We start from the raw sequence: 143,743 nt of genomic DNA, 5'->3' as shown, positions 1-143,743 counted from the left end.
CTGTCTTTTGACTTCAGCGGTCGAGATTCTTGCCGACATCATACAGAACAGCACCTTGGGGGAAGCCGAGATTGAGCGGGAACGAGGCGTGATCCTTCGAGAAATGCAGGAAGTGGAGACCAACCTACAGGAAGTGGTCTTCGATTATCTTCACGCCACCGCTTACCAAGACACAGCCCTGGGACGGACCATTTTAGGGCCCACCGAGAACATTAAGTAGGTGTTCTGACCCTGCCTTCCAAACGTGACAAACCCTCTAAAGTTAATTCCCAAGATTCCTTTGTTAGGACCGCCAGCAGCCCTGCGAAAAGTTTATACGTGGTAGATAAATCCACAGTAACTGAATTCAAATATGCCTGGGATAAACATAGATCCATCCTAAGATAAAATACAGAAAATAGTATAAGGGCAGACTACATGGACCATGAGGCCTTTTTCTGCCGTCAGACTTCTATGTTTCTATGTTTCTCAACGTCGGCTAACCAATCCGGCTGGAGGGAATGTGAATAGTTGTCTACCACAACAGTTCATATCCGCCCCCTGCCTTTTATCCCCAGAACTAGTGTGGGGCTTTGCTAGCTGCGGGGACTGTTCCTTCCAAAGGACCGGCCCATAGATTTCCACTGCTCTCCTCTCCTCTGCCTTAGAAACATAGAAACATAGAACACTGACGGCAGAAAAAGACCTCATGGTCCATCTAGTCTGCCTTGTGTGCATTGTGCATCACGCTCCTGTTCTTTTAAGTCTCCAGGTTCCTCTAGCAGTGGTTTTCAAGCTGGGGGTTGGGACCCCTTTGGGGGTCGAACGACCGTTTCACAGGGGTCGCCTAAGAAACATAGAAACATACAAGACTGTCGGCAGAAAAAGACCTCATGGTCCATCTAGTCTGCCCTTATATTATTTCCTGTATTTTATCTTAGGATGGATATATGTTTATCCCAGGTGTGTTTAAATTCAGTGACTGTGGATTTACCAATCATGTCTGCTGGAAGTTTGGGCCAAGCATCTACTACTCTTTCCATCAAATAATATTTTCTCATGTTGCTTTTGATCTTTCCCCCAACTAACCTCAGATTGTGTCCCCTTGTTCTCGTGTTCACTTTCCTATTAAAAACACTTCCCTCCTGAACCTTATTTAACCCTTTAACATATTTAAATGTTTCGATCATGTCCCCCCTTTTCCTTCTGTCCTCCAGACTATACAGATTGAGTTCATGAAGTCTTTCCTGATAACGTTTTATGCTTAAGACCTTCCACCATTCTTGTAGCCCGCCTTTGGACCTGTTCAATTTTGTCAATATCTTTTTGTAGGTGAGGTCTCCAGAACTGGACACAGTTTTCCAAATGTGGTCTCACCAGCGCTCTATATAAGGGGATCACAATCTCCCTCTTCCTGCTTGTTATACCTCTTTTTTCCCCCCTCTTGTCAGCCTGGATAGTTTCAAGGCAGGATTAGACAGATTCATGGATGCCAAGTGTATCGGTGGTTATTGAAACGGATGTCCATGTGCCGCCTCTAAGTTGGTTGAGGCAGACAGGATCCCCTTGAGTACCATTTGTTGGGGGTCAGGGAAAAGGGAGGGTTTTGCCTTCTCTTTCTGCTCAAGATCCCCAAGGACAATTGGTGGGCCACTGTGGGACACAGAATGCTGAACCCGATGGGGCTTTGGCCTGATTCAGCAGGGCTCTTCTTAGGTTCTTATGTTCTCTTCTCAAGAATCATTTCCTACTTACAAACTCCGAAACTGAACTGGAAAAGGCAGGGAGAAGCCTCCGTGGGGCCTCTCTAGGAATCTCCTGGGAGGAAACAGGGCCGGAAAAGGTGGGGAGAAGCCTCTGTGGGGCCTCTCTAGGAATCTCCTGGGAGGAAACAGGGCCGGAAAAGGCAGGGAGAAGCCTCCGTGGGGCCTCTCTAGGAATCTCCTGGAAGGAAACAGGGCCGGAAAAGGCGGGGAGAAGCCTCCGTGGGGCCTCTCTAGGAATCTCCTGGAAGGAAACAGGGCCGGAAAAGGCGGGGAGAAGCCTCCGTGGGGCCTCTCTAGGAATCTCCTGGAAGGAAACAGGGCCGGAAAAGGTGGGGAGAAGCCTCCGTGGGGCCTCTCTAGTAATCTCCTGGGAGGAAACAGGGCCGGAAAAGGCGGGGAGAAGCCTCCGTGGGGCCTGTCTAGGAATCTCCTGGAAGGAAACAGGGCCGGAAAAGGCGGGGAGACGCCTCCGTGGGGCCTCTCTAGGAATCTCCTGGGAGGAAACAGGGCCGGAAAAGGCGGGGAGAAGCCTCCGTGGGGCCTGTCTAGGAATCTCCTGGAAGGAAACAGGGCCGGAAAAGGCGGGGAGAAGCCTCCGTGGGGCCTCTCTAGGAATCTCCTGGGAGGAAACAGGGCCGGAAAAGGTGGGGAGAAGCCTCCGTGGGGCCTCTCTAGGAATCTCCTGGGAGGAAACAGGGCCGGAAAAGGCGGGGAGAAGCCTCCGTGGGGCCTCTCTAGGAATCTCCTGGGAGGAAACAGGGCCGGAAAAGGTGGGGAGAAGCCTCCGTGGGGCCTCTCTAGGAATCTCCTGGAAGGAAACAGGTCCGGAAAAGGCGGGGAGAAGCCTCCGTGGGGCCTCTCTAGGAATCTCCTGGGAGGAAACAGGGCCGGAAAAGGTGGGGAGAAGCCTCCGTGGGGCCTCTCTAGGAATCTCCTGGGAGGAAACAGGGCCGGAAAAGGTGGGGAGAAGCCTCCGTGGGGCTTCTCTAGGAATCTCCTGGGAGGAAACAGGGCCTCCACCCTCCCTGTGGTTTCCCCTATCGCATGCATTACATTCGCTTTTACATTGATTCCTATGGGAAAAATGGCTTCTTATTACAAACTTTTCTACTTAAGAACCTGGTCACGGAACGAATTAAGTTCGTAAATAGAGGTACAAAGTTTCATTGAAATTGAAGGTGGCCAATTGACAAAAGAATGACCCAATATTGTTTTTGTTCTTTTTTTCCTTTGTGTAATTTTCTTTTTCCCCCCCATTCCACTCAATATTTTAGGTCCATTAACCGCAATGATTTGGTGGAATATATAACGACACATTACAAAGGACCAAGAATCGTCCTGGCATCTGCAGGAGGTTGGTGGGGATGCAGTGATGGGGGTCTGTGATATAAGCACTGTGGGAAATGGACAAATAAGCCTATCGGACTTAGGTCACCGAAGGATATTAAGCCCTAAAAAAAGTTACACGAACGAATGTTTTTAGACGGAAAGATTTGCAAAGTGTATCAGAACCGTTTTTTAATCCTGCTGAACTGTTGCTATGAAATGTGGTTTTGCAACGTGTGTCGTTTTGAGATATATTTGGAATTGGAACGTTGAAGCTTAGAGAAATACGGAACTGAAAGTAATGGAGAATGAATAGGGGAATGGAATAGAAAGAATAGAATTAGAATAGAATAGAATGGAATAGAATAAAAACAAGAATAGAATAGTATAAGAATAGAATAGAATAAGAATAGAGTAATAATAGAATAATAATAAAATAGAATAATAATAGAATAAATATAATAATAATAATAATAATAATAATAGAATAAGAATAGAATAGAATAAGAATAGAATAGAATAAGAATAGAATAAAAATAGAATAGAATAGAATAATAATAGAATAGAATAGAATAGAATTCTTTATTGGCCAAGTGCGATTGGACACACAAGGAATTGGCCTTTGTTGTTCTAATCCAGTGATGGCGAACCTATGGTATAGGTGCCACAGCTGGCACGCGGAGCTGTATCTGCTGGCACCCGAGCCGTTGCTCTAGATCAGCTCCAAAGTGCATGTGTGTGTCGGGCAGCTGATTTTTGGCTTGCACAGAGGCTCTGGGAGGGCGTTTTCGGCTTCCAGAGAGCCTCCAGGGGGATGGGGGAGGACATTTTTACCCTCCCTAGCTCCAGGGAAGCCTTTGGAGCTTGGGGAGGGTGAAACACGAGCCTACAGGGCCCACCCGAAATTGTGAAACAGGCCATTTCCGGCCTCCAGAGAGCCTCCGGGGGGCAAGGGAAGCTGTTTTCGCCCTCTGTAGCCATTGAATTATGGGTGTGGGCCCTCGGGCATGCGCAATAGGACACACACATGCTATTTCGGCACCCGAGGCAAAAAAGCTCTGCTATCACTGTTCTAATCTATATGTCTATTTGGCATCGGACCAGAATATCTCCGGGACCGCCTTCTGCCGCACGAATCCCAGCGACCAGTCAGGTCCCACAGAGTTGGCCTTCTCTGCGTCCCGTCGACTAAACAATGTCGTCTGGCGGGACCCAGGGGAAGAGCCTTCTCTGTGGCGGCCCCGACCCTCTGGAACCAGCTCCCCCCAGAGATTAGGATTGCCCCCACCCTCCTCGCCTTTCGTAAACTTCTTAAAACCGACCTCTGCCGTCAGGCATGGGGGAACTGAGATAACTTCCCCAGGCCTATATAGTTTATGTATGGTATGTTGTGTGCAGGTTTTTTAAATTATGGGTTTTTTAACTTTGTAATATTAGATTTGTATTGTATATTGTTTTCTATTGTTGCTGTGAGCCGCCCCGAGTCTGCGGAGAGGGGCGGCATACAAATTTAATTAATAATAATAATAATAATAATAATAATAATAATAATAATAATAATAATGTTGATTTAGGAGTTGCTCATGGGGAATTGCTTGAGCTGGCGAAATACCATTTTGGCAACTTGCCGTCCATTGAGAAAGAAGGCGCTCCAGCTTTGCCCCCGTGCCGGTTCACCGGCAGTGAAGTAAGTGGAGGTTTTTCTCTTCTCCATAATCCCTTGCGTGGTGGAGTGTGGGCAACCGAATGGAGTTGAGTGTTTAGTGGCCCTATGCCTTTTGTCTATCGCCAATGCGGAGTTTTATTCAGCAGATATATTCTCATTGTAGCCAGAGAGGGAGAAATAATTGCCTCTATTTAGGATCGAACTCCCAGCCTCCTGATTGTGAGGTGAGAGCGCCACCTCTAGGCTGCTGCACCGTTTAGGGCCTGAGACACAGCAGCCTCAAAAATTAATGGTTTGATGGCATATTAGATTTGGTTTGCATAGCTTTTAGCTTGATCGTAAACACTGCAGAGAGGTTTGAGAAGGATAGCTCATTTATTTCAATATACAGTGGTACCTCGACATACGAGTTTAATTCGTGCCAGAGCCGAGCTCGTATGTCGATCAATTCGTATCTCGAACGAATGCACTTAGATTTGGCTTTCCGCGCCCAGATAACTGGAAAAAAATGGAATTCTTGCGCCGCCTAGTGGACGCTCGGCTCATATCCCGAATCTGAGCTCGGGTGTCGAACAGAAATTTTGCTCGCGTCTCAGCTCGTAACTTGGAATACTCGCATGTGGAGCAGCTCATATCTAGAGGTACTACTGGAGTTTGAAGTACTGGGGTGCATGTGTGGCCCTTTTAGTCATTTTTTTGGGGGGGGCGTTATTGTGATGATTAGTTTTGTATTTATTTATTGATAAGTTTTTATCCTGCCTTTATTACTTTATAAGTAATACAGGTCAATGAACATGTCAGGATTAGCAATCCTGGATGATATTTCATTGTATTGCCATATAAGGTAAAGTAGATTGCAAAGTATGTAGGTCATAGGGTGTGAACTGCAACCTGATTGGGCCAGAGCATTGTAAGATGCAAATCAACTTCACAATTTTTTCTGTTGTTTGCTGTTGATGGCGGTTTACAGTTGGCTGGCTGGAGCAGTTTCAGCGTGAGTTAAATATTGAGTAGAGTAGTAGCAGTGATACGAAGAAACCAGGATTGGTTTAGTTTCCGAGTACAGTGGTACCTCAAGATACGAACCCCTCGTCTTATGAACAACTCGTGATACGAACCCGGGGTTCAGAAAAATTTGCCTCTTCTTACGAACTTTTTTCGAGTTACAAACCGGCGTTCGGAGACTGCTGGGAAGCCGCACGGCTGTTTTAAAAGGTGACAGCCGGGCGGCGGGGCTTCCCAGAAGCCTCCCGAACGCCGGTTCGTAACTCGAACAAAGTTCGTAAGAAGAGGCAAAATTTTTCTGAACCCCGGGTTTGGGGTTCGGGGGGGTGCTGGGAAGCCCCCCAGGCCGGCTGCGACCTTTTAAAACAGCTGCGCCGCTTCCCAGCTGTCTCCCGAAGCCGAACGCCAAAGCCGAACTTCCGTGTTCGGCTTCGCGAGACTGCTGGGAAGCGGAGCGGCTGTTTTAAAAGGTCGCAGCCGGCCTTGGGGGCTTGCCAGCACCCCCTGAACCCCGAACCCGGGTTCGGGGGGGTGCTGGGAAGCCCCCCAGGCCGGCTGTCACCTTTTAAAACAGCCGCGCTGCTTCCCAGCAGTCTCCGAAAGCCGTTTTTTTGCGGGGGGGGTTTTGGTTGCACGGATTAATTGACTTTACATTGTTTCCTATGGGAAACAATGTTTTGTCTTACGAACCTTTCGTCTTACGAACCTCCTCCTTGCACCAATTAAGTTCGTATCATGAGGTATTACTGTATTCGGAAACTTCAGATCGTGCAGAATGCAGCTGCGAGAGCAGTCATGGGCTTTCCCAAATATGCCCATGTTACACCAACACTCCAGAGTCTGCATTGGTTGCCGATCAGTTTCCGGTCACAATTCAAAGTGTTGGTCATCACCTATAAAGCTCTTCATGGCACCGGACCAGAATACATCCGGGTCCGCCTTCTGCCGCACGAATCCCAGCGACCAGTTAGGTCCCACAGAGTGGGTCTTCTCCGGGTCCCGTCGACTAAACAATGCCGCTTGGCGGGACCCAGGGGAAGAGCCCTCTCTGTGGCGGCTCCGACCCTTTGGAATCAGCTCCCTCCAGAGATTAGGACTGCCCCCACCCTCCCTGCCTTTCGTAAACTCCTCAAAACCCACCTCTGTCATCAAGTGTGGGGGAACTGAGACTTCCCCCCCTGCCTATGTAGTATTTGTTTATGATAGGATTGTATGCATGTTTTTATATATTGGGGTTCCTTGTTTTTAGACTTTTAAATGTATTATCGTTATTTTTAGATTTTAATTATTAGATTTGTCATCATGTACTGTTTTTTATCACTGTTGTGAGCCGCCCCGAGTCTCCGGAGAGGGGCGGCATACAAGTCTAATACAGCGATCCCTCGATTTTCGCGATCTCGATCTTCGCGAAACGCTATATCGTGATTTTTCCCACCCGATGACGTCACTCTCTTCCTTCCTTTCTCATCTTTCTTTCTCTCTTTCTCTATCTTGCTTCTTCCTCTCACACTCTCTTCCTCCCTCTCTCATCTCTTTCTTTCCTTCTCTCTCTTTCTCTATCTCTCCCCCTCTTGCTGGCGGGCGGCGGGCGGGCGGGCGAGCGGGGGCATCAGCGAGGAGTTTGCGTGGGCGGCGGGGAAAGCCTGATTCGGCTCCTCGCTGCTGCCGCCGAGCAGATCAGCTGCTGGGCGGCCGCAGCAGCAGCGAGCAGACGAAGATCCGGGTTTCCCCGCCGCCCACGCAAACTCCGCCATCTGCGCATGCGCGGCCATGGAAAAAGGGCGCGCATGCGCAGATGGTGTTTTTACTTCCGCAACCCTACATTGCGAAAAATCGATTATCGCGAGGGGTCTTGGAACGGAACCCTCGCGATAATCGAGGGATCACTGTATATCGTAATCATAATCATCTACTTGAAACCTGGATTGGTTTAGTATCTACTTGTAAGTAGGCTGAATATAGCTAAAGTAAAGTTCTCTGGGCCGCCTTTTTCACTGTGTCTCCATGTCCTGGTTATTCAAGATCCGAGTGCGAGATGACAAAATGCCTCTGGCTCACCTGGCCATTGCAGTGGAAGCCGCTGGCTGGTGTCACCCCGACACCATTCCTCTGATGGTGGCAAATACGCTCATTGGCAACTGGGATCGTTCTTTCGGCGGAGGAATGGTGAGTTTTGCACCGAGCTTCCTGGGCAGTTTTAAAGAATTTGTGCTTTGTTACTGGGGTGTCTTTTAATAAAACGGGTGTCAAATTCAATGCACGCAGCCTGGATTGTGGCTCATGGGGTGCTTCAATCCAGCCTGTGGGGCCCACGTGGGAATAACAAAGGACTGGCCCGCAGTGCTCCTGCGGCTGAAAACCGCAGCTTAATCAAAATTACCGTATATACTCGAGTATAAGTCGCTCCGACTATAAGTCGAGGCGCCTACTTTTGCCACAAAAACTGGGAAATTTATAAACCCCTGTATAAGTCGAGGGTGGAAATTGCAGCGGCTACTGGTAACTTATAAAAATGGAAACCAATAAAATTACATCAATTGAGGCATCAGTAGATTAAATATTTTAGAATATTTATTTCAAAGAAAGCCAGTAAACTAGCTCTGTAAGTTTAAAAGAGGGTAAACAGGTATATATCCCCCAAGGCAGGTATAGGCAAAAAAATTGCAAGTACCTAGGTACTTACCTTAATCCCCTGCTCCTGCTGGTTTGGGTTAGGGTTAGGATACTTGACCTCTCCTTGCCTCAAAGAGATACAATTTCCCTCTATATTTACAATTACTGAACATCCAAAATATACTTAATTCTATGTATATATGCCATATGTGTAAATAAATATTACACACAGGCACACAAAAATATACTGTACATTATCTACTATATAAACTGTATGTGTATATACAGAGAGAGAAAGAGAGAGAGCTCTTGTAAAATTATATATGGTACATTCAACCTCACTGTAATAGGAAAACAAACCCAGAGTCCACTTTCTGCCACACAGTTAACCATAACTAGAACATTACACATGTCTTCAGATGTACCGGTACTTCCCTAGCTTGCACATCACTGTTAGAGCTAGGAAATGTCATGGATTGAGTAAAATGTGGTGATTTTCACTTAACAATGCTTTTGCTTAACAACAAATTTTGAGCTCAATTGTGGTCATAGGTCTCTATCTGTCTGTCTGTCTGTCTGTCTTCCTTTCCTGTCTGTCTGCGCCCCCCTCCTGTCCCCTCCCCGGGTAAATTACAGAGTCAATACTGTATTGTTTTTTTATTTAAGGTTACAAAGCAAATGAAGAATCATTTTGAGTATTCTTTAAAATTTCTTCAGTGAGATCCATAGCTAATCTGGCAAAAAAAAATTCACCTGGCAAAAAATTTTATTGTTGACATTAGGCACAGCCAGAGAGATGTTTTAAAAGGCAAACAAACTGTCAAAAAAGTATGTTTTTTAAAAATATAATATTTTGGTTGTTGAATTTAATTCTGCCTTGGCACGGAGCAGCCCCCGCAGATGGGTGGCTGGCAAGGACCACGCATTCCCATCTTTGTGTCCGCTGGGGTTAAAGGAAAGTTTAGGGACCCCCGCCCCTTGGAGAAATGCCTCGTTGGTGACATTCTGAGCGTTTTTGCCTCCCCACTCCGAAAACCCCACTTCTCGGCAGCTTGCCGAGGCTGAGAGGAGAGTGATTTTAAAAGGCACTCTCAGCTTGGGGTTTTCTCCCCGCTGAAATGTTGCTCGCCCGCCGCCCTCAACACCCGCTTTGTCCTCGACCCGGCAGAAGAAAACCGCGTCCTTTCCTGTTGCTCTCTTCCCGAGAGGTGGGGTGAGGGGGTGTTGAGAAGACAAGCAAGAATCCACCCCCCCCACACACACACACCTCATCGGCTTTTCCCCCCTCTAGCGCGGCATTGGAGTGTTTGGCTGGCTCCTTTTCTTGCGGGGAGAGGGGGGAAAAGCTGGGGGGGTGGATTCTTGCTTCTATCTTCTCGCCACCCCCCCCCCCCCTACACCTCACCGGCTTAGGAATGTCGTTGCCTCCCACAGCCACTTCCCCACGCGCTTCGGATGTGCCTGCCTTTCCTACAGCGAAGACAGGCGGCACCTTCCCGAAGGGCTCAGCTAAGCGGGTGGGGGAAGGGCTGGCCATTTGCCGCCTCTCTCCGCTGTAGGAGGGGCAGGCGCAAGCAAAGCGATGTCCCAAAGCGGTCTGCGGGAAGCGACCGAGGGAAAGGCAATCGTCTGCCTTTCCTTCAGTCTGAAAGAGGAGGCAAATGCCCCGCCTTCCCCCAGCCGGTTAACTTGAAGCGCTCGGTTAACTGGCTGGGGGAAGGCGGGGCATTTGCCTTCTCTTTCGGGCTGAAGGAAAGGCAGACGATTGCCTTTCCCTCGGTCGCTTCCCGGAGACCGCTTTGGGACATCGCTTTGGGAGAGGTTTAAGAAGCAAGAATCCCCCCCCCCCAGCGAAACGGCTTTTTTCTTGTTTAGCGTGGCGTTCGAGTGGTTGGCTCTTGCGTGCAAGCAAAGGAACCTGCCAACCACTTGAACGCCGCGCTAAACAAGAAAAAAGCCGTTTGGCTAGGTGGATTCTTGCTTCTTGACCGGGCAGTTGCCGCTTCTTTCTAGCTGAAGCAAAGGCAGACGGCTGTCTTTCCCTCAGCCGCTTGCGCCCTCTTGTGGTGACATGTCAGTCACCCGATTATAAGTCGAGGTCGGGTTTTTCAGCCCATTTTTGGGCTAAAAAAACCCGACTTATACTCGAGTATATACGGTATATCTATCTGATTATTCACATCACCACTGCAGCAAGACCTGCTTTTGCTCAAAGGTGGAAAAAAGCAGAAATCCCACAAGATGAGTTAGTACTCATCTTTGAGTACTAGTTTGCCCAAGTTCGCCTGGTGCACCAGTTGCAGCCCTATTTGGACCGGGAGTCACTGCTCACAGTCACTCATGCCCTCATCACCTTGAGGCTCGACTACTGTAATGCTCTTTACATGGGGCTACCTTTGAAAAGTGTTTGGAAACTTCAGATCGTGCAGAATGCAGCTGCGAGAGCAATCATGGGCTTTCCCAAATGTGCCCATGTCACACCAACACTCCGCAGTCTGCATTGGTTGCCGATCAGTTTCCGGTCACAATTCAAAGTGTTGGTTATGACCTATAAAGCCCTTCATGGCACTGGACCAGAATATCTCCGGGACCGCCTTCTGCCGCACGAATCCCAGCGACCAGTTAGGTCCCATAGAGTGGGCCTTCTCCGGGTCCCGTCAACTAAACAATGTCGTTTGGTGGGACCCAGGGGAAGAGCCTTCTCTGTGGTGGCCCCGACCCTTTGGAACCAACTCCCCCCAGATATCAGAGTTGCCCCCACCCTCCTAGCCTTTCGTAAGCTCCTTAAAACCCACCTCTGTCGTCAGGCATGGGGGAATTGACATGTTCCCTCCCCCTATGCTTATAAAATTTATGCATGGTACGCTAGTATGTATGATTGGTTTTAATTTGTGGTGTTTTTTAAATTAACTTAAATATTAGATTTGTTTTACGTTGTATTGTTATTGCTGTGAGCCGCCCCGAGTCTGCGGAGAGGGGCGGCATACAAATCTGATTAAACTTAAACTTCTTAAACTTACTACAAAAAATAACTCAATGCGCAGAAATGTCTAAATTGACCCTCAAAATTAAAGGCAAAGAAGACTCACAATTTTATGAATGTTGGAATCTACTCTACCACTGGTTAGGAAATAGGAAAAAACCTTGTTAAGTACACTGCGAACATGTAAATAATAATTAAAAAATTATACCTGATGAAAGCAAACAGAGCAAGTAAGATAAAGGTATGAACTTCTAAATTAGACGAACATCTGACTTCTATGTTACTTATATATCTTGCTTCTATTTCCTTTTATATGTTATTTAAAAGAGACAAATTGAATTTTGATAATAACTATAATTGGCTAAGGAAAATCTACATAGTTTCGGAAGAATGTACAGACTGATCCTGTACTCGCCTATATTTTAAAATCCATTTTTGATGTACTGTTTTTTCTTTCCTTTTTTTTAAATATACGCTTTCTTTTCTTTTTCTTTCTTTTTTCTTTCTGTGTATTATATTTATATACAGTAGTACCTCTAGATACGAGCTGCTCCACATGCGAGTATTCCAAGTTACGAGCTGAGACGCTAGCAAAATTTCTATTCGACACCTGAGCTCAAATTCGGGATACGAGCCGAGCGTCCACTAGGTGGCGCAAGAATTCAATGTTTTATTTATTTATTTATTCATTCATTCATTCATTTATTGGATTTGTATGCCACCCCTCTCCGCAGTTTTCCAGTTATCTCGGCGCCAAAAGCCAAATCTAAATGCATTCGTTCGAGATACGAATTGATCGACATACGAGGTCAGCTCTGGCACGAATTAAACTTGTATGTCGAGGTACCACTGTATTTGTAAATATTTTTTTTTAAAAAAATTGAAAACGGGCTGAAAATGCGACCCATTTTCGCTCTCCACGGCCTCCAGCAGCACTCTGCTGGCTGAAAACAATCTGTGCGAGGGCCTCAGGAGGCCTGATTTCAGCCCATTTTTGGCTGGCAGAATGCTGCAGGAAGTTATGAACCATTATTTTAAATCTTCCATTAATATTATTATTATTATTATTATTATTATTATTATTATTATTATTATTATTATTATGTCAATACAACACAGCAAACAAGATCACTATGCTGGATTTCGTATTTCATCACCAGTCGGGCGCTTCCCAAGCACCTAGGGCTGCGTGATGTAGCGACGAATTATGTTTGCCGATCCCAGTAAAGCGGCCTTTTGCAATTGACAGATGGAGATTTTGTCAATTCCGATGGTTTTCAAATGTCCGCTGAGATCCTTTGGCACTGCGCCCAGTGTGCCAAGGACCACTGGGACCACTTTCACTGGCTTATGCCAGAGTCGTTGCAGCTCGATTTTTAGATCTTCGTATTTCACTAATTTCTCTAGCTGCTTCTCCTCAATTCTGCTGTCCCCTGGGATTGCGATGTCGATGACCCATACTTTCTTTTTCTCCACAATCAGGATGTCTGGTGTGTTATGCTTCAGAATTCGGTCAGTCTGAAGTCAGAAGTCCCACAGTAGTTTTGCTTGCTCATTTTCGACCACTTTTTTGGGCTTATGATCCCACCAGTTCTTTGCCACTGGTAAATGGTAGTTCCAGCACAAGTTCCAGTTGTTGTTGTTGTTGTTGTTGTTGTTATTATTATTATTATTATTATTATTATTATTATTATTTATTAGATTTGTATGCCGCCCCTCTCTGTATTTCGTTCCAAGTCGTAATCAATTATTATTCAGATATTTAGATCATTGGAGTATTGAAATTATGAAAGATTGGGAAAGAGAATGATAATCCCCTTTTCAATTTTCTTGTAAGCTCTGAGGGGCATTTGAAAAAGCTTGCCTCCCTTCTCTCTTTCAACAGAACCTGTCCAGCAAGCTCGCCCAAGCTGCGTGTCACGGCAACCTTTGCCACAGCTTCCAGTCGTTCAATACCTGTTACACGGACACCGGATTGTGGGGTCTTTATATGGTGTGTGAAGGAGCCAGCTTAGAGGACATGATGCACTATGTTCAGAGGGAATGGTGAGGAAAGTTTACATTCCCTGCTCATTCATAATTTTCAATTTTTTCCTTATTTTTTTCTTTGCATTTACTGCTTTGCATTTTTCTGTATTTATCTTTTACTTATTAATTTCTTGGATTATCTCTCTGTGTAATTTCTTTTTTTAAATCCTTTCTTTCCTCTAGCCCATTATAAAAAAATTCCCATATCTTGTAATTTTTCTCTCGCCAACGACCGTTGTGGTATGCCCATGATGGTTAGAAAATAGGCATAAGCATAGAAACATAGAAACATAGAAGACTGACGGCAGAAAAAGACCCCATGGTCCATCTAGTCTGCCCTTATACTATTTCCTGTATTTTATCTTACAATGGATATATGTTTATCCAAGGCATGTTTAAATTCAGTTACTGTGGATTTACCAACCACGTCTGCTGGAAGTTTGTTCCAAGGATCTACTACTCTTTCAGTCAAATAATATTTTCTCATGTTGCCTTTGATCTTTCCCCCAACTAACTTCAGATTGTGTCCCCTTGTTCTTGTGTTATTGCATTAACAGCAAAAGAAGTTATTTAAAGTATAGAAAGTATATTAATAGTTAATAAAGTTAAATAAAGCACGGTGGGATTCTTATAATATTAGATGCAGAAGGTATTGGGAATTAAGCTGAGATTAAGATAATGAATAAGAAAGGTCGTAAAAAAGGGAAAAAATGGATGTTTAGCCAAGATCTCGCTTAGCAAGAGAAATGTTGAGCTCTGTTGCGGTCGTAAGTATTGTCCATATTCCAGACAGTCCACGGGGAAAAACAAAACCAGAGTCTGCAAAGGGAAATGGCAGCTGTCAATCATCATCTTTCGATTACAGGATACGTCTGTGCACCAGTGTTACAGAAAGCGAAGTAGCCCGGGCGAAGAATCTCCTGAAGACAAATATGCTGTTACAATTAGACGGTAAGATTTGAGGTTTATTTAAACAACCCCGTCCCCCCAAAATGCTGTTTAAATTCATTTACAGGCATACTAACCAGCTTATAATCATAGGTTCCACTCCGATTTGTGAAGACATCGGACGGCAAATGTTGTGTTACAACCGCCGGATCCCGATTCCCGAACTCGAAGCAAGAATCGAAGTAAGGAATGTTTGATTTGCGCTTTCAATAAATCTGATTGTAGCAGGTATTTTAGGTGTAAACTTTCGCATTGAGACTTTTCGCTGGTTGAAGGGAAATCTTATTTGCCGTATTTTGAGATGCAGATGTAAGATAAAAACAGTTAACACGTACTGAATAATAACACTGGGGAAAAGCAATTTCGTTGCCTTAAATCTGTGACTTGTTTTCAACTAACTTTTAGCCTCTGGATCCAAAAATAACCACAGTTTTTGTCTATCACGCCAACTTTTTAAGCTACAGGATGCCCTCAAAAGCCATACAAATTGTGCATATAAAGTAAAGGAAAGTAACCTTTCAGGAACCGCCTTCTGCTGCACGAATCCCAGTGACCAGTTAGGTCCCACAGAGTGGGCCTTATCCGGGTCCCGTCAACTAAACAATGTCATTTGGCGGGGCCCAGGGGAACAGCCTTCTCTGTGGCGGCCCCAGCCCTCTGGAACCAACTCCCCCCCGGAGATTAGAATTGCCCCCACCCTCCTCGCCTTTCGTAAGCTTCTTAAAACCCACCTCTGCCATCAGGCATGGGGGAACTGAGATATTTTTTCCCCCTAGGCCTTTACAATTTATGCATGGTATGTTTGTTTGTATGTATGTTTGGTTTTACAATAAGGGTTTTTTAGTTTTTAGTATTGGATTCACATGCTGTTTTTATTACTGTTGTTAGCTGCCCCGAGTCTACGGAGAGGGGTGGCATACAAATCCAATAGATTAGATAGATAGATAGATAGATAGATAGATAGATAGATAGATAGATAGATAGATAGATAGATGATAGATAAATAGATGATAAATAGATAGATAGATAGATAGATAGATAGATAGATAGATAGATAGAAAGATTAGATAAATAGATTAGATAGATAGATAGATAGATAGATGGATGGATGGATGGATGGATGGATGGATGGATGGATGGATGGATGGATACATACATACATACATACATACATACATAGATTAGATTAGATAGATAGATAGATTAGATAAATAGATTAGATAGATACATACATAGATACATAGATAGATAAATACTTACCAAATATACTATTTACAAAGAATAATTTTATTCATGCAAAGGCTATAATAGTCACTGCAAGTTAAATTGAGTTCATGCGAATCGTTGTTTTTTTATCGAATGGTAATTATACATATTAAGGTAAAATTGTTCTGCTTATAGCTTTTTCTGGAGTTTTTAATCAGTGGACTTGCTTGATACTCCAACAATACTCAGCCATCCTATGTACATCCCATCTACCTTGATACTGTGCCTCAATGACCTTCAAATCTTGGTGGAATTGCACCAAGTTTTAGCAAGATAGCAATGTAAAAAATGCAATTTGATCCTCGTGTTGCAACCTCATAATTCTCATAAGGTGTAGGGGGAAGAAACCTTGACATGGTAGAAGAAAACTAACTACAGTTTTGAAACCAGCATGGGTCCGCCTTCTGCCGCACGGATCCCAGCGACCGGTTAGGTCCCACAGAGTCAGTCTTCTCTGGGTCCCGTCAACTAAATGTCATCTGGCGGGACCCAGGGGAAGAGCCTTCTCTGTGGCGGCCCCGACCCTCTGGAACCAGCTTCCCCCGGAGATCAGAATTGCTCCCAACCCTCCTTGCCTTTCGCAAACTCCTTAAAACCCACCTCTGTCGTCAGGCATGGGGGAACTGAACTACCCTTTTTCCTCCTAGGCCTATACAATTTATGCATGGTATGTTTGTGTGTATGTTTGGTTTTAAATAATGGGTTTTTAATTATTTTAAACATTAGATTTGTTATATGCTGTTTACTACTGTTGTTAGCCGCCCCGAGTCTACAGAGAGGGGCGGCATGCAAATCAAATATAAATAAATAAATAAAAATATATTATATTAATTATATTATATTATTATTATATTATATTAATTATATTATATTATTATATTATATTAATTATATTATAATATTATATTAATTATATTATAATATTATATTAATTATATTATATTATTATTATATTATATTAATTATATTATATTATATTACATTATATTATATGATGGAATGATAAACCAGGGTGGTCACCAAGTGTCCAACGTTTTTAATTGTTTGTTAATTGTTTGTGTAAATAAAGAAACTTCTTAAAAATTGCTCCGTTTCTCCTCCTTTCAGGCTGTTGATGCTCGGACGATCAAGGAAGTGTGTACCAAGTACATCTACAATAAGCGCCCTGCGGTTGCAGCAGTGGGTAAGCATTCAATTATGCACTGGGAGTCCTCGACTTCTGACGATCGAGCCCCATTCCTCTTGCTAAGTGAGCCATTTGTTAAGTGAGGTTGGCCCTGTATTACGGCCTTTCTTTGCTACCGTTGTTACGTGAATCACTGCAGTTGATAAGTCAGTAAAGTGAACCTGGATTCCCCACGGACTTTGCTCGCAATCGTGGGAACGCCACGACCGTCATAAATCTGAACCGGCTGCCAAATGCCGGAATCTCGATCCCCTGACTAAATGACCGTAACCCTTTGCAAGGTCACGACACTGAAAAGCAGTCATCAGTCACACTTCTAAGTGCCGTTGTAACTCTGCATGGTCACTAAAGAAACTGTTGCAAATCAAGGACTACCTGTAGTTAGTTAATTTCCTTTTTTTTTTAAAAAAAAAATCATTTGGTCAGCTTTATACGGAGTAATAAACGTCCTTTTTCTTATTCTAGGGCCTCTTGAACAGCTCCCAGATTATGACCGACTCTGTAGCGGCATGTATTGGCTTCGCGACTGATCCTCTCGGCGAGTCCGTTTGGGACATTTAAGAAGGCACTTACGGAATTGTGTGACAAGAGTTTAAAACCTTCAGGACTAGAGGGACGATTTTTATTCCCTTTTCACCGAACGGCGGGCTTTCTAAAATAAAGTCATCCTGATTCCGCTTGTTTTTTTCCGGGACAGATGCTGCTGCCCCCCCCCCCGCCCCCCCCCCCCCGATAAATCTGTCCAATCGAACTGACAATGCAGGGAAGTCTAGGAATAAAATGAAATGAAGTTCGTTTGGCATTTGTATTATTATTTTTTATTACAAAACAAAAACACACACTAGGATTGTCAAAGAAGGGAGAAATCTTCATTTCTTAGTTTTAACAGCGTTCACGACTTGCTCTTGGGCGGCCTTCTTGGCTTTGACCATTTCCACAAGCTCCTAGAGAGAGAGAGAGAGAGACTCTTGACACAAACGTATCTTTTTTTTTCTTTTATGTACACAGAGAGCCTATGCACCCAAGACAAATTCCTTGGGTGTGCAATCACACTTGGCCAATAAAGAATTCTAATTCTAGAGAGAAAAGGGAGGGAGGAAGGAAGGAAGGGAGGGAGGAAGGGAGGACAAAGAAAGAGAAGGAAGGAAGGAAAGAGAGAGAGAAAGAAAGAAAAAGTAAGAAAGAAAAAAGAAAAAAGAAAAAGAAAGAAAAAAGAGAAAGAGAAAAGAGAGAAAAAAAGAAAAAAGAGAGAAAGAAAAAAAGAAAAAAGAGAGAAAGAAAGAAAGAGAAAAAAAGAGAAAGAAAGAAAAAAGAGAGAAAGAGAAAAAAGAGAAAGAGAAAATGAGAAAAGAAAGAGAGAAAAAAGAGAGAAAGAAAAGAGAAAAAAGAGAGAAGAAAGAAAGAAAAAAGAGAGAGAGAGAAAGAAAGAAAAAGAATGGAATTTGGCCATTTTTGTATTTTTTTTTACCAATCCATTTTATAAATCCAGAAAACACTCCATAGCACAGAACTGAACCAGCACAAGAGGTGCACCAACGTCCACAGCACGACTCACAAACGTTCGGCAGGCTGGCTGCCCTTCTTGTTGCCAATGCGGAGTTTGGTTCAACATATACATTCTCATTGCGTCCAGAGAGAGAAATTCAGAGATTGTGAGGGCAATAGCTCTATCACTACTTTGTAGGGCTGAATTGTATGTTCTAAATTGCCGTATTTTTCAGAGTATAAGAAGCACCTTTTTCCTCCCTAAAAGGGGGCTGAAAATTCAGGTGCGTCTGATATTCCCAATGCAGCTTTTTTCGAAACTTTTTTCCAGCCCTAACTGGGTGCTAACCATCTTCCCAGCTCTTACCTTGCAGGTTCTTTCATTGTAACTCTCTGCAAATAATGTTTTCCAAGCCCGAAGTCTTTGCAGGTTTTTTTCATTGTTCTATTTGCTCCAAATGTTTCTTTCCAGCCATAACCAGGTTCTAACAATGTTCCCAGCTCTTACCGGCTTGCAAGCTCTTTCATTGTTACTCTCTGCGAAGAATGTTTTCCAAGCCCCAAGTCTTCAGGTTTTTTTTCATTGTTCTATTTGCGAATAATGTTTATTTCCAGCCCTAACCAGGTTCTAACAATGTTCCCAGCTCTTACCAGCTTGCAAGCTCTTTCATTGTTACTCTCTGCAAAGAATGTTTTCCAAGCCCTAAGTCTTTGCAGTTATTTTTTCATTGCTCTACTTGCTCAGAATTTTTCTTTCCAGCCCTAACCAGGTTCTAACAATGTCCCCAGCGCTTACTGGCTTGCAAGCTCTTTTATTGTTACTCTCTCCAAATAAGTTTTTTTTTTTAAAGCCCTAACCAGGGGATAAAATAATGTGCTGAAACTGTCCAGACTAAGGACGCTAGCCAGATGAATATCTGTTAAGCAGATTCTTTTCCCTATTTCTCTCCCCAAAAGGTGTGTCTTATACTCCGAAAAATACGGTAAATTCTTAAAAGTTAACAAAAGCGAAATAGACATTGGCTTTACCTTATATCGCTTCATGCAGTCTTTTTTAGACCGGCCTGGGACAGAGGCTGCTATTTTTTCCCATCTCTCAGGAGTATTCACTGGATACGTTTTTAAAGCCTGTTCTAAGAGTTTCTGCTCCTCTGTTGTCCACGGAGTTGCATCTGTGAATGATACTGCGGAAAACAAACGAGAACAGTCTCACAATTTCCTTCAAAATATTTCCCTTCAAAAGGGCGGGACTCCAATTGGGTAGCTTTCTATATTTCATCCCTTAAGTGGCGTTTCTTGTTTTTAATAACTGCTTTTAAAACAAATGGGCATACAGTATTCCCAAAGACGGTTCTATCTTTATTTTTATTTATTTATTTATTTATTGGATTTGTATGCTGCCCCTCTCCGCAGACTCGGGGCGGCTAACAACAATGATAAAAAACAACACGTAACAATCCAATTTAATAAAACAACTAAAAACCCTTATTATAAAAAACCAAACATACACACAAACATACCATACATAACTTGTAATGGCCTAGGGCAGTGATTTTCAACCTTTTTTGAGCCGCGGCACATTTTTTACATTTACAAAACCATGGGGCACATTGAGTGGGGGGGCGGGGCGGCTAAAAAAGTTTAGACAAAAAAATTCTCTCTCCCTCCCTCTTTCTCTCCTTTCCTCTTTTTTGCTCTCTTTCTCTCTCCCTCCCTCCCTCTATGTCTTTCTCTCTCCCACCTTCCCTTCCTCTTTCTCTCTCTCTCTCTTGCTTTCTTTCTCTCTCTTGCTCTCTCTCTTGCTTTCTTTTTCTTTCTCTCTTGCTTTCTTTCTCTTTCTTTCTCTCTCTCTCTCTTTCTCTCTCTTGCTCTTTCTTTCGCTCTTTCTCTCTCTCTTTCTTTCCCTCTCTTGTTTTCTTTCTCTCTGAGCTTCGCGGCACACCTGACCATGTCTCGCGGCACACTAGTGTGCCACGGCACACTGGTTGAAAAACACTGGCCTAGGGGAAGGAATATCCTAACTCCCCCATGCCTGGTGACAAAGGTGGGCCTTGAGTAATTTGCGAAAGACAAGGAGGGTGGGGGGGCGTTCTAATCTCCGGGGGAAGTTGATTCCAGAGGGCCGGGGCCGCCACAGAGAAGGCTCTTCTCCTGGGGCCCGCCAAATGACATTGGTCGACGGGACCCGGAGAAGGCCAACTCTGTGGGACCTTATCGGCCGCTGGGATTCGTGCGATAGAAGGCAGTTCCGGATGTATTCTGGCCCAATGCCATGTAGGGCTTTAAAGGTCATTACCAACACTTTGAATTGCAGACTGCGGAGTGTTGGTGTGACATGGGCATACCTAGGGAAGCCCATGATTGCTCTCGCAGCTGCATTCTGCACGATCTGAAGTTTCCGAACACTTTTCAAAGGTAGCGCCATATAGAGAGCGTTGCAGTAATCGAACCTTATTTCCTAATAGTGGCTGGAAACCTCCAACACAAACACACACACAAGAATTGTTCTCCACTTACCTTCAAACCGTTCCGAGGGCGCAGCACTGTCTGCTTGTGGTATGACTCCATGCTCTTTCTTAAATTTATCGAAAGCTTTCTTATTGATGTCGTCCTTTTGATGGGGGTCTAACGATAAGGAGATATTAAGATGAATCAGCCACCAATGAAGTTGTAGGGAGGGGAGGGGGAATCGATTGATTCTTCGTCAACTTTTCCGTTAAGTCAAGATTTAGCCTGTGCTCAAATAATTCACAAATAAACCAACTGCAGTCTGAATTTTGGAAGGATTTTGTAATCATCTTTAACAATGTCCCGATAAACTATTATTTGGTCCTCATGCAGATTCTTTTTTTAAAACCGGAGGCAATTTGGGAATGAAAATTGAGTCTGTTTTAAAATAGGGTTCTTGTTTTCACTAGTCAAAGGCAAAAGGCTACAATACTGAGTTTAAGCATAGTAACATAGAAGATTGACGGCAGAAAAAGACCACACGGTCCATCTAGTCTGCCCTTATACTATTTCCTGTATTTTATCTTAGGATGGATCTAGGTTTATCCCAGGCATGTTTAAATTCAGTGACTGTGGATTTACCAGCCACGTCTGCTGGAAGTTTGTTCCAAGCACCTACTACTCTTTCAGTCAAATAATATTTTCTCATGTTGCGTTTGATCTTTCCCCCAATTAACCTCAGATTGTGCCCCCTTGTTCTTGTGTTCACTTTCCTATTAAAATCACTTCCCTCCTGGACCTTATTTAACCCTTTGACATATTTAAATGTTTCAATCGTGTCCCCCCTTTTCCTTCTGTCCTTCAGACTATACAGATTGAGTCCAATAAGTCTTTCCTGATACGTTTTATGCTTAAGACCTTCCACCATTCTTGTAGCCCGACTTGGTCTTTAAAAAAAAGGAGCCCTATCTGGTCATTTTGCTATGCTGGCAACACCAACTGTTTAATCGACTTTTTATTTTCCTCAAAGGCCGCCAGATTACATATAAATCTACATCAACAAGTAAAAATATCCGAAGTGATTTGGTCTTCAGCATGAATAGCAGGAACACCATTTAATATATTTTTTCAATGGTGTACATATTTAGCACCAGATACTGTTCTGCTCAAGCTACGGACCAGAGAAAATGTAGCATACATGCAATTTGTTCAAACCTATATTTAATTGATTAACCACTACTAAATAAACTGGCTCAGTAGTGTTTGCACACAAATAAATCTTAAATGAGTCTTTTCTTGGAGGGGGTGGGGGAAGCTGTTAATTATGTTGTGGTTGGATCACAGCCAGCTCCTCTGGTAATGGATTTTGAGCTAGAGGACCTGGGTCCATCCGAGCATCGGAGACTGTTGTGATTAGCTCTGGCCCAGCTCCTGCCCCAAGGAATGTGCAGGTGGATGTGGGGGAGAGATCCACATGCCGCAGGCCTGTTTTGCTCCCGATGGAATCTGCCGATGAAGCCTCCTCTGACCTAGGGAGCGTGAGTGACAGGGAAGATGGGAGTTTGGCAGACAGCCCAGGAGGAGATCAATCATCTGTATCATCTTTGCATTCTGAACAAGAATTAATGACACATCCACGCATGCGTAGAGTGATGCATAGGAGACAACAACTGAAGGATTATTACAAGAGAAAATGAGGCCACCTGTGGTTGGGTGGGGGCTGCTGTAATTAGGGCTGCTGCTATAAATAGCAATATGTGGGTTTGGCTGTTGTGAAAGAGTATCTGATCACAGTTCTTCAGGATTTGTGTGTTGCTGCTTTCTGGACTTTGTTGATTTTTTCATGCCTTTGAAACCAAAGCAGAGCAACGTGTGTGTGTGTGTGTCTCACTTTGTTGGAAGAAGAAGGGGTGTGAAGTTTCTTCACAGCTGCTAGCTAAGTACTTAATGACTGCTTCAGGGAAATTGTACAGACTACCCGGTTGTTTTGGGACGAGTGTTCTTTGCTATACAAAAAGAGTGCTTAGTTTATTTTGAATTTTGTGATAAAGAACATTGTTTTGAATTTTCAAACGTGTGTGTGTCTGAAATTTGTACCCTTGAATTTTCGGGAGGCTCCTACCAGAGAGCCCGGCAGAACAGAGACCTGGGTGGCTATCAGAGGATTCAGACAGTGAGGGGGAAGGAGAGATGGAAGATGAGGGTTTTGGAGAGATAGAGATGGAGGCCCCTGCAATGCCTGTGGAACCCCCAGCTAGGGCCTTTTCTGGGTTGGATGAGGAGGGAGTGATTACCGATCCAATCCTACATGTACGTGTGTGAAGGATTAGGGGGAGACAGGAGCAGCTGCGTAGACGCAGGAGGAGATCTTGATCACGGCTGAGAGTAACAGGGAATTCTGCAGCATGCATAAAAGGGGAGGTTTTGTGGGAGGGTTCTTTGCAGGAGTTATCATTCATGGTTTAACAGAGAAAGAGAAACCGATGCAGAGTTTTTCTTTAAACCAACATTCCTGCTTCCTTGGAGAAACCCAGTTTACTCGGGACCTCTTTAGGGGGTTGAACCACTGTTTCACTGGAGTCACCTAAGACCCTGGGAAAAGACAAATTTCCCATGGTGTTAGGAACTAAAGCTTCTATTCTGGCGCCTTGAAACATGTTCTTACAATCCGACCAATCAGGCGTTTATGGTGGGCGTGCCCTTCTGACCTTCCTGCCAATCATCTTAAACCTCTGTTGGGAGAATTGGCGCTCGACTTATGGTTGGGGGTCACCACAACACGAGGAACTATATTAAGGGGTCACGGCATTAGAAAAATTGAGAACCACAATAATACCCCTTCACCCCATTTATTCCATAAAATTAAGGGGTTTCTGAATGGATTAACCCTTTCATTCAAGCTTTCGGACATGATGTTTTGTAATAGCAACCAGCGCCCCCAGCAGAGACCAAGTAAGGAAAGAGAGACGGTGAGTTTGAAAGTTTCTTCTCCCCTGCCTCAGACGGGAGGAAGGTGGGAAATATCCAGGGGTAGCCCCGAAAGTATTTTCAAGATTGTAGAATACGAACGCTGTGTTTAAAGCCAACGTAAATAAAATGAAGGCATGCAGACCATCTTACAAAGATAACGATACCAAGTTTCTGGAGGTTCTTTGCTTTGTTGATCACGTCTTTCGCGGTTCGTTTTATCCCCGTGGTAGAGTGCAAATTCATATAGTTGGCGATGACTTCCCATCTATGCGCGGGGGGAAAAATAGTTCCTTTTATCAAACGTGAGGTAAAAAAATTCTCAAATTAACAAAACAAAGTAAACAGCTGACCAGCACACACATGCATGTTGTTGTTATTGTTGTTGTTGTTATTATTATTATTTTAATTGGATTTATATTCTTTCCCTCTACGAGGACTTAGTTCCTTTTATCAAACGTGAGGTAAAAAATTTCTCAAATCAATAAAACAAAGTAAACAGCTGACCAGCACACACATGCATGTTGTTGTTGTTGTTGTTGTTGTTGTTATTATTATTATTATTATTATTATTAAATTGGATTTATATTGTCCCTCTACGAGGACTTAGTTCCTTTTATCAAACGGGAGGTAAAAAATTTCTCAAATCAATAAAACAAAGTAAACAGCTGACCAGCACACACATGCATGTTGTTGCTGTTGTTGTTATTATTATTATTATTATTAATAAAAATTATTATTATTATTTTAATTGGATTTATATTCTGTCCCTCTATGAGGACTTAGTTCCTTTTATCAAACGTGAGGTAAAAAATTTCTCAAATCAACAAAACAAAGTAAACAGCTAACCAGCACACACATGCATGTTGTTGTTATTATTATTATTATTATTATTAATAATAATAATTATTATTTTAATTGGATTTATATTCTTTCCCTCTACGAGGACTTAGTTCCTTTTATCAAACGTGAGGTAAAAAATTTATCAAATCAACAAAACAAACAGCTGACCAGCACACACATGCATGTTGTTGTTGTTGTTGTTGTTGTTATTATTATTATTATTATTATTAAATTGGATTTATATTGTCCCTCTACGAGGACTTAGTTCCTTTTATCAAACGTGAGGTAAAAATGTTCTCAAATCAACAAAACAAAGTAAACAGCTGACCAGCACACACATGCATGTTGTTGTTGTTGTTCTTGTTGTTATTATTATTATTATTATTATTATTATTAGATTTGTATGCCGCCCCTCTCTGAAGACTTGGAGCTGAGTTAGGGCAACATCTCACGTGCCAGCAGATATGGCTCTGTGGACCACCTGTGGCACCCGTGCCATAGGTTCTCCATCACTGCGGTAGATGCTCACAGAATAAATAGAAGCGTACCTTGAGTTTGTCCCAGCGGGAAAGAGATTGACTGCTTTAATGAGCAACTGGAGGTCGTCTTCAGGCCAGTTCTTGCTGCCTCCCATGCTTCCACTCGTGGACTTCTCCGAGCTCTTGGTGGCTTGCCGCATCCGAGCGTCGGCTTCTTCCTTTTCTCTCCTTACCTGCTCATTTACTTGTTCTATCTACATGGATGCAAACAAACACACCTCTCAACTGAATTACCAAAAACCAAACAGCACTTCCCTCCAAACGATTGCAGACCTATGGCGAGTTCTCCAATGTATTTTGTTCTTTTGCACTTGCTGAGGGAGAAAGAAGCCGACGCAGAAAACGGACAGAAAAGTCAAATGGAAGGACAATTTCGATTCTCGCAAGAGATGAATGGCTGCAAAAGGTTGATGAAGTAAGCAGAGATGATGGAATAGACTGCTTTGGTTAAAGAAAAGAACGGGATTACTTTTGTCCCTATGTGGAAACCGCTTCTGGACTTTGTGCTCGAGGTGGGGGGGGGAATGAAAGTTTGATTTTGGGTTTTACTGATTAGACAGATTTGCTGTTATAGAAATGACTAGTTATATTACTATATAAAAGTAAAAAAGTTGAGTTTTGATGCTATTATATTCTATTGCCCCAAAATGAGTTGGAAATTCCTTTCATTTTTCTTCCCTTATCCCTCCTTCATTATTCTCTTTTGAATCTGGATTTTATATTTTGATAAACTGATAAATTTTCAATTAAACACCCCATCCCACCCCCGGAAAACGGATAAAGGTCAAGAACTGTAAAATAGTGATGAAAAAAAGTCTTGTTTATTTATTAATTGGATTTATTAATTGGATTTATTAATTAAGACCGCCTTCTGACGCACGAATCTCAGCGGTCAATTAGGTCCAATAGAGTTGGCCTTCCTCGGGTCCCCTTCAACTAAACAATGTCATTTGAGAGAAAAAAAAGACTCAAAGAAGAGTATTTTTTTGTATTTTCTCTAAGCAAGGCAGCAAAAAATGGGAAGAAGCTTCCAAGAACCTGTATTGGTATACCGTATAAAAATACCGTATAACTCCCATAATGTTCTGCTTTTTAGCAATTGGAGTTAGCCCCATCAGATATCTCCTCATTAAGTGCATAAATAATGTGTCATCAGTTTTCCAAAGCTGGGGTTCATTGACACACATTTATAATCAAATATATGGTGTGATCACGAAAGTCTATTTAAACTGAGTTTTCACTCCAATTTAGTAGTGAACTGTGCCTTGATTTACGCACAAATATATATAAAACACACACACATCCAAGCCAGTGATCATTTTGTTACACTTTTTTGCACCACGTAGTTTGATAAAACAGGTTCATCTCCACAACCTTTTCATCCTTGGACTGAATCATGCAGATTTCAAATTCCTTCTTCTTTTCCTGAACAAAAATATTTTTTCCCTACTGTATTTTTCCTTCTTCTGAGAATGCAGAATTATTATTACAGTGGAACCTCTACCTAAGAACGCCTCTACTTACGAACTTTTCTAGATAAGAACCGTTTGTTCAAGATTTTTTTTGCCTCTTCTCAAGAACCATTTTCCATTTACAAACCTGAGCCTCTGAAACTGTAACCGGAAAAGGCAGGAAGAAGCCTCCATGGGGCCTCTCTAGGAATCTCCTGGGAAGAAACAGGGCTGGAAAAGGCAGAGAGAAGCCTCCATGGGCCTCTCTAGGAATCTCCTGGGAAGAAACAGGGCTGGAAAAGGCAGGGAGAAGCCTCCATGGGGCCTCTCTAGGAATCTCCTGGGAAGAAACAGGGCTGGAAAAGGCAGAGAGAAGCCTCCATGGGGCCTCTCTAGGAATCTCCTGGGAAGAAACAGGGCTGGAAAAGGCAGGGAGAAGCCTCCATGGGGCCTCTCTAGGAATCTCCTGGGAAGAAACAGGGCTGGAAAAGGCAGGGAGAAGCCTCCATGGGGCCTCTCTAGGAATCTCCTGGGAAGAAACAGGGCTGGAAAAGGCGGGGAGAAGCCTCCATGGGGCCTCTCTAGGAATCTCCTGGGAAGAAACAGGGCTGGAAAAGGCGGGGAGAAGCCTCCATGGGGCCTCTCTAGGAATCTCCTGGGAAGAAACAGGGCTGGAAAAGGCAGGGAGAAGCCTCCATGGGGCCTTTCTAGGAATCTCCTGGGAAGGAACAGGGCTGGAAAAGGCGGGGAGAAGCCTCCATGGGGCCTCTCTAGGAATCTCCTGGGAAGAAACAAGGCCAGAAAAGGTGGGGAGAAGCCTCTGTGGGGCCTCTCTAGGAATCTTCTGGGAGGAAACAGGGCCTCCACCCTCCCTGTGGTTTCCCCAATCACACATTATTTGCTTTTACATTGATTCCTAAGGGAAAAAATGCTTCTTCTTACAAACTTTTCTACTTAAGAACCTGGTCACGGAATGAATTAAGTACGTAAGTAGAGGCACCACTGTATTTCCAAATACAGGTAGGTCCTCGACTTGCAACAGTTCATTTAGTGACCGTTCAAAGTCACAACAGCACTGAAAAAAGTGACTTATGGCCGTTTTTCACACTTACGACCGTTATGTCATGGTCGCAAGGTCGTAAGATCCAAATTTGGACACCTGGCAACTGATTCATATTTATGATGGCTGCAGTGTCATTTGATCCACTTTTGTGACCTGAGAAGCAAAGTCAACGGAGAAACCAGATCCACTTAACAACGTTAATACAAAAGGCCGTAGAACAGGGAATAAAATTCACTTAATAAGTGTTCTGCCGGCGTGTCCCAACCGCCTGTAATTACAGGGTAATTAGTCCAGAAAGATACACACCACACGATAGAAGGAAAACCAAAAGTCTTTATCAACAAAAAAGCAGAAAAAAATTCCTTTTTAAATGTCAAAGGGATTTTCTGGTACGCACAAGGCACAGGTTAAATGCAATCCAATTTCTCACCCAGTAACTGGGAAATTGAGTCCAAATTTAAAGTCCAGAAAGTCTTGAACAGGGAAACAGCAAAACCACGATCTTGACGAAACTATGAATCAGATAAACTGCCACAAGGCTAAACCAGTACGCTGCTCTTTTTATCTGTAGCACTAATTACAGCAGCCCCACCCAACCACAGGTGGCCTCACTTATCTCCTGTAATAATCCTTCAGTTGTTCTCTCCTATGCATTACTCTACGCATGCGTGGGTCCATCATAAGTTCTTGTTCAGAATCCAGGGATGATAAGGATGATTGATTGATCTCCTCCTGGGCTGTCTGTCAAACTCCCCCCGCTTCCCTCCTACTCACGCTTCCTTCGTCAGAGGAGCCTTTGTCGGGAGATTCTATCAGGAGCAAAACAGGCCTGGGGCATGTGGATGTTTCCCCCACATCCACCTCCACATTCCTTGGGGCAGGAGCTGGGCCAGAGCCAACCACAACATTAAGTGTTTCGCTTAGCAGCAACAAATTTTGGGCCCAATTGCGGTCGTAAGCTGAGGACTACCTCTAAATCTCTATAGAGCCCTCACAGAAATGTTTTTAATTATGTTTAGATTCTAGCAGAGGCAGCGGCTGCCATAAATCAATGTACTCTTCCAATTTTTGGAGACGCCATTCTACAGGGGACGTTTCCTCTTTTGTAAGTTTCACCCTACTCCGCCGAATTATTGGATTTTTTACATGACAAAATATTCATATTTACCTGTCTTAATACTGCAGCCTTCCCTTCGTCCTTTGTGGTGGATGTAAGTGCTTCATTCAAGCACTGCAGACTAAAAATAAATCATTGAGCGACATTTCAGATCTACCGGTAGCAGAAAGCCAAAGGTCAGCAAAGAAAAAAGTAGAGGTCAGGACCGCCTACCTTGCCAGCTCCAGGCGATCGCAAAGCTTCTCGACTTCTTCCATCATCTTAACGTTCTCGGCCTCACTGTCGCCAAAGTAATTCCAGTTCTGAAAATGGACCACCAAATGCTTTAATTTTCAGGCTTCAGAGAGCGGGGAAATATAAATATAATATATTCAAAAAAATAAAGGGGGCACTCAAATGCTAGATCTGAATGAATGGAAAAATAAAGGGAACCCCCAAATCCTAGATCTGAATGATTGAAAAAATAAAGGGAACCCCCAAATCCTAGATCTGAATGAATGAAAAAATAAAGGGAACCCCCAAATCCTAGATCTGAATGAATGGAAAAATAAAGGGAACCCCCAAATCCTAGATCTGAATGATTGAAAAAATAAAGGGAACCCCCAAATCCTAGATCTGAATGAATGAAAAAATAAAGGGAACCCCCAAATCCTAGATCTGAATGAATGAAAAAATAAAGGGAACCCCCAAATCCTAGATCTGAATGATTGAAAAAATAAAGGGAACCCCCAAATCCTAGATCTGAATGAATGAAAAAATAAAGGGAACCCCCAAATCCTAGATCTGAATGAATGGAAAAATAAAGGGAACCCCCAAATCCTAGATCTGAATGAATGGAAAAATAAAGGGAACCCCCAAATCCTAGATCTGAATGAATGGAAAAATAAAGGGAACCCCCAAATCCTAGATCTGAATGAATGGAAAAATAAAGGGAACCCCCAAATCCTCGATCTGAATGAATGAAAAAATAAAGGGTACCCCCAAATCCTAGATCTGAATGATTGAAAAAATAAAGGGGGCACTCACATCCTAGATTGAATGAATGAAAAAAAGAGCCTTTTCTGTGGCGGCCCCAACCCTCTGGAACCAGCTCCCCCCAGAGATTAGAACTGCTCCCACCCTCCTCGCCTTTCGTAAGCTCCTTAAAACCCACCTCTGCCGTCAGGCATGGCGGAATTGAAACATCTCCCCCGGGCCTATACAGTTTACGTATGGTATGCTTGTGTGTATGTTTGCTTTTAATAATGGGGCTTTTAGTGTTTCTTTTAAATTATTAGATTTGTTATATATTGTATATTATTGCTGTGAGCCGCCCCGTGTCTACGGAGAGGAGCGGCATACAAATCTAATAAATAAATAAATGAAATAAATAAATGTTGGACGACTAAGAAAAAAAAGAAAAGGTTTGATGAGGACAAGAGCTGCTTACCTTGCAAGCCGTTCGCAGTTTTTGCCTTTCCTTTTTAATCGCTTTCTTCTGTATGTCCTTCTCTTTCTTCATCAGCAAAGACTGCTGCCTTGCTTCCTCTTCCTCCTTCTCCTTGGCCAGTCGCGCCATTTCTAGCTCTGCTTGCCTTTGCTGAGAAGCAAGAAAAAACGCTGGCGTTAGCCACTACCACCTCTGAGACTTGGAGGGGATTAAAATCAGCGTGTGCAATAGGGTTGATATTCCTGGAGGGGTCTGTAATATGGTAAATGATTTAGCTTTACTAGATAAATGGTCAAAGCAATGGAAACTGCAGTTTAATGTTTCCAAATGTAAAATAATGCACTTGGGGAAAAGGAATCCTCAATCTGAGTATTGCATTGGCAGTTCTGTGTTAGCAAAAACTTCAGAAGAGAAGGATTTGCGGGTCGTGATTTCTGACAGTCTCAAAATGGGTGAGCAGTGTGGTCGGGCAGTAGGAAAAGCAAGTAGGATGCTTGGCTGCATAGCTAGAGGTATAAGAAGCAGGAAGAAGGAGATTGTGATCCCCTTATATAGAGCGCTGGTGAGATCACATTTGGAGTACTGTGTTCAGTTCTGGAGACCTCACCTACAAAAAGATATTGACAAAATTGAACGTGTCCAAAGACGGGCTACAAGAATGGTGGAAGGTCTTAAGTATAAAACGTATCAGGAAAGGCTTCATGAACTCAATCTGTATAGTCTGGAGGACAGAAGGAAAAGGGGGGACATGATCGAAACATTTAAATATGTTAAAGGGTTAAATAAGGTTCAGGAGGGAAGTGTTTTTAATAGGAAAGTTAACACAAGAACAAGGGGACACAATCTGAAGTTAGTTGGGGGAAACATCAAAGGCAACATGAGAAAATATTATTTTACTGAAAGACTAGTAGATCCTTGGAACAAACTTTCAGCAGACGTGGTTGGTCAATCCACAGTAACTAAATTTAAACATGCCTGGGATAAACTTATATCCATTGTAAGATAAAATACAGGAAATAGTATAAGGGCAGACTAGATGGACCATGAGGTCTTTTTCTGCCGTCAGTCTTCTATGTTTCTATGAGATCTGAAAATTCTGAATTCTCCCTTTATAATCAAGAATGAATGTACAGTATATCAAAAGGGAAAGTTCCACAAGAGACCTGAGCAGGGGTGAAATCTAAATTTATAAACCAGATTTTTTTCTTTAATACAGGGGGTGGACAAAAAAAGGGAAACACCTTGCAGCTCTTCCGTGGAATCCAGATTTGTGAAGCTGCCTTCGAACAGTTTTTGTGGAAACTGGGTTCTGTACGTATCTATTGAGCTCTGCAGTGATTTTAGGAGCTGCGGTCTTGCGATCCGCTCTAACAATTCGCTTTAGAGTCCGAACGGTCTCTCTCAGACCACTTCAACTTTCGACCAGACCTGTGCTTGGCTGAGGACGTTTTCCCTTCTCTTTCAAAAGCAGTCATGACTTTTGAGACATGACCTCTTGAAACGCCAAACATTCGGGCACTTTTTGTTACACTAGTGCCTGCCATTCGAGCACCAACAATTTGGCCTCTTTGAAAGTCTGAGAGGTCTGCCAATTCTAGAAGGTTATAACCAATTTCCTTAAATTTCTGTAAAAAAAGAGGTAGTTTAAAAAACATATCAAATAACGGAATTTGAAAAAAACCATGAAAATATGTCAAGTTTTGATTGATTTGAACATGTTCAAACATTATGATGCCAAAGTCAAGTGTTTCCATTTTTTTGTCCACCCTCTGTATGTTGCAGGCATGCTACAATATTATTATTATTATTATTATTATTATTATTATTATTATTATTATTATTATTATTTGGATTCGTATGCCGCCCCTCTCCGCAGACTCGGGGCGGCTAACAACAATGATAAAAAAACAGCATGTAACAATCCAATTTAATAAAACAACTAAAAACCCTTATTATAAAAACCAAACATACACACAAACAAACATACCATACATAACTTGTAATGGCCTAGGGGAAGGAATAGATAGCCATTAGACTACTAAAATTCCAAGCCTATGCCTGGGTTTATAATATCTTAAATGGTTTCAGCTTCATGTACCCTGCTCAAAAAAATTAAAGGGAACACTTAAATAACACAATATAACTCCAAGTAAATCAAACTTCTGTGAAATCAAACTGCCCACTTAGGAAGCAATGCTGATTGACAGTCAATTTCAACTGCTGTTGTGCGCATTCAACTTTGTACAGAACAAAGTATTTGATGAGAATGTTTCATTCATTCAGATCTAGGATGGGTTCTTTGAATGTCCCCTTTATTTTTTTGAGCAGTATCTAATAATAATAATAATAATAATAATAATAATAATAATAATAATAATAATAATTTATTAGATTTGTATGCCGCCCCTCTCCGAAGACTCGGAGCAGTATACCAATAGAACAAATCTAATAATAAAAAGATATATAAAACCCCAACAATTAAAAACCATACAGCACATACATACCAAACATAAAATATAAAAGCCTGGGGGAGATGTCTTAATTCCCCCATGCCTGGCGATATAGGTGGGTCTTGAGTAATTTGCAAAAGACAAGGAGGGTGAGGGCCGTTCTAATCTCTGGGGGGAGTTGATTCCAGAGGGACGGGGCCGCCACAGAGAAGGCTCTTCCCCTGGGGCCCGCCAAACGACATTGTTTGGTCGACGGGACCCGGAGAAGGCCAACTCTGCGGGACCTTATCGGCCGCTGGGATTCGTGCGGCAGAAGGCGGCTCTCGGAGATAATCTGGTCCTATGCCATGTAGGACTTTATAATGTAGTACTTACTCTTTCTTTTTCCTCTTGTTCTTTTCGTTTTGCTTCTACCTTCGCTTTCTTCTCGGCTTCCTTCTTTGCTCTTTCTTCCTCTTTGAACTTTTTAATTCTGGGGTCACAACTGTATGCGTTATCTTGGGAGGGAAAGAAAATGGATATACGTCGGGCGGGTGCAAAACCTGGCATTTAACGATCAGGCGGCCCGAGGATTTTGAGTTCCTGCTTACCAACTAGTGTCCGCATTCTATTCATTTCTTCCTTTTTCCTCAACGACCGACCTGCCCTGTTTTGCTTTTCAATCCATCTCCTCTCATCTCGACTGCAGATAAAGACAAAAAGAAGCTCGGTTTAGCTCGTGTGTGTTTTCAAAATGAGCCATGGTACTAGGCCCATGCTAGAATAGAATAAAGTTCAGAATAGACAAGTCATGTTCTTCCAGAAAAACTTTAGTGTTTTTTCCTTCATTTCTAAAAAGAAAAATATTTAAAAACAACAACATACAAACCATGAAGGATAAAAGACAGTCCTTGACATACATCCAGTCTCTGAGTGAGTGATTGAAGTTATAGTCGAACGGCCCAGAGTTACTTATGACTCAAAGTTTCGACTGCCAATCTTGCCCGTGGTCATGTGATCACATTTTGGGGACTTGGGGACTGGCTCGCATCATGGCCATTTGCCGGATCTTGTCATGTGACTGCAATTTGTTTTTCCTAAAAAAATGATTTTTCTGACTTTTAAACTTTTTAATATACAGTGTTCCCTCGATTTTCGCGGGTTCGGACTTCGCGAATAGCCTATACCACGGTTTTTAAAAAAACAGTAATTAAAAAATACTTCGCGGGTTTTTTTCTATACCACGGTTTTTCCTGCCCGATGACGGTTATTAGCCAAGCTAATAATTTTTGCAAATAAATAACAAAAAAAATCATTATTGTTAATAAATAATTATGTTTATAAATATCAGAATCACTAAGTGTCTTATTCAAAGGTGAGTACCAGTAATAATGGTGAGTAAATGGTTGCTAAGGGAATGGGAAATTGCAATTTAGGGGTTTAAAGTGTTAAGGGAAGGCTTGTGATACTGTACATAGCCAAAAATGGTGTATTTACTTCCGCATCTCTACTTCGCGGAAATTCGACTTTCGCAGGTGGTCTCTTTGCCGCGAAAATCAAGGGAACACTTAGTTTGTTTCCCCCCGATTAATTCTGGGTTTTTTTCACGAATTCCTTGATAATTCCCTATATTTCCTGAACTGCCGATTTCCCTGATAATTCCCTGATTTTTCTGTTTTCCAGGTTTGCTGGACACCCTGTAATATGCAACAACACAAGTTTACTATTTAAGTCCAGACATATTCCTAGATAAGACTTCAATCCTCTTCATAAGTATGTGTACGTATTTCCACTGAATTAAAAGGGATTTATTTGGGAGCACATGAGTACAGGACTGTCTACAATTGGTGACACCCAGTATAATGTGTGAACTTTTCATTTTGATATATTAATCATTTATTTTGGAAATCCCTTTCCTTTACCCACCATTCAGCTTTCTCTTTTTCCTCTTCATCCAAGTAAGAAAATTCTCGCCAAGAATCAAAGTTATACCTATTTGCAAGAGAAAAAGTCAATGAAACACAAGGGAAAATGACAGCGCCTTAATATAATTAAAAAGCCTTTTAAATAGCCCAAATTGTTAATATGAGAATTTCAACCAGATTAGAAAGCATCCTATGAAATATCACTTTTATTCTCTGGAGTCCAACTACACAGAAACACCATATCCAGAGAAAATCACAAGAATCATAAAACGTGCAAAGTAATATTCTATAGTAGTAGATCCTTGGAACAAACTTCCAGCAGACGTGGTTGGTAAATCCACAGGAACTGAATTTAAACATGCCTGGGATAAACATAGATCCATCCTAAGATAAAATACAGAAAATAGTATAAGGGCAGACTAGATCAGTGATTTTCAACCTTTTTTAGGCCGCGGCACATTTTTTAAATTTTAAAATCCTGAGGCACACTCTCCTCTCTTTTTCCATCCCTGTCTCCTCCCCACCCTTGTGTGTGTATTTGTATACACACTTTTGAACCATTTCAAAAAACAGGTGAGGGCTGGGGGGGGGTCTCTCTTATTCTTTGGGTGCATTTTATCATATGCTTTAAATCAAGAGTCACTTCTCTCTTTTGTTTCTCTCTCTTTCCTCTCATTCTCTGTCTCAATCATTTTCTCATTTCTCTTTTTCCTCCCCTTTTTGCTCATTTCTCTCTCTCTCCCTTCCACTCCTTTTCTCTCTCTCTCTTGCTTTCTTTCTCTCTCTTTCTCTCTCTCTCTTGGTTTCTTTCTCTGACACTTGCTTTCTCTCTTTTCTCTCTCTCTCTTGCTTTCTCTCTCCTCTCTCCCTCTCTCTTTCTTTTTCTTTCTCTCTCTCTCTCTCTCTCTCTCACACACACACACAATCTCTCTGCAAAAAGTTGCGAGACTGGAACCTGAGCTTCCTTCTTCGCGGCACACCTGACCATGTGTCACGGCACACTAGTTGAAAAACACTGGACTAGATGGATCATGAGGTCTTTTTCTGCCGTCAGTCTTCTATGTTTCTATATTGCCACATGTATTTTCATCCTTTTAACATGTGTTTTTCATCGCAGACTAAATACAGCATGACCAAGAGCAGGCTTTGACTAGTTATGTACATCCATTGGGTTAGTAAAAATAAATGCCTGTTTTCCAATATTGATTATTTATATATTTTATTAATTAATTGAACTTTCATGCTGCTCTTCTCCGAGGACTCTCAGAGTACTACCACACTTATAGAGTAGATCAGAATTTTTCAACCTGTGCTATTTCCAATTTCCAGAATTTCCCCACCAGCCTCCTTATTGGAGGTTTTAAAAAAGAGATTAGATAACCATTTGTATGAAATGGTATAGGGTTCCCTGTTTAAACAGGGGTTTGGACTAGAAGACCTCCAAGGTCCCTTCCACCTGTTATTCTATTCTATTCTATTCTATTCTACTCTATTCCTATTCTATTCCAGTCCTATTATTTCTATTCTACATTCTATATTTTCTACTCCATTCCATTCCATATTTTCTGTTCTATTCTATTGTCAATTCATCCCATCCCATCTCATGAAAAAGAAAGAAATGAATCAGGTTAATTTAAAAAAGCTAAAGACCACAATATGTTATCATATATATTTATATTTATATATATTTATGATAACATATATTTATGTTATATTTATGTTTAGAGGGGAGAATATTCTAGATTTAGTTTTTACGAATGGGAATTAGATTAGATTAGATTAGATTTATTGGATTTATATGCCGCCCCTCTCCGCAAACTCAGGGCGGCTCACAACAATAATAAAAAACAGCACAGTACATAATACCAAATCCAATTGGGTTTCAGAGGTCAAGGTGGGAGAAAATTTAGGTTGCAGTGACCATCTATGTTTGTGGTTTGATGTAAAAACTGATTGTGAGCAATCCTATACTGCAATCAAAGTATTGGATTTCAGAAAAACAAATTTTAATGCAATGGGGGAATATTTAAACAATGAATTAAAGGGGAGGGATAAAATGGCAGGAGCGAGCATCCAGTGGACTGTATTTAAAATGGTCATCTTAAAAGCCACAGGACGGTATGTAAGGCAAATAACTAAAGGTAAAAGGAAGAAGAAACCGCTATGGTTTAGCAATGATGTAAGGGCTATAGTCAATGAAAAAAAGGCTGCCTATAGGAGGTATAAAGAGTCTGGAAGTATAGCTGATAGAGAGGTGTATAAAATGAGACAAAAGGAGGCGAAACAGATAATATATGCTGCTAAAGCCTCAAAAGAGGAAGAAATTGCCAAATCTGTAAAGAAGGGGGATAAAACCTTCTTCAGATATATTAGTGATAGGAAGAAGAAAAACTGCAGCATCACGAAGCTTAGTACCGGGAATAATACATGCATTGATGGGAATAAGGAGATCGCTGACCATTTCAATAGCTACTTCTGTTCAGTTTTCTCAAAAGAGACGGATTCAGCTCCAGTGATCTTAGAAGCCGATGTCTTAGAACTTGAATGATTAAAGATAAATAAGGCAATGGGTCCAGATGGCATCCACCCCAGAGTTCTTAAAGAACTCAGATCTGTCATTGCTACCCCCCTGACTGATTTGTTTAACCAATCCCTGTTAACATATGTTCCTGAGGATTGGAGAATGGCCAGTGTTGTGCCTATCCACAAGAAGGGCAGTAGAAAAGAAGCTGGTAACTACAGGCCAGTTAGCTTGACATCAATTATAGTTAAAATGATGGAGACTCTACTCAAAAAGAGGATAAATCAGCACCTAAAAAACAATAACTCATTGGACCCAAATCAGCATGGCTTTACTGAAGGCAAATCATGTCAGATTAATCTCATTGATTTCTTTGACTATGTCACAAAAGTGTTGGATCAAGGTGGTGCTGTGGATATTGCCTATCTGGACTTCAGCAAAGCCTTTGATACGGTTCCACATAAAGAGCTGATAGATAAATTAGTGAAGATTGGACTTAATCCCTGGATAGTTCAGTGGATTTCAAGCTGGCTGAAGCATAGACATCAGAGAGTTATTGTTAATGGCGAGTATTCTGAGCAGAGACAGGTTACAAGCGGTGTGCCACAAGGGTCTGTTCTGGGTTCTATTCTTTTTAATATGTTTGTGAGTGACATAGGGGAAGGTTTGGTAGGGAAGGTTTGCCTATTTGCCGATGACTCTAAAGTGTGCAATAGGGTTGATATTCCTGGAGGGGTCTGTAATATGGTGAATGATTTAGCGTTACTAGATAAATGGTCAAAGCAATGGAAACTGCAGTTTAACGTTTCCAAATGTAAAATAATGCACTTGGGGAAAAGGAATCCTCAATCTGAGTATTGCATTGGCAGTTCTGTGTTAGCAAAAACTTCAGAAGAGAAGGATTTAGGGGTAGTGATTTCTGACAGTCTCAAAATGGGTGAGCAGTGTGGTCGGGCGGTAGGAAAAGCAAGTAGGATGCTTGGCTGCATAGCTAGAGGTATAACAAGCAGGAAGAGGGAGATTGTGATCCCCTTATATAGAGCGCTGGTGAGACCACATTTGGAATAATACTGTGTTCAGTTCTGGAGACCTCACCTACAAAAAGATATTGACAAAATTGAACGGGTCCAAAGACGGGCTACAAGAATGGTGGAAGGTCTTAAGCATAAAATGTATCAGGAAAGACTTCATGAACTCAATCTGTATAGTCTGGAGGACAGAAGGAAAATGGGGGATATGATCAAAACATTTAAATATGTTAAAGGGTTAAATAAGGTTCAGGAGGGAAGTGTTTTTAATAGGAAAGTGAACACAAGAACAAGGGAACACAATCTGAAGTTAGTTGGGGGAAAGATCAAAAGCAACGTGAGAAAATATCATTTCACTGAAAGAGTGGTAGATCCTTGGAACAAACTTCCAGCAGATGTGGTTGGTAAATCCACAGTAACTGAATTTAAACATGCCTGGGATGAACATACAGTGATCCCTCGATTAGCACGGTCTCGATTAGCGCGAAACGCTGCAACGCGGTTTTTCAAAAAATATTAATTAAAAAATAATTAATAATCAAATAATCAAAATAATAATCAGTCTTCTATGTTTCTATGTTTCTATAAGTCCGCGCTAGTTCTCTCTCTCTTTCTCTCCCTGTTGCCGGCGTGGTATATGAGAGAGAAAGAGAGAGGCAGAGGTCGGGCGCATTACCGGGAGGTGGAGGCGGCGTGGGGACGCTGGGTGCCGGGGACACCGAGGAGGGGGTGGACGTGGCCTCTCAGCTGCAGAGCCGAACAAGGGCGGAGGCAACGGCGGAGTCCGGCGCTGGGGCCATGCGGGGCCGCTCATCCAGGGGGGCGTGGACTGGCAAGTCGCCCTCCTTTCTCTTTCTTTCTCTCTCTTATACCACACCGGTAACAGGGAGAGAAAGAGAGAGAGCGGAGGGCACCTTGCCGGTCCACGCCCCCCTAGATGAGCAGCTCCGCATGGCCCCAGCGCCGCCCAGGCAAAGGGGAAACCCCAAGATCGCTTGCCGCTTGCCGTATTGCAGCGAAGGAGGCGAAGCAAGGCTCCAAGCTGCAATACGGCAAGCGGCAAGCGATCTTGGGGTTTCCCCTTTACCTGGGCGGCGGGAAGACCAAGGGAAGGTTCCTTCAGCCGCCCAACACCTGATCCGCTCCGCAGCGCGGCAGCAGCGAGGAGCCGAAGATGGGGTTTCCCCTTTGCCTTTACCCCATCTTCGGCTCCTCGCTGCTTCCGCGCTGCGGAGCAGATCAGCTGTTGGGCGGCTGAAGGAACCTTCCCTTGGTCTTCCCCGCCGCCCACACGCAAACTCCACCATCTGCGCATGTGCGGCCATGAAAAAAAAAGGCGCGCATGCGTAGATGGTGTTTTTTACTTCCGCACCACTATAACGCGGAAATCGATTAGCGCGGGAGGTCTTGGAACGTAACCCCCGCGCTAATCGAGAGATCACTGTATATCCATTGTAAGATAAAATACAGGAAATAGTATAAGGGCAGACTAGATAGACCATGAGGTCTTTTTCTGCCGTCAGTCTTCTATATAGATTTACTTCTGTTCATTCCCAATTTGCTTTTCCGGTATGTTTTATCTGTACGATCCTGATAAAAAGAGGCAGAATTAATTCACTTACCAGAATGAATAAAAGGCATCCACCTCGTCAAAGGATGAGTTCATATCCCCAAGCTTAGGAACATTTTTCTTATTTGACCATCTGTAGCAAATTAGCAAAGAAACAAGCATTTTTTTTTTGCATCTCCAGTATGATTCTATGCCTTTAAACACCTGCATTTTTTATTTTAAGGGGATTTCAAATTTAGAAAAAATAATATATTAAATGGTCTAACATGATACTCCAAGCAACTAAATTCTTAACAGGAAACAGAACTGCAATGACAGCACCTTAGGCGACCTGTGTAAAACGGTCGTTCGACCCTCAAAGGGGTCCACACCCCCAGGTTGAGAAGCCCTGCTCTAAGACAAAACTTACCTGGCATTTCTTTCAAAAACGGGGGCAAAAACCTCAAAGAAGTTTTCTTTCGCTTCGCTTTTCGAAGGAACGGTGTTGTCGAAAGTCGGGTCTATGCTGTTAAATGCTCTTCTCTTCAAGGGGTCCGATAACGTTTCGTAGGCTGGAAGGTGAAATCAGAGAGCTCTAATTTATTCAACGGAGAGAATAGTGTTTCAACTGCAACAGACTTCCAATTCCTCGTTTAAATTATGGACAAGTCACTTTCCGGTTTAACATTTTTTTATTGGGTTATAAGATAACCTTTGAAAAGTGTTCGGAAACTTCAGATCGTGCAGAATGCAGCTGTGAGAGCAGTCATGGGCTTCCCTAGGTATGCCCATGTTTCACCAACACTCCGCAGTCTGCATTGGTTGCCGATCAATTTCCGGTCACAATTCAAAGTGTTGGTTATGACCTTTAAAGCCCTTCATGGCACTGGACCAGAATATCTCCGAGACCGCCTTCTGCCGCACGAATCCCAGCGACCGATTAGGTCCCACAGAGTGGGCCTTCTCTGGGTCCCGTCAACTAAGCAATGTCGGTTGGCGGGCCCCAGGGGAAGAGCCTTCTCTGTGGCGGCCCCAACTCTCTGGAACCAACTCCCCCAGAGATTAGAACTGCCCCTACTCTCCTTGCCTTTTGTAAACTCCTTAAAACCCACCTTTGTCGTCAGGCATGGGGGAACTGAGACATCTCTGGAGAGGGGCGGCATACAAATCCAATAAATAAATAAATCTCCCCCGGGCTTATACAATTTATGCATGGTATGTTTGTGTGTATGTTTGCTTAGTAAATGGGTTTTTTTAAAAATATTTTAAATTATAATTTAGATTTGCCATGGATTGTTGTATTCTGTTGTGAGCCGCCCCAAGTCTGCGGAGAGGGGCGGCATACAAATCTAAATAAAAAAAAAAAAAAAAAAATAAGGTACAAAATACGAAAGTAAATAGGAAAACGGTGCGAAGGAAGAAGGGGAAGAGAAGTGAGGAAGGATAAGAAGATGAAACCAGAACTTTTCCCTTTTGGGTCTAATGGGGAGGGAAAAAACTGTAGAAAAAATTGGAACTTTGTTATTATGTATGTTGGCCGCAGCAAGACTATTGTATGTGCAAAATTGGAGGGACGCTTCGGTTCCTAACATGGACGAATGGCTGCAGAAGTTGACCCAACTCTCTCCCATGCCTGTGATAACTCACTCCTGGACCTTTACTGCTCAAAAAAAATAAAGGGAACACTCAAAGAACACATCCTAGATCTGAATGAATGACATATTCTCACTGAATACCAGTGATACCTTGTCTTACAAACTTAATTGGTTCCGGGACGAGGTTCTTAAGGGGAAAGGTTTGTAAGATGAAACAATGTTTCCCATAAGAATCAATGGAAAAGCGATTCATGCGTGCATGCCCAAAATTCACCCCTTTTGCCAGCTGAAGCGCCCGTTTTTGCACTGCTGGGATTCCCCTGAGGCTCCCCTCCATAGGAAACCCCACCTCTGGACCTCTATGTTTTTGCGATGCTGTGATTTCACTGAGGCTCCCCTTGCTGGGAAACCCCACCTCCAGACTTCCGTTGCCAGTGAAGTGCCTGTTTTTGCGCTGCTGGATTCCCCTGCTGGGATTCTCCTGCAGCATCACAAAAACACGGAAGTCCGGAGGTGGGGTCTCCCATGGAGGGGAACCTCAGGGGAATCCCAGCAGCGCAAAAACGGGTGCTTCACAGGCAACGGAAGTCCGGAGGCAGGTCATCCCAGCGGCGGCGGTGGGTTTGTAAGGTGAAAATAGTTTGTAAGAAGAGGCAAAAAAATCTTAAACCTCGGGTTTGTATCTCGAAAAGTTTGTATGACGAGGCGTTTGTAAGACGAGGTATCACTGAATACTTTGTTCTGTACAAAGTTGACTGTGCACAACAGCAGGTGAAATTGATTGTCCATCAGTGTTGCTTCCTAAGTGGACAGTTTGATTTCACAGGAGTTTGATTGACTTGGAGTTCTATTGTGTTGTTTAAGTGTTCCCTTTATTTTTTTTTTTGAGCAGTGTATTTACACCGAGCAGTTGCTTCCTAGTCTTTTGTAACACAAGCAGCGTCCCCAGATTGTTTTCACTCTCCCCTACCCCCACCCCCCCCAAAAAAGGGAAAATTATTCTATTTACATTGCCTCAAAGATAACGTTCTTGGAGAGGGGCGGGATACAAATCCAATCAATAATAACAATAATAATAACAATAACAATAACAACAACAACAACAACAATAATAATAGATTTGCACTGCCCCCACCCTCCTTGCCTTCCGTAAAAGTTTAAAGACCCATTTATGCCGGGCAGGCTTGGAGCCCCTAGATCTGGAGTGCTTGGGAGGAAATAAGTAAACGTACCTCAGCTGTTTAGAGCAGAACATAAAAGTCAAAACATAAAGTAGGAAGGGCAGGGAGTTAAAAAATGATTTATGGACAGTGGCCCATTCATCAGGAAAAAGTTGGGCATGAAAAAAACAGATCCGCTGATTAACAGGTATGGGTCGATAAGACAACTTAATTTGTATTTAGTGATACACTTACTAGCGCTTACCTTTTGTAATGCAGGTAAAATAATCGTTGTCACCTTCACCTATTTGTTCTCCCGCTGCTTTCCGTTTGTCGGGGTGGTGCTTCAAGACCATGGCTTTATCTATGGGTCAAGGAAAATAAAAATAAAGTACAGCCCATTACACATTACCTTAAACCCAAGAGAGGCAAAGTGGGCTCTTCTATGACTTGTGGACTTCAACTCCCAGAATTCCTGAGCCGCTCATGCTAGCTCAGGGATTCTGGGAGTTGAAGTCCACATGTCAGAGAAGAGCCAACTCGCATAGAAACATAGAAGACTGACGGCAGAAAAAGACCTCATGGTCCATCTAGTCTGCCCTTATACTATTTTCTGTATTTTATCTTACAATGGATATATGTTTATCCCAGGCATGTTTAAATTCAGTTACTGTGGATTTACCAACCACGTCTGCTGGAAGTTTGTTCCAAGGATCTACCACTCTTTCAGTGAAATAATATTTTCTCATGTTGCTTCTGATCTTTCCCCCAACTAACTTCAGATTGTGTCCCCTTGTTCTTGTGTTCACTTTCCTATTAAAAACACTTCCCTCCTGGACCTTATTTAACCCTTTGACATATTTAAATGTTTCGATCATGTCCCCCCTTTTCCTTCTGTCCTCCAGACTATACAGATTGAGTTCATGAAGTCTTTCCTGATACGTTTTATGCTTAAGACCTTCCACCATTCTTGTAGCCCGTCTTTGGACCCGTTCAATTTTGTCAATATCTTTTTGTAGGTGAGGTCTCCAGAACTGAACACAGTATTCCAATGAGATTTCATTTGTTGCGCATGTACGCAGTAATCACAGCCAAAACCAGACCCTGGGTGGGCCAGATGCTGCCTCCCCGAGCTTCATTTCTGCTGGCAGAGGCACCTGGGCTAGTTGTTCCCTGTTTCCTGGGTGGGCTGGGTGGGCCAGATCTACGTTCCCCATGGGCCAAATCCAGCTGGCGGGCCTTGAGTTTGACACCCCTGTCATAGACTGAGAACAGAATCTTATGGGTCACAGATGTTACCCCAAGTGTCAAGGTTCCAAATAGCATCCGAAACTAAATCAGAGTCCGAGGTATAGACTGACTCAAAATTCCCATTTATTAGCAGAGCCACGTTGGCAGATCTGAGAGAAACCTGAATCTGAAGTCCCCTGGGTTCCTCCACCCAGTTGAAAGTCCATTCCCTCGTTCCCCAACCCACAAGTTCATCACGTTACTCCCTTCAACTTCTGGGCAGGTGTCGAACAAAGGATGACCTTGAGAATCAAGGAATTTGTTAATGGCTACCTCTCTGCACCCCTCGTGCAGCAATCCTTCCCAAATTCCCACGTCGCAAATATAGCCTAACGCATAATATGTGGCATCAAATCAAACGATGGCTTCGGCCTGACACCAGGTAGATATGGATGTAAATTTGTTCAGGAAGGTAAGACCGGTTGGAGGAAGGACGTCAAGTTGTCCCCTGGTCTCATTCTAACCCTGTGGCCCATTGGTGACTGGGATGTGACAAACAACTCAACTTGGAAAGAAGTACAGTGGTACCTCTGCTTAAGAACATAATTCGTTCCGTGACCAGGTTCTTAAGTAGAAAAGTTTGTAAGTAGAAGCAATTTTTTCCCATAGGAATCAATGTAAAAGCATTGGTGAGACCACATTTGGAATACTGTGTTCTGTTCTGGAGACCTCACCTACAAAAAGATATTGACAAAATTGAACAGGTCCAAAGACGGGCTACAAGAATGGTGGAAGGTCTTAAGCATAAAACGTATCAGGAAAGACTCAATGAACTCAATCTGTATAGTCTGGAGGACAGAAGGAAAAGGGGGGACATGATCGAAACATTTAAATATATTAAAGGGTTAAATAAGGTCCAGGAGGGAAGTGTTTTTAATAGGAAAGTGAACACAAGAACAAGGGGACACAATCTGAAGTTAGTTGGGGGAAAGATCAAAAGCAACATGAGAAAATATTATTTTACTGAAAGAGTAGTAGATCCTTGGAACAAACTTCCAGCAGATGTGGTTGGTAAATCCACAGTAAACATGCCTGGGATAAACATATATCCATTGTAAGATAAAATACAGAAAATAGTAGTATAAGGGCAGACTAGATGGACCATGAGGTCTTTTTCTGCCGTCAGACTTCTATGTTTCTATGTTTCTATAATGCGTGCAAACCCATTAGGAAAGAAATAAAAGCTCGGAATTTGGGTGGGAGGAGGAGGAAGAGGAGGGGGAGGAGAGTCGTTGCCGAAGGAAGAAGGTGAGGTGAGGGGAATCAAAAAAGTCCAAAACTTTAAGGCTTAAATTAAAAAAAAGAGGGAGTCTGAGCCAGCACGGTCCGTTCGCTCTGGGCTGCCCAGAGCGAAGGGAGCATTTCTTTTCTCTGAGCACTGGCAAAGGTTTATTCCCTCTCCAAGCATCCAGAGAAAGGAAAATATTTTGTTCGCTCTGGACTGCCAAAGCCTCCTCAAACGCCACCGAAAGGCTCCTCTGGCAGCCCAGAAAAGCCCGAGATGGCCGGAATTAAAAGGGGAATGGCAGGAAACTGTACGGGCCATTGTGCCGCTCTCAAATTTCCTGGGAAATTTTTCCGGGCTCGGGTTCTTAAGTAGAAAATGGTTTTAAGAAGAGGCAAAAAAATCTTGAACACCCGGTTCTTATCTAGAAAGGTTCTTAAGTAGAGGCGTTCTTAGGTAGAGGTACCACTGTGTTCTGCCTGACTGGCTCGGCAATGCGTAACAGTCCAATGAAAAGAAATCAAACACACACGTGCTCTGCTAATCAGCAAACTTGTATTAGATAAACAAAAATAGCGTACTCAAAAAACAGTTCTTAATGTCTGAAAACAATGCAAGGCTTACTTCAGCCGCATACAAAAAACACAGGGGAAAACAATCAAAGACAACCTGGAATGAGCAAAGACGTTTCAGGAGTCCTTTTGAATCTTTGGAGCAAACAGCAAGTCCCAGAGTTTTCACCTCCCACTTGTCTGAAAAAGCTGGGTTGAAAACTCCAACGGCCCAGAAACTTCGAAGCAGGAACCACAAAACAACACAGATAAACAGCCACAGTTTGCCTTGGCCTTTGTTCCCTTTTTATCCCTTTAGCCCAGGTGCTCCTATAATGATTTGTAATACTCCTTAAAGCGATCCCTTCTTTGCAAAGCTCTTCGGCTACCTAGATCAATATAATGATCTGCAGAAGAACTCAGGGAGGATAGACTGTCTGAGGGACTGCAGGCCAAATCCCCCGGGCTGTCTGCTGAATCCTGTGTCCCAGTGGCCTCGTCCTCCTGGCTGTCTGCCACATCTTCCTGGCTGTCAGCCAGGCTTTCACATTCACTTTGTGCCGCGTCTCTCCCATCTGTGGGATCAACGGCTGGCCCAGGTCCAAACACAACACCACTGTAGTTTTATTATTTTACCATTTTCCATGAACGCTTGGCCAAACTTACGAGCTGCTTTGATCTGTTTCTGAGAGGCCTTGTATCGTAACTGCCCCAGTCCGAGAACTGAATAATGATCCTGATTCTGGGAAGAGAAAACAAAATATAAATATTTATAGCAGCCTCAGGATAATAACAACTGCTCACAGAAACTATAACATGAAAAAAATATGCTGCCCCCCCCCCAACAATCTATGGTAATCTCTCCCTTGTTTAGTTGTCTGTCATGCCACTACCTGAAGTTATTGCATTTTGCTTATAATATTCTGCCGCACGAATCCCACGACCAGTTAGGTCCCACAGAGTTGGCCTTCTCCAGGTCCCGTCAAGTAAACAATGTCGTTTGGCGGGACCCAGGGGAAGAGCCTTCTCTGTGGCGGCCCCGACCCTTTGGAACCAACTCCCCCCAGATATCAGAGTTGCCCCCACCCTCCTTGCCTTTCATAAGCTCCTTAAAACCCACCTCTGTCGTCAGGCATGGGGGAATTGAGACTTTCCCTCCCCCTAGGCTTATAAAATTTATGCATGGTATGCTAGTATGTATGATTGGTTTCTAAATTGGGGTTTTAAATTAACTTAAATATTAGATTTGTTTACATTGTATTATTATTGCTGTGAGCCGCCCCGAGTCTGCGGAGAGGGGCGGCATACAAATCTGATTAATAAATAAATAAATAAAATAGGTAGACTTGCAAGGGTTTACACAGTGGCCGTTTGAAGTTTGTTTGTTTGATTTCTCACAACATGTAGAAATCTAAATAAAATTTACAGATTAACATCCCCATAATTAAAAGTTAACAACAGAGTCATCCATCATCCATCACACATTCATTCATTGGATGGGGCTTTGTGTTAAAACTTCAATGGCCCCAGGCCTGCCGGCAGAGGAGGGCCTTTAAAACTTTACAGAAGGCAGGGAGAGTGGAGGTAGTATGGATCTCCGAGGGGAGCTCATTCCAGAGGGCTGGGGCCATCACAGAAAAGGCTCTTCCCCTAGGTCCCGCCAGACAACATTGCCTGGCTGACGGGGCCTGGAGAAGGCCGACTCTGTGGGACTTGACCAGCGTTGTTACGACAACATTGGGGGGGGGGGGATGACTTACGACCGTTTTTTTCACCCGAGTGTTGCAGAACGTGAGATCAACAATCAGAGGCTTAGCAAATATTTATGATGGTTGTAGTGTCAGAGAGTCTGTGTGATTATCTTTTGCGACCTTCTGACAAGCGAAATCAATAGGAATGCGTAATGGCGCAACATTATTATATACCGTATTTTCGGAGTATAAGACACACCTTTCCCGCCATAAAAGAGGCTGCAAATTTTGGTGCGTTTTATTTATTTTATTGTTTATTTATTTATTTATTGGATTTGTATGCTGCCCCTCTCCAGAGACTCGGGGCGGCTAACAGCAATAATAAGACAGCGTACAATAATAATCCAATACTAAAAACAGTTAAAAACCCATTAATATAAAAACCAAACATACCTACAGACATACCATGCATAAAATTGTAAAGGACTAGGGGGAAAGAGTCTCTCAGTTCCCCCATGCCTGGAGGGCGAGGTGGGTTTTAAGTAGCTTACGAAAGGCAAGGAGGGTGGGGGCAATTCTAATTTCTGGGGGGGAGTTGGTTTCAGAGGGCCGGGGCCGCCACAGAGAAGGCTCTTCCCCTGGGTCCCGCCAAGTGACATTCTTTAGTTGACGGGACCCGGAGAAGGCCAACTCTGTGGGACCTAACTGGTCGCTGGGATTTGTGCAGCAGAAGGCGGTCCCTGAGATAATCTAGTCCGGTGCCAGATTTACACCCCGAATGTAGCTTTTACTAAGCTTTTTTTCATAGAAACATAGAAGACTGACGGCAGAAAAAGACCTCATGGTCCATCTAGTCTGCCCTTATACTATTTTCTGTATTTTATCTTAGGATGGATATATGTTTATCCCAGGCATGTTTAAATTCAGTTACTGTGGATTTATCTACCACGTCTGCTGGAAGTTTGTTCCAAGGATCTACTACTCTTTCAGTAAAATAATATTTTCTCATGTTGCTTTTGATCTTTCCCCCAACTAACTTCAGATTTTTCAGCCCTAATGAGGTGCTAATGGGATCATCCGTGCTCTACTAGCTAAGCAATCTTTCCTCTGCCTGATTTTTTTTCATTGCTGCTTCCTCCCAAAATCAGCTGAGCCCTTTTTTCAGCCCTACGGAGGTGTTAACAGTAATCTTCTGGGCTTTGCAAGAAAGCAATCATGTGCCTTTTTTTTCAGCATCAAGGTGCTAACAAGTGAATTGATCTTCTGTGCTTTGCTAGCAAGGTTTTCTCATTGTTTCTCTCTCTGAAGAGAAGTGAAGTGTTTTTAGAAACTGTTTTTTTTTTTAAATCCCCAACTGGGGGTTAAAAAGCAAGCATGTAGGCTCAAAACCAGCGAACTAATGTGCTGAAGTTGACCAGACTAAAGATGAATACCTGGTAAGCAGCGAGTTCCAGCGACCGGTTAGGTCCCAGAGAGTTGGCCTTCTCCGGGTCCCGTAGAATAAACAATGTCGTTTGGCGGGACCCAGGGGAAGAGCCTTCTCTGTGGCGGCCCCGACCCTCTGGAACTAGCTCCCCCCCGGAGATTAGAACTGCCCCCACCCTCCTTGCCTTTCGTACACTTCTTAAAACCCAACTCTGCCGTCTGGCATGGGGGAACTGAGACATGTCCCCCGGGGCCTATACAGTTTATACATGGTATGTTTGATTTTAATAATGGGGGTTTTAGTGTTTTTTAAATTATTTGATTTGTTTTTACATTGTGTTTATTATTGCTCTGAGCCGCCCCGAGTCTACAGAGAGGGGTGGCAATCTAATCTAATCTAATCTAATCTAAATCTAATCTAATCTATGAATGAATAAATAAATAAGCAGATTATTTTTTCTCGATTTTCCTCCCCCAAAATTAAGGTGCGTCTTATACTCCAGTGCGTCTTACATCCCTGAAAAACATGGTACCTTCCAATCTTTGGGATCCAGAGTTTTCAACATGGGGAATTCTTCTAGTTGTAATTCTTCATCTCCCGACTCTTCGGAGAGCTCTTTCTCATCTTCTAATTCTTGGAAAGAGGCAGAAACGTGGATGTTTCTCCTCCTCACGAAGGCTTCAAACCACCTTCCCACGGGTTCCACTTGGCAGAGCACGGAAGCTGTGAAGGCGAGCGTTAGAAAAGTTACACATCCTCAAGTGTTGAGGTCTTCTCTATCAGATGTCACTGTTCCGTCTAGACGAGCCACCAACAGGAATTAAAGGTCATGCACACTCAAGAGACAATATAAAAGAAGATGTATTGCTTAAAAAATGTCAAGGCATAAAATGGTTAATAGTCTAAGATATATTTTAGTTCATTCTGGCAGTGTCCCCAGACTAATGTCTTCTGGGGCCAGAATCCAAAGTCTCATTAAGGAAACCCCTTTGTAGTGATTCTGCCAATCAACCAAACTCACATATCTCCATAGCCTCTTGGAAGATGCAGATTGCATGGTTTAAAGTTGTCTTGAAGCAGAAGTTCTCTTTTAACCCAAGCTCACATAAGGCCATTAGTGAGAACGTTGTTCATCATGCTGAGCTCTCACGAGAGCTTCCCTTATATAGTCACAAGGCGTGGCCAAGTGTTCCATAGAGCTATTTCCAACGCAAAGATCCTTTTCTTCTCATACTCATATGTAATCATAGTTCTACGCACCCTTGCGTCTAACAGGGGCTCATCCTCTAATTCCTCATCATCCTCTGACTCACTCACTACATCTGGAGGGTGCCACAGTTTCTGACTCATTTCCAATCTCTAACTCCTCATCCAGATTCCTTAGAAAGGAGTAAAATTCATTTCCTGAAAATACTTTTATCTATATAACAATAGGTGTCTGCAGAATTAAAGAATGAAACAAAGACATTTTTTCTCCAACAAAGAAAATCCATATTCTCACCAGTTGCATCATTACGTGTGATAACAATGTATTACGAGTATCAAATGCCATATTTAAAAATGACCTACAAAACATAATCTGATTTTTTCTGTTCTTTCTGACGGGTCATTGTAAAATGTTACCATCAATGAGGGATTGATTTATGCCAAACTGAAACAACAGAAACGTACACAAACAGCAAAAGCCTACTTGATTTTTTAAAGTTACCTATTGAATGAGAAAGCTTTGCTTCCATTATTTCCCCCTAACTTGCTAGATGAAAAGAATTTAAATAATTCAGTTACGCATTTCGGTATTGGACGTGACAAAGAAGGCTTTCCACCCTCTCTAAATTCAATTAGGAAATGCAGCAGGCTTGTCTGTTACTGAACTAGGGAGATACAGTGGTACCTCTACTTAAGAACTGAATTCGTTCCGTGACCAGGTTCTTAAGTAGAAACGTTCTTAAGTAGAAGCAATTTTTCCCATAGGAATCAATGTAAAAGCAAATAATGGGGGCAAACCCATTAGGAAAGAAATAAAAGCTCAGAATTTGGGTGGGAGGAGGAGGAGGAGGAGGAGGGAGAAGAGGAGGAGGACAGTCTTGTTGGGTTCGAGATAGATGGTTCTTAAGTAGAGACAAAAAAATCTTGAACACCCGGTTCTTATCTAGAAAAGTTCTTAAGTAGAGGCGTTCTTAAGTAGAGGTACCATTGTAAAAGGATCTCAGAAACTTTTTTCAGCCTGTTGACAAACCTGATTTAACATATACAGTGATACCTTGTCTTACAAACTTAATTGGTTCCGGGACGAGGTTCTTAAGGTGAAAAGTTTGTAAGACGAAACAATGTTTCCCATAGGAATCAATGGAAAAGCGATTAATGCGTGCAAGCCCAAAATTCATCCCTTTTGCCAGCCGAAGCGCCCGTTTTTGCACTGCTGGGATTCTCCTGAGGCTCCCCTCCATGGGAAACCCCACCTCTGGAATTCTGCGTTTTTACGATGCTGCAGGGGAATCCCGGCAGCGCAAAAATGAGCGCTTCGCTGGCAACGGAAGTCCAGACGTGGGGTTTCCCAGCAAAGGGAGCAAAAGTGAAATCGCAGCATCGCAAAAACACCGAAGTCATCGAAAACCCACCTTCGGACCTCTGTGTTTTTGCGATGCTGCGATTTCACTTTTGCTCCCTTTGCTGGGAAACCCCACCTCCGGACTTCCGTTGCCAGCGAAGTACCCATTTTTGCGCTGCTGGGATTCCCCTGCTAGGATTCCCCTGCAGCATCACAAAAACACGGAAGTCCGGAGGTGGGGTTTCCCATGGAGGGGAGCCTCAGAGGAATCCCAGCAGTGCAAAAACGGGTGCTTCGCTGGCAATAGAAGTCCAGAGGTGGGGCATCCCAGCAGCGGCGGTGGGTTTGTAAGGTGAAAATAGTTTGTAAGAAGAGGCAAAAAAATCTTAAACCCCGGGTTTGTATCTCAAAAGGTTTGTATGATGAGGTGTTTGTAAGATGAGGTATCACTGTATTATATTTCAGTTAAGCAGAAAAACATGGAACGCATCTAATAATTTAACTATTAAAAACAACTCCTTGAGTGGAAGTGTAAAGATGTCCTTCTTCCAAAGAACAGTGGGTCTCTTATTACCTAAAGAGGCATATTTATACTGTGGTCAACCCAGACTGTCGTTCCGTGCCTGAAATTAAAGCAAGCGTGAGTTTCTGTTCCTCTCCCTCCATTTCAAGGTGTTTTAGGAGTCAAACCTGATAAGCAAACTCCAAGTCCAAGTTCCCTGAAAAGCTTCCGATTGTCTGATTCTGACCTCTTTTCATTGAGTGCCAACCACAAAGAGAGAGAAAGGAAGCATCCCCTCTGGACAGGTAATTTATCTCGACTTAAGCCACCCAGAGTCACTTGAACTGTGAGATGGATGGCAAATAAATTTGCTAGATAGATAATTGGATGGATGGGTGTTATAGAAAGATGGATGATAAATGACAGACGATATAGATGATACATGTGATATAGATATATAGTTGATAAATGAAAGATATAGATAGATAGATAGATAGATAGACAGATAGATAGATGATAGATACTTTATTGTCATTGTCTATACAACAAATGGACATTGACAATGAAAGACATGTGACGCCCAGTCCCACCACACATAACAATCAGAAAAAATAGATAGATAGATAGATAGATAGATAGATAGATAGATAGGTAAATAGATGATAAGTAGATAGGCAGAGATAAATTAGAGATAAGACAGATTCAGATGTTAGATAGATAGTTAAATAGATATACAGTAGATCAGTGTTTTTCAACCAGTGTGCCGTGGCACACTAGTGTGCCGCGAGACATGGTCAGGTGTGCCGCGAAGCTCAGAGAGAGAAAGAAAGCAAGAGAGAGAAAGAGAAAGAAAGCGGGAGAGAGAGAGAAAGAAAGAAAGAAAGAGAAAGAGCGAGAGAGTGAGAGAGAGAGAACAAGAGAGAGAGAAAGAAAGCAAGAGAGAAAGAAAGAGAACAAGAGAAAGAAAGCAAGAGAGAGAGAGAGAAAGAAAGAGAGAGAGAGAAAGAGAGGGAGGGAAGGAGAGAGAGAGAAAGACATAGAGGTAGGTAGGTAGGGAGAGAGAAAGAGCAAAAAAGAGAGGAAGGAAGGAAGAGAAAGAAAGAGGGATGGAGAGAAAGAAAGAGGAAGGAAGGGAGAGAAAGAGGGAGAGAGAAATAGAGCGAAAGGGAGGAAGAGAGAGAATTTTTTTGTCCAAACTTTTTTTAGCCCTCCTTGCCCCAGGGTTTCGTAAATGTAAAAAAATGTGCCGTGGCTCAAAAAAGGTTGAAAATCACTGCAGTAGATGATACACAGATGATTGAGAGAGTAGACAGATGATAAGTAGATAGGTAGGTAGAGATAGATGATTAGAGAGAGGATATGATAGGATAGGGTAGGAGAGATAGATAGATGATAGATAGACAGACAGGAAGAAAAATAAATAAATACTTTATTGTCATTGTCAATACAACAAATTGTTGTTGACAATGAAAGACATGTGATGCCCAGAGACCAGTTCCACCACACGTAACAATCAGGAAAAAAATAGATAGATAGAGGATAAGTAGATAGGTAGGTAGATAGAGATAGATGATTAGAGATAAAACAGATTGAGATGATAGATAGATAGATAGATGATAGATTGAGAGAGTAGATAGATTATAAGTAGATAAGTAGAGATAGGTGATAGGACAGATTGAGATGATAAATGATAGACAGACATCTGATAGATTGAGAGAGTAGACAGATGATAAGTAGATAGATAGGTAGAGATAGATGATTAGAGATAGGATAGATAGAAGATAGATAGATAGATAGATAGATAGATAGATAAATAGACAGATGATGAACAGACAGATGATAGATTGAGAGAGAAAACAGATGATAAATAGATAGGTAGGTAGATAGATGATAGGACAGATTGAGATGATAGATAGATGGATGATAGACAGACATCTGATAGATTGAGAGAGTAGATAGATGATAAGTAGAGGCCCCGTAATCCAACTCAGCCCCAGGGAGGGGAGGAGGGAAGCAGCCCCAGGGACCCCCACCCGCAAGCCCAGGCGCTGCCCAGAAGCGCACCCCCCCTCCCCTCCGCCCCCTGCCCGGGAGTCTCCCGCTCCCTGAGCCACTGGCGGACGGAGGCCTCACGTACCGGCCGATAAGGCTCTGGTGACGGCGGTGGCCTGGCCTTCGGGCGCCCCGCGAAGCATCTCGACGGTCGACGATCGGCGCCGGCCAGGATCCCTCGGCCCTGCTCGCGGGTTGCCAGGTGCCGGCGCGTGGAAGGACCCGGGCAGTGCTTCCGGGTCGAAAGGTCAGCGCGGCTTTCTCTCCCCCACTCTCTTCCTCCCTTCTGAGGGTAGGCGAGGTCGCGGGTGGGCGGGGAGGTTTGTGAAGGGGGGGGAGGAGCTACTTGCAGGAAAGCCCGCTCTCTCTCGCTCTCTCTCCTTTCCTTCTATTTCTTTTTATTTTTCTTTCCTTCCTTCTTTCCTCATCTCCCTCCCTGTTCCTTTTCCTTCTCTCTCTTTCTCTATCTATTCTCTCTCTGTGTATATATTTCTTTCTTTCTACTCTTACTATACCTTCTTTTCTATTATTTCTTAGATATATTTAGATATATTTCGATTATTATTCTAATAGATATATTTCTATTATTTCTTAGATATACTGTATTTAGATATATTTTACTATGAGTATCTCGTCTATAACCTTCGTCATGTATTTTACTATGTGTATATAGATATATATCCACTAAAACCCTCATTGTGTATTGGACAAAACAAATAAATAAATAAAATAAATAAATACTTCTTTTTCTATTTTTCTTTCTTTTCTTCTTTCCTCGCCACCCTTCCCCGCTCTCTCTTTCTTTTCCTTCTCTCTCTTTCTCTATCTACTCTCTCTGTATTCCTTCCTTCCTATTTCTTTTTCTATTTTTCTTTCCTCCCTCCCTCTTTCTACTTCTTTTTTACTTTTCTTTCCTCCCATCCATCCATCTATCTATTTTCTTTCCATTTCTTTCTATTTTGCTTTCCTTCCTTCTTTCCTCCTCTCCCTCCCTCTCTTTCTTTTCCTCCCCCTCTCTCTCTGTATTCCTTCCATCTTTTTCTATTTTTCTTTCTTTCCTCCTCTCCCTCTCTCCCACTTTCTTTTCCTTCTCTCTCTCTCTGTATTCCTTCCTTCCTTCCTACTTCTTTTTCTATTTTTCTTTCTTTCCTCCCCTCCCTCCCTCCTTCCATCTATCTATCCATCTACTTTCTTTCAATTTCTTCCTATTTCTTTCTACTTCTGTTTTTCTATTTTTCTTTCCTTCATTCTTTCCTCCTCTATCCCTCCCTCCCTCCCACCCCCTCTCTCTTTTCCTTATTTATTTCTAGGCCGCCCTTCTTCTTCTCTCCCCCCTCTCTCCTCTCTGTATCTTTCTTTCTCTCTTTCTCTACTTCTTTTTCTATTTTTCTTTCTTTCCTTCTTTCCTCTCCTCCCTCCCTCTTTATATCTATCTAGCTAATGATCTATCTACCTACCTACTTACCTACCCACCCACCCACCCATCCATCCATCCATCCATCCATCTTTGTCTTTCTTTTTGTTTCTCTCTCTGTTGCTCTCCCTCTTTCCCCACTGGAAGAGTTTAGGTCTCAATGGGATGAGATGGAGGTGGGAGAAAAGCGAAAGGAGGAAAAAAGCAAAAAACAAACAAACCCCAACACACCACCACCAAAAAGACAGAACAAGAAGCAACGGGTGGAAACTAAACAAGGAGAGAAGCAACTTAGAACTAAGGAGAAATTTCCTGACACTTGGAACAATTAACCCATGGAACAACTGGCCTCCAGAAGTTGTGAATGCTCCAACACTGGAGGTTTTAAAGAAGAGACTGGACACCCCTTTGTCTGGAATGGTATAAGACAATGATGGCGAACCTTTTTCTTCTTGCATGCCAAAAATGGGAGTGTGCGTTACATGCTAGCGTGCGCGTGCCAACAAGCAACCCTCCCACATGCGCCACACTGCGCACGCGCACATCTCCATGCACACACACGCACACACAGAGTTGGTCTGTTTTTCACCTGCAGGCATTAAAGTTTTATTTTATGTATTTATTTCGTCAATCATATAAATCATAACATAGAAAGTAATGATAAAAGAAGACCAATAGGACAGGGGCGGTAGGCACAATGAAAAGGGGAGAGGTCAACTAGACAATCTGAGGTTGAAGATTTTGGGGTTTGGGCAAGAAACAACAATCAGTTAGTGCATTCCAGGCGCTGATCACTTTATTGCTGAAGTTATATTTTCTGCAGTCTAGTTTGGAGCAGTTTAGATTGAGTTTGAATCTATTACGGGCTCGTGGTATATGATTTTGTGTACTACAAGTTAGATCAGTTCGGAGGCGACGCAGTTGTAAATTGTCCAATTTCAGTATTTCAAGTCTGGTGGAATAATGAATGCAAAACACAACAATCTCCCCATAGGCATAACTGCCATTTGTTCAGGGAAGGGAGAGAAAGAGGGGGGGGGGAGGAAGAATCATAGAGTAGGTCCGACTTCCATTTGCTTCCCCCCGCACGCCACTTCCGGCGGGACGTTTCCGCCGAGTCGCGGAAGGAAAGAAAGGCGAGGTGCTGCGTAATGCCAAGAGCGGGTTCGGCAACATTTGCGCATGCGCCTCAGAGACCCCAAGAAACCCGGGTTTAGCTATCGGGATTAGAGACAGCCGTTGGGAAGCAGCGATGCCGGATTATTTGGGGTCCGATCAGCGCAAAACCAAAGAGGAGGAGAAGGAGGACAAGCCCATCCGTGGTAAGCGGTTCAAACCATGCCGTAACCCGGATTCCCTATAAGGCGGCTGCGTTCACACGGCCCTGTTTTTAAACCTGGGTCAACTCCCTGTAGTTGTGTGTACGCAAGCTGGCTTGGGCTGCTTTGCGTGTGGCGGTGATGGTGGGAAGCCAGTTTGTGGATTCGGTTTCTTGGAAAGTAGGTTGAAAATGGCCTATATACGGGTCTGGAGAGGTTGTGTGAATGCAGCCAAAAGGGAAAGTCACGGGTTTGGAGCATGGAAACCTACGTCTCCATTCATTCAGGCGCTTTGGCCAGTCGCTCCAAGTGTATAACCTGAGATTTCTAGGCCAGGCTGAAAAAAGGAAGCGCCCTTTATATCAATAAATCCGTGTTTTGCCTTTAACCCTCTCCTGCAGAGGGAACCTTAAGCTCAGTTTAAACCTTGTTGGGAGTTGGGTGGTAGTTCAAAACAGCATCTGGAGAGTGGGGGGAAAGTTAGGGAGGTTGGGGGTTGCAGCATAATTTTACTGTACTAAATAAAGGAGAATATTTGTAGCTCAAGGTTGAAATTAGTATCTTAGTGTTTCTCTGAGCTTGCTTGTTTTCTTGCTGATATTTCACTACCATACTAGGCAACATCATCAGTGCTACATACTAAATAGTAGAGATAGATAGGTGATGGGTAGATGATGGATAGGGTAGGTAGGTAGATTGATGGATGGATGTAGATACTGTAGATAAAAATAGAGAAAATAAAGGAGAATTATTTGTAGCTCAGATAATTCAATAGTAGATAGTAGAGATAGATAGGTGATGGATAGGTAGGGAGATAGATGGGTAGATCAATGATAGACAGAGGCAATAAATGAGAGTATTTGTAGCTCAGAGTTGAAGGGTCCTTGGTGCTCTCTGAGTTTAATAATAATAATAATAATAATAATAATAATAATAATAATAATCCCAGTGGTACTTGGCATGCTGTGCGCAGTGCCAAAAGATCTCAGCGGACATTTGAAAACCATCGGAATTGACAAAATCTCCATCTGTCAATTGCAAAAGGCCACTTTACTGGGATCGGCAAGCATAATTAGCCGCTACATCACGCAGTCCTAGGTGCTCGGGAAGCGCCCGACTGGTGATGAAATATGAAATCCAGCATAGTAATCTGGTTTGCTGTGTTGTATTGACATAATAATTTATTAGATTTGTATGCCGCCCCTCTCCGAAGACTCGGGGCGGCTCACAACAGAACATCAATACAATATAAATACAAATGAATGTTAAAAAATTAAAAAACTAATTTAAAACACATTGTTATAAAAAACCTATGTACTACACAATCATACACACTCAAACCGACTGAACATAAACATAATAAATGTCAGCGAAAAAAGGAGTTAGTTTGTTTTCTTGTAGACGTTTCATAACCATACGAGGTAACATTATCAGTGCTAGCTAGTAGAGATAGATGGGTAGTGGATAGATGATTCATGGATAGGTAGGTAGGTAGATGGTTAGGTAGATACTGTAGATATGGATGGAAGGATAGGTAGATAGGTAGGTAGGTAGGCAGATAGATGGATAGATAGATGATAGATAGATAAATAGATAGATAGATATAGATAGATGATAGATAAATAGATAGATGATAGAGAGATAGATGAGAGATAGATAGATAGATAGATAGATAGATAGATGAGAGATAGATAGATGATAGATAGATGAGAGATGAGAGATAGATAGAAAAATAGATAGAAAAATAGAAAGATAGGCATAGACTGATAGACAGATAAACACAGATGATAGACAGACATAAAGGCAATAAAGGAGAATATTTGTAGCTCAGAGTTGAAATAGTTCCTTGGTGCTCTCTGAGCTTCCTTGTTTTCTTGTACACGTTTCATTACCATATTGGGTAACATCATCAGTACTAGTGATGATGTTCCCTAGTTTGGATTATGAAATGTCTGTAAAAAATGAGCAAACTTAGAGAGCATCAGGGACCCCTCTTTTTTGGGGGTCTTATTCCTGGCAAAAAGTAAGACGATCTCAAGATGCTAAAATAATGTAAAACTTTGTTTCGTTTGCTGTTAGTAGAGCATATTCATTTTTTAAAAATTACATGTTACACCCCCACCTTTTTTCCCCATCAGGTGGGTTTAGTTTTAACCTTAGAAAAATATGACTTTACAGGAAGTGTAATGGAGGTTTGAAACCGATTTCCAGCAGAGATAGCAGGTCAGCCCTCAGTAACTGAGTTTAAAAGTTCAAGGATATTTTGATTTTTTTTAAGGTTGAATGAGTACTAATGACAAAATAGACTGACTGTAATTAACCTGATTTTCTATTGGGAAACAAAGTTTTAAAAAAGTCATTTCTTTCTTTTTCTAACTTCTCTCTGTTTTGTCTCTCAGCTTTGGATGAAGGTGACATAGCCCTCTTGAAAACCTACGTAAGTACTCCATGTAGTATTTCCAGCATTACTTTTTGAGAACATTTAGGAAGCATCTGCATTAAACAAATTGATAAAGTTTCTGGAGGAATATTTATTTATTTATTCGATTTTTATGCCGCCCTTCTCCTTAGACTCAGGGCGGCTTACAACATGTTAGCAATAGCACCTTTTAACAGAGCCAGCATATTGCCCCCACAATCTGGGTCCTCATTTTACCCATATATTGACATGAATATTTTGTAACTTTAATTGAGAAAGTGCTTCATGGCCCTTTTAAAGACTAATTGATTTTCAAATACGTTTTGCTTCACTTTCTATCTTTAAATGCATGGAGCAGGGGGCCCCAGACTTGTGGCCTTCAACTCCCATAATTCTCCAGCCGTAGCTGGCTGGGGAATTCTGGGAGTTGAAGTCCACAGGCTTTAAAATTGCCAGGTTTGAAGACCTCTGGCATAGAATACAGTGTTCCCTTGCTTTTCGCAGGGGATTTCCGTGAAGAGAGAGATGCGGAAGTAAATACACTATTTTTGGCTATGAACAGTGTCACAAGCCATCCCTTAACACTTTAAACTCCTAAATTGCAATTTTCCATTCCCTTAGCAACCATTTAGATTATTACTCACCATGTTTATTTATTAACGTTTATTAAAAAACATTTATTAAAAGCAGACAAAAGTTTGGCGATGACATATGACGTCATCAGATGGGAAAAACCGTGGTATAGGGAAAAAACCTGCCAAGTATTTTTTTTTTATTAACATTTTTGAAAAACCGTGGTATAGACTTTTCGCGAAGTTCAAACCCATGAAAATTGAGAGAACACTGTATTGTCCTCTGAGTATTTTTTTTAAACTCAGAATTGTAATTAGAATACAATAGAATAGAATTTTTTATTGGCCAAGTGTGATTGGACACACAAGGAATTTGTCTTTAGTACAACGGGACCCAGAGAAGGCCAACTCTGGGACCTAACTGGTCGCTGGTATTCATGCGGCAGAAGACGGTCCCAGAGATATTCTGGTCCGATGCAATGATGGGCTTTATAGGGCTTTATCCTATACAGTGGTACCTCGAGATACGAGTTTAATTCGTTCCGGACCTGGGCTCTTAAGTCGAGCAGCTCTTATCTCGAACGACTTTTCCCCATAGGAATTAATGTAAATAATTTTAATTGGTTCCAGCCCTGAAAAAACTCACAAAGTTAGTCTAAATTATGCAGAAAGACATGTTTTTAATGAAGAAATGTACATGTACATATAAATGAATAATGAAGTTTCTTTCACTTAACTTGTAAACTTTCTTAAACTTTTAAATTTACATATGTTCAACTTCTCTGCCACCCAATCCTGTAGGACAGAGGTCCCCAACCCTTTTTGCACCAGGGACCGGCTTTAAGCGATCAAGAGAGGAATGGGTGAATGAATGGACGGAGGGTGGGAAGGAAGGAAGGAAAGAGGGAAGGGACAGGAACAGAGGAAGGAAGCAAGGAAACTTATGAAAGGGGAGAGTAAGAGAGGAATGAGTGAAGGGAGGGAGGGAGGGAAGAAGGTGGGAAGGAGAAAGAAAAGAAGAAATAGAGGAAGGGAAGGTAAAAGAGAGAAAGAAAAAGAGCAAGAAAGAAAGCTGCAAGCACCCCCCCGAGCCCCCCAGGCCGGTTGCAACCTTTTAAAACACGCGCGCCGCTTCGCAGCTGTCTCTTGAAGCCGAACGCGGAAGTTAGCGTTTGGCTTCAGGAGACAGCTCCTTGGCGCTTGTATCTCGAATTTGGGCTTGTAAGTAGAACAAAAATATCTCTCCCCTCCCAGCTCTTATCTCGAGTTGCTCTTAAGTAGAGCAGCTCTTATGTCGGGGTTCCACTGTATAAGATTGCATGATTATGACACAAATGTCTATGGAGATTTTCAGTCCTCCTCCTAGTCGTGGTTGCTTTTTCTGGAGGCAACTACGGAACTTTCTTTTTTTTTCTTTTGAAGACGTTTCGCTTCTCATCGAAGAAGCTTCTTCAGTTTTGACTGGGACTCGGGGGCAGGCAAAGTTGGCTCTTCTATGACTTGTGGACTTCAACTCCCAGAGTTCCTGAGCCAATCATGCTAGCTGAGGAATTCTGGGAGTTGAAGTCCGCATGTCATAGAAGAGCCAACTTTGCCTACACTGGGACTGGGTGATGGGGAATGGAAGGATTTGAATGGATGAGAAGCGAAATGTCTTCAAAAAAAACAAAGCTGAGTTGACTCCAGAAAAAGGAGAGAAAATATTTGGGACACAAATATTCCTCATTTCCCCTAAACTCTGTAAATCTTTTTTCAAATCCAGGGCCAGAGCACCTACTCGAGGCAAATCAAACAAGTGGAAGATGACATCCAACAGTTGCTTAAGAAAATCAACGAACTCACAGGTACTTTTAAAAGTTCTTTTGGTGCTTTAGGACCGGTAATTTTGTCTGATGCTGGGCCTTGGCAGTCGTTCCGAGTCCTGAATTTCATTCTGTCATTTGTGGCCACTCCCCAGAAAAGCTCAAGAGGGGGAAGGAAGGCACCTGAGTGTAGAACAAGAAGCAATGGGTGGAAACTAAACAAGGAGAGAAGCAACTTAGAACTAAGGAGAAATGTCCTGGCAGTTAGAACAATTAATCAGTGGAACAGCTTGCCACCAGATGTTGTGAAGGCTCCAACACTGGAAGTTTTAAAGAAGATGTTGGATAACCATTTGTCCGAAGTGATGTAGGGTTGCTTTAAGAGCTAGTGTTACAGATTGCCATAAAAGGAGCCGGAAGTGTGATTCTCTCTTTCTCTCTGCTATTCTCTGCTGGTTTGTCTTTGTGACTATACTCTATTTAGAACTGTGTGTTCAAATGCTGGTTTAATGTATTTGTAAGCTGAACAAGCGAGCTTGTAGTATTGTATATGTTTTGACTGATTTAAATTGTGTATGACTAGGATTGTTCTTGATTAAGATATTTGCCAATGTAAATAATACTTTATATACTGAATGTATCTGAATTGTATCGCTGTATTATTACTAGTCACTCTGGGCTATCAACTGGATATCTGCAAACCCTCCATGTTTCCTCTGTGTATGTGTATCTTTGACTACTCAGGGATTACTCCGCAAACTCCTTAAAATCTAACAACCCCCCCCCTCTTCTTTTGACCCTACTCTATGTTCTGCCAGTGTGTTTCAACCACCCGTAATTACAGGGTAATTAGTCCAGGAAGACACACACCACACGATAAAAGGAAAACCCAAAAGTTTTTATAAACAGAAAAACAGAAACAGCTCCCTTTTTAAATGTCAGGGATTTTCTGGTACACACAAGGCACAGGTTAAATGCAATCCAATTGCTCAGCCAATAACTGGGAAATTGAGTCCAATTCTAAAGTCCAGAGAGTCCACACACAATCTTGAACAGCACAAAAACCACGATCTTGACGAAACAAGGAATCAGATAAACTGCCATGAGGCTAAAACACCAGGCTGCGCTTTTATCTGCAGCACTAATTACAGCAGCCCCACCCAACCACAGGTGGCCTCATTTTCTCTTGTAATAATCCTTCAGTTGTTGTCTCCTATGCATCACTCTACGCATGCGTGGATGTGTCATTAATTCTTGCTCAGAATCCAGGGATGATACAGATGACTGATCTCCTCCTGGGCTGTCTGCCAAACTCCCTTCTTCCCTGTCACTCATGCTTCCTTGGTCAGAAGAGGCTTCATTGGCAGATTCCGTCGGGAGCAAAACAGGCCTGCGGCATGTGGATGTCTCCCCCACATCCACCTGCACATTCCTTGGGGCAGGAGCTGGGCCAGAGCTAACCACAACACTCTAGCTCTGGATTTAATAAAAGATTTGTTTTTGTCCCGTTTGAGTTGAACTTGCAAGTTGTAAACTTGCTGCTCAAAAAAAATAAAGGGAACACTTAAACACCACAATATAACTCCAAGTCAATCAAAAGTCTGTGAAATCAAACTCTCCACTTAGGAAGCAACACTGATTGACAATCAATTTCGCCTGCTGTTGTGCACATTCAACTTTGTACAGAACAGAAGTGTTCGATGAGAATATTTCATTCATTCAGATCTAGGATGAGTTTTTTTTAATGTTCCCTTTATGTTTCTGAGCAGTATACAGTAGTACCTCTAGATACAAGCTGCTCCACTTGCGAGTATTCCAAGTTACGAGCCGTGACGCGAGCGAAATTTCTGTTTGACACTCGAGCTCAAATTCGGTCGGGATAGGAGCCGAGCTTCCACTAGGTGGCGCAAGAATTCCTTGCTTCCAGTTATCTCGGCGCAAAAAACAAAGTCTAAAGGCATTCGTTCGAGATGCGAGTTGATCGACTTACGAGCTCGGGTCTGGGACGAATTAAACTCGTACGTCGAGGTACCACTGTATATCTATTGGGCTCATTTATGTGCAAAATGGCTCCTTGTCATTGTTGTTTTTCCTCCCCTCTGTAGGCATTAAAGAATCAGACACTGGCCTGGCCCCACCCGCTCTTTGGGATTTAGCGGCCGATAAACAAACTCTTCAAAGCGAGCAACCACTACAAGTGGCCAGGTATATCACAACCTCATAATAAATAACAGAATAACAAAAAGTAAATTTTTGGTTCAGGCAGTGATGCAGCCAAGCTCTTATCAAAAGGGAGTGGGTTCAGTCCTTTGTGTATGACCCTTACTTCTTATTAAGCGGTGGTTCTCAACCTGGGGGTCGGGTCCCTTTTGGGGATCGAACGACCGTTTCACAGGGGTCGCCTAAGACAGTGTTTCCCAACCTTGGCGACTTGAAGGTATTTGGACTTCAACTCCCAGAATTCCCCAGCCAGCGAATGCTGGCTGGGGAATTCTGGGAGTTGAAGTCCAGATATCTTCAAGTGGCCAAGGTTGGGAAACACTGGCCTAAGACTACGGGAAAAGACAAATTTCAAGCTTCTATTCTGGCGCCTTGGAACATATTTTTACAATCCGGCCAATCAGGTGTTTACACTGGGGGTGTCCTTCTGACCTTCCTGCCAATCAGCTTCAAGCTCTGTTGAACTAGACTTGTTTCCTGTTTGGCTCAGGTGTACAAAGATCATCAATGCGGATTCCGAGGACCCCAAGTATATTATCAACGTTAAACAATTTGCCAAGTTTGTGGTGGATCTCAGTGACCAAGTGGCCCCCACCGACATTGAAGAAGGAATGCGCGTTGGGTGAGTTGACTTGAATCTCCCTGGGATTGAACCGGTGACCGTCTTCCTCTTTTTTCTTAACGGTCGTCGGAGTGGACAATGCAACCTAGCTCTGTAATTTATTGCAATGTCCAGCTGGAACTGGCGGCCGTTTCCATAAGCACCGTATAGACCCGTGATGATGAACCTTTTTTGGTTCACGTGCCAAAAGGGTTTGTGTGGGTGTGCTAGCATTGTGCACGTGCCCACAAGCCTTCTTCTCACGCATGCACACACACCCGTGCTGCTCCCATGCGTGTGCACAATTCCCTTCCGCCTATTACTACGCATGTGCATAGGCCTCACTGAGGCTTGGGAGTTCAGAGTGGAAAAAAAAGCATAACGGGCAAACTGGAGGCATGTTTTCTGAACTTTCGGTTTGTCCGCTGGGCCGGTTTTTTGTACTCCGGGGCTTCAGGAAGCTTCCCTAAACCCTCCAGAGTGCAAAAAACAGCCCAACGGACAAACCGGAACATCGGAAAACATGGAGGGGAGAAGCCTCCGTGGGGTCTCTAGGAATCTCCTGGGAGGAAACAGTGCTGGAAAAGGTGGGAAGAAGCCTCCGTGGGGCCTCTCTAGGAATCTCCTGGGAGGAAACAGTGCCGGAAAAGGCGGGGAGAAGCCTCTGTGGGGCCTCTCTAGGAATCTCCTGGGAAGAAACAGGGCCAAAAAAGGCAGGGAGAAAGCCTCTCTAGGAATCTCCTGGGAGGAAACAGTGCTGGAAAAGGCGGGGAGAAGCCTCCATGGGGCCTCTCTAGGAATCTCCTGGGAGGAAACAGGGCCGAAAAAGGCAGGGAGAAACCTCCATGGGGCCTCTCTAGAAATCTCCTGGGAGGAAACAGTGCTGGAAAAGGCAGGGAGAAGCCTCCGTGGGGCCTCTCTAGGAATCTCCTGGGAGGAAACAGGGCCAAAAAAGGCAGGGAGAGACCTCCGTGGGGCCTCTCTAGGAATCTCCTGGGAGGAAACAGGGCCAAAAAAGGCAGGGAGAGACCTCCGTTGGGCCTCTCTAGGAATCTCCTGGGAGGAAACAGTGCTGGAAAAGGCAGGGAGAAGCCTCCGTGGGGCCTCTCTAGGAATCTCCTGGGAGGAAACAGGGCCTTCACCCTCACTGTGGTTTCCCCAATCGCACACGTTATTTGCTTTTACATTGATTCCTATGGGAAAAATTGCTTCTTCTTACAAACTTTTATTCGTAAGTAGGGGTACCACTGTATTCGAAACAGGCCTTTTTCCCCCATTTCTTTATGCAGCGTGGACAGAAACAAATACCAGATCCACATCCCGCTACCTCCAAAGATCGACCCGACAGTCACCATGATGCAGGTAGAAAAACCATCTCTGCTATCTCCTTGGTTTCACTTTTTCCCGTCAGTAATTTCTCACACCCGGAAGATCGGCGAGACTTCGGCCTGCCTGACGGACGTGCTGTTTTTGTCCCGCAGGTAGAGGAAAAACCGGATGTCACCTACAGCGACGTGGGAGGCTGCAAAGAGCAGATCGAGAAGCTGAGGGAGGTGGTGGAAACGCCTTTGCTTCACGTGAGGATGAGAAACGTTTTCATTCAGTCTTTAAAAATTGGACAGTACATAGTGAACTTGTATTGTATTGGCAGTTCTGTGTAGGGAATGGTTTGCCTATTTGCCGATGACTCTAAAGTGTGCAATAGGGTTGATATTCCTGGAGGCGGCTGTAATATGGTAAATGATTTAGCTTTACTAGATAAGTGGTCAAAGCAATGGAAACTGCAGTTTAATGTTTCCAAATGTAAAATAATGCACTTGGGGAAAAGGAATCCTCAATCTGAGTATTGCATTGGCAGTTCTGTGTTAGCAAAAACTTCAGAAGAGAAGGATTTAGGGGTGGTGATTTCTGACAGTCTCAAAACGGGTGAGCAGTGTGGTCGGGCAGTAGGAAAAGCAAGTAGGATGCTTGGCTGCATAGCTAGAGGTATAACAAGCAGGAAGAGGGAGATTGTGATCCCCTTATATAGAGCGCTGGTGAGACCCCATTTGGAATACTGTGTCCAGTTCTGGAGACCTCACCTACAAAAAGAGATTGACAAAATTGAACGGGTCCAAAGACGGGCTACAAGAATGGTGGAAGGTCTTAAGCATAAAATGTATCAGGAAAGACTTCATGAACTTAATCTGTATAGTCTGGAGGACAGAATAATAATAATAATAATGATAATGATGATGATGATGATAATGATAATAATGATAATAATAATAATGATAATAATGATAATGATAATAATAATTTATTAGATTTGTATGCCGCAGACTTGGGCCGGCTCACAAGGAAAAGGGGGGACATGATCGAAACATTTAAATACGTTAAAGGGTTAAATAAGGTCCAGGAGGGAAGTGTTTTTAATAGGAAAGTGAACCCAAGAACAAGGGGACACAGTCTGAGGTTAGTTGGGGGAAAGTTAAGCAACGTGAGAAAATATTATTTCACTGAAAGAGTAGTAGATGCTTGGAACAAACTTCCAGCAGACGCGGTTGGTAAATGTACAGTAACTGAACTTAAACATGCCTGGGATAAACATAGATCCATCCTAAGATAAAATACAGGAAATAATATAAGGGCAGACTAGATGGACCACGAGGTCTTTTTCTGCCATCAATCTTCTATGTTTCTATGAACGGTCGAAGTCAGGGATGGAATCACGATTGTTCTAGAGATTTTAATCCCCATTTTTTTTCCTTTCTCTTTTTTCCTCTTTCTCTCCCTTTCTCCCCCCCCCCCCTTCTTTTTAATGATTACAGCCAGAACGATTTGTCAATCTTGGGATCGAACCTCCCAAAGGGGTCCTTCTCTTTGGCCCACCCGGAACAGGCAAAACTCTCTGCGCTCGAGCGGTGGCTAACAGGACGGACGCTTGCTTCATCCGAGTGATTGGGTCGGAGCTGGTGCAGAAATATGTGGGAGAGGTAAGGGAGAGAGCCCAAAGTACTAAAAACCTAACCCGCGGGGGGAAAGAGCTAACCACAACAGATCTCAAGCTGTTTTGTCGGTTCGATCAGAAGAATGTGGGACGTACGTTTTGAAATTTTAAGTGGCCTAAGAGATTAGGGTCCTTAGGGGGGAAAAAGTACAGCCACATTTTCCTCCTTTCTGGTTTTTATAGGGTGCTCGGATGGTTCGGGAGCTGTTTGAAATGGCGAGGACTAAAAAAGCCTGCCTCATTTTCTTCGATGAAATTGATGCTATTGGAGGTTGGTGTCCGTGTATATTTTTTTTCAATTAGTCAGGTAGGATTGTCTGGGAGATGACTAGGCTGAGGTGAGGCGTCTGAGATCTCAATCCAATGCCTCTCTTATTTCCCGCTATTCTTTCTTTCTTTCTTTCTTTCTTTCTTTCTCTCTCTCTCTCTCTCTTTCCTTCCTTCTCTCTCTTTCCTTCCTTCTCTCTCTCTTTCTTTTCTTTCCTTCCTTCCTTCTCTCTCTCTCTTTCTTTCCTTCTTTCTTTCTTTCTCTCTTTCTTTCCTTCCTTCTCTCTCTTTTCTTCTTTCTTTCTTTCTCTCTCTTTCTTTCCTTCCTTGTTTCTTTCTCTCTTTCCTTCCTTCTCTCTCTCTTTCTTTCCTTCTTTCTCTCTCTCTTTCTTTCCTTCCTTCTCTTTCTTTCCTTCCTTCTCTTTCTTTCCTTCCTTCTCTCTCTCCCTTTGTTTCCTTCTTTCTTTCTCTCTCTCTTTCTTTCCTTCCTGCTCTCTCTCTTCTTTCTTTCTTTCTTTCTTTCTCTCTTTTTCTTTCCTTCTCTCTCTCTTTCTTTCCTTCTCTCTCTCTTTCTTTCCTTCTCTCTTTCTTTCCTTCCTTGTTTCTTTCTTTCTCTCTTTCTTTCCTTCCTTCTCTCTCTCTCTCTTTCTTTCCTTCTTTCTTTCTCTCTCTCTCTTTCTTTCTTTCCTTCCTTCTCTCTCTTTCCTTCCTTCTTTCTTTCTCTATCTCTTTCCTTCCTGCTCTCTCTCTTCTTTCTTTCTTTCTTTCTTTCTTTCTTTCTCTCTCTTTCTTTCCTTCCTTCTCTCTCTCTCTTTCTCTTTCCTTCCTTCTCTCTCTCTCTTCTTTCCTTCCTTCCTTCCTTCCTTCCTTTCTTTGATTTCTGTTACTATTTGTTTTGGGGTTTTTTTGTTTGTTTGATTTCCATGCCGCCCTTCTCAAACCAACTCAGGGCAGCGTACAACATTATAAATGAAGCAATATATAAAAGAAATCTAATTTACTTTAAAAGAATTATCCAAATTGCTAAAAGTATTAAAACCCTCATATACAGACATACACAGTCACCAAATTCAATCATTCATATTATCGTCCGGAGACAGTCTCATCACTCACGGCCCCCATGCCCGCTGGCAGAGCTGGGTCTTCGGAGCTTTACGAAAGACCAGGAGGGAGGGGGCGGTACGTATCTCTGGGGGGTGTTCGTTCCAGAGGACCGGGGCTGCCACAGAGAAGGCTCTTCCTCTAGGCCCCACCAGACATTGTCTGACGGGACCTGGAGAAGGCCCTTGCTCTGATTTGCTCTTAATTCATCTATAAAATAATCATGACGAGCCATCGGTGTTGACAATTTGGATCAAAAACCTGCCTGGATTTTTAAGTCGGTTAGGATAACATTCTAAAGTGCTTGTTCCTTTTTAAAAAAAAAAAAAATTTAGGCGCTCGCTTCGATGATGGGGCCGGAGGAGATAACGAAGTCCAGCGCACAATGCTGGAACTGATCAACCAACTCGATGGCTTTGATCCCAGAGGGAATATCAAAGTGTTGATGGCAACCAACAGGCCAGACACCCTGGACCCAGCATTGATGAGGCCTGGAAGATTAGACAGGAAGATAGAATTTAGCCTACCGGATCTGGAGGTTTAGAATGCTTTTATTCTTAAATAATAATGACGGTGATGACAACAACGATGAATGTTCTTATGCTGGTACAGGTACCCTGTTTCCCTCAAAATAAGACCTCCCCTGATAATAAGCCCAATAGGGCTTTTGAGTGCATGGCAATAAGGCCCAGTGCTTATTTCAGGGTTCCAAAAAAATATAAGACGGTCTTATTTTCGGAGAAACATGATGGATGGATGGATAGATGATAGATAGATATAGATATAAAATATAGATATGGATATGGATGGATAGAGAGATAGATAAGACAGTGAGATAGGTAGGATAGATAGATAGATAGATAGATAGATAGATAGATAGATAGATAGATAGATAGATAGATAGATAGATAGATGATTGATAGATAGATAGATTAGATAGACAGACAGACTAGATAGATAGGTAGATAGAGAGATAGATAGAGAGATGATAGATTAGATAGATAGGTAGATGATAGATAGATGATAGATAGATGATAGATAGATAGATAGATGATAGATAGATAGATAGATGATAGATAGATAGAGATAGATACATGCATGCATACATACATACCCTGTTTCCCTCAAAATAAGACACCCCCTGATAATAAGCCCAATCAGGCTTTTGAGTCCATGGCAATAAGGCCAAGCACTTATTTCAGGGTTCAAAAAAGTATAAGACAGCGTCTTATTTTCAGAGAAACAAGGTAGATGATGGACAGACAGATATAGATATAAAATATAGATATTGATGGATAGATAGACAATGAGATAGATAAATAGAGTGAGAGAGAGAGAGATACAGGTAGGTAGATAGAAAGAGGGAGATATATATAAAGGATAGATAGATAGATAGATAGATAGATAGATAGATAGATAGATAGATAGATAGATAGATAGAAGATTGATGATAGGTAGGTAGATAGATGGATGGAAAGCCTGTTTCCCCTAAAATAAGACATCCCTTGATAATAACCCAATCGGGCCTTTGTGTGCATGGCAATAAGGCCAAGCACTTATTTCAGGGTTCAAAAAAGTATAAGGCAGGGTCTTTATTTTCAGGGAAACACAGTAGTCCTCAACCTGTGACCACCATGGCACCCAAAATTTGTCGCCGAGACATTCGTTGAGTTTATGTTCCATTTTACGACCATTCTTGCCCGCTTTGTTAAGTGAGCCACCGCAGTTGTTAAGTTAGTGACATGGTTGTTGAGCGAATCGGATTTCCCCGTTGAGTTTGCTTGTCAGAAGGTCACTTACGCACAACGTCATGCTCAGAACTCCTCTGTCTTGCCTTTCTTAGGAAGGCAAATCGCCTTTATCTCAGCCAGGAGAGTCCATCTTTTTAAGGGAGCTCAACATTTGCTAAACCCGTTTTCAATGATTTCCGCTGTGTTTATCATTATTATTATTATTATTATTATTATTATTATTATTATTATTATTAATTAGATTTGTATGCCGCCCCTCTCCGAAGACTCGGGGCGGCTAACAACAGTAAAGAAAACAATGTAACAAATCTAATATTAAAAAATAATCTAAAAAAACCCCAATTTAAGAGACCAATCATACATACAAGCATACCATGTATAAATTCTATAAGCCTAGGGGGAAGGGAGAAAAATTTTTCAATTCCCCCATGCCTGACGACAGAGGTGGGTTTTAAGGAGCTTGCGAAAGGCAAGGAAGGTGGGGGCAACTCTGATATCTGGGGGGAGCTGGTTCCAGAGGGTCGGGGCCACCACAGAGAAGGCTCTTCTCCTGGGTCCCGCCAAACGACATTGCTTAGTTGACGGGACCCGGAGAAGGCCAACTCTATGGGGCCTAACCGGTCGCTGGGATTCGTGCGGCAGAAGGCGGTCCCGGAGATATCATAACCAAAGCCCGGTTCTTTTTTTTCTATTCTTTCTTTAGGGAAGAACTCATATATTCAAAATCCACGCCCGTTCCATGAGTGTTGAAAGAGACATAAGGTTTGAGTTGCTGGCTCGTCTATGTCCCAATAGCACTGGTAAGTTAAAACATGAGCAATAGCACTCAAGACTTAGATATCGCTTCATATTTATTATTATTATTATGATTGATTGATTGATTGATTGATTGATTGTTCTGCTGGGCTCTCTGGTAGGAGCCTCCCGAAAATTCAAGGGTACAAATTTCAGACACACACACGTTTTGAAAATTCAAAACAATGTTCTTTATATCACAAAATTCAAAATAAACTAAGCACTCTTTTTGTATTGCAAAGAGCACTCATCCCTAAACAACCGGGTAGTCTGTACAATTTCCCTTAAGCAGTCATTAAGTACTTAGCTAGCAGCTGTGAAGAAACTTCACACCCCTTCTTCTTCGAACGAAGTGAGACACACACACACACGTTGCTCTGCTTTGGTTTCAAAGGTGTGAAAAAGCAACAAAGTCCAGCAATGCAAGATTCCGGAAGAACTGCGATCAGATACTCTTCCACAACAGCCAAACCCACACGCTGCTATTTATAGCAGCAGCCCTAATTACTGGAGCCCCACCCAACCACAGGTGGCCTCATTTTCTCTTGTAGTAATCCTTCAGTTGTTGTCTCCAATGCATCACTCTACGCATGTGTGGAAGTTATAGAACCATGATTTCTGCTCCAAAAAGACAAAAAGTCTTTTTGAAAAGGGCAGACTAGATGGACCAGGAGGTGTTTTACTGCCATCAATCTTCTATGTTTCTATGTTGTTTTTAAATCCATTTTCTGTATTCCTCCCCCCTCCCTCCACAGGGGCCGAAATCCGTAGTGTCTGTACAGAGGCGGGCATGTTTGCTATCCGCGCGAGGCGAAAAATTGCCACCGAGAAGGACTTCCTGGATGCGGTGAACAAGGTCATCAAGTCCTACGCCAAATTTAGCGCTACCCCTCGATACATGACCTACAACTAAGCTTGGATCTTTCAGATAACAATAAAGGAGTTTGTTTCTGGGTAGTGGTGTGTTGTAGTTGAATCTAGTAGAAGTAACAAAATAAAATTAAAAAATGACATTCCAACGTACGTGGTTGTCTTTATTGAAAGTGCAAACGTTTAGCTTTATTGTGATATTCAATAAAGACATCCAACTCCCAACCTTTAATGCTTCTTGCTTAATTTACTTCACAACAGTGCAGTGGTTAGAGTGCAGTACTACGGGACCATCTCCTGCTGCATACTTCGCAGAGACCAATTAGATCCCACAGGGTTGGCCTTCTCTGGGTCTGGTAAACTAAACAGTGGAGGTTGGCGGGCCCCGAGGCAGGGCCTTCTCTGTGGCGGCCCCGGCCCTTTGGAACCAACTACTCCCTGATGTCTGTACTGCTCCCATTCTACTGGCCTTCCGAAAGGCTGTGAGAGTTAACATCTAGTCACATCTGAATTGTGACTCGCTTGGTATGTATATGTGTATGACTCTATAGGAATTTTTATCAATTTGTTTAATGGGGTTTCACTGTTTTTTACTATTAATATTTGAGTTTTATTGTATTATTTTATTGTTGTAAACCACCCTGAGCCCTTTGGGATTGGGCGGCATATAAGTCAAATAAATTACCGCAGGCCACTTCTGCTGGCTCCTTCAATTTGGCGGTTCGAATCTCACTGCGGGCTCAAGGCTGACTCAGCCTTCCGGCCTAACGTGGTGGGTAAAATGAGGGCCCAAATTGTTGGCGGCAATGTGCTAATTGTGTATACTGCTTAGAGGGGACTGTGAAGTGGTATACAGGTAGTCCCCGGGTTACGTCATTCCCGACTTACGATGTTTCATTGTTATGACGACCCAGGGACAGCAGCGGAGCCGAAGCTCCCTCAAAGCCGCCACCACCACCTCCGTTCGGGCGAGGGGATCTCCGGGGTGGGCGTCGTCATCTTTGGAGACCCTGTGGAGCCCCCCTCACCCAAACGGAGGCAGCGGTGGCAGCTTCAAGGGACCAACAGCCAGTCCTTCTCAGTGCTGCGTTGCTACAGCCCCCGAGGCTGCCCACCGCGGAGATCCCCTTGCCTGAACAGAGATGGTGGCGGCAGCTTCAAGGGACTAACAGCCGGTCCTTCTCGGCACTGCGTTGCTGCAGCCTCCGAGGCCGCCCACCGCGGAAATCTTGCCTGAACAGAGACGGTGGCGGCAGCTTCAAGGGACCAACAGCCGGTCCTTCTCAGTGCTGCGTTGCTACAGCCTCCGAAGCCGCCCACCGCGGAGATCCCCTCGCCCGAACAGAGGCAGTGGCGGCAGCTTCAAGGGACCAACAGCCGGTCCTTCTCAGCCACGCAGCGCCGAGAAGGACCGGCTGTTCGTCCCTTAAAGCCTCTGCCGCCTCCGTTCATGTAAATCGGAATATTCCGACTTACGAAATTCAGCTTACGACGCCCCGTAGGAACGGATCAACGTCGTAAGTCGGGGACTACCTGTATGCCGTATTTTTCAGAGTATAAAATGTACTTTTTTCCCTCCTAAAACAGGGTGGAAACGCTGGTGCATCTTATACACTGAGTAATGCCATTTTTGGCCTTCAGAAAACTGGTCTGCAGAGGGTTTGGGAGACCTGCAGAGATATTTTTTAAACCTCTTTTGAAATCTTGGTGCATCTTATATACCGGTGTGTCTTACATTCCCAAAATATACGATGAGTCTAAATGCTATTGCTAAGTCAAATGTAAATCTCTAGGTTTCAGTGCTTTTCAATGCCGCGACCCCTTAATACAGTTCCTCATGTTGTGGTGACCCCCAACCATAAGTCTAGCGCCAATTCTCCCAACAGAGCTTGAAGCTGGTTGGCAGGAAGGTCAGAGGGACAGCCCCCCCACTGTAAATGTCTGATCAGTCGGATTGTAAAAATATGTTCCAAGGTGCCAGAATAGACGTTTTAGTTCCTAACACCGTGAGAAATTTGTCTTTTCCCATGGTCTTAAGTGTTTGACCCCTCCAAAGGGGTCCCGACCCCCAGGTCAAGAACCACTGGTTTAGATCAAGACTTGGGCCAGGAACACTTTTGAAAAGAGTGCAACAGTGCCTTGACCCACAGCTTTCTGCACACAAATAGAAACATAGAAATATAGAAGTCTGACGGCAGAAAAAGACCTCATGATCCATCTAGTCTGCCCTTATACTATTTTCTGTATTTTATCTTAGGATGGATATATGTTTATCCCAGGCATGTTTAAATTCACTTACTGTGGATTTACCAACCACGTCTGCTGGAAGTTTGTTCCAAGCATCTACTACTCTTTCAGTAAAATAATATTTTCTCACATTGCTTTTGATCTTTCCCCCAACTAACTTCAGATTGTGCCCCTTGTTCTTGTGTTCACTTTCCTATTAAAAACACTTCCCTCCTGGACCTTATTTAACCCTTTAATATATTTAAATGTTTCGATCGTGTCCCCCCTTTTCCTTCTGTCCTCCAGACTATACAGATTGAGTTCATGAAGTCTTTCCTGATACGTTTTATGCTTAAGACCTTCCACCATTCTTGTAGCCCGTCTTTGGACCCGTTCAATTTTGTCAATATCTTTTTGTAGGTGAGGTCTCCAGAACTGAACACAGTATTCCAAATGGGGTCTCACCAGCGCTCTATATAGCAGGATCATAATCTCCCTCTTCCTGCTTGTTATACCTCTAGCTATGCAGCCAAGCATCCTACTTGCTTTCCCTACCACCTGACTGCACTGTTCACCCATTTTGAGACTGTCAGAAATCACTACCCCTGGAAAATAAGTTTCTTCCAGTTGGTTTGAAGACTAGACCTGAGCATTTAATGCTGGAGCAATGAAATTAATTTTTAACAAAGGAGGAAAATTAGAATGAGAAAATAAAAGTTAGAATAAGTAGGAATTGTACCCTGATTAATGCCTTTATTGTAAGCCAGGGTTGTCAAACCGTGGCAACTTTTAAAGACTTTGTGGACTCCCAGAATTCCCCAGCCAGAATGGAATTCTGGGAGTTGAAGTCCACGAGTCTTAAAGTTAGCACTCTTGAAAACAGTGGAACATAATGTACATAATGAACCTTTATAGATTTATCACCGTACCAACACGAATTGTCTGCATAAAAACGACAAAAGGGAACGACATCTCAAGGTTTTATCTTCTTTTTATTTAGAGGTTTCTAACTTTGGACTCGCATCTGAAAGAAATGCCTGGTTATAAAATGCGACAGGACTTCGCTAGAATGGTGGTCGATAGAATATATATAGTTCTGAAATGCAGTCACTCCCCAAAACCAGAATGATTAACCTGTATATTCGCGGTGCGTTCTATGTTAACTAGCAATTCACATAAGCTGCAAAGCACTGCTTTCCTTAAATATAAATATGTCCCATCGTACAACATTGCTAGGTAACTCCGCGTTGGCCTGAAAACCTTAAAATTTCATTTCTAGAAACTTCTAATCAGTTTGCAAACTGATGCTATAAATGAAACCGCTTTGGATGGACGAGTCTTCGGCTTATCAATATTTTCAGGTTTGCTTCAAAACTGCAGATAGTAAGAAACGCATGTAAACAGCTTTCGAGCGATGCATCAAAACGTATCAGGGATGAAAACCTATTTATTTAATAATAATAATATTCTAACAAAACAGTAACAGTTTGGCAACGTTATTAGAAAGGCAAGAACTGTATTTGGAGGGGATGGAGAAAAATCTCCCTAGATGCTTAAGGCTTATTAAGTATACTTGGAAAAATAGAATTATCTGCCCAATTCCTCCGTTCCAAGTCTTTTCAGCTGCTTCGTGGTGGCAAAATCGCACCCTGTATTTACCTACCGTACCTGAGAAGGAAGCACTATTGAAATAAAACTTGCATAGGGCACCCAGCTGCTTTCTAGTTTACAAAAGTTGTTTTGTTTTTTTTGCAACCAGCTGCTGGACAAAACCGGACATACATTGTTATACTCGCTGACCGATCCTACATTACGTTGAAAATTGTCAACTTCCCCGGGAGTTAAGTGATGTGAGATTGTTAGAAATTTTTTTTTGTGACTTTCAGTGCAGAGAAATACATCAAATAAGATCCTTTATTTGGGAAAACACAATTTCTTCAATTTTTTTCCTTTCCAGGTGACTCATAGCTAGCTGCGTAGCTAACTATGCGTAGCTAGCTTTAGGAGGAAAGAAATAGATATTTTTCTCTCTCTCTTACTTAATTGTACTATCTATGTATGTATTTATATAGTCTTGTTCGTTACCAGCTAATTTTAAATACACCTTGCTTATTACATATAAGCATTGGGTCAGCGCAGGAACCTCCTGTATGTGAAAACGATCGTAATAATTTATTAAAATGGAGCTAAAATCCTTGTGGTTCCAAAAAGTGTTTTATGCTTAGTAGTTCATCGGACGAAAGCCACTGATTTCTGAACTGGAAACGCAGCTGGCACTTTCAAGGTAGAGCAGCACTCTCGCACACACAATATACAACTGCACCCAGACATACAGCGCTGCTTTCCAAATCCGTCCCAAATTCTTGCCGGTAACAGTGGGTTCATATTTTCTGGCCTTTAAGTCAGCAGCCGCCAGAAAGAAAACAGCCGAACACCCAAACAGGCAAACCTTCCCTTGCTCTACAAATATTTTGTGTCTTTCCACCGACAACTTGTGAATTTCAGTGAGAAGGTACAATGTTGGGAAGGATTAAGGCTTCTGGAGACTTCGAGCCGATGGGCTTGCAGAGAAACGCAGGCTGTAAAAGTGGCCAACCTTCGGCTCCATCGTCTCTGAAAATTAAATTAAAAGTCTACGGGAGCCCTTGGAAATAGATCCACTTAGTTCAGGGTGGAGGAGATAAGTTAAAGATAGGTGGAGGAGAAACCTCTCAGCTGGCTAGCGAGGACGGCGTCGTGGACGCTCGGAAAGAACAAATCTCGCAAGGAGGCGGTGTCAAAAAATTTCAGCCTGGTGAGGTTGTCCATAACGGAGCCTGGTGAGAATAAAAGGAAAAAATATATATATTTAATTTATTTGATTTATAAGCTGTGGATAAAAAAATTATACACATACATACACACATACATATACACACACAGTGGTACCTCTACATACGAACTTAATTCGTTCCGTGACCAGGTTCTTAAGTAGAAAAGTTTGTAAGAAGAAGCAATTTTTCCCATAGGAATCAATGTAAAAGCAAAGAATGTGTGCGATTGGGGAAACCATAGGGAGGGTGGAGGCCCTGTTTCCTCCCAGGAGATTCCTAGAGAGGCCCCACAGAGGCTTCTCCCCACCTTTTGAAACAGCCGGGGGGCTTCTCGGCGTCCTCCCGAAAGCCAAACACGGAGGTTCGGCAAAAGTTCGGGTTCGGCGTTCGGGTTCAGGAGGACACCAAGAAGCCTCACCGCCCGGCTGTCAGCTTTGCAAAAGAGCTATGGAGCTGTCGGGCTGGTCGGGAGGCTCAAACGGAGGTGGGGAATCCCAATAGGGAATTCCATGGGCGGAGCTTTGATGTCACAAAGACGTCCTTCCTGGCTGGCCGAAACTTCCAGGTTTGGCGTTCGGGAGTACGCCGAGAAGCCCACCGGCTGTTTCAAAAGACGACAGCCGGGTGGCGGTGCCCAGCGGAGCGCCATTTTTGTGGGGGCGAGGGGGTTTCTTGCACGCATTGACTTTACATTGTTTCCTATGGGAAACATTGTTTCATCTTACAAACTTTTCGCCTTACGAACCTCCTCCGGGAACCAATTAAGTTTGTAAGATGAGGTATTACTGTACCTTTAAACTTTAATCCAATAGGGATAGTTTTTGAAGGTCACAATGATACAATGTGGTGGAGTTTCACCCAATGTATTGGCTAGGTAGCAATTCAAGTGAAAAGCATCAAGTTGAGGAAGACTCAACAGAACATTAATGTCCTAATGACTGTGGGGAAATTTAGCCCACATTTCTCCAACTTACCATTGCAGGCAGTTATATAAACCGAAACACCAATTTCTTCATATTCTTTTATGATCTGCAATAGAGAAGAAAACAACTTCCGGTTAGTATTTCTAGATTTATCAAAGCTCATCCACTCCACATGTCAATACTGCGCACTTCACCGGTTGGGTTTGTCAATATATGAACTACCCAGCAGTGTATGTTTGGAGGAATCAATATAATGCTACTTTAAGAGTTACAACTGCAATTAGCCATAAAAGGGAGTCAGATGTGTTACTCTAGGTGATTATCAGGGTTAGTCTTGCTAATGCTTGCTACTGCTCTATTGCTCTTGCTAACGATAATTCTTTGATCTCATTCTCTGCTAGTTTTGTCTGTGTGACTATACTATAGACTTGCTGTGTGCTATGTATTAGGAAGCAGGAAGAGGGAGATTATGATCCCTCTATATAGAGCGCTGGTGAGACCACATTTGGAATACTGTGTTCAGTTCTGGAGACCTCACCTACAAAAAGATTTTGACAAAATTGAATGGGTCCAAAGATGGGCTACAAGAATGGTGGAAGGTCTTAAGCATAAAACCTATCAGGAAAGACTTCATGAACTCAATCTGTATAGTCTGGAGGACAGAAGGAAAAGGGGGGACATGATCGAAACATTTAAATATGTTAAAGGGTTAAATAAGGTTCAGGAGGGAAGTGTTTTTAATAGGAAAGTGAACACCAGAACAAGGGGACACAATCTGAAATTAGTTGGGGGAAAGATCAAAAGCAACGTGAGAAAATATTATTTCACTGAAAGAGTAGTAGATCCTTGGAACAAACTTCCAGCAGACGTGGTAGATGAATCCACAGTAACTGAATTTAAACATGCCTGGGATAAACATAGATCCATTGTAAGATAAAACACAGGAAATAGTATAAGGGCAGACTAGATGGACCATGAGGTCTTTTTCTGCCGTCAGTCTTCTATGTTTCTATTCTCTTATTCTGCATCTTCTAACTTGGCCCACTTCCCTTGAGTGCAGGAAAGAGCATAAAACTAAGGAGATGCGTCATTGCGAGAAAGGGCGATTAAAACAGGTCGTACGTACTGACTGAAGGGCTTTGGCTCCCACCGAATCGACAAAGTTCACGGGAGAAAAATCTAGAATGATGGAGTGGACGTTGCTTCCCGAGGCCATAAAGTGTTCCATTTCCTCCAGAGGGAAGTCTTGAGGAGTTGCTTCGGCCGCGGAAAATTTCCCATTAAGCGAAACTTCATCTTGCATCACTTCGTGTTTTATGCTGTGGTCCACATCATTCGTCTTTTTAAAAAAAAATTAAAATTTTGTTTCATGATTAAAATACAAAATAAACACAAAAGATGATTTAAAAAGGGACAAAAAGAAACATAAAACAATCAGAACATTTTTAAAAAGTGCATTGGAAAAACCCTAAACACTGCATATACACATATTATCCCCTTTAGCCATCCCTCTGCTAAACAAATAATCCGCTCACCACTGTCAAACAAGGGGGCACAATCTGAGGTTAGTTGGGGGAAAGATTAGAAGTAATGTGAGAAAATATTATTTTACTGAAAGAGTAGTAGATGCTTGGAACAAACTTCCAGCAGAAGTGGTTGGTAAATCCACAGGAACTGAATTTAAACATGCCTGGGATGAACATATATCCATCCTAAGCTAAAATACAAGAAATAGTATAAGGGCAGACATCATTCGTCTTTTTTAATTTTTTTAAAATTTTGTTTCATGATTAAAATACAAAATAAACACAAAAGATGATTTAAAAAGGGACAAAAAAACAACATAAAATGATCAGAACATTTTTAAAAAGTGCATTGGAAAAACCCTAAACACTACAAATACACATATTATCCCCTTTAGCCATCCCTCTGCTAAACAAATAATCCGCTCACCACTGTCAAACTATTTACTAAGGCTGCACTACTATTGCTATTAATCGTTCCTACCGTGTTTCCCCGAAAATAAGACACTGTCTTATATTAATTTTTGCTCCAAAAGTTGTGCTACGTCTTATTTTCGGGGGGTGCCTTATATTTCTCAAATAAGACAAATTCACAGCCAGAAAAGCTGACACCCCCAAAGAAAGTGTACCGTATGGTACACTGATTACGGTACGGTACCTGTCTGTATGACACCCACATACACAAACGACGGCACTTATATGGTACAACTCCTGCTATTGCAGCTTCCGGCCACCAGGGGAACTACAGTCTAAGCACTGTAGTGGAGACTGTAATGGCGGTGAGACAGCAGCAGACTGTGTCTGTTGTACTGGATGGTACAAAGCGATGGAAGGGGCCAGCAGGGGACGCCACATTATTACGGTACCACTATGAACAGCTTTGAATGGTACCGTATGTTTTTCCACCGTACCGTATGTAAACTTGACTACGCCTTATTTTCAGGGGGTGCCTTATATTAGCAAATTCTGCAAAACCTCTGACATGCCTTACTTTCGGGGTACGTCTTATTTTCAGGGAAACAGGGTATCACCCACCTCCTCCCACTTAGGACTGTATGACTGTAACTTGTTGCTTGCATCCTTAAGATTTATATTAATATTGATTGTTTCCATTGATCCCCTATGACAATTATTAAGTACGTGATACTTAATACATGATTCTTGACAAAAGTAGCTTTTCAAAGGCTCTCTTATTTCAACCCTGAAGTACAAATACAGTGATACCTCATCCTACGTACCCCTCGTCATACGAACTTTTCGAGATACGAACCCGGGGTTTAAGATTTTTTTGCCTCTTCTTCCGAACTATTTTTACCTTATGAACCCAAGCCGCCACGGCTGGGATGCCCCGCCTCCGGACTTCCGTTGCCAGCCGAAGGCTCCCCTAGCTGGGAAACCCCCCTCTGGACTTTCGTTGCCAGCGAAGCGCCCGTTTTTGCACTGCTGGGATTTCCCTGAGGCTCCCCTCCATGGGAAACCCCACCTCCGGACTTCCGTGTTTTTGCGATGCTGCAGGGAAATCCCAGCAGCGCAAAAACGGGCGCTTTGCTGGCAACGGAAGTCCGGAGCTGGGGTTTCCCAGCAAGGGGAGCCTCAGTGAAATCGCAGCATCATAAAAACACGGAAGTCCGGAGGTGGGGTTTCAAAGACTTCCATGTTTTTGCGATGCAACGATTTCGCTGAGGCTCCCCTCGCTGGGAAACCCCGGCTCCGGACTCCCGTTGCCAGCGAAGCACCCGTTTTTGTGCTGCTGGGATTCCCCTGCTCACGAACCTCCTCCCGGAACCAATTAAGTTCGTAAGACAAGGTTATCACTGTATTCTCCTTTCTCTATACAAATCTCTTAGCAGACAAACCCAAGCCCCAGCCTGTATTCCCCAATGCGTTTCAAACTTACCAACTTTAAAATGGCTTGCTTCCGCTGTTTATCCAGCTGTTTTAGTTCCTTCGCGTGCCTTTTTTGCATTTTTTTCTTGGTGGCCAATATTTTACGGGGATCCACGCCGGTCTACCCCAGAAAGAAAGGAAAAATCTCATGAAGCTTTTATCTTACCTTCTACTAAAAAAAAGACCAAGCCAAAAATAAACAGGCGAATCTTGTAAGATACGATCCTTCTATACATATTTTTTTGGGGGTGTTGTGGTTAGCTCTGGCCCAGCTCCTGCCCCAAGGACTGTGGATGTGGGGGAGACAGCCACATGCTGCAGGCCTGTTTTGCCCCCCCGGTGGAATCTGCTGATGAAGGCTCCTCTGACCAAGAAGACATGAGTGACAGGGAGGAGGAGAGTGTGGCAGACAGCTTAGAAAGAGATCAATTATCTAGTTCCTCCTTGGATTCAGAACAAGAGTTGATGATACAGCCACGCATGTGGAGAGCGATGCATAGGCAACAACAACTGAGAGATTATTATCAAAGAAAATGAGGCCACCTGTGGTTGGGTGGGGCTGTGGTCATTAGTGAGGCTGCTATAAAGAGCAGCCTGTGGGTTTGGCCATTGTGGAGGATTATCTGACCGTTGTGTTTTGTGACTCCTTTATTGACTTTGACCTTTTGTGTGCTGATTTTCCCCCGCTTTGAAACTAAACCAGAGCAAAGTGTGTTTCACTTTCTGAAAGAAGAAGGACTGTGAATTGCCTCACAGCTGCAAGCTAAGTATCACAGAACTGATAAGGGACTTATACAAATTACCAGGTTGTTTGGAGACCAGTGCTCTTTGCTCTACCAAAAGAGGGCTTAGTTTAAGTGAATTTTCATTATAAAGAACATTGTTTTGAATTTTCAAACGTGTGTGTGTCTGAAATTTGTACCTGTGGATTTTTGGGAGGAGTCTACCAGAGAGCCTGACAGAACAGCTATGAAGGGGGCACAATCTGAGGTTAGTTGGGGGAAAGATCAGAAGCAACGTGAGAAAAAATTATTTGACAGAAAGAGTAGCAGATGCTTGGAACAAAACTTCCAGCAGACGTGGTTGGTAAATCCACAGGAACTGAATTTTAAACATGCCTGGGATAAACATATATCCGTCCTAAGATAAAATACAGGAAATAGTATAAGGGCAGACTAGATGGACCATGAGGTCTTTTTCTGCCATCAATCTTCTATGTTTCTATGAAATTTGACAGTGGGCTGAATAACCAGGAAGAAGGAAATTGCTTTACCTTTCTTTTCAATGCGTTGGTAAATAATTCACTATTGGCAAAATAGAGTGGTGCATTCGCTTGGAATATTTTAATCCCGGGGCATTCTGTTACCTAAATGGTGGCAGAATTAAAACAAATGATAAATGTTCTTTGGTAACTTTATACTACATTAAATTCATCAGAACCTGCAAAATCAGCTACTTGTTTATCCCCCCCAAATTTAATTTACTTTAATTGATTTATAAGCCACCCATTTCCTAATTATTATTATTATTATTATTATTATTATTATTATTATTATTATTAATTAGATTTGTATGCCGCCCCTCTCCGTAGACTCAGGGCGGCTCACAGCAATGATAAAAACAATATATAATGACAAATCTAATAGTTAAACTCTAAAATAACAATAATACATTTTAAAAAGTCTAAAAACAAGGAACCCCAATATATAAAAAACATACATACAGTCATATCATACACAGAAAACTACATAGGCAGGGGGAAGTGTATCAGTTCCCTCACGCTTGACGACAGAGGTGGGTTTTAAGGAGTTTACGAAAGGCAAGGAGGGTGGGGGCAGTTTTAATCTCTGGAGGGAGCTGATTCCAGAGGGTCGGAGCCGCCACAGAGAAGGCTCTTCTTCTGGGTCCCGCCTGGGCAGTAGAGTTCAAACCCAATCACGCTATTGAGGATTCCTGCAGGTACCTTAACTTTTCATGAATCTACTCATAAGATAAAGAGTGCAAGAAAGATTCCTCCATGGGATCCTATGGTCCCACCCCGTTTTTAAAGGACCACGTTAATTTTCTGTGTCTTCAAGAGTTTCCAAAGCTCTTACCTCTTCGTACAGCTCCACATCGCAATAAATATCCGAGTTATGAATTTGGCCAAGGATTCTATACTGGGGACTGAAGAGAAAAAAACAAGGACAGAAATATAATGAGTTGTTTGCCTTATAACCAGTCCTGTTGGAGAAACCAGATCAGGTGTATTTTTCGCGTGTGGCAGAATTCTCACAAATATTTTTTTTCAAAAGCTAAACCAACCAACCGAACAGGTTCTACGGCTTTGAACCTGACTCGCTGATCAGAAAATAAAGTAAGCAAATAAAGCAGTTATATAATGAAGGCTTTGCAAGGCATGCACTAAGTGAAAAATCTACGTTGCAAGACATAGATCCCGAAACAGTTACAGTGGTACCAACTGTCTGGTTTGGTTCTGCAACCCAACAAGACCGACACAGACTTCAGAGGATCATCAGAACTGCAGAAAAAACAATTGCTGCCAACCTACCTTCCATTGAGGACCTGTATACTGCATGAGTCAAAAAGAGGGCGGGGAAAATATTGACTGACCCCTCACATCCTGGACACAAACTCCTACCCTCAAAATGTTGCTACCAAGCACTGCACACCAAGACAACTAGACACAAGAGCAGTTTTTTCCTGAATGCCATCACTCTGCTAAATAAATAATCCCCTCAACACCGTCAGACTATTTACTAAGTCTGCACTTTTATTTCTACTCGTTTTTTCTCATCGTTCCTATCACCCTTTTCCTCCCACTTAGGTCTGTAGGACTGTAACTTGTTGCTTGTATCCTTAAGATTTTTATTAATATTGATTGTTTCCCGATTGCTTATTTGACCCCTATGACAATCATTAAGTGTTGTACCCCATGATTCTTGACAAATGTATCTTTTGTTTTATGAGTTTTCAAGTGAATTGTACCTTTGGGTCCTGTAGACGATCGTAATTACAGCAAAAGTGATCGATGTAAGCAAGCCGTAGTCCAGGCCCAGGAAAACCGAGGCGAGAAACGCTACAATCCAAATTGCCTGAAAAAGATCCAAATCGTCCAATCAGCGACACACATAGTCCTTAACTGACGACAATCATTGAAACCAAACTTTCGTTTGCTATGTGAGCCATTCATTAAGTGGGTTCTGGCCTATCTATCTATCTATCTATCTATCTATCTATCTATCTATCTATCTTATCTATCCTATCTATCCTATCTATCTATCTATCTATCTATCTATCTATCTATCTATCTATCTATCTATCTATCTTCCTATCTTTCCTATCTATCTATCTATCTATCTATCTATCTATCTATCTATCTATCTATCTATCTATCTATCTATCTATCTATCTATCTATCTATCTATCTATCTATCTATCTATCTTTCCTATCTATCTATCTATCTATCTATCTATCTATCTATCTATCTATCTATCTATCTATCTATCTATCTATCTATCTATCTATCTATCTATCTATTGGATTTGTATGCCGCCCCTCTCCGCAGACTCGGGGCGGCTAACAACAATGATAAAAAACAACTAAAACCCCTTATTATAAAGACCAAATATACACACAAACATACCATACATATCTTGTAATGGCCTAGGGGAAGGAATATCCTAACTCCCCCATGCCTGGCGACAAAGGTGGGTCTTGAGTAATTTGCAAAAGACAAGGAGGGTGGGGGCCGTTCTAATTTCTGGGGGGAGCTGATTCCAGAGGGCCGGGGCCGCCACAGAGAAGGCTCTTCCCCTGGGGCCCGCCAAACAACATTGTTTGGTCGACGGGACCCGGAGAAGGCCAACTCTGTGGGACCTTATCGGCCGCTGGGATTCATGCGGTAGAAGGCGGTTCTGGATGTATTCTGGCCCAATGCATGTAGGGCTTTAAAGGTCATTACCAACACTTTGAATTGTGACCGGAAACCGATCGGCAGCCAGTGCAGGCCATGGAGTGTTGCAGAAACGTGGGTGAATCTAGGAAGCCCCACGATGGCTCTCGCGGCCGCATTCTGCACGATCTGAAGTTTCCGAACACTTTTCAAAGGTCGCCCCATGTAGAGAGCGTTGCCCCTTCACTGCCCTTGGTTAAATTAGTAAGTCTACAGAGTCCACGGAGAGGGGCAGCATACAAATCCAATCAATCAATCAATCAATCAATCAATAATCAATCAATAAATAAAATAAATAGTAACACAGTTGTTAAGTGAATCTGAATTCCTCTCGTCAGATGGTCTCAAAATGGGGATCATCTGACACACACACACACACACACATACACACACGGGGACACTACGACCGTCATAAAGATGAACCAGTTTCCAAACATCTGAATTCTGATCACCTGATCAGTGGGATTGTTAGGACTCTTTCCATAACTGTTGGGTTGGCAATATATTGGCTGCAGGTGTTGCAGATTGCCACAAGAGGGAGCTAGAGTTTATAGCTTACCGTATTTCTCTGAGTCATCCTCTCTGTTTCTCATTGTCTGGTTACTCACTCTTAAGTTAGCTCTGCAATCTCTCTGCATTGTAGTTATGTATTACAGATAAAATGTGTTTAGGCTTGATATCTTTGTATGTACATGGTAATATTTGGATTGTTATTCTGACTTATGATGTGTATGACTTTAGACTGTTTATCTGAAAATGTTATTTCTCAAAGTAAACTTTAATTCAAGTTAGTACAATCTGTGTGTGGCTGAGTAGTTACTCACAACTAATCTCAATCTAAACATTTCTGTGTGTGCACAGCTTTGGTAAACAAGGATTACTCTGGTCATACATTAACAGGGATGTTGCAATGTTTGGGTTAAAAACAGCCATAAATCACTTTTTTTCCCCCCAGCGCCGTTATAACTTTGAAAAGTCACTAAATGGATGCTTTGAATGTCAAAGACAACGGTGTCATTATCTTCTTTTAATGATCCCATAATCCCTTGCAGGGTGGAGTCTGGGCGACTGAATGGAGCCAGCAGAGCCAATGTGGAGTTTTGTTTAACAAGCGTGCCCAGAAAGAGAGATAGAAATACCTGCCTCTACCTAGGATCGAAGTCAAGTTGTCCGAATTTCGATCATGTGATCATGGTAATGCCACCGCGGTTGGAAGTGTGGGAAAAAAATGGCCCTCAGTCATTTTTTTTCCAGTACTGTTGCAATAGCTCCCAACAATCTGGGTCCTCATTTTACCTACTTTGGAAGGATGGAGATACAGAGGCATCTGTAATATGGCAAATGATTTAGCTTTACTGGATAAGTGGTCAAAGCAATGGAAATTGCAGTTTAATATTTCCAAATGTAAAATAATGCACTTGGGAAAAAGGAATCCTCAATCTGAGTCTTGTATTGGCAGTTCTGTGTTCGCAAAAACTTCACAAAACAAGGATTTAGGGGTAGTGATTTCTGACAGTCTTAAAATGGGTGAACAGTGCGGTCAGGCAGTAGGGAAAGCGAGTAGAATGCTTGCCTGCATAGCTAGAGGTATAACAAGCAGGAACGGGGAGATTGTGATCCCACTGTATAGAACGCTGGTGAGACCCCATTTGGAATAATACTGTGTTCAGTTCTGGAGGCCTCACCTATAAAAAGATATGGATAAAATTGAACGGGTCCAAAGACGGGCTACAAAAATGATGGAAGCTTTTAAGCATAAAACGTATCAGGAAAGACTTAATGAACTCAATCTGTATAGTCTGGAGGACAGAAGGGAAAGAGGGGGACATGATTGAAACATTTAAATATGTGAAAGGGTTAAATAAGGTTCAGGAGGGAAGTGTTTTTAATAGGAAAGTGAACACAAGAACAAGGAGGCACAATCTGAGGTTAGATCAGAAGCAACGGAGAAAATATTATTTTACTGAAAGAGTCGTAGATGCTTGGAACAAACTTCCAGCAGACGTGGTTGGTAAATCCACAGTAACTGAATTTAAACACACCTAGGATAAACAGATATCCATCCTAAGATAAAATACAGGAAATAGCATAAGGGCAGACTAGATGGACCAGGAGGTCTTTTTCTCCTATGTTTCTATTGAAGGCTGAGTCAACCTTGAGCCAGGGGTGAGATTTGAACTGCTGAACTACAGCTAGCAGTTAGCTGGAGTAGCCTGTAGCGCTGCATCTAACCACAGCGCCACCTCGGCTCTATTCAAATGGTCACTAAGCAAACAGGTGTAAATTAAGGATTACCAGCAAAAGGAAGGAAATTTTGGGGCATAAAATCACTCACCAGTTCGATTTTGCTGGTTCTCCAAAAATGGACGATATCTCCAAACTGTTTGAACATGCCTTTCAGATTGACCATGACAATGGCTGCCAGAACAGTCTAGGAAAATAATGAATAGTATGACTTTCAGAAACTACAAATTAACAAAATCAACAGCAAATAGGGAAAATTTGTACAAAATGTATTACAGATGGCACCTCCCTCCAGCAAGACTTGCACAAATGTACAAAGAGGTAAATCCACAATGTTGGAGGTGGAGGAGGACTTGGGCGTCCTCCTCGATCCACAGCTCACATTAGAGAAACATCTTTCAGCTGTGGCGAGGGGGGCGTTTGCCCAGGTTCGCCTGGTGCACCAGTTGCGGCCCTATCTGGACCGGGACTCACTGCTCACAGTCACTCATGCCCTCATCACCTCGAGGTTCGACTACTGCAATGCTCTCTACATGGGGCTACCTTTGAAGAGTGTTCGGAAACTTCAGATCGTGCAGAATGCAGCTGCGAGAGCAGTCATGGGCCTACCTAGGTATGCCCATGTTTCACCAACACTCCGCAGTCTGCATTGGTTGCCGATCAACTTCCGGTCACAATTCAAAGTGTTGGTTATGACCTTTAAAGCCCTTCATGGCACTGGACCAGAATATCTCCGAGACCGCCTGCTGCCGCACGAATCCCAGCAACCGATTAGGTCCCACAGAGTGGGCCTTCTCCGGGTCCCGTCAACTAAACAATGTCGGTTGGCGGGCCCCAGGGGAAGAGCCTTCTCTGTGGCGGCCCCAGCCCTCTGGAACCAACTCCCCCCGGAGATTAGAACTGCCCCTACTCTCCTTGCCTTTCGTAAGCTCCTTAAGACCCACCTCTGTCATCAGGCATGGGGGAACTGAGGCATCTCCCCCGGGCATATACAATTTATGCATGGTATGTGTGTATGTATGTGTGTTTAGAAAATGGGGTTTTTAAAAAATGTTTTTAGTAGAAATTTAGATTTGTTGTAAACTGTTTTTCACTTTGTTGTGAGCCGCCCCGAGTCTGCGGAGAGGGGCGGCATACAAATCTAAATAATAACATATGGGGACCTATTACCACATCTGGTGGACCTGTCCAAAAATAAAGAAACTTTGGATCAAAATACAAGATTGGCTAACAGATATACTCCAAATCAAAATAAACAGAAGACTGCTAGGAATAATAAATCAAAAATTAGACAAAAATAAATATTATCTGCTGATACACATACTGACTGCAACTAGAATGGCAATAGCCCAATGCTGGAAAAAACCTAACCCTCCGGAAGACTCATGAATACTAAAGAAAATTCTTGACTGTGCCTTAACATTAAAATTAAAAAACAAAGAAGACTCCGATTATTATAAAACATGGAATATATATTATGATTGGTTTAAGTGGAGAAATAGAAGTTCAAATTGAATTACGATAATAACGATGCTTTAAGATATGTATTTATTGACAGAAAGATGAAATATGATGCAATTACAACCATTTTTTGTGAAAACAAATCTTTATGTAACTAAATTAATTAATAAAAAAGGGTACAGAAGGCGGTTTAAAAATAATAATAATAATAATAATAATAATAATAATAGAGAAGACATTGATAACCAAAAAGAACAACAGTGAATGCCGATGACTTCACCAGAAAATAATATGATATGCAACAAGACTGTAACTCTCCTTCTCTCAAGAGGAAATTGATATTTTTATGTTATTTGTAATTTTGTAATTGTCCAGGTGTTTTTTGTTTGTTTAGAAGTGTATGTGTGTTTTTCTATTTTCTTTTTTGTGTATGGCAAATATTGCAAATATGTCAATGTATATATTTTCTTGATTATGCTTTTTAAAACAAATTAATAAAAACCACTTAAAAGACTTTCTTTTCTGGATTCGTTTCAAACTCATCCCAAGTCTCTAATCCAAGGATGGCGAACCTATGACATGCGTGGAGCCATATCGGAGGGCATGTTTCAACCCCAGCGCGCACCAGCTGATTTTCAGCCTTGGGAAAGGCCGTTTCGTCCTCTGGACGCTTCAGGGGAAATTTCCTGAAGCCCCGGAGGTGATAAAAAAAACCCCAATGGACAAACCGGAAGTTCGGGAAAACGGACTTCCGGTTTTCCGTTGTTCTGTTTTTTTGCACTCTGGAGGGTTCAGGAAAGCTGCTTCTTCTTCTTTTAATTATTTTTTTTAAAAAAATTAAAATTTAACTTTATTGGAACACATAAAATACACAGAACAACACAAAGACATTTAAAAACAAACAGTATTTGGACAAAAGTACTACTACTACTACTACTACTACTAATAATAATAATAATAATAATAATAATAATAATAATCCCAGTCGAAGTTCCATTATTTTTGAGTCTGCACTTCGACTGGGATTATTATTATTATTATTATTATTATTATTATTATTATTATTATTTATTAGTAGTAGTAGTAGTAGTAGTAGATCTCAGCGGACATTTGAAAACCATCGGAATTGACAAAATCTCCACCTGTCAATTGCAAAAGGCCGCTTTACTGGGATCGACAAACATAATTCGCCGCTACATCACGCAGTCCTAGGTGCTTGGGAAGCGCCCGACTGGGGATAAAATACAAAATCCAGCATAGTGATCTCGTTTGCTATGTTGTATTGACATAATAATAACAATAATAACAATAAGAACAACAACAACAACAACAACAATAATAATAATAATAATTTATTAGATTTGTATGTCGCCCCTTTCCGCAGACTCGGGGCGAGATTACAGCATATCCTATAGAAAAAACGGTTCCAACTGTGTTAACATTCTATTATAGCTCTGTTAGATTAGTTACATACACCAGTTTTGAAAAGATACACATCTTAAGTCATAAGAGTCATCTTATACCTTTATATTAACAATAAATTCTATTACCAGGCAGTGGCTTTATCAATTGGATATTATTCTATTGTACATTAATTTTTTAAATTATGGGTTTTTAGTTTTAATTATTAGATTTGTATTCTACATTGGTTTTTTTTTCTATTACTGTTGTGATCCGCCCTGAGTCTACGGAGAGGGGCGGCATACAAATTTAATAAATAAATAAATAAATAAATAAATAAATTCTAACCACTACGCCACCAGGAAGGAGAATGAGAAAGGGAACATGAGAACATAAAAGAGGGAGGGAGGGAGGAAATAGCAATAACATTTAGACTTGAACCGGTCAAGATTGAACTGTTGGCAGTCAGCAGAATTAGCCTGTATTTTAACCATTGTGCTACCATGGTTTCTTTATGGATAGATAGATATTATGATCTGTGCAACAGGCCTTTTAATTCTGCTAATTTAGACATCTGGAGAATCCTTACCTGTGGCAAAGGTGAGAAGAGATAACCAATGGCAATAATCACCAGGAAAACAATGATTGAGGACAAGGTTCCTGCAATCTGAAGAAAAACCAGAGAAAACATTTTATTAAGGAAAAAAAAGATCTAGGAGGGTTCAGCTTTATCAGATGAATTTCTGATAAATCTGACAATTTTCAGGATATCTCCGGGACCGTCTTCTGCCGCACGAATCCCAGCGACCGATAAGGTCCTACAGAGTTGGCCTTCCCTGGGTCCTGTCGACTAAACAATGTCGTCTGGCGGGCCCCAGGGGAAGAGCCTTCTCTGTGGCGGCCCCGGCTCTCTGGAATCAACTCCCGCCAGAGATCAGAACTGCCCCCACCCTCCTCGCCTTCCGTAAAATGCTGAAGACCCACTTTTGTCGCCAGGCGTGGGGATAATTACCATCTTTCCCCCTTTTTTATTATGTTTTTGGCTTCACTGTATGATAGATTAGGTTGAAGGTGTATGACTGCATAGTTAGAGGTTTTATTATGTTATTAATGCCTTCTTAAATGGATTTAATTTTGTATTATTAAATTTGTAATGTAATGTATTCGCCCCGAGTCTACGGAGAAGGGCGGCATACAAATTTAATAAATAAATAAATAAAATTACTATTATGCTGTGAGCTGCCCCGAGTCTTCGGAGAGGGGCAGCATACAAATCTAATAAACTAACTATAAACTATAACTCTGAATGTAGCTTTCCCCTCCCCCGCAGCCCTAACTACCTGCTAACGATCTTCCCAGCTCTTACCTTGCAGGCTCTTTCATTGTTACTCTCTGCGAAGAATGTTTTCCAAGCCCTCACTCTTTGCAGGGTTTTTTTCATTACTCTAATTTGCTCTGAGTAAGTTTCTTTCCAGCCCTAATCAGGTGCTAATGATGTTCCCAGCTTTTACCAGCTTGCAAGCACTTTCACTGTAACTCTCTGCGAAGAATGTTTTTCCAGCCCTCACTCTTTGTAGGGGTTTTTTCATTACTCTAATTTGCTCTGAGTAAGTTTCTTTCCAGCCCTAATCAGGTGCTAACGATGTTCCCAGCTCTTACCAACTTGCAAGCACTTTCATTCTTTCTCTCTGCGAAGAATGTTTTTCCAGCCCTAAATCTTTGCAGGGTTTTTTTCATTACTCTAATTTGTTCTGAGTAAGTTTCTTTCCAGCCCTAATCAGGTGCTAACGATGTTCCCAGCTCTTACCAGCTTGCAACCACTTTCATTGGTTCTCTCTGCAAAGAATGTTTTCTAAGCCCTAAATCTTTGCAGGGTTTTCCCCATTGCTCTACTTGCTCAGACTGTTTCTTTCCAGGTGCTAATGATGTTCCCAGCTCTTACTGGCTTACAAGCTCTTTCATTGTTACTCTCTCCGAATAACTTTTTTTAAGCCCTTAATCAGGGGATAAAATAATCTGCTGAAGCTGACCAGACTAAGGACACTAGCCAGATGATAACCTGGTAAGCAGGTTCTTTTTCCCATTTTCCTCCCCAAAAACTAAGGTCCGTCTTATACTCAAAAAAATACGCTAGTTCTTTTTCGCACCTGTGTCTTCCCTCCAGTTCCTTCCTGAACAAGGCTCCGAGACATCGAGCAGGTGATCGCAAACGTCTGGAAAAAGGATCCGGTGGAATTGCAGATGCCTAACGCGATGAGTTCCTGGGATAACATAACAAAGGAACGAGAAAACAACACCACAACAAATACTGTTAAAGAAAATTACATCAACATTATGAAGGTTAATTTCTAAATGAATGGAATGCAATGGAGCAGTGTTTCCCGACCTTGGCCACTTGAAGATATCTGGACTTCAACTCCCAGAATTCCCTCTGGGAGTTGAAGTCCAAATATCTTCAAGTAGTCAAGGTTGGGAAACATTGCAATAGAGAATAGAATAGAGCAGGGATGCCAAACTCAAGGCCCAAGGGGTGCTTATTATCTGGCCCGCGGGGCCACCCTGGAAACAGGGAAGGTCCAGCCCGTGATGCCTCTGCCAGCCAAAATGGAACTCCAGAAGACCGCGCGCAGCCCTCCCAGGCTCCATTTTCATTGGCAAGGGTTTGCAGGAGGCCATCACAGGCGGAAACAGAATTTGGGAGCCTGTTTTAGCTGGAAGAGCACTCGGGCTGCTACCGGTGCCCTTGTCACAAGGGACGTCAAGCTGGCCACGCCCACCCTGGCGACACCCACTTTATCATCACCCCCCGCCTAACCCTGATGTGGCCCTCAATGAAATCGAGCTTGACACTGTGGGAATAGAATAGAATAGAAAATATGGAACGGAATGGAAAGGGAAAGGTAATTGTTGGCATGGTTGCCAAAAGAAAGGAATCTTCATGCATATGTTCTGGGAGTGTGTTGAAGTTCAGAAATTTTGGAAGGAAGTGCAGAATGAAATAAATAAAATGTTAAATATTAAGTGGATAATTACAAAAGAAATAGCGATATTAGTTAAACAAAGAGAATTAAGAGACTTCAAAGAAAATAAAAACGGCAGCATTGGAAAGCGCTCAAGCGGTAGTGGCATTGGGTTGGAAAGAGTCTATAAAATGGACATTACAGAACTGGTATTGGGTACATGGTGGATCACATTCATTTTGAAATCATGGAAATAAGATTAAACAATTTTGACGAAAATAAATTGGAGAAGCGGATGGTACGATGGAATAAGGTGAAAGATTATATGTTGAGTAGAATTTGTGACGAAAATGTGAACAATAAACTCCAATCACTCTTTCAATAATAAACAAAGGCAAAGTAGAGCTAAGGAAATAAAAGAATATAAACTAGTAAATATTTGAACCCCCTGCAATTGGTGGTGGTGGTGATGGAATTGTCAGTCGGGTGATCGGCACATGCACTGTGCACCGTTTTATGTTTGTTTATGTTAATTTCAATGTGCAAAACCAATAAAAATATATTTAAAAAAAAGAAATAGAATAGAACAGAAGAGAATAGATTATGGAATGGAATACAACATAGTATAGTATAGTATAGTATAGTATAGTATAGTATAGTATAGTATAGTATAGTATAGTATAGTATAGTATAGTATAGTAGTACTAGTATAGTATAGTATTAGTATTAGTATAGTACAGGACAGGATAAAATAGACCAGACCAGGGGCAGGAAAAGTTGGTTCTTCTATCACATGTAGACTTCAATCCCCATAATTCCTGAGCTAGCATGATTGGCTTAGGAATTCTGGGAGTTGAAGTCCACAAGTCATAGAAGAGCCAACTTTGCCTACCCCTGGGATAGACCAATGGTTGCAACTTGTCATTGGGAGAACCATTTTTATCGGCCGCGGAGTTTTACCCAAGTCACGAGGGTCACGGGTTATTACAACTGCGTCACCTGATTTCCATCCACCACGTAGCCGTGCTTCAGAGCGAAGATTTTGGCCATCGAGATAGTCATGGAAAACCCAACAAGAGCGATAGCGATGGCATCGACATACACGTGTGGGATGAGGCTGACGTCGGGCATTTGAGGAGGGATTAACCTGTAAGAAGCAATGAGGGGGGGAAAAATAAGTTATAGTAAGTTTGCAGGCTCTGAGACAGAGGTCTTCAAATGTAGCACCCCGGGAAGAATGGAACGGAACGGAACAGCACAGCATAGAATATGGAAGGAAACAAAAAGAAAATAGAAACATAGAAACATAGAAGACTGACGGCAGAAAAAGACCTCCTGGTCCATCTAGTCTGCCCTGATACTATTTCCTGTATTTTATCTTAGGATGGATCTATGTTGATCCCAGGCATGTTTAAATTCAGTTACTGTGGATTTATCTACCACGTCTGCTGGAGGTTTGTTCCAAGGATCTACTACTCTTTCAGTCAAATAATATTTTCTCATGTTGCTTTTGATCTTTCCCCCAACTAACTTCAGATTGTGTCCCCTTGTTCTTGTGTTCACTTTCCTATTAAAAACACTTCCCTCCTGAAACTTATTTAACCCTTTAAGAAACATAGAAACATAGAAGTCTGACGGCAGAAAAAGACCTCCTGGTCCATCTAGTCTGCCCTTATACTATTTTCTGTATTTTATCTTAGGATGGATATATGTTTATCCCAGGCATGTTTAAATTCAGTTACTGTGGATTTACCAACCACGTCTGCTGGAAGTTTGTTCCAAGGATCTACTACTCTTTCAGTGAAATAATATTTTCTCATGTTGCACTTTGATCTTTCCCCCAACTAACATATTTAAATGTTTCGATCATGTCCCCCCTTTTCCTTCTGTCCTCCAGAATAGAATAGAAAAGAGTAGCATAGAGTAGAAAAGAAGAGAAGAGAACAGAATATGGAATGGAAGTGAAGGAAGGGGAGGGAAAGGAAAATAGAATAGAAAAGAGTAGAAAATAGAATAAAAAATAAAATAGAATAGAATAGAACAGAATAGAATATGGAATGGAGTGGAAAGGGAAGAAAAGGAAAATAGAATAGAAAATAATAGAATAGAATATGGAAATAGAATAGAATATATGGAATGGAATAGAAAATAGAATAGAAAATAAAGTAGAATAGAATATAGAATAGAATAGAATACAGTGGTACCTCGTCTTATGAACTTATTTGGTTCCAGGACGAGGTTTGTAAGGGGAAAGGTTTGTAAGATGAAACAATGTTTCCCATAGGAATCAATGGGAAAGCGATTAATGCGTGCAAGCCCAAAATTCACCCCTTTTGCCAGCCGAAGCGCCAGTTTTTGCACTGCTGGGATTTCCCTGAGGCTCCCCTCCATGGGAAACCCCACCTCCGGACTTCCGTGTTTTTGTGATGCTGCAGGGGAATCCCAGCAGTGCAAAAACGGGTGCTTCGCTGGCAATGGAAGTCCGGAGGTGGTGTTTCCCATGGAGGGGAGCCTCAGGGGAATCCCAGCATCACAAAAACACGGAAGTCCGGAGGTGGTGTTTCCCATGGAGGGGAGCCTCAGGGGATCCCAGCAGTGCAAAAACAGGCGCTTCGCTGGCAACAGAAGTCCGGAAGCGAGGCATCCCAGTGGCGGCGGCTTGGGTTTGTATGGTGAAAATAGTTTGGAAGAAGAGGCAAAAAAATCTTAAACCCCGGGTTTGTATCTCGAAAAGTTTGTATGACGAGGGGTTTGTAAGACAAGGTATCACTGTACTGGGTTTGTAACTGCAGTGATTCGCTTAACAACTGTAGCAAGGAAGGTCGTAAAATGGAGCAAAACTCACTTAACAACTGTCTGGCTTAGCAACTGGAAATATGGGGCTCAATATATCTTATGCTTACCCACTAGGAATTTCCCCAACAATATCGACGTCGTAAGTCTTGGACAGATTCATTCCAGCTGAAACGCCCGTGCCGATGACTACCTTTGAAACACACACACAAAACGAAACGTTTGAAGAGTTCAAACTAACTTGCTCAGAATAACTTTGTTGTCGCTTAACACATGCCCCAATCGCATACATCAAAATGAAACTTCATTCTTTGCCGCTCTCAGAGGGTCACCGATTAGTTTCTGGACACAATTCAAAGTCTTAGTAACGACCTCTAAAGCCCTACATGGCATCGGACCAGATTACTTACGGGACCGCCTTCTGCCGCATAAATCCCAGCGTGGGCCTTCTCCTGGTCCAGTCGACCAGACAATATCGTCTGCAGGACGTAGGGGAAGAGCCTTCTCTGCGGTGGCCCCAGCCCTCTGGAATCAGCTCCCTCCAGAGATTCGAACTGCCCCCCACCCTCCTCGCCTTTCGCAAGATCCTTAAGGCCCATCTATGTCGGCAGGCGTGGGACAACTAGTACATGCCTCCCCCCCCCATTCTGACCATTAAATGTTATGTGTGGATATGATTGTGAAATATTTATTGTTTTTTAAGATAATGGGATTTTAGCCATAGTTTTAATTATTAGATTTGTACAGATATTGTTTTGTATTGTATGTTTGTGAGCCGCTCTGGGTCTAATCAATAATAATAATAATAATAATAATAATAATAATAATATAGACATGATGCTGTGGCACAGATGATCCACTGGAACTTGTGCCGGAACTACCATTTACCAGTGGCAAAGAACTGGTGGGATCATAAGCCCGAAAAAGTGGTCGAAAATAAGCAAAACTACTGTGGGACTTCCGACTTCAGACTGACCGAATTCTGAAGCATAACACACCAGACATCCTGATTGTGGAGAAAAAGAAAGTATGGGTCATCGACATCGCAATCCCAGAATTGAGGAGAAGCAGCTAGAGAAATTAGTGAAATACGAAGATCTAAAAAATCGAGCTGCAACGACTCTGGCATAAGCCAGTGAAAGTGGTCCCAGTGGTCCTTGGCACGCTGGGCGCAGTGCCAAAGGATCTCAGCGGACATTTGAAAACCATCGGAATTGACAAAATCTCCATCTGTCAATTGCAAAAGGCCGCTTTACTGGGATTGGCAAACATAATTCGCCGCTACATCACGCAGTCCTAGGTGCTTGGGAAGCGCCCGACTGGTGATGAAATACGAAACCCAGCATAGTGATCTCGTTTGCTGTGTTGTATTGACATAATAACAATAATAATAATAATAATAATAATAATAATAATAATAATTATTATTATTATTATTATTATTATATTTATTAAATTTGTATGCCGCCCCTCTCTGTAGACTCGGGGCAACTCACAGCAATAGTAAAAAACAATGTACAATACAAATCTAATATTTAAAAATCTAAAACCCCATAATTTAAAAAGACATGCACACAACATATCATGCATAAACCATATAGGCCTGGGGAAGATATCTCAGTTCCCCCATGCCTGATGGCAGAGGTGGGTTTTAAGAAGTTTACGAAAGGCAAGGAGGGTGGGGGCAATCCTAATCTTTGGGGGGAGCTGGTTCCAGAGGGTCGGGGCCACCACAGAGAAGGCTCTTCCCCTGGGTCCCGCCAGACGACATTGTTTAGTCGACGGGACCCGGAGAAGGCCAACTCTGTGGGACCTAACCGGTCGCTGGGATTTGTGCGGCAGAAGGTGGTCCCTGAGATATTCTGGTCCGATGCCATGAAGGGCTTTATAGGTCATAACCAACACTTTGAATTGTGACCGGAAACTGATCGGCAACCAATGCAGACTGCAGAGTGTTGCTGTAACATGGGCATACCTTGGGAAGCCCATGATTGCTCTCGCAGCTGCATTCTGCACGATCGGAGATATTCCCGGAGATATTCTGGTCCGATGGCATGAAGGGCTTTATAATAATAATAATAATAATAATAATAATAATAATAATAATAATAATAATAATAATAATAATAATATTTCCAGAACTGTTGATTTCCCTGATTAATTCTCTGATTTCCAGGTTTGCTGGACACCCGATGTATTTTAAATATTTACACCTTCCTGCTACTAAACTATCAGAATTACATGCGTCAATCTTGTCAAATCCATGTGTTCTTGGGGCTGGGGAGTCATCGCTGGGACAGAACACCTACCATCTCTGTTATTCTATGTTGTGGGTGAATGGCTCAACTATGGTTGAAGACCTACCACGATGATCTCCAGTGGAATTGGGACCACCAACTTCTTCTTAAAACGGTCGTTGATTTCTTTGCCGCTTAGTAGCAAGACGATGCAGATGAGTCCCACCACTAAAGTGGCCGTGTTGGTTTTGGGGATGTTGGAAAACACCGCGATCAAACTCTGAAAGGCAAGACAGGACAGAAAGGAAAAACGATTACTGCAAGACTTTGGGATTACAGTGTTCCCTCGATTTTCGCGGGGGATGCGTTCCGAGACCGCCCGCGAAAGTCGAATTTCCGCGAAGTAGAGATGCGGAAGTAAATACACTATTTTTGGCTATGAACAATATTACAAGCCTTCCCTTAACACTTTAAATCCCGAAATTGCAATTTTCCATTCCATTAGCAACTATTTAGATTATTACTCACCATGTTTATTTATTAAAGTTTATTTAAAAAAATATTTATTAAAGGCAGATGAAAGTTTGGCGATGATATATGACGTCATCAGGCAGGAAAAACCATGGTATAGGGGAAAAAACCCATGAAGTATATTTTAATTAATATTTTTGAAAAACCATGGTATAGACTTTTCGCGAAGTTCGAACCTGCGAAAATCGAGGGAACACTGTATTACCTTCGGGACTGCCTTCTGCTGCACGAATCCCAACGACCGATTGGGTCCCACAGAGTCGGCCTTCTCCGGGTCCCGTCGATGAAACAATGCCATCTGGCGGGACCCAGGGAAGAGCCTTCTCTGTGGTGGCCCCAACCCTTTGGAACCAACTCCCCCCCGGAGATTAGGACTGCCCCCACCCTCGTTGCCTTTTGCAAACTCCTAAAAACCCACCTGGGGAAATTGATTCTCCTTGGCCGCTCCGTTTTTTGTCTGGTTTGTTTGGGTTGTATGATTGTTTTTAAATCGAGGGTTTTTAACTGTTTAGCTTCTTAATCATTGGATTTTTATTTTGTATTTATCAATCGATCAATATCAACTTTATTTGATTAGTCAATCGACCATATCAAAGCGAGGAAAAGGACCACATCGGTCGTCATAAAACTGTGACTGGTTAGAATACAATAAAATTGGCTAAAATAGAGGGAATTTGAATAAATAATAATAAGTTAAAATGCAGTATAATATGCTAAAACTGAGTAGTAAAGCATGAGAATATAACTCGTGCAAAGGATTATATTAAACAAATCTAAGATTGTATTGATGTTGTGAGCCGCTCCAAGTCTTTGGAGCGGGGGCGGCATACAAATCTAATAAATTATATTATATTATAATTAATTATTACTATTATTGTGAGGGCTACCGGATGCTTTGGATGGGGTCTGTGGAAGACACTTGTCGATGGTCTGAGTAAACAATGGCATGATTCTGGGATTACAACAGGACCCATTTTTCAAATGTTCTGAGGACCACAACTCCCATATTCCCTCAGGATTGATTGTGTAGTCCCAAAGCAAGTAGGAAGCGAAGGGCCAAACAATGAAAGTCTACAAGCTTATTCCCATCTTTTCAAACCCTTTGGCTAGGAATAGCCTAATAACGGAAGCATCCTATTATAGACAGAGCGAGGGGCTAGGCTTGAAATCAGGAGGTTGTGAGTTCAAGTACCGCCTTACCCGTGAAAACTAACTGGGGCGGTCATTTTCTCAGAGGGGAAAATTGCTGTGGGGGAAATAGGTAGAGGATAAGTTCACCTCACTGAGTTATATGGAAAAATAACAACAGAATAATAGAGTTAGAAGGGACCTTGGAGGGCATCTAACCCAACCCCCTACTCAGGCAGGTGACCCTATATCATTTCAGACAAAACAACTGATTGCATGGATGGATGAATCAGACAGACAGATAGTGATGATAGACAGACAGCAATAAATGAACAGATGATAGATAGATAGATAGATAGATAGATGGATGGATGGATGGATGGATGGATGGATGGATGGATAGATAGATAGATAGATAGATAACGGATAGGTAGATGGATGGATGGATGGATAGATGAGATAGATAGATAGATAGATAGATAGGTAGGTAGATGGATGGATTAATAGATAGATAGATAGATGGATAGATAGATAAATGATAGAAAGATAGATAGATAGAATGATAAATGATAGGCTGATAGATGACAGATGTTAGAATGAGATAGATAGATAGATAGATAGACAGACAGACAGACAGATAGAATGATAGAAAGATAAGACAGACAAACAGACAGATAGACAGACAGATAGAATGATAGATAGATAGATAGATAGATAGATAGAGATATCTATAGATATCGATACTTTTTTATTTATTTAGTTTGTCAAGCACATATTGGTAGTATACAAAAATATAACAATGTTTATATACATGATACTAATAAGAGAGAAACATTAGGACAAGGGACGGAAGGCACTCTGATGCACTTATTCACACCACTTATAGATAGGTAGATAGGTAGATATCGATAGATAGACAGACAGACAGAGAGATAGATAAATGATAGAAAGAAAGATAGATAGAATGATAAATGACAGACTGATAGATGATAGATGTTAGAATGATAGATAGATAGATAGATAGATAGATAGATATCGATATTTATATTTATTTATTTCGTCAAGCACATATTGATAGTATACAAAGATATAACAAGGTTTATATACATGATACTAATAAGAGAGAAACATTAGGACAAGGGATGCTGGTGCACTTATGCACACCCCTTATAGATAGATAGGTAGACAGGTAGGTAGGTAGATATAGATACACAGACAGAGAGATAGATAAATGTTAGAAAGATAGATAGAATGATAAATGATAGACTGATAGATGTTAGAATGATAGATAGATATAGATATCTATAGATATCGATATTTATTTTTATTTATTTATTTCATCAAGCACATATTGGTAGTATGCAAAGATATAACAAGGTTTATATACATGATACTAATAAGAGAGAAACATTAGAACAGGGGACGGTAGACATGCACTTATGCACACCCCTTATAGATAGATAGGTAGATTGGTAGATATAGATAGATAGATAGACAGAGTGATAGATAAATGGTGGGAAAGACAGATGGGTAGATGGATAGATGTATATACTTACATAAACCACCGAGAAGGGGCCACTGAAGCGGTTGATACGGATCCCGAGGAAATACTTCAGCTGAGAAGTGAACACGTGCACAGCTGCCGCAGTGGTGAATCCGCGCACCAGGGGCTCCGTGAGATAAATGGCTACAAATCCAAAACGAAGCATTCCTAAAACCAACTGATAGGAAAAGAACCCACGTTCTAGCAACAGTCGCTGTCATCAGTTTTTTTTAAATTTTTTAAACAAGTTCCTAGGAACTTCGTGTGCTTCCTCCTCTCCCCCTCGCCCCCCCCCCCCCCAACCACAATTTCCTTGCAAGAAAAATAAGCAGAACGTTTCGGTCGCAGAGTACGAGACGTTCTATGAAAATATTTGATTAATGAGAATCGCAGCCAAGAGTCACCAGCTGTACATCTCCACCCCATGTCCAGTCAACCAAGCAGTGGAAGTGATGTGGCGGTGCCTGGAGTCTGTTGGGGGCTGGATGGGTATCAACAGACTCAAACTCAACACTGATAACCCTGGTCTGGAGGACAGAAGGAAAAGGGGGGACATGATTGAAACATTTAAATATATTAAAGGGTTAAATAAGGTTCAGGAGGGAAGTGTTTTTAATAGGAAAGTGAACACAAGAACAAGGGGGCACAATCTGAAGTTAGTTGGGGGAAAGATCAAAAGCAATGTGAGAAAATATTATTTTACTGAAAGAGTAGTAGATGCTTGGAACAAACTTCCAGCAGACGTGGTTGATAAATACACAGTAACTGAATTTAAATATGCCTGGGATAAACATATACCCATTGTAAGATAAAATACAGGAAATAGTATAAGGGCAGACTAGATGGACCATGAGGTCTTTTTCTGCCGTCAGTCTTCTATGTTTCTATGTTTCTATAAGACTGAGTGGCTGTGGGTTTTGCCTCCCATCTGTCCATCCATCACTCTGGGGGGGAGTCATTGACCCCCTCAGAGAGGGTCCGCAACTTGGGCGTCCTCGATCCACAGTTTACATTAGAGAACCATCTTTCAGCTGTGGCGAGGGGGGCGTTTGCTCAGGTTCGCCTGGTGCACCAGTTGCGGCCCTACCTGGACCGGGAGTCACTGCTCACAGTCACTCACGGCCTCATCACCTTGAGGTTTGACTACTGTAACGCTCTCTAGATGGGGCTACCTTTGAAAAGTGTTCGGAAACTTCAGATCGTGCAGAATGCAGCTGCGAGAGCAATCATGGGCTTTCCTAAGTATGTCCATGTTACTCCAACACTCCGCAGTCTGCATTGGTTGCCGATCGGTTTCCGGTCACAATTCAAAGTGTTGGTTATGACCTATAAAGCCCTTCATGGCACTGGACCAGAATAGCTCCAGGACCGCCTTCTGCCGCACGAATCCCAGCCGCCGGTTAGGTCCCACAGAGTGGGCCTTCTCCGGGTCCCGTCGACAAAACAATGTTGGCTGGCGGGACCCAGGGTAAGAGCCTTCTCTGTGGTGGCTCCGACCCTCTGGAACCAGCTCCCCCCAGGGATTAGAACTGCCCCCACCCTCCTTGCCTTTCATAAACTCCTTAAAACCCACCTCTGCCGTCAGGCATGGGGGAACTGAGACATCTCCCCCTTGCCCATGTAGTTTTTGTGTATGATATGATTGTGTGTATGTTTTTATATACTGTATTCGGGGTTTTTAAAGACTTTTTAATGTAAAATTGTTATTTTTAGATTTTAAGTATTAGATTTGTTACCATGTATTGTTTTTTTATCACTGTTGTGAGCCACCCCGAGTCTATGGAGAGGGGCGGCATACAAATCTAATTAATAATAATAATAATAATAATAATAATAATAATAATAATAATAATAATAATAATAATAATAATTATTATTATTATTATTATTTTTGTTGCCATAACAAATGCTATAACATAATTGGGCCACACCTTTCTCATACTCTACATCTGTGCCTCATACCATCTATCATTTTGGTGGAGGGGGGTCCATTTAATCACCCCGTAATCCCTTGCGGAGTGGAGTCGGGGCCACTGAATGGAGCTGAGGGTTTACTGGCCCGATGCCCTTCCTGTTGCCAATACGGAGTTCACAGCAGACCAGGAAAAATCCGATTTTTTTTTTTTTTGATGGGAAGCAATAGCTAAAATCTTGCTTCTGAATCCAGGTCTTGCGCCCCCTTACCTGTATGACACCTGACAGCAAGGTGACCGCCACAGCTGCTTTCACCCGCATGGCATCTCTGGCCTCGGTCCCGTTGGTTGAGTTGGTGCCCATCACCTCAAATGTTTCGTCGGGGGCTACTCTCACGGCCACCCCACCAATCATCAGGCTGATCACAGCAAAGGTTCCTGCCGGAGGAGGAAGATGAATTAGACGATGAGCCCATATTAGACGCCAGAGTGAAGAGAATTAGGTCTAGACAAGAATATCTGAAAAGAATGGGCTCTTAGCGTTAGTAGCTCTAGGGCAGTGTTTCCCAACCTTAGCAAACTTGAAGATATCTGGAATTTTGGGAGTTGAAGTCCAAATATCTTCAAGTTGCCAAGGTTGGGAAACACTGCTCTAGGGAACACATGGTTACGCCTGGTCACTACATAAGGGACATTCTGTGGGCATGGTGAACAACGTTTGCAAAAATCATGGCCGTGTGAGAGCTCCGGAGTTCCCAGAGCACTTTATGCTTTAAGATCGCTCTCACTCAACAAATCTACATCTATGAAAAGACTCTGGAGAAAGTTCCAGTTGATTGACAGAATCACTTCAAAGGAATTTTCCCCTAATGAGTTTTAGCTTCCGGCCTTCTGCCGCACGAATCTCAGCAACCAGTTAGGTCCCATAGAGTTGGCCTTCTTCGGGTCCCATTGACTAAACAATGTCGTTTGGCAGGACCCAAGGGAAGAGCCTTCTCTGTGGCGGCCCCGACCCTCTGGAATCAGCTCCCCCCAGAGATCAGAATTGCCCCCACCCTCCTTGCCTTTCGTAAGCTCCTTAAAACCCACCTCTGTCATCAGGCATGGGGAAATTGAGATATTCATTCCCCCCAGGCCTATACAATTTATGCATGGTATACTTGTGTGTATGTTTGGTTTTTAATAAGGGTTTTTAGTTATTTTAAATATTAGATTTGTTATATGCTGTTTTATTATTGTTGTTAGCCGCCCCGAGTCTACGGAGAGGGGCGGCATACAAATCTAATAAATAAATAAATAATGTTGAATTTTTGAATCGCAGGACCGTTGGGGATGCTACAACGATCCTAAGAGTGGGAAAATTGTCCCAAGTCAATTTTATTCAGTGCCGCTGTAACTTTGAACAGTCACTAAATGAACTGTCGTAAGTCGAGGATTACCTGTATTGCCCGCAACATCAACACATGTGAAAGAAACTGCTTGAAAGAAAGTGTTGTTTGTTTTTTACAAAATAAACGTATCGTTGGTACTTTGCTTGCTTACTTACTTACTTACTTACTTACTTACTTACTTACTTACTTATTTATTGGATTTGTATGCCGCCCCTCTCCGCAGACTCGGGGTGGCTAACAACAGTGACAAAAAACAGCATGTAACAATCCAATACTAAACAACTAAAAACCCCTTATTATAAAACCAAACATACATACAAACATACCATACGTAAATTGTAAGGCCTAGGGGGAAAGAATATCTCAGTTCCCCCATGCCTGACGACAGAGGTGGATTTTAAGCAGCTTACGAAAGGCGAGGAGGGTGGGGGCAATTCTAATCTCTGAGGGGAGCTGGTTCCAAAGGGCCGGGGCCGCCACAGAGAAGGCTCTTCCCCTGGGTCCTGCCAAACGATATTGTTTAGTTGACGGGACCTGGAGAAGGCCCCCTCTGTGGGACCTAACTGGTCGCTGGGATTCGTGCACTTATCTCTGACTCCGAAGGCAGCTGGGAAATGGCAGAAGGCCCTGGTTCTATCTCTGCTTCCGACGCAGAGCATCCATCAAACTCCAGGACTGGCCCAAGCTCCCCCCCAGCCTCCTTCTCGCCGGAGTCTACCGCCAGCCCCGCGGGTGGCTGGTGGGCCACAACAAAACCCCCAAAGCCATTAAAAGATAATACCTATTGATATGTGTCTTGACGTTCCAAAAAATGTATACAGAAAGACTGGATAAAATGAAGAATACAGGCCAAACACTGGAGGGACGGCCGCCAGCGACGCATACGCTAATCCTGAGGGGAAAAATTAAAGAAAAAAGAAAAATAAGAGACATGCACAATAAGATTCCCTACCAAATTATTGGAATAACCTGTCGATGAAGAATAGTTAAGACAGTTGAAATTAATCAGTGTTCCTCCCGCCCCTACTCAAAAAAAATTCAATTTTCAGTCAGCAATTCGTTTGAAAGGTTAGTCAAACTGCAAAAAAAAAAAAATTACTTATAGGACCGTCTTCTGCCTCATGTATCCTAGCGGTCGGTCAGATCCCACAGAGTTGGCCTTCTCCACATTCTGTCAGCCAGCCAACGGCATCTGGCGGGAGCTAGGGGAAGAGCCTTCTCTGTGGCGGCCCCGATCCTTTGGAATCAACTCCTCATACCGTTCCCACCCTCCCAGCCTTCTGATAAGGCCTTAAAAACGCATCTCTAAATTTTAACATCTACCCCGGCCTAGGATTGAATACGACAGGAGGAACGTGGATGATTGGTTTTTAAATGAATTGGGGTTTTAGAATATAAATTAAGTTAGATTTTTTTAAAATATGCTTTTAGTATTGAGGTTTTTTTAGAGTACAGTGGTACCTCGTGATACGAACCCCTCGTGATACGAACATCTCGAGATACGAACCCGGGGTTCGGAAATTTTTTGCCTCTTGTTACGAGCTTTTTCCGGCTTACGAACCCACTGCAGATCGCAAAATGGCGCTCCGCTGGGCGCCGCCACCCGGCTGTCACCTTTTAAACTTTTCGGGTTCGGATTCGGGAGGCCGCCGAGAAGCCCCGCCACCTGGCTCTCACCTTCTGAAACAGCCGGGGGGCTTCTCAGCGTTCTCCCGAACGCCAAACCCGGAAGTTCGGCAAAATTTCGGGTTTCGGTTCCGGAGGCCGCCGAGAAGCGCCCGGCTGTTTCAGAAGGTTACAGCCGGGCGGCGGCGCCCAGCAGCGGCGTTTTCGGCCGATCTGGAGGCTGAAACGGAGGTGGGGAATCCCAATAGGGAATTCCATGGGCGGAGCTTTGACGTCACGAAGACGTCCTTCCTGGTTGGCTGAAACGTGGCCTGTATTACGTGCTCTTGTGTTGTTGTTGTTGAAGCTGAAGTAGTCACTAACAGGAAGGACATTATGGCGTATGACCTTATAAACAGGAGTGGGAAATCTATTAGACTAGGGCTCCTATTTAAACACACACACACCCATCAGAATTTTTTTTTGATAATCAGAATTGCAAACCTGGCAAATGATGACAAGAATACACACACACAAATTAAAAAAATATCATGTAGAAACATAGAAACATAGAAGACTGACGGCAGAAAAAGACCTCATGGTCCATCTAGTCTGCCCTTATACTATTTTCTGTATTTTATCTTAGGATGGATCTATGTTTATCCCAGGCATGTTTAAATTCAGTTCCTGTGGATTTATCTACCACGTCTGCTGGAAGTTTGTTCCAAGGATCTACTGCTCTTTCAGTAAAATAATATTTTCTCACGTTGCTTTTGATCTTTCCCCCAACTAACTTCAGATTGTGTCCCCTTGTTCTTGTGTTCACTTTCCTATTAAAAACACTTCCCTCCTGAACCTTATTTAACCCTTTAACATATTTAAATGTTTCGATCATGTCCCCCCTTTTCCTTCTGTCCTCCAGACTGTACAGATTGAGTTCATGAAGTCTTTCCTGATACGTTTTATGCTTAAGACCTTCCACCATTCTTGTAGCCCGTCTTTGGACACGTTCAATTTTATCCATATCTTTTTGTAGGTGAGGTCTCCAGAACTGAACACAGTACTCCAAATGGGGTCTCACCAGCGCTCTATATAAGGGATCATAATCTCCCTCTTCCTGCTTGTTATACCTCTAGCTATGCAGCCAAGCATCCTACTTGCTTTCCCTACCACCATGTAAACCGTGGAAGTTTTTGTTTTCCCAAAGTTAAAATCCTACTAACCTTGAGGCAGCTGCATGACCCCTGTGCTGATCCCTGAGATGATATCTCCCATCAAATATTCTTTCACAGGGTATTGAGGAAGCCAGGTTAAAATCGGGAAAAACCCATAAAGAATCGATTTGGCTTTCTTGGAAGAACAGCTGAAAAGCAAAAAAACAAAAAAAAAACCCAAATCCCAAAATGTTGTCAGTTAAAAGATGATGTCTCGGGACAAAATAAAGATTCATTATAGGAAATACACTTGCCGCTACCAGATACGGGTGGTCCTCGATTTACGACCACAATGGAGCCCAATATTTATGTTGCTAAGTGAGGGGAGTTTTAGAAACATAGAAGATTGACGGCAGAAAAAGACCTCATTGTCCATCTAGTCTGCCCTTATACTATTTCCTGTATTTTATCTTAGGATGGATATATATTTATCCCAAGCATGTTTAAAATTCAGTTACTGTGGATTTATCAACCAAGTCTGCTGGAAGTTTGTTCCAAGGATCTACTACTCTTTCAGTAAAATAATATTTTCTCATGTTGCTTTTGATCTTTCCCCCAACTAACTTCAGATTGTGCCCCCTTGTTCTTGTGTTCACTTTCCTATTGAAAACACTTCCCTCCTGGACATTATTTATAACCCTTTAACATATTTCAATGTTTTGATCATGTCCCCCCCTTTCCCTTCTGTCCTCCAGACTGTACAGATGGAGTTCTTTAAGTCTTTCCTGATACGTTTTATGCTTAAGACCTTCCACCATTCTTGTAGCCCGTCTTTGGACCTGTTCAATTTTATCCATATCTTTTTGTAGGTGAGGTCTCCAGAACTGAACACAGTATTCCAAATGTGGTCTCACCAGCGCTCTATACAGCGGGATCACAATCTCCCTCTTCCTGCTTGTTATACCTCTAGCTATGCCGCCAAGCATTCTACTTGCTTTCCCTACCACCTGACCGCACTGTTCACCCGTTTTGAGACTGTCAGAAATCACCAACCCCTAAATCCTTCTCTTCTGAAGTTTTTGCTAACACAGAACTGCCAATGCAATACTCAGATTGAGTTTCCCCCGAGTGCATTATTTTACATTTGGAAACATTAAACTGCAGTTTCCCAGAATTTTATAAAGTATGGGATAAAGTGTACAAATGGTGGAATTTTAAAAAATAGTTTAAAAAAATTATATAAGAATTTATAATCACTTGAACCCATGAAGCTGAATATATATATAGTAGAGCAGGGGTCGACAAAGTTGTTCAGAATCTAGGAGCCAGCCAAAAAATTTAGGAGCCAGAATTTTTTTTAAGCAAACTTGGTTTTTTGCCGAGTCTCCACCTGACATCGCTTTCACCCCCTCCCCCCCGGCGCAGGCCTGGCTCCGCCGAGCCGGCTCTGCTGTACTCCCGTCGGGATCCGAGGGGAGACCGTTAGTCAGAAACCGAAACAGAGAAGAAGGAAAGGGAGACCGGGCCGGGGACGCGGGTGAGGGGGGGAGGGGGGAGGAGGGGTTACTGGTCGGAAGTCACCGCGCACGCGGCCGGAGGAGGAATGAACAAAACCTCACGCCGGGAGGGGAGGGGCTTCCGCTTCTCTCCGAAGGCGGGTGAGCGGCCAAGATCGGAGCGTCTGTGTGCGGTGGGGGGGAGTGAAGGGGTTCGAGTAGGAGGCGGAATGGAGGCAAGGGGGGGAGGGAGAGACGCACGCAAGCGCAGGGGACGCTGGGAAAGCAGCTCGCTCCGAGGTTGATGGGCGGAGCTACGGAAGCCAAGATGTACCATTTCTGGGCGTAAACACAAGGCGGGAAAAATATACTGTATACACATACAGCAGTGTTTCCCAACCTTTTTGGAGCTGCGGCACATTTTTCATATTTTCAAAATCCTGGGGAACATGGGGGGGGGGCGCTAAAAAAAGTTTGGACAAAAAAAATCTCTCTTCCTCCCTTTCGCTCTATTTCTCTCTCCCTCCCTCCCTCTTTCTCTCTCTTCCTTCCTTTCTCTCTCCATCCCTCTTTCTTTCTCTCTTCCTTCCTTCCTCTCTTTCTGTCTCCTCCTTCCTCTCTCATCTCTTTCCTTCCTCTCCCTCCCTTTCTCTCTTTCCTTTCTCTCCCTTTCTGTCTATCCTTTCTATCTCTCACCCCTTCTCCCTCTTTCATTCCCTTTCTCTCCCTCCCTTTCTCTCTCATTCCTTTCTCTCCCTCTTTCCTTCCTATCTCTCTTTCTTTTTCTCCCTCCTTCATATCTTCTTTCTCTCCCCCTTCCTCCCTCTTTCCTTTCTCCCCCTCCCTTTCTCTTCCTTTTTCTCTATCCTTTCTACTTCTTACTCTTTCTTTCTCTCCCTCCTTCATTCAATTTTCTCTCCCTCCCTTTCTCTCCCTTTCTCTCTCTTTCCTTTCTCTCCCTCCCTTTCTCTTCCTTTTTCTCTATCCTTTCTACTTCTTACTCTTTCTTTCTCTCCCTCCTTCATTCAATTTTCTCTCCCCCCCTTCCTCCCTCTTTCCTTTCTCTCCCTCCCTTTCTCTTCCTTTTTCTCTATCCTTTCTACTTCTTACTCTTTCTTTCTCTCCCTCCTTCATTCAATTTTCTCTCCCCCCCTTCCTCCCTCTTTCTTTTCTCCCCCTCCCTTTCTCTTCCTTTTTCTCTATCCTTTCTGCTTCTTACTCTTTCTTTCTCTCCCTCCTTCATTCAATTTTCTCTCCCTCCCTTTCTCTCTCTTTCCTTTCTCTCCCTCCCTTTCTCTTCCTTTTTCTCTATCCTTTCTACTTCTTACTCTTTCTTTCTCTCCCTCCTTCATTCAATTTTCTCTCCCCCCCTTCCTCCCTCTTTCCTTTCTCTCCCTCCCTTTCTCTTCCTTTTTCTCTATCCTTTCTACTTCTTACTCTTTCTTTCTCTCCCTCCTTCATTCAATTTTCTCTCCCGCCTCCCTCCCTCTTTCCTTTCTCCCCCTCTTTCTCTTCCTTTATCTCTATCCTTTCTACTTCTTACTCTTTCTTTCTCTCCCTCCTGCATTCAATTTTCTCTCCCCCCCTTCCTCCCTCTTTCCTTTCTCCCCCTCCCTTTCTCTTCCTTTTTCTCTATCCTTTCTGCTTCTTACTCTTTCTTTCTCTCCCTCCTTCATTCAATTTTCTCTCCCTCCCTTACTCTCTCTTTCCTTTCTCTCCCTCCCTTGTTCTCCCCTGGGGCTGCCTGTGCCTGCCCTGCACCACCCAACACGGACGGACAGCCCCCGGTCGTCGGTTCATCGCCCCCCACCCCCCCACGGAGGGAGATCAGGCTGGCGAGGGCGGTAGAACTACGTCACCAGCCACTGGAGGGAGATCGGGCTGGCGGGGGCGGCGAATCCACCTCCCCAGCCGCGCGGAGGGAAATCCGGTAGGCGGGCGGGTGGCCGCGGCTCCCTGCGCGCCCCTGGAAAAGCGTACAGGGAACGGTGCCCGGGGCCGCTTTAGCCGCCCCCCGCTCCCCCCGCCATCTCCCCGCGACTGCCTGTGCCGCTGCAGCCGCGGCCCCCCCCCCCCCCGCTCCCACCGCCAGTGCCCTCCCGCCGGGCCCCAAAGGACACTTGCCGATGACGACAGGGAACCTTCAGCTGGGCGGGCGCTGCCGTGCCGGTGCCTCCGACCTCCCGGTTCCTGCTCGATGCCGCGGTTTCTGGCGCTCTCCTGCTGGGCCCCAAAGAAGGAAGGCGGGAAAAAGGCGCGAAGAATGGAGCTCTCCTTCCTGCCTGCCTTCTTTGGGACCCAGCAGGAGAGCGCCAGAAACCGCGGCATCGGGCAGGAGCGGAGAGGTCAGAGGCACCGCAGCGCCCTGCCCAGGCGGCACACCGGTTGGGAAACGCTGACATACAGTACAGCAGGCAACATTTTCTAGGCGCCAGACAACATTTTCTAGGCGCCACTGGCGACCAGGCGCCTGGGTTTGTCGAACCTTGTAGTAGAGTATTAAGAAATTAAATGGATAAGTCTTCGGAGAGGGGCGGCATACAAATCCAAATAATAAATAAATAAATAAGGTTCTTTCTCTTTTTTTAAACTAAATAAGTGATTTTAAGTATTAAAAATATTGTTATAATAGACATAAAGTAAAAGATTAAATAATCGTATGATGAATAGAATATTTTTTTCAATATTAATAATATTAAATGTTGTTTTTATTTTTTGTTTAATTAATTGATTGTATTTCTGTAGTTAGATTTTTTTTTTGTAATAGTTAGACTTCTAAGATAAGCGGAGCAATGGTAGCTCCCATAATGTTAAATGTTGTTTGTCTCGTGTGTTTAAAGAAAATTAATAAACTGCAGTTTCCATTTAATGAAACCAAGGAGTTTTCAGGCCTTACCGAAAAGCGTCCGCTATCTTTCGACGAAGAGGCTGAGTTGTTTTGTCCTTCGTGTGCAACTGCTCGTGCAAAGTCCCTTGGTTGTATATTTGCCTCTCCACATGGTACGTGTGTGACGACACGGGCTGCGTTTCATATTCTCCGACATGTTCCATAGTACATATTCGAGAAACGGGAAGACAGGAGAGACGGCTGCTTCAAGTCGCTACCAAAGGACGTTTTTTAAATTAAAAAGATTGGTGTTTATTTCTATTGGGGGAAAACCACGTAAGGAAGCTCCACAGTCCGTCCTTCTGCGACGTTTCTCTCGAGGAAAAGTACTGAAAGTAAGAAAGAAGAGCAAGAACATGTCAATTAGTGAATCATCCTTTCTCGGAACACTTTTTAAGCGTAGATTTACTTTAGAGCAAAATACAGGTAGGTCTTGAATGACAGCGGTTTGTTTAGTGACGTTGGAAGTTACAAGGGCACTGAAAAGAGTGACTAAGGGCAAACAAAGCTTTTAAAGGATTTACTGCTTCTATTGACCAGCACATGGGGGACCAATACACTATAATAATAATAATAATAATAATAATAATAATAATAATAATAATAATAATAATAAAAAATAGGAATACAGTGTTCCCTTGACTTTCCCGGATCCGACATTCACCAAAAGTCTATACCACGTTTTTTCAAATAATATTAATTTTAAAATACTTTTTTTTCTACACCATGGTTTTTCCCGCCCGTGACGTCATGCGTCATCGCCAAATTATTGGGTTTTGAAAAGTATTTTTATTGATTTTTTAAAAATATGAACACAAACACAACATAAAACAAGTGCTCTGTGAGTAGTGCCCACCACCAGACAAGCATTCACACCCCACACCCCCAAATCGGGGGTGTTTCTTGTATACAGTGTTCCCTCGCTTTTCAGGGGATGCGTTCCGAGACCGCCCGCGAAAGTCGAATTTCCGCGAAGTAGAGATGCAGAAGTAAATACAGTGGTACCTCAAGATACGAACCCCTCGTCTTACGAACAACTCGTGATACGAACCCGGGGTTCAGAAAAATTTTGCCTCTTCTTACGAACTTTTTTCGAGTTACGAACCGGTGTTCGGAGACTGCTGGGAAGCCGCGCGGCTGTTTTAAAAGGTGACAGCCGGGCGGCGGGGCTTCCCAGAAGCCTCCTGAACGCTGGTTCGTAACTCGAACAAAGTTCGTAAGAAGAGGCAAAATTTTTCTGAACCTTGGGTTCGGTTCGGGAGGTTGCTGGGAAGCCCCCCAGCCCGGCTGTCACCTTTTAAAACAGCCGCGCGGCTTCCCAGCTGTCTCCCGAAGCCGAACGTGGAAGTTCGGCTTTGGCGTTCGGCTTCGGGAGACAGCTGGGAAGCGGCGCGGCTGTTTTAAAAGGTGACAGCCGGCCTGGGGGGCTTCCCAGCACCCCCCCGAACCCAGGTTCGGGGTTGTGCTGGGAAGCCCCCCAAGCCGGCTGCGACCTTTTAAAACAGCCGTGCCGCTTCCCAGCTGTCTCCGAACGCTGAACGCGGAAGTTCGGCTTTGGCATTCGGCTTCGAGAGACAGCTGGGAAGCGGCGCGGCTGTTTTAAAAGGTCGCAGCCGGCCTGGGGGGCTTCCCAGCACCCCCCGAACCCTGAACCCGGGTTCGGGGGGGTGCTGGGAAGCCCCCCAGGCCGGCTGTCACCTTTTAAAACAGCCGCGCCGCTTCCCAGCAGTCGCCGAAAGCTGTTTTTTTGCGGGGGGTTTTTTGGTTGCACGGATTAATTGACTTTACATTGTTTCCTATGGGAAACAATGTTTCGTCTTACGAACCTTTCGTCTTACGAACCTCCTCCTTGCACCAATTAAGTTCGTATCATGAGGTATTACTGTACACTATTTTTGGCTATGAACAATATCACAAGTCTTCCCTTAACCCTTTAAACCCCTAAATTGCAATTTTCCATTCCCTTAGCAACCGTTCAGATTATTACTCACCATGTTTATTTATTAAAGTTTATTAAAAAAAATATTTATTAAAGGCAGACGAAAGTTTGGCAATGACATATGATGTCATCGGATGGGGAAAACCGTGGTATAGGGAAAAAACCCGCGAAGTATTTTTTAATTAATATTTTTGAAAAACCGTGGTATAGACTTTCCGCGAAGTTCGAACCCGCGAAAATCGAGGGAACACTGTATACTATTTTAACTCCAGAGCAAAATAATTAGATCAAGCCCCCTTCCCCTCTTTACGAGATGTAATGTGTGGTTGTGAATGAATTGGCTGACTGATTTTAATATATGGAATTTAGTTAAGTAGATTTGTTGTTGTGTTGTTTTTGTATCCTGTGAGCCGCCCCGAGTCTTCGGAGAAAGGCGGCATACAAATGTAATAAATAATAATAATAATAATAATAACAACAACACCAACGGATAGACTAAGGGTAAAGTTTTGGGGGTTAGGTGATGACACTACAGAGTCAGGTAGTGAGTTCCATGCATTAACAACTCGGTTGCAAAAGTCGTATTTCCTACAGTCGAGTTCGGAGTGGCTTACTTTAAGTTTGTATCTGTTTGTGTGCTCGTGTGTTGTTGTGGTTGAAGCAGAAGTAGTCGTTGACAGGAAGGACGTTGCAGTAGATGATTTTATGGGTTATGTTTAGGTCGTGTTTATGGCAACATAGTTCTAAGCTTTCTAAACCTAGGATTGTAAGTCTAGTTGCGTCTAGTTCCACTGGTTAATTGTTCTCATTTATCAGGAAATTTCTCCTTGGTTCTAGGTTAGATCTTTTCTTGGTAAGCTTCCATCCGTTACTTCTTTCTTGTCCCTGCCCTCTGGTGCGTTGGAGAATAGATTATTTATTAAAAAAATGTATTTTAATTAAACACCTGTCCCCAAGTGTTCCAGTATATTATGAATAAGATGGATGTTTATTCTGGGCAAACAGTGACAAAGAGGCCACCATAATATCCCTTATTCGAATCACATGCTCCTTATGTAGTCAGTTGATTAAACACTGAGTATTCTACAACCCACCCAAGTGTCCCAATGATTCATTTAGATAACCGCGGTGGCTTTGGTTCTTCCTGAAACGGAGCCAATTTGTTGAAACGTAATTTAATGTCTCCACCAGTTTTTTTTCCCTCTCGCCCGTTGTTCTTAGAAACACCAAAGGCCGTATCAAAATGTTCCTTGGGCTTTGTAAAATGTTCTTTGGGCCTTATCAAAATGTTTTTTGTTTTTTTTAAAGACCAATGGCTTGACCAACCCATTTCGTTTGGCAGCTTCCCTAAAGCAGGATGACTTTTAAATTATTAAATTAACCTTTTAACTTTTACCACCCCGAAGCCAACGTACGTTCAAAGGTGGGATTGAGGTTGGCTTAGCTAAAACTACTGTAACGCTCTCTACATGGGGCTACCTTTGAAAAGTGTTCGGAAACTTCAGATCGTGCAGAATGCAGCTGCGAGAGCTATCATGGGCTTTCCTAAATTTCCCCATGTTACTCCAACACTCTGCATTGGTTGCCGATCGGTTTCCAGTCACAATTCAGTGTTGGTTATGACCTATAAAGCCCTTCATGGCATCGGACCAGAATATCTCCGGGACCGCCTTCTGCCGCGCGAATCCCAGCGACCAGTTAGGTCCCACAGAGTTGGCCTTCTCCGGGTCCCGTCGACTAAACAATGTCGTCTGGCGGGACCCGGGGGAAGAGCCTTCTCTGTGGCGGCCCCGACCCTCTGGAACCAACTCCCCCCGGATATCAGAGTTGCCCCCACCCTCCTTGCCTTTCGTAAGCTCCTCAAAACCCACCTCTGTCGTCAGGCATGGGGGAATTGAAATTTTCCCTTCCCCCTAGGCTTATAGAATTTATACATGGTATGTTTGTATGTATGATCGGTTCTTTAAATTGGGGGTTTTTAGATTATTTTTAATATTAGATTTGTTTACATTGTCTTTTTATTGTTGTTAGCTTCCCCGAGCCTGCGGAGAGGGGCGGCATACAAATCTGATTAATAAATAATAAATAAATAAATAAATAAAACTTGCCAACAACAAGAAAAAAAGCCAATATTCTGTTGCTTAGGCCAGTGATTTTCAACCTTTTTTGAGCCACGGCACATTTTTTACATTTACAAAACCATGGGGCACATTTGGGGGGGGGGGGGCTAAAAAAAGTTTGGACAAAAAATTCTCTCTCTTCCTCCCTTTCGCTCTATTTCTCTCTCCCTCTTTCTCTCCCTTCCTCTTTTTTGCTCTTTCTCTCTCCCTCCCTCCCTCCCTCTATGTCTTTCTCTCTCCCACCTTCCCTCCCTCTCTTTCTTTCTTTCTTGCTCTCTCTCTTGCTTTCTTTCTCTCTCTCTTTCTTTCTTTCTCTCTTTCTTTCTTTCTTGCTCTCTCTCTTGCTTGCTTTCTCTCTTGTTTTCTTTCTCTCTTGCTCTTTCTTTCTCTCTTTCTCTTTCTTTCTTTCTCTTGTTTTCTTTCTCTCTCTGAGCTTCGCGGCACACCTGACCATATCTCGCGGCACACTAGTGTGCCACGGCACACTGGTTGAAAAACACTGGCTTAGGCTACCAAGTTTTCTCTGGATGAAAATGGCTCATCTTTAGATAAATTATTATTATTATTATTATTATTATTATTATTAATAATAATAATAATAATTGGATTTGTATGCCGCCCCTCTCCGCAGACTCGGGGCGGCTAACAACAGTGGTAAAACAACATGAACAATCCAATTAATAAAAACAATTAAAAAACCCTTATTATAAAAAACCAAACATACAATTGTAGCTTGCTGCAGGTTAATATTGACAGAGAGAGATTATTCCCTACCCAACTTTGTCATTCAAATGTGTCACATTTGACCTCCATTAACTTCAGATGGACGGGCCAAATAGCTAAACTGTTTGCAAGATCAAACAAGTCTTATGTTTGATATATTCAAAGGGACCGAATTTGGAGGAAATGATCCGTAGTACACTTTATGGTCAGGCTTGCACAATATACAACGGTCGCCCAGAAAGTAATGCACCACATTTTTTGTCTCAGCCTACAGTAATGGTACGAATATAAAACTTTAGATATACATTATTTGAATTGTCAGGAGTGTGTGTATTTGCATTTATTAGATTTGCATGCCACCCCTCTCCAAAGACTCGGGGCGGCTAACAACAATAAAAAAAGACAATGTGAACAAATCTAATATTAAAAACAATCTAAAAACCCCAATTTAAAGAACCAATCATACATACAAGCATACCATGTATAAATTCTATAAGCCTAGGGGGGAGGGAAAATTTCAATTCCCCCATGCCTGACAACAGAGGTGGGTTTTAAGGAGCTTGCGAAAGGCAAGGAGGGTCGGGGCAACTCTGATATCTGGGGGGAGCTGGTTCCAGAGGGTCGGGGCCGCCACAGAGAAGGCTCTTCTCCTGGGTCCCGCCAAATGACATGCGTGTGTAAATGTTGTGTTTCTTCAGACAGATAGTGGAGCTGCAGCAATGTTTTTTGTACTTAATTTTTTTTTTTTTTGCGTGGCTGTCCAGCTAGCAATGACAAATTGAACGCAATTTGTTAAGAAAATAACCGAAATGACAAAACGAAGTGGCTCCTGAGGACCTCGATCTACGACAGGGAGATTGGCAACTTTAAGACCTGTGGACTTCAAGTCCCAGGATTCCCCACCCAGCCATGGAACGACAAAACCGGAAAAAACATATGACATGTTGTGGTACTGTCACAAGACACCCCAGAGTCATGGGATCAAAATTCAGGAACTTGGCAACCCACATGTATTTACAAGGGGTTGCAGCGTGCCAGCAGGGCTTTGCGATTGTCATTTGCGATCATCGCTAAAGAAAGGTTGTAAAACCCAAGTACCACTTACTTAAATCAGTGTTTCCCAACCGTGGCCACTTGAAGATATCTGGACTTCAACTCCCAGAATTCCCCAGCCAGCATTCGCTGGCTGGGGAATTCTGGGAGTTGAAGTCCAAATATCTTCAAGTGGCCAAGGTTGGGAAACACTGACTTAAATAACCACCTTGCTAGCAATGATAATTTTAGTTGCAGTTGTAAAATCAGAACATAAAAGTGTCCGAAGAAATTCAAATGTAGCAGGGGGGAAAATCCAGAAGCATTTTTGCCAGAAAAAGTTGATGCGTAGAAGAAAAAATAAAATCAAAGTGGTAAAAGGAAGATTTACGGATCGTCTGCTGTGTTTGGTGGCAATGGGGGGGATTTAAGAAATGGTGAGAAAGAACGGAATACAGTGATCTCTTGATTAGCGCGGGGGTTACGTTCCAAGACCTCCCGCGCTAATCGATTTCCGCGTTATAGTGGTGCGGAAGTAAAAAACACCATCTACGCATGCGCGCCATTTTTTTCATGGCCGCACATGCGCAGATGGTGGAGTTTGCGTGTGGGCGGCGGGGAAGACCAAGGGAAGGTTCCTTCAGCCGCCCAACAGCTGATCTGCTCCGCAGCGCGGAAGCAGCGAGGAGCCGAAGATGGGGTAAAGGCAAAGGGGAAACCCCATCTTCGGCTCCTCGCTGCTGCCGCGCTGCGGAGCGGATCAGGTGTTGGGCGGCTGAAGGAACCTTCCCTTGGTCTTCCCGCCGCCCAGGCAAAGGGGAAACCCCAAGACCGCTTGCCATATTGCAGCTTGGAGCCTTGCTTCGCCTCCTTCGCTGCAATACGGCAAGCGGCAAGCGATCTTGGGGTTTCCCCTTTGCCTGGGCGGCGCTGGGGCCATGCGGAGCCGCTCATCTAGGGGGGCGTGGACCGGCAAGGTGCCCTCCGCTCTCTCTCTTTCTCTCCCTGTTACCGGTGTGGTATAAGAGAGAGAAAGAAAGAGAAAGGAGGGCGACTTGCCAGTCCACGCCCCCCTGGATGAGCGGCCCCGCATGGCCCCAGCGCCGGACTCCGCCGTTGCCTCCACCCTTGTTCGGCTCTGCAGCTGAGAGGCCACGTCCACCCCCTCCTCGGTGTCCCCGGCACCCAGCGTCCCCACGCCGCCTCCACCTCCCGGTAATGCGCCCGACCTCTGCCTCTCTCTTTCTCTCTCATATACCACGCCGGCAACAGGGAGAGAAAGAGAGAGAGAACTAGCGCGGACTTATTTTTTAATTAATATTTTTTGAAAAACCGCGTTGCAGCGTTTCGCGCTAATCGAGACCGTGCTAATCGAGGGATCACTGTACCTGTTTTGTTAATTCACCCTGGATTTTATTAACTGTTTGGAGAAACACATTTAATTTATACTAGAGGTATAACAAGCAAGAGGTATAACAGGCAGGATGGAGGATAGAGATACAGAGGCACCTGTAATATGGCAAATGATTTAGCTTTACTAGATAAGTGGTCAAAGCAATGGAAACTGCAGTTTAATGTTTCCAAATGTAAAATAGTGCACTTGGGTAAAAGTAATCCTCAATCTGAGTATTGTACTGGCAATTCCGTGTTAGCAAAAACTTCAGAAGAGAAGGATTTAGGGGTAGTGATTTCTGACAGTCTCAAAATACAGTCAGACGGTAGGGTAAGAAAGTAGAATGCTTGGCTGCATAGCTAGACGTATAACAAGCAGGAAGAGGGAGATTGTAATCCCACTGTATAGAGAGCTGGTGAGACCACATTTGGAATACAGTACTGGGTTCAGTTCTGGAGACCTTACCTACAAAAAGATTTGGATAAAATTGAACGGGTCCAAAGAGGGGCTACAAAAATGGTGGAAGGTCTGACGCATAAAACTTATCAGGAAAGACTTCATGAACTCCATCTGTATAGTCTGGAGGACAGAAGGGAAAGGGGGGACACGATCGAAACATTTAAATAAGTTTCAAGAGGGAAGTGTTTTTAATAGGAAAGTGAACACAAGAACAAGGGGGCACAATCTGAGGTTAGTAGGAGGAAAGATCAGAAGCAATGTGAGAAAATATTATTTGACTGAAAGAGTCGTAGATGCTTGGAACAAACTTCCAGCAGACGTGGTTGGTAAATTCACAGTAACTGTAATTTAAACATGCCTGGGATAAACATATCTCCATCCTAAGATAAAATACAGGAAATAGTATAAGGGCAGACTAGATGGACCATGAGGTCTTTTTTTGCCGTCAATCTTCTATGTTTCTATGTTAATTCACCCTGGATTTTATTCACTGTTTGGAGAAACATATTTAATTTATACCTTAAATGAGCCACAAGTTCTCCCTAAGCCTCCCACAATACAACCTTCCACAACAGAGCCTCAAAATTTAAGTTGTTAAGTGAGACATTTGTTCCGTGAGTTTTGCCCCATTTCCCGACCTTTCTCGCCACGGTTGTTAAGCGAATCACTGAGCTTGCTAAATTAGTAACCTAGTTGTTAAGTGAATCTGGCTTTTTCCCATTGAGTGCATGTCAGAAGCTCGCAAAAAAAGGGGAGGACATAACCCCGGGGAGCATTGCCACCGTCGTAAATATGAATCGGCTGCCAAGCGTCAGAATTTGGATCACGTTACCATCGGGATGCTATAACACTTGTGTGGAAAACGGTCACGAGGGAGGTTTTTTCCTGTTAAACGGTCACTAAACAGACCCGTTGTAAATGAAGGACCACCTGTAGACCAAACTGTGGACTAGAAGGATGCGCAACTCAAGATAAACCATGCTGGATTTATTTGCGGTTATGTGTCATACGAGCCCACTTTAATTGTGGCCATAAATTACCGCAACGATTTCTGGTGTGGCTCCTAACTCAAGCAACGAGTTTAATTGCAATATTTCCCTTTGTAGTTTTAATACTTTAGTCACCCGGTTCTCCTCCGCATACTATTCATTTGGGTACATAATGTAAAACATATCCTACTGATAAAAACATGATTAAGCAACTGAGTGATGCAAGAAAGGAAGGGCAGAGAGAATATTAAGAAATAGCTATAATAACAGTTCAAGGGAAGAGACACGGGGCAAGTCCAGGTAACCAGATTTGTATTGTATATTGTTTTTCTATTACTGCCGTGAGCCGCCCCAGGGTCTACGGAGAGGGGCGGCATACAAATTTAATAAATAGATAGATAGATAGATAGATAGATAGATAGATAGATAGATAGATAGATAGATAGATAGATAGATAACCAGCAACATTTATAGAAGAAAAAAAAATCCAGCTTAATAAAACACATTTTTAAGACAGTGTCTGTGTGTCAAAATAAAACAAGGCTAACCAATTAAACCCAGACCCAAATCTGGAGAAAAAATACCCTTTCAAAAACCAAGTTTGCCAAACTCTAAGCTAATCCATCTCACAAGGATTACTATAAGAAGGCACGGGGAAGGCGAGTGCTTCATAAAAGTCATAATTTGGTTTCATAATTCAGACGTAGGTCCATCAAACTTGAAAAGACCTTTGGCATACACAAAAAAAATGAGTAATTTTTTTCCGCAACACCCATCTTTAAGGAAATAAGAAAAGAAAAAAAACACCTTCCTGTATTAATAGAATAGCAAAATATTTCCTTTTTTCCTCCCTAAGATGAAGTTAGATTTGGGGACAAACCTTCAAGAACCCAACATCTCCACTGAATGAGCAAAGGGGCTCAAACCTAAACCCAGTTAAGACACGTTTTCCCCTCCAACGTCTGAAGCTATTTAAAGAGGCACCCGGGCATCCTAAAATTTTTAATTTATTTTATTTATTTGTCAAACATGTACAAGATAGTAGTAGTTTTGTATAAACAGAAGTAAAAAGTAACGATAAAAGAAGACAATAGGGCAGTTGGACAGGGATGGTAGGCACAGTGGTGCGCTTATGCACGTTCCTATAATAATTAGAATTAATCATAAATTATAAAATTAATAATAAGGCTGAAATACTTCTTCCCTTTCTTGCAGCTGCCCTCCAACCAAACCAGCGGCGTACTTCAATGGGTCAACACGCCCTTTCACAGGAAGCCTTTAACACCCATCTCCAGCAAAAGAGGATTCACAAGACCAGGTTTTCGCCAATATTGGGAAAAAATGAGTCTTTAATTTCACACCCTGCGGCCTTGGCCCCTGCAAAAGGAAACCCCTACACAGATGCTTGTCAGAACACGTGGGGAGGGAAAGTCCCTTGAAATGCAGGGACTCCTGACTTTTTTTTTTTTTGCAATTTATTTTTTTTTGCAATTTTTTTTTTGCAATGGGGGATTTTTCTCATTGCAAGGGGAGAAAGAACCAGAGCAACCCCCAGCCCTTGGCTGGGCAGGGTTGAAGCTAAATGTTGATGGAGTTTTTTGCAAATTTTTAAAACAATTTTTCTGCCATTTTTTTTTTTTTTTGGCAATTGGGGGGGTTTCTCATTGCTAGGCAGGGTTGAAGCTAGCTGATTTTTTGGGGGGAAATTTTTTTGGTAATTTTTTTAAACAATTTTTCTGCTTTTTTTTTTTTTGCAATGAGGGTTCTCATTGCAAGTGGGAGGGGTGTTCTCATTGCTAGGCAGAGTTGAAGCTAGATGACTTTTAAAAAAAAAAATTGGCATTTTTTTTTAAATTACAATTTTTTTGGTAATGTTTTTTAAATTACAATTTTGGGGGTAATTTTTTAAACAATTTTTTGTGCAATTTTTTTTTTTTGCAATGGGGGTTGTCATTGCAAGTGGGGGGGAACTACTGTATTGCGACCTCCGGCCCTTGGCTAGGCAGAGTTGAAGCCAGTTGACTTTTTTTTAAACAATTTTTTTGGCAATTTTTTTAAAATTACAATTTTTTGGTAAATTTTTTAATTGCAATTTCTTTAGTAATTTTTTTCCAATTACAATTTTTTTGGTAATTTTTTTTGCTTTTTTTTTTTTTTGCAGTGGGGGGGTGTTCGTTGCAAGGGGGGAGGAAGAAGCAGAGCGACCCCCAGCCCTTGGCTAGGCAGGGTGGAAGCCAGCTCGACCTTGCTTCCCCCCAGCAAAGGCATCCCCACCGCCGCAAAGCCGTCCCCGCATCCAACCGAGGCAGAGCAAGCACCCGGCTGCCCTGCCCTGCTTTGGCCCCGCACGCTCCGAGCCCGGCCGGCCACGCGTTGCTCACCTGCGCCCGCCTCCGCTCGGCCTGGAAGCGCCCAACCGGTCGCCGCCGCTCGCCTGCTTCTCTTCACCCCAAATCCCCAGAGGAATTCCTGGCCCCGCCCACTCCGTTGAGAGGCTCCACCCCACCGCTCCGCCGGCCCGAAAGGGAGAGGGGGAGTCTGGCAGGCGTGGTGGGCGGGGCCGCGCAGGGCCCTGAGCAAAGGCTGCCGGGAGTGGTAGTTCGCCCTGCGATGAGGGAGGCCGGCCTGAAGAGAAAACATTTTGCATTTTTAAATTGTTTGCTTTGAAAAAAATAGGTGTGTATTTGGAGGGTTTTTTGAGGAGGCTTCTTTCTAAAGGGGAGTGGGGATATTTGGTGGAAGCAAAGGGCTGGTCCGGTCAATCCTTTGACCGCTTATCTGCAACGAAATTTTATTTCAAATGGAGGGTGGATATAAAGCTATGGTTTAATGTATTTTAAAATCGGGATTTTTCCTAAATTTACGTCAGATTTTTTTAAAAAATTAATCAAATTTATTTTAATAAATGCTTTTGGAGTAAAAACATCTCTCTAAAGATGGTTTTCCATTTAGAATAGATAGAATAGAATATGAATAGAAATAGAATAAAATAGAATAGAATAGAATTTTTATTGGCCAAGTGTGATTGGACACACAAGGAATTTGTCTTGGTGCATGTGCTCTCAGTGTACATAAAAGAAAATATACATTTGTCAAGAATCATGTGGTACGACACTTAATAATTGCAATAGGGGTCAAATAAGCAATGAAGAAGCAATATTAATAAAAATCTTAGGATATAAGCAACAAGTTACAGTCATACAGTCAACATGGGAGGAAATGGGTGATAGGAATGATGAGAAAAACTAGTAGAATAGAAGTGCAGATTTAGTAGAAAGTCTGACAGTGTTGAGGGAATTATTTGTTTAGCAGAGTGAGGGCGTTTGGAAAAAAACTGTTCTTGTGAATAGGAATATAATAATAATAATAATAATAATAATAATAATAATAATAATAATAAAGTAGTAGTAGTGATGATAATAATAATAATAATAATGAATAGAATAGAATATTGAATGGAATAGAACAAAACAATAATAGAATAGAAAATATGGAATATAATGGGATAGAATAGGAAAAAATAGATATAAAATAATAATAATAATAATAATAATAATAATAATAATAAGGAATGGGATAGAATAGAATATTGAATGGAATAGAACAGAACAGAATAATAGAATAGAAAATATGGAATGGAATGGAATAGAATAGCAGAGTTGAAAGGGACCTTGTAGGTCATCTAGTCCTACAAGGTCATCTAGTCCAGCCCACCATCAAGCAGAAGACCCTGCACCATTTCTGACAGGGGGCAGTCCAGTCTCTAGCTTCTAGGGATGAAGCTCCCACACCTTCTGAAAGTAACTCCTGTTCCATAGGTTGATTGTTCTCACTGTCAGGAAATTTATCCTTGTTTCCAGGTTGAATCTCTCCTTGACCAGTTTCCAACCATTAGTCCTTGTCTGGCTTTCAGGTGCCTTGGAAAATAGCGTGACCACCCTCCTCTCTGCGGCAGCCGCTCAAATATTGGAAGACTGCCCAGTTCCTGCAACCATTCATCATATGTTTTAGCCTTCAGTCCCCTAATCCTCTTGGTTGCTCTTCTCTTCACTCTCTCTAGACTCTCATAATCTTTTTTATAGTGTTTTATTTTATTTATTTATTTATTTTGTCCAATACACAATGAGGGTTTTAGTGGGTATATATCTAGATACACATAGTAAAATACATGATGAAGGTTATAGAGAAGATACTCATAGTAAAATATATCTAAGAAATAATAGAAAAGAAGGTATAGTAATGGAACATATCAATGAAAGAATAGAAGAAGAGATATAGGAATAGAAGAAAGGTATAGGAGATATAGGAGAGCAATAGGACAGGGGACGGAAGGCACTCTAGTGCACTTGTACTCGCCCCTTACTGACCTCTTAGGAATCTGGATAGGTCAGCCGTAGATAATCTAAGGGTAAAGTGTTGGGGGTTTGGGGATGACACTATGGAGTCCGGTAATGAGTTCCACGCTTCGACAACTCGGTTACTGAAGTCATATTTTTTACAGTCAAGTTTGGAGCGGTTAACATTAAGTTTAAATCTGTTGTGTGCTCTTGTGTTGTTGTGGTTGAAGCTGAAGTAGTCGCTGACAGGCAGGACGTTGCAGCATAGGATCTTGTGGGCAATACTTAGATCATGTTTAAGGCGTCTTAGTTCTAAACTTTCTAGGCCCAGGATTGAAAGTCTAGTCTTGGAGTTCAGATTCTTCTTCCCAATGTGTAGGACAGAGCATTTGCTAGTTGAGATTTGGAGTTGCCATGTGTTAGACCACTCAGTGTGGTGACTATAAAAGATCCTTTCCAACTTCGTTATTCTTTTATTCTTTTTGATGGCACTTTGCTGGAAGAGACTCTTGGCTGGTGCAAGGGAGACATTTAAGTATGGAAAACAGGATTAAAAGTGTATTGAGAACTTCTGTGTTTCAAAATCAAACAAGGCCACACACGTTGTTGTGATTCATCTGCCCAACGTACCTTAACTTCTACATCTTGCTTCAGCTGGCATGTCTCTAGAGGGCTGGATCATCTGTAAGGCGTGCTGCCCATTTTGGAGCTTCCCACACTTAGAGATGATATTTTTTTGAAAAATATAGAAAAATATTCCAATTTTAGGATTATTTATTTGGTAGGCCCAGCAATCATCATCACCTTTACTCCCTGGTAAAGGAACTTATTCTGGAGGGTGATTATAATATTTTTTATCTTTATTATTTTTATTTCTATTATTTCTATTTCCATTTCTATTTTTCTATTGTTGTTGTTGTTGTTGTTGTTGTTATTATTATTATTATTATTATTATTATTATTATTATTATGTCAGTACAACACAGCAAATGAGATCACTGCTGGATTTCGTATTTCATCACCAGTCGGGCACTTCCCAAGCACGTGATGTAGCGGCGAATTCTGTTTGCCGATCCCAGTAAAGCGGCCTTTTGCAATTGACAGATGGAGATTTTGTCAATTCTGATGAGATCCTTTGGTACTGCACCTAGCGTGCCAAGTGCCACTGGGACCACTTTCACTGGCTTATGCCAGAGTCGTTGCAGCTCGATTTTTAGACCTTCGTATTTCACTAATTTCTCTGGCTGTTTCTCCTCAATTCTGCTGTCTCCTGGGATTGCAATGTCAATAATCCATACTTTCTTTTTCTCCACAATCAGGATGTCTGGTGTGTTATGCTTCAGAATTCGGTCAGTCTGAAGTCGGAAGTCCCACAGTAATTATTATTATTATTGTTGTTGTTGTTATGTAAAAAAAAATATTTTAAAACATACGTCAATATCATAAATATCATTGCATAAACAATGTGACATCTGAGTGTCATTCATTTTGATACAAAACCAATATTAATACAAATAAAAGTTACTACATTAGTCAAACTTACACGGTCTAATGTTAGTATATATATTTTTAAATCAGCACATATTCCTTCGTTTTTCAATTATTCAATATTTGCTTCATCCTAATAGTCATAACATTGTTCTTGAGCATATATCGGATAACATCCTTTTTCAAAATCGAATCTTAACTTCAAACCTTCACTTTAAATGTGTTATGTAAAAATATGTATAACAATATTCCCCGTTACTAATTTCTCACTCTAATCTAGTTGTCAGTACAACCAATCTTTTTTTTTTTCAAGATCTTTGTTATACGTCATTTCTCACATTATTGGAAGTTTCACTTCTTTTTTTAACTTGCCTCTCATACTCCTCCCTTGGGACCTCAACTACAGCTTTAATTTTCAACCCAACTGTTATTTCCATCTCCACTATTTTTTGCTGCCCGTCTACCTACAGGTCTGCCAAACCTTCTGTCTTTTTTCCAAAAATATTTTTTTGATTTAGTGACTTCCATTTTTCTACCATTTAATATATATACTCCCAAATTTATTTCACCCAACTTTATTATCTCCTCTTTCTTTTCTCCTTGTTGTTGCGTGGTCTGTTCTATCTCATCCTCTAAGCTTCTGCTTATCTCCCCTGTTTCCTGGATTTTATTATCTTGATTCATTATTCGTTGTTGCACATTTTCAGTCTTTCCAGTTATGTCCTATAGTAAATGCCCTTCATGGCACTGGACCAGATTATCTCAGGGACCGCCTTCTGCTGCACGAATCCCAGCGACCAGTTAGGTCCCACAGAGTGGGTCTTCTCCGGGTCCCGTCAACTATACAATGCTGCTTGGCGGGACCCAGGGGAAGAGCCTTCTCTGTGGCGGCCCCAGCCCTCTGGAACCAACTCCCCCCAGAGATTAGAATTGCCCCCACCCTCCTTGCCTCTCGTAAGCTCCTTAAAACCCACCTGTGCCGTCAGGCATGGGGGAATTGAGATGCTCTTTCCCCCTAGGCCTTTACAATTTTATGCATGGTATGTCTGTATGTATGATTGGTTTTTTATTATAATGGGTTTTAATTGTTTTTAGTATTGGATTATTGTTATACGCTGTCTTATTATTGCTGTTAGCCGCCCCGAGTCTCCGAAGAGGAGCGGCATACAAATCAAATGAATGAATGAATGAATGAATGAATACATACATACATACATACATACATACATACATACATACATACATACATACATACATACATACATAAATCCTTTATCTCCTTGAAGTGCCAAATGTTTTGGAGTAACAACATCCATTTCTTTTTGAAGCACTTCTGATTCTTCCTTAAACACCATCTTGCCTTGTCTTAAAAAGTCTAAATAATACTCAATGTTCTGTCAATAATCTGTCACCGCTCTAGAGTCTTTCCTTTCTGACTTCCCACAGCCAGTAGATTCCTAAATCTTAACAACATTGTTTATGAGGAGATGCAGTAATTATTTATTTATTTATTTATTATTTAGATTTGTATGCCGCCCCTCTCCGCAGACTCGGGGCGGCTAACAGCAATAATAAGACAGCGTATAACAATAATCCAATACTAAAAACAATTAAAACCCATTATAATAAAAAACCAATCATACATACAGACATACCATGCATAAAATTGTAAAGGCCTAGGAGGAAAGAGCATCTCAATTCCCCCATGCCTGACGGCAGAGGTGGGTTTTAAGGAGGTTACGAAAGGCAAGGAGGGTGGGGGCAATTCTAATCTCTGTGGGGGAGTTGGTTCCAGAGGGCTGGGGCCACCACAGAGAAGGCTCTTCCCCTGGGTCCCGCCAAGCAGCATTGTTTATAATTATGGTTATATCCCACAGTTAGTCAGTAGATTTATACAATCCAGAGGCTTTTCCAAACAACTCTTCAGATCAGCTCTTTAAAATTGCTAGTGAGTTCCAGTATTCAAAATCATTCCATTAGATATGCTCCAGGTTTTCAAGGTTAATCCTCTAGTAACCATAAAGTAGATAAGTATAGAACAGTAGATAATCGGAAACCATAAAGTAGATAAGTATAGAACAGTAGATAATCGGAAACCATAAAGTAGATAAGTATAGAACAGTAGATAATTAGAAACCATAAAGTAGATAAGTATAGAACAGTAGAAATACAGCAGATCTCCTTCCTGGAAGGTTTAATTCATTAATGTGTGTATGTAAAACATGTTCTGAATTTTCATCAGATTTGAGATCTAGAACTCCAAACATGCTTAAGGAAAGTGCCACATCCTGATATTTAGCATTTATATCCAAAAATGTTCCAGCCTCTTGTTTTTCATCAATTTTGCAATGTTGTAAGACCTTCATCTTAGGTAAGTTGGATACTTATGTACAGGTAGTCCTCCTCCTTATAGCCACACCTGAGCCCAATATTTATTTTTGCTAAGTGATGCTGTGGCCCAACCACATCCTGCTCAACTGATCATGGATTTTGAGGATCGAGAGATGGATGTGCTTTGGTATCCTAGGCCAGTGTACTTGGTGGCCGATTCTGATAGCGAGGAGGTTGGAGAGGATGTGATGATAGAGGCTGAAAGCCAACCAGGGGCTGTGGCACCTCGAGAGGTGTTCAAGAGTGAATCATACAAAGATGCTGTAAGTTTGGGTGATTAATAGATCCTTCAAGGAGACTTTTAATGAGTTCTTGGATTCCTGCCTTATTTGCCAGTCTTTAGCCATGGACCACCGCCCAGTTTTTGATAATGTTCTTTTTACCTTTAACCGCTTTATGCTATTAACATTTTTGATCAATATATTGCCATCTTATAACTTTCCGGTTGTTTTTGTGTGTGTGGATTTATTTTCTGGAGTTTCCTCGCTTAGATAGAACAAGCGAAACATTTATTAAGTGAGTTCTGCCCCATTTTATGATTTATTTTTTTTTGCCATTGTTGCTAAAGGAATCAATGAAATGGATAAGTTACTAACCCGGCTGTTAAGTGAATCTGAATAAGACAATGAACATAAATGTGAACCAGTTTTCAAGCATCTGAATTTTGATCACGTGACTTTGGGGATGCTGCAACTGTTGTAAGTGTGAAAAATGGTCATTATTCCAATGCCGTTATAACTTCAAATGGTCACTAAATGAACTGCTGTAAGTTAAGGACTACAGGGGTATCTCTGCTTACAAACTTAATTCGTTCCGTGACCAGGTTCTTAAGTAGAAAAGTTTGTAGGAAGGGGCAATTTTTCCCATAGGAATCAATGTAAAAGCAAGTAATGCACGCGATTGGGGAAACCACAGGAAGGGTGGAGGCCCTGTTTTCTCCCAGGAGATTCCCAGAGAGGCCCCATGGAGGCTTCTCCCCACCTTTTCCGGCCCTGTTTCCTCCCAGGAGATTCCTAGAGAGCCCCCACGGAGGCTTCTCCCTGCCTTTTCCGATCCTATTTTCTCCCAGGAGATTCCTAGGGAGCCCCCACGGAGGCTTCTCTACACCTTTTCTGGCCCTGTTTCCTCCCAGGAGATTCCTAGAGAGCCCCCACGGAGGCTTCTCCCTGCCTTTTCCGGTCCTGTTTCCTCCCAGGAGATTCCTAGAGAGGTCCCACAGAGGCCTCCCCATCTTTTCGGGCCCTGTTTCCTCCCAGGAGATGCCTAGAGAAGCCCCACGGAGGCTTCTCCCCGCCTTTTCCGGTCCTGTTTCCTCCCAGGAGATTCCTAGAGAGGCCCCATGGAGGCTTCTCCCTGCTTTTTCCGGTTACAGTTTCGGAGGCTTGAGCTTGTAAGTGGAAAATGGTTCTTGAGAAGAGGCAAAAAAATCTTGAACACAGGGTTCTTATCCAGAAAAAGTCATAAGTAAAGGTGTTTGTAGGTAGAGGTACCACTGTATTTGTATTTGCATCTATGTATATATGTGTAGTGTTCCCATTCCTTTCATTTTAAAACATGTTTAAAACAAACGTTGGCATTTAACTTTGTAAAAGTTGCAAAACTTAAGTGTTATATTGAACAGTTTTATTTCATAATGCCCAATTTCTCACAGCTTTGGTGCATTTTAAAAAAAACGTCCTATGTTATTTTAATGGTTTTAGCACAAACTTGCTGGTCAAAAATGTTCTTTGCTTAAAAAAAAGACCTTCATCCTGAAAAACAGGGGGAAATGGTATGAAATCCAGTTTGTTAGCCATTCATCTGCACGCTTTCTATTCTCGTTGGAGATCACAATTTAATTTCGTGCAGCACCTGTGAATTTGCAGGTGGCAACGGCACTTAAGAGCTATTTGTTGTTGTTGACTTTTAATGCACATGCTGTTACTTGTGTTCTCTCTTCTACACCTCAATGAACCAATCACTGATCCCATCTTGCAAACAAGGTGCTGGCATTAATGCCTCAACTTTTAATAAACATGATAGACAAGACCGCTCTTGTCAGTTGGCGAGTTGGGTAGGTGGGAAGGCAGGTTTGAGATAATATCCAGGCTCTAAGGCATGAATGTACCACCCGGTGAACATCAATGTTATAATACCGAAACAGGGCCAGTAAAGGTGGAGAGAAGCCTCTGTGGGGCCTCTCTAGGAATCTCCTGGGAGGAAACAGGGCCAGTAAAGGTGGAGAGAAGCCTCTGTGGGGCCTCTCTAGGAATCTCCTGGGAGGAAACAGGGTCGGAAAAGGCAGGGAGAAGCCTCCATGGGGCCTCTCTAGGAATCTCCTGGAAAGAAACAGGGCCTCCACTCTCCCTGTGCTTTCCCCAATCACACACATTATTTGCTTTTACATTGATTCCTATGGGAAAAATTGCTTCTTCTTACAAAGTTTTCTACTTAAGAACCTGGTCACGGGATGACTTTCCCAGCCCTGTTTCCTCCCAGGAGATTTCTAGAGATTTCTAGCCTCCCGGAGGCTTCTCCCTGCCTTTTCCTGTTACAGTTTCAGAGGCTCGGGTTTGTAAGTGGAAAATGGGCTATATCAGTTTACACAAACATCACCATCACCATCATCATCATCATCATCATAATTTATTAGATTTGTATGCCGCCCCTCTCCAAAGACATGGTATCAGAAATAGTTAAATTAAAGCGAGGTGCGAAAGTATGTTGTGATACGCCTATATACGGTATGTCCTGCCCTAGAAGAAAAAAGCCAAATATTTTTTCACTAACTGTGGCTCAACTTTTCTTCTGTTCTGCCCTTAAGAGCTGGATTTCTTATTTTTAAAATATTTTTGTAACAGCAAAAGGTCATCTGATTCTTTTGTTTTATTAATCATAATAACATTCAGAACAAGGGCATCACATAGACCCAGGGATCAATATTATGACCCAGAGTGGAAAAATTCCTCATAGGTTTAAAGTACTTGGAACTGCAGAATATTTGATATATTATTGATATTCTAATATGAAAATTTCTATCTGTCTGTCTATCTGTCCGTCCGTCCATCCATCCATCCATCCATCATCTAATCTATCTGTCTGTCTGTCTCGTTCTATCCCTCTCCCCCTCTCTAGAATATCTATTTTCTCTCTCTCTCTCTCTCTCTCTCTCTCCCTACCTACGTATCTATCATCTATCAATCTATCATCATCAATCTATCTTCTATCTGTCTGCCTGTTTGTCTATCATATTTTATATAGCACGTAACGATCTATCATCTATCATTTCTCTACCCACCCATCCATCATCCATCTATCATCTATCTTTCAGAGATGGTAGATATGTGACAGATAAAAGGCAGATAGATCTATCTGTCCCATATCTATAATCAGTCGGTCTGTATCTCTGTCTCTTTCTTTCCCACTCTCCCTCTTTCTAAAATATCTATCATCTATCATCAATCTATTATCTACCTACCTACCTATCTATCATTCTACCATCTATCATCTATCAGTCTAGAAACATAGAAACATAGAAGACTGACGGCAGAAAAAGACCTCATGGTCCATCTAGTCTGCCCTTATACTATTTCCTGTGTTTTATCTTAGGATGGATATATGTTTATCCCAGGCATGTTTAAATTCAGTTACTGTGGATTTACCAACCACGTCTGCTGGAAGTTTGTTCCAAGGATCTACTACTCTTTCAGTGAAATAATATTTCCTCATGTTGCTTTTGATCTTTCCCCCAACTAACTTCAGATTGTGTCCCCTTGTTCTTGTGTTCACTTTCCTATTAAAAACACTTCCCTCCCGGACCTTATTTAACCCTTTAACATATTTAAATGTTTCAATCATGTCCCCCCTTTTCCTTCTGTCCTCCAGACTATACAGATTGAGTTCATTAAGTCTTTCCTGATACGTTTTATGCTTAAGACCTTCCACCATTCTTGTAGCCTGTCTTTGGACCCGTTCAATTTTGTCAATATCTTTTTGTAGGTGAGGTCTCCAGAACTGGACACAGTATTCCAAATGTGGTCTCACCAGCGCTCTATATAAGTCTATTATTTATCATTCTATCTATCTATCATTCTATCTATCTATCATTCTATCTATCTATCTATCTATCTATCTATCTATCACCTATCTTCTACCTGCTTGTCTGTCTGTCTATCATATTTTATCTAGCACGTAACGATCTATCATCTATCATTTCTCTACCCACCCATCCATCATCCATCTATCATCTATCTTTCATAGATGGTAGATATGTGACAGATAAAAGGCATAGATCTAATCTGTCCCATATCTATAATTAATCGGTCGGTCTGTCTACCTATCATCTATCATCATCTATCTCTATCATCTCCTGCCTTTATTATTTTTAGAAATAGGGGCGGCATAGAAATGCAATAAATAAATAAATAACTCAAGGTAACAGACCCACACAACACTCCTTCCTATTTCCCCACAAGTAACAACTACCTGTGAGATGGGTTGGGCTGAGAGAGAGCGACTAGCCCAAGGCATTGAGGTGGCTCTCACGGCTAAGGCAGAACTCATGGTCACCCAAACTGGAATGAATGTACCAGTAAATTAGTTTTGAAATGACTTTTTCCAACTCTAGCCTCTCACCCACATTAAAGTTCAAGGTAAATAATGATTATATTAAACACTGCATAATATTTCACTGTTTACTATGGAAATTCTGGTAGGAATGACTTTAAAAGTCATTTTAGAGGAGCCCCTATTTCCCCATCTAAACTCAAAGGCAAAAATAAATGTTGCTATTCAATACACTAAATGATGTTTCATGTACAGTAGAACCCCGACTTACGAGACTAATTGGTTCCGGAAGGAGGCTCGTAAGTCGGAACGCTCGTATGACGAAACATTGTTTCCCATAGGAAACAATGTAAAGTCAATTAATCCGTGCAACAACAACAAAAACCGCTGCCGCCGAACGCGGAAGTTAGCGTTCAGAGACAGCTGCGAAGCGGCGCGGGTGTTTTAAAATGTGGCAGCCGGCCTGGGGGGCTCGGGGGGAAGCCCCCGAGCCCCCCAGGCTGGCTGCCACGTTTTAAAACACCCGCGCCGCTTCGCAGCTCTCTGCTGAATCCGGAACGCTAACTTCCGCGTTCGGATTCAGCAGAGAGCTGCGAAGCAGCGCACGTGTTTTAAAACGTCACAGCCGGCATGGGGGGCTCGGGGGGAAGCCCCCGAGCCCCCCAGGCCGGCTGCCACATTTTAAAACACCCGCGCCGCTTCGCAGCTCTCTGCTGAATCCGAACGCGGAAGTTAGCGTTCCGGCTTCAGGAGACAGCTGCGAAGCGGCGCGCGTGTTTTAAAAGGTTGCAGCCGGCCTGGGGGGCTTGCCAGCACCCCCCCGAGCCCCCCAGGCCGGCTGCAACCTTTTAAAACACGCGGGATACGAGCGCCAAGGAGCTGTCTCCTGAAGCCGAAAGCGGCTTCAGGAGACAGCTCCTTGGCGCTCGTATCCCGAATGTGAGCTCGGGAGGCGAACAAAAATGTCGCTCCCCTCCCAGCTCTTATCTCGAGTAGCTCGTAAGTAGAGCTGCTCGTATGTCGAGGTTCCACTGTACTTGTGAGGTTCAGTTAGAGGTGAATTTAAATGATTTTGGAAGTCATTGTTTGAATGGTTTTTGTAAGAACTGGAACCTTAAGGGGATTAACGTTATAATAACTACACTGGGTGGCTGTATTACATGTGCTTTCTCTGTAACATCAAATCCTCAGCGCGTGTCATTTGGTTTGGCTGATCTGCAAGTAAAATTAAACCCAAGAATTGCTATTTATTTTTCTGAAGCTACAGACATTTCTCTTTATATCAGAGAGAACACTAGAGCAATTCTATCAATCTTGGTATGAAATGGAAAATGTAGTATGCCCTCTCAATCCATCAGTTTAAAATTGTGAAGGTTTTAAGAATGGAAAATAGAGCTAAAGCTGCCTTGAGATAATCCTCTTTATTGCCATTTGCATTGGATTATGAAATGTACACTATTTTACTATGCTTGTGTAAACCTCACAGGTGAAGGGTTGGAAATATCCTATTTCTTATTTTCTATAATGCTATTTCTATAGTACACTCATTTAATATTTCTAATACAGTGGTACCTCGTGATACGAACCCCTCGTGATACGAACCCGGGGTTCGGAAATGTTTTGCCTCTTCTTACGAACTTTTTTCGGCTTACGAACCCACCGCAGATCGCAAAATGGTGCTCCGCTGGGTGCCGCCGCCCGTCTGTCACCTTTTAAAACAGCCGGGGGGCTTCTCGGCATTCTCCCGAACCTGAACCTGAACTTTTTGGGTTTAGGTTCGGGAGGCCGCCGAGAAGCGCTGCTGCCCGGCTGTCACCTTCTGAAACAGCCGGGGGGGCTTCTCGGCGTTCTCCCGAACGCCGAACCCGGAAGTTCAGGTTCGGGTTCCGGAGGCCGCCGAGAAGCTCCCGGCTGTTTCAGAAGGTTACAGTCGGGTGGCGCCGCTTGGCGGAGTGCCGTTTTTGTAATCGACGGCGGTGTTTTCGTCCGATCTGGAGGCTGGAAAGGAGGTGGGGAATCCCAACAGGCAATTCCATGGGCGGAGCTTTGACGTCACATGGGTCTTATATCGGTATATCTTTTATTCCTATATTCAACCGATCCTCTTTTCTTTCCCTGTTATTTAAATTAGTTGACTATTTAATTGGTTGTCTGTCTTTTATTTTTTGTTTCCCCCGACTTTCTAACCAAAGGTAGAATTTATTCCAGCTTTGGTAGTGTTCCAACTTGGAGTACTCTACACTTGGAATACTGGGCACAGTTCTGGTCACCGCAACTCAAAAAGGATATGATTGAACTGAAAAATGTGCCAAAAAGGGCAACAAGAATGATCAAGGAAATGGAGCCCCTCCCTTATGAAACCAGGTTGCAACACCTTGGTCTCTTCAGCCTTGAAAGACGGCGTTGAAGGGGTAACTTGATCACAGTGTATAAAATCATGCATGGGATAGAAAAGGTGGGTAGAGAAAAATTCTTTTCTCTATCACACAATAGTAGAACGAGGGGGCCCTCCCTAATGCTCATAGGTAAGAAAGTGAGGACAAATCAAGGGAAATATTTCTTCACCCATAGGATCGTTGATTTATGGAATTCACTTCCAGAAGAGGTCGTGACAGCTGTCAGCCTGGAGAGCTTCAAGGCAGGATTAGACAGATTAATGGATGCCAAGTGTATCATTGGTGGTTATTGAAACGGATGTCCATGTGCCACCTCTACGTTGCTTGAGGCAGGCAGGGTTCCCTTGGGTCCCATTTGTTGGGGTTCAAGGGAAAGGGAGGGTTTTGCCTTCTCTTTCTGCTCGAGATCCCCATGGATAATTGGTGGGCCACTGTGTGACACAGAATGCTGGACTCGATGGGCTTTGGCCTGATTCAACATGGCTCTTCTTATGTTCCTACGACTCATCTGTATCTTTTATTTCCATTGTTAATTTGTCCATTTCTGCACAGGTCATAATTTTTTCTCATCTCTTCTTAAAAGCCTCCTGCGATGGAGCCCTCACAACTTCTGGAGGCAAGCTGTTCGAACTAGTTAATTGCTGTTCTCCTTAGTTTTAGGTCAGTTCTCTCTTTAATGATCATCTACCCGTCTTGTCCTGCTGTTGGGTGCTCTAGAGCAGTGTTTCCCAACCTTTTTTGAGCCACGGCACATTTTTTACATTTACAAAATCCTGGGGCACACCACCAACCCAAATGACACAAAATGACACCCCAAGACCTTCTCCTCTTTTTCCATCCCTGTCTCCTCCCCACCCTTATGTGTGTGTGTATGTATACACTCCTGAACCATTTCCAAAAACAGGTGAGGGCTGGGTTTTTTCTCTCTCTTATTCTTTGGCTTTTTATCATATGCTTTAAATCAAGAGTCACTTCTCTCTCTTTTGTTTCTCTCTCTTTCTTCTCATTCTCTGTCTCAATCATTTTCTCATTTCTCTTTTTTCCTCCCCTTTTTGTTCATTTCTCTCTCTCCCTTCTCCTTTTCTCTCTCTCTTGCTTTCTTTCTCTCTCTTGCTTTCTCTCTCTTTCGCTTTTCTTTCTCTCTTGCTTTCTCTCACACACACTCTCTCTCTCTCTCTCACTTTCTCTCTTTCAGCAAAACCTGAGCTTCCTTCTTCGCGGCACACCTGATCATGTCTCGCGGCACACTAGTGTGCCACGGCACACTGGTTGAAAAACACTGCTCTAGAGCAGGGGTCTCCAACCTTGGCAACTTTAAAATCTGTGGACTTCATTTCCCAGAATTCCTCAGCCAGCTTTGCTGGCTGAGGAATTCTGGGAGTTGAAGTCCACAAGTCTTAAAGTTGCCAAGGTTGGAGACCTCTGAACAAGAACATCATATACTGCTGCAAATATAAATACTATTTTTGGAGCTGCTGATTTCATACTCATCACTAGCAGAAGCCGGAAAACTTTCTGCTTTACAGGAAATGAAATTTGTCAGCAGGTTTTTAAAAAATTATTATTTTAAAGTCAGCACTATCACTTGGAAATGTTGACTTGGCAAGTCGCGTGTCCTGCGATTAATAACGCCCAGCCGTCATCTTAACACAATAGAAGAAACAGAAGCTTACATCCGATTGCGTTTGTTATTCCTGCCTGCTCCTATCACTTTCTAAACAAATGGGAGAAGGATTGAGCAATTGTTTTATAATCGGGCTAAGCCGTAGATGTTGCAATGCAACGAATGTCGGTATATTCTTCTCTATCCCTCTCGGTGTGCATTGCCAAATGTTAAGTGCATTCTAATTGATATCTTAATATTGCAAAATGCTGGGTAAGGCATTTTAGGAATCAGAGGGGAAGTTTATCTGTGCTCTGCTTTTAACAGCTAGAAACATCAGGAGTCATGTGGTGAGTTTGTTTATTGTCTGTCCGTCCATCCATCCATCCATCCATCTCTATCTATGATATATCCCTTTTATCTATCTTTTATCTATTGTCTATCTATCTAGCTATCTATCTAATTCTTCTATCCCTCTATCATCTATATCTACCTACCTACCTACCTATCCATCATCTATCATCTACCTACCTATCCATCATTTATTTATCTATCTATCTATCTATCTATCTATCTATCTATCTATCTATCTATCTATCTATCTATCCACCTAACATCTATATCTATCTATCTATCCACCTAACATCTATATCTGTCTATCTATCTCTCTACCATCTATCATCTACCTACCTACCTATCCATCATCTGTCATCTACTTACCTATCCATCATCTATTATCTCTCATCTACCTACCTACCTACCTACCTACCTACCTACCTACCTATGTGTCTATCATCTATCTGCATCCCACCGTTATTATTTTTACAAGTAAATCAAGGAGGCAAACAACTCAACATACCATTGTCCTTTCTCCTATTTCCCCCCACAACGATCCTGTGAGGTGGGTTGGGCTCAGATTGATTGGCCCAAAGTCACCCAACTGGCTATCATGCTTAAAGCAGGACTAGAATTCACAGTCTCCTGGTGATTGGCCCAAAGTCTCCCAGACAGCTTTCAGGCCTAAAGCGGGGCTAGAATTCACAATCTTCTTTTCTAGCTTGGTGCCTTAACCATTACATCAGTGGTTCTCAACCTGGGGCTTGGGACCTATTTGGGGGTCGAACAACCATTTCACAGGGGTCGCCTAAGACCAATGTCCCATGGTGTTGGGAACTAAAGCTTCTATTCTGGCGCCTTTGAACATATGTTTACAATCTGACCAATCAGGCGTTCACAGTGGGCGTGTCCCTCTGACCTTCCTGTCAATCAGCTTAAAGCTCTGTTGGCAGAATTGGCGCTAAACCTATGGTTGGGGGTCACCACAACCTGAGGAACTGTATTAAGGGGTCGCGGCATTAGAAAGTTTGAGAACCACTGCATTACACCATACTATCTAGTTCCAATATAAATACTACACAAGTATTATTAATTAAATTATTTAAGATCCATATCGGTAGAAACTCTCCCAGTTTCACCACACTAAATGTTCTAGTTTACCTGCACAGATATAGAACGTCAGAAAAGATCCTGCAGTTTACATTTGTTTCTGGAGAAAGATGTCACATGTAGAGGAGTTAGATGTTTCATGTCTGTGGAGATTCTCAGTCATCCAGGTCATGGTTATTTAATTTATTTTATTTATTCATTTGTCCAATACACAATACATATGGAAGAGAATAGACATGAAGTAATATGTATAAAGATAATATGTAAAAATAGAGAAGATATATGAAAGGAAGAAAATATATATGATATATGAGATAAAGGAAAGACAATTGGACAGGGGACGAAAGGCACACTAGTGCACTTATGCACGCCCCTTACTGACCTCTTAGAAACCTGGAGAGGTCAATCGTGGATAGTCTAAGGGAGAAATGTTGGGGGTTAGCGGTTGACACTATTGAGTCCGGTAATGAATTCCACGCTTCGACAACTCGATTGTTAAAGTCATATTTTTTACAGTCAAGTTTGGAGCGGTTAATATTAAGTTTGAATCTGTTGCGTGCTCTTGTGTTGTCGCGGTTGAAGCTGAAGTAGTCATTGACCGGTAGGACGGGACCTGTTGTCCCAAATATTTATTTATTCGACTTCTATGCCGCCCAATCCCAAAGGAAATATGTTTTTTTCAAAAGGCAACTGGACTTTGTTTTTTCTTGACGACATTTCACTTCTCAGCAAGCGTCTTCGGTTCTGATTTCTGACAGAACTTCTGACAGAACCAAAGAAGCCTCTTGGATGAGGAGTGAAACGTCTTGAAGGAAACAAACCAAAGTCCAGTTGCCTTTTGAAAAAGCACCTTTGGTCAGGTGTTGCCAATCACAGGATCTTGCTAATATTTCCCATTTTTTTCAACTGTGGGCTTTTCCTTTTTTTCTTCATGCAAATTTCCTCATCAACATACAGCGGTAAAACAGTAAATAAACCAGGTTTTTCTCTGAGGTAAATTCTTCTCCTCAGTATTATAAAATTGTGAGGGGAAAAGAAAAAGAAAAAGAATTCCACCTAAATCATTGGTTGACATCTTTATTGAAGCATTGAATTGTAGTTGATTCCTTGTAGAGTGAAAGTTTACAGACAGTTAAAAGAGTTTGTGGGATCATAAATCGTGTCGCCGGCGGGAGGCACAGGCAGTATCCAAGATACAGAATGAACCCCCCCAGCCCCTCAAAAAAAGGAAACGAACCACAAAGAAACACGAAGAAGAAAACGTTCCACTGTTTACAAATCACTCCATTACTACAGAGAGCAAATGGCAGCTACTGTCGGTAACTCCTCCGCGGAGGATGGCTGTACTTCTCAAACAAGGAAACAGGAGGCTTCTGTTTTGGTGATGGGGGTTACCACAAACAATGATTAACAGGTAGACAAGGAGAAGGAGTGAAGGACATCACGGTCTCCTACAATGGCTTTTGAGATTTTATTATTTTTGGAGTCCGGCCTTTGTTCGCTTTATGTATGGCAACGAAACTTTTTAAAGTTGTGCAGGCCTCACCTGCAAAATGTCCCAACGTTGGCGCAGTGCCGAGGTGCGGAAGAGGATACAAAGAGGACGAGAATAACTTAATCATATAAAATATGACACAGAGCCCAAAATACAGTGCGTTTAAATACTGGATTGTACTTAATATATCGTAGTTTTCCGACGTTAAATATTAAGTCTTTTTTGTGCTTATACGTTTGTTTTTCTTCTTCCTCCTCCTGTTCAAAACAGTCGCTTTACTTCCAACACTGCCACTGTAACTGGTATTACAACAGAATCACATTTTATTTTATTTTTCACAGACACAACAACACTCAAAAACATTTACCTATGAGGAAAATAAGTCACTTCCCATGAGGATCACAGTGTGGAAAAAAAAAACAGGGCGGTAATTTTTTCTGCCTTGAGGGAGGCTTGCAAAATAATACCTCCAGGAAGGAAAAGGGAGGGGTGTGTGTGCGTGTGGAGAAAAAGTCCTCGTAAATCAAATTCGCGGTGCACGGTTGTGGGGAATTGAAAGCAAAACGTCACAGGTCGGGAAAGGAAGGAAGGAAGGAAAAACAAAAAGAGGAAAAGTCATATCTTGTTCTTCACGCGGATCGCCTAAGAAGTGACCTTCGTCTCCTGTTGTAGAAATGCCTGAGCCCATGTTGCCGTGAAAAATTCATCATGTAATTTTGTTTGCGAGTGCTGCACAACGGAAAGAAGGAACGGAAGAGAAGAGCGTCACTTCAACCCGCGAGTACAGAGTTCGAATTTTACAGCGCAAAGACCGTCCGCCCGCCCTCCGACCGATAACAACGTGTTAAACTTTAAAAGGGTTCCTTTAAAACAGGGAGCTCCTCGGTTTACGACCATTTGACTGAAACGGGAATGGGAAAAAAGGAACCTTGGATTGATTTTCCACATTTGCTGAAATTTGCTGAGCTATGCAGCCTTTTAGCCTCCAGATGGCAGTCTAACACTTGCAACTGTATGGCCAATTACAGATTGGCTAGATTCTATGATCTCTCTCTCTCCAATGTGCAACTAAAAATTATCCTCTCCCAATATACTTGTTATGCTAAGAAATCAGATTTCACCTTTACACCCACTTGTGTGTAACAGAGTCTTATTTTAAGTTACAACAGAAAGTGGCACTCCTTAGTTGGTTTAACAGGGGATAAAGGAAAGACATTCTGGGATTAGATTGAAATCTACATCTCTCCTGCTATAAACTAACTTGTTTTCCACTAGCAGACACCCCCCCCCCAGGGTCTGTTTTGGTTCATTAGAGGAATTTGGGAGTACAGTGATACCTCGTCTTACAAACGCCTCGTCATACAAACTTTTCGAGATACAAACCCGGGGTTTAAGATTTTTTTCCCTCTTCTTACAAACTATTTTCACCTTACCAACCCACCGCCGCCGCCGGAATGCCCCGCCTCCGGACTTCCGTTGCCAGCGAAGCACCCATTTTTGTGCTGCTGGGATTCCCTTGAGGCTCCCTTCCATGGGAAACCCCACCTCCAGACTTCCATGTTTTTGTGATGCTGCAGGACAATCCCAGCAGGGAAATCCCAGCAGCGCAAAAATGGGCGCTTCGCTGGCAACGGAAGTCTGGAGGTGGGGTTTCCCAGTGAGGGGAGCCTCAGTAAAATCGCAGCATCGCAAAAACACGGAAGTCAGGAGGTGGGGTTTCCCATGGAGGGGAGCCTCAGGGGAATCCAAGCAGCGCAAAAACGGGCGCTTCGGCTGGCAAAAGGGGTGAATTTTGGGCTTGCACATATTAATCGCTTTTCCATTGATTCCTGTGGGAAACATTGTTTCGTCTTACAAACTTTTCACCTTAAGAACCTCGTCCCGGAACCAATTAAGTTTGTAAGACAAGGTATCACTGTATCTGTAAATCGAAAAGGAACATATGCTTAGTGGAACCAGCCTCTTGAATTGGAAAGCAGAATGTTCACATCAGTAGATCGTGCAGAGATGTTCAGAATTAATTCCATTATTTGGGTGGGATTTTAATTCTCCAATCATAGGATAAGCTATTGGCTATCTCCTAGACTGGCGTTTCTCAAAGTGACTTTTAAAATCTGTAGAATTCAACTCCCAGAATTCCCCAGACAGACATTATTTTAATTAACATTTGCATATATATATATATATATATATATATATATATATATATATATATATATATATATATGTAGATTGTTCTGAGTTCGGGTTTTGCCCTGTGTAATGTTTTGCATGTCTATGCGACGTTTCGGTGAAATCACATTCACCATCATCAGGCTGGAGTTCCAATCTTTGTGTTTTTGCAAATGAATATTAGCAACTGACATTTCTTCTTAGCATGTAGTGTGGGGGTGGAGATTTGCTTTGAATGTAGCAAATAGATTGGGTGACTATGCTTCCGTGATCTGATTGGTTGGTGTAATCATGGTTATAGAAGGAATGGCATGAAGATTATGAAGATTAGAATACCAAGGTATCTATGAAATCCCTTGCAAAACATGTGCAGCCACATACATTGGACAAACTAACCGAAGAGTGAGCCAGCGCATGGCAGAACATATGAATGCAGTCAAGAAACAGGAGAAGACCTCCTCCCTTGTCCAGCACATTAAAAAAACAGGGCACGAAATTGACTTTGAAAAAACTAAATTACTCCACAAAACAGAGAATTTATATAAAAGAATCTCTCTAGAAGCTATTGAAATTGAAAAAAGATCTTTTTGTTTAAATAAAAGGGATGATACCTCGCGCCTGCCAGAGATTTGGAAACCAGCCTTAAACAAAATAAACACCTCATTATAATCAATATGTCAATCCTTTAATTATTATGATTTTAGAATTTTATATTTGGAAATCAGACTTAAACAAAACACTTCATAATCTTCATGCCATTCCTTCTATAACCATGATTACACCAACCAATCAGATCACGGAAGCATAGTCACCCAATCTATTTGCTACATTCAAAGCAAATCTCCACCCCCACACTACATGCTAAGAAGAAATGTCAGTTGCTAATATTCATTTGCAAAAACACAAAGATTGGAACTCCAGCCTGATGATGGTGAATGTGATTTTACCGAAACGTCGCATAGACATGCAAAACATTACACAGGGCAAAACCCGAACTCAGAACAATCTACATACATATACCCGTGAAAATTTACGAAAACAAATATATATATATATATATATATATATGTAGATTGTTCTGAGTTCGGGTTTTGCCCTGTGTAATGTTTTGCATGTCTATGCGACGTTTCGGTGAAATCACATTCACCATCTTCAGGCTGGAGTTCCAATCTTTGTGTTGTTGTAAATGGAATATTAGCAACTGACATTTCTTCCTAGTATGTAGTGTGGGGGTGGAGATTTGCTTTGAATATAGCAAATAGATTGGGTGACTATGCTTCAGTGATCTGATTGGTTGGTGTAATCATAGTTATTAGAAGGAATGACATGAAGATTTTATGAAGTTTTTTGTTTAAGGCTGATTTCCAAATATAAAATTCTAAAATCATAATAATTAGAAGGATTGACATGTTGATTATTTTGT

At 42.5% G+C, this 143,743-nt stretch overlaps 5 protein-coding genes across 7 annotated transcripts in view; 2 read left to right on the top strand and 3 right to left on the bottom strand.

The window, feature by feature from the left end:
* Positions 1–17,560, top strand: part of PMPCB (peptidase, mitochondrial processing subunit beta) — a 23,510-nt gene extending 5,950 nt beyond the window's left edge. Inside the window, exons 5-13 of the mRNA XM_070755124.1 lie at positions 18–216; positions 3,020–3,099; positions 4,646–4,758; positions 7,765–7,908; positions 13,224–13,384; positions 14,232–14,317; positions 14,408–14,496; positions 16,688–16,763; positions 17,232–17,560. Coding sequence (XP_070611225.1) covers positions 18–216; positions 3,020–3,099; positions 4,646–4,758; positions 7,765–7,908; positions 13,224–13,384; positions 14,232–14,317; positions 14,408–14,496; positions 16,688–16,763; positions 17,232–17,296 — 1,013 coding nt within the window. The 3' untranslated portion in view covers positions 17,297–17,560. The remainder of the gene's footprint in view (positions 1–17; positions 217–3,019; positions 3,100–4,645; positions 4,759–7,764; positions 7,909–13,223; positions 13,385–14,231; positions 14,318–14,407; positions 14,497–16,687; positions 16,764–17,231) is intronic.
* A 1-nt stretch (position 17,561) lies between these two features.
* Positions 17,562–53,888, bottom strand: DNAJC2 (DnaJ heat shock protein family (Hsp40) member C2). Of its 2 annotated transcripts, none has more exons than XR_011559435.1 (17): positions 53,686–53,885; positions 49,031–49,221; positions 46,048–46,123; positions 42,581–42,679; positions 39,991–40,132; positions 39,634–39,714; positions 34,464–34,529; positions 33,149–33,240; positions 32,934–33,055; positions 30,109–30,258; positions 28,893–28,981; positions 28,731–28,800; positions 25,058–25,242; positions 23,820–23,934; positions 20,769–20,876; positions 19,281–19,435; positions 17,562–17,710 (listed from the first exon to the last, which is right to left on the bottom strand). XR_011559435.1 is itself a non-coding variant. In XM_070755123.1 (17 exons), the coding sequence occupies exons 1-17, from the start codon at positions 53,741–53,743 to the stop codon at positions 17,636–17,638; spliced, it is 1,860 nt and encodes a 619-aa protein (XP_070611224.1). In that variant the 5' UTR covers positions 53,744–53,888; the 3' UTR covers positions 17,562–17,635. The 2 variants fall into 2 exon arrangements, 1 of the variants encoding a protein (XP_070611224.1); XM_070755123.1 differs by having other exon boundaries at positions 23,834–23,934; positions 53,686–53,888.
* Positions 53,889–56,112: 2,224 nt separating this feature from the next.
* On the top strand, positions 56,113–71,869 carry PSMC2 (proteasome 26S subunit, ATPase 2). Its single transcript, XM_070755120.1, has 12 exons — positions 56,113–56,336; positions 58,733–58,770; positions 61,087–61,168; positions 63,232–63,331; positions 63,837–63,968; positions 65,237–65,309; positions 65,429–65,524; positions 66,758–66,922; positions 67,120–67,207; positions 68,640–68,842; positions 70,759–70,855; positions 71,606–71,869. The coding sequence occupies exons 1-12, from the start codon at positions 56,267–56,269 to the stop codon at positions 71,761–71,763; spliced, it is 1,302 nt and encodes a 433-aa protein (XP_070611221.1). The 5' UTR covers positions 56,113–56,266; the 3' UTR covers positions 71,764–71,869.
* A 3,050-nt stretch (positions 71,870–74,919) lies between these two features.
* Positions 74,920–122,956, bottom strand: SLC26A5 (solute carrier family 26 member 5). The gene is made up of 19 exons (XM_070755187.1): positions 122,829–122,956; positions 111,802–112,121; positions 107,479–107,618; positions 105,432–105,542; positions 103,531–103,697; positions 101,360–101,524; positions 98,272–98,424; positions 96,018–96,100; positions 94,114–94,261; positions 92,302–92,415; positions 90,744–90,821; positions 87,384–87,479; positions 84,081–84,187; positions 83,189–83,258; positions 82,366–82,458; positions 81,103–81,213; positions 78,809–79,021; positions 77,734–77,788; positions 74,920–76,762 (listed from the first exon to the last, which is right to left on the bottom strand). Exons 2-19 carry the CDS (start codon positions 111,954–111,956, stop codon positions 76,632–76,634), a joined length of 2,190 nt encoding a protein of 729 aa, XP_070611288.1. The 5' UTR covers positions 111,957–112,121; positions 122,829–122,956; the 3' UTR covers positions 74,920–76,631.
* Positions 122,957–139,716: 16,760 nt separating this feature from the next.
* The window catches only part of RELN (reelin), a 522,908-nt gene continuing 518,881 nt past the window's right edge, over positions 139,717–143,743 (bottom strand). For both annotated transcript variants that reach the window (XM_070755186.1, XM_070755185.1), the window contains one exon: positions 139,717–140,877. In XM_070755186.1, the coding sequence (XP_070611287.1) occupies positions 140,778–140,877 (100 nt within the window). In that variant the 3' untranslated portion in view covers positions 139,717–140,777. The remainder of the gene's footprint in view (positions 140,878–143,743) is intronic.

The sequence above is a fragment of the Erythrolamprus reginae genome, chromosome 6 (genome assembly GCF_031021105.1).
Source record: "Erythrolamprus reginae isolate rEryReg1 chromosome 6, rEryReg1.hap1, whole genome shotgun sequence".
Taxonomy (NCBI): Eukaryota; Metazoa; Chordata; class Lepidosauria; order Squamata; family Dipsadidae; genus Erythrolamprus; species Erythrolamprus reginae.
The sequence above is the reverse complement of the archived record's forward strand: the minus strand, read 5'-3'. Positions and strand labels throughout refer to the sequence as shown.

What these genes read in the sequence shown, in the direction of transcription:
- DNAJC2 (XM_070755123.1), bottom strand. Translation starts at nt 53,743, where the DNA reads ATGCTTCGCGGGGCGCCCGAAGGCCAGGCCACCGCCGTCACCAGAGCC. An exon ending in TGGATCCCAAAGATTGGAAG is followed by an intron (nt 46,124 to 49,030) that starts GTACCATGTTTT and finishes TTCTCTTCCCAG; the next exon opens with AATCAGGATCATTATTCAGT. An exon ending in AAAGAACCTCCAGAAACTTG is followed by an intron (nt 20,877 to 23,833) that starts GTATCGTTATCT and finishes CCTTATCGTTAG; the next exon opens with ACCCCCATCAAAAGGACGAC.
- PSMC2 (XM_070755120.1), top strand. Translation starts at nt 56,267, where the DNA reads ATGCCGGATTATTTGGGGTCCGATCAGCGCAAAACCAAAGAGGAGGAG. An exon ending in TGCAGAAATATGTGGGAGAG is followed by an intron (nt 66,923 to 67,119) that starts GTAAGGGAGAGA and finishes TGGTTTTTATAG; the next exon opens with GGTGCTCGGATGGTTCGGGA. An exon ending in TCTATGTCCCAATAGCACTG is followed by an intron (nt 70,856 to 71,605) that starts GTAAGTTAAAAC and finishes CTCCCTCCACAG; the next exon opens with GGGCCGAAATCCGTAGTGTC.
- SLC26A5 (XM_070755187.1), bottom strand. Translation starts at nt 111,956, where the DNA reads ATGGAACATGTCGGAGAATATGAAACGCAGCCCGTGTCGTCACACACG. An exon ending in GGTCATGCAGCTGCCTCAAG is followed by an intron (nt 105,543 to 107,478) that starts GTTAGTAGGATT and finishes TTTTCCCCTCAG; the next exon opens with GATTAGCGTATGCGTCGCTG. An exon ending in TCTTCTCACCTTTGCCACAG is followed by an intron (nt 87,480 to 90,743) that starts GTAAGGATTCTC and finishes TTATTTTCCTAG; the next exon opens with ACTGTTCTGGCAGCCATTGT.